General features: G+C 37.7%; 2 protein-coding genes and 1 long non-coding RNA gene across 9 annotated transcripts; 1 reads left to right on the top strand and 2 right to left on the bottom strand.

Annotated features, from left to right (window-relative positions):
* The first annotated feature begins 4,991 nt into the window (after positions 1-4,991).
* On the top strand, positions 4,992-92,726 carry LOC101159916 (contactin-4). Of its 2 annotated transcripts, none has more exons than XM_011476941.3 (23): positions 4,992-5,721; positions 11,883-12,026; positions 20,736-20,868; positions 23,568-23,743; positions 34,164-34,259; positions 42,963-43,166; positions 43,852-43,954; positions 44,740-44,924; positions 47,238-47,377; positions 52,181-52,310; positions 60,182-60,332; positions 65,308-65,435; positions 75,210-75,385; positions 77,634-77,751; positions 78,574-78,732; positions 78,905-79,054; positions 79,954-80,024; positions 80,634-80,868; positions 82,501-82,616; positions 82,786-82,972; positions 83,425-83,537; positions 88,578-88,746; positions 91,549-92,726. In XM_011476941.3, exons 2-23 carry the CDS (start codon positions 11,972-11,974, stop codon positions 91,638-91,640), a joined length of 3,087 nt encoding a protein of 1,028 aa, XP_011475243.1. In that variant the 5' UTR covers positions 4,992-5,721; positions 11,883-11,971; the 3' UTR covers positions 91,641-92,726. The 2 variants fall into 2 exon arrangements, with proteins under 2 accessions (XP_011475243.1, XP_011475241.1); XM_011476939.3 differs by having other exon boundaries at positions 52,178-52,310.
* On the bottom strand, positions 59,671-68,254 carry LOC110015343. The gene is made up of 3 exons (XR_002290528.2): positions 67,143-68,254; positions 65,060-65,120; positions 59,671-59,836 (listed from the first exon to the last, which is right to left on the bottom strand). It is a non-coding gene; the product is annotated as an uncharacterized LOC110015343 (long non-coding RNA).
* Positions 92,727-94,653: 1,927 nt separating the features above from the next.
* LOC101159671 (band 4.1-like protein 1) lies at positions 94,654-114,987 on the bottom strand. Of its 6 annotated transcripts, none has more exons than XM_023956518.1 (21): positions 114,790-114,987; positions 113,793-113,835; positions 113,592-113,667; positions 112,162-112,380; positions 111,970-112,057; positions 111,738-111,890; positions 110,833-111,008; positions 107,841-108,016; positions 107,480-107,721; positions 105,646-105,684; positions 103,816-103,845; positions 102,973-103,128; positions 100,653-101,627; positions 99,588-99,638; positions 97,963-98,364; positions 97,346-97,567; positions 97,191-97,250; positions 96,989-97,078; positions 96,217-96,297; positions 95,843-95,959; positions 94,654-95,740 (listed from the first exon to the last, which is right to left on the bottom strand). In XM_023956518.1, exons 1-20 carry the CDS (start codon positions 114,970-114,972, stop codon positions 95,843-95,845), a joined length of 3,579 nt encoding a protein of 1,192 aa, XP_023812286.1. In that variant the 5' UTR covers positions 114,973-114,987; the 3' UTR covers positions 94,654-95,740. The 6 variants fall into 6 exon arrangements, with proteins under 6 accessions (XP_023812286.1, XP_023812290.1, XP_023812291.1 ...); XM_023956522.1 differs by having other exon boundaries at positions 94,654-95,959; positions 100,653-100,771; positions 100,847-101,627; XM_023956523.1 differs by having other exon boundaries at positions 94,654-95,959; positions 110,833-110,930.
* Between the last annotated feature and the right edge of the window lie 5,823 nt (positions 114,988-120,810).

Below are 120,810 nucleotides of genomic sequence, written 5' to 3'. Positions count from 1 at the left end.
AGTCAATGATCGTTAAAGTTGTAGCTTCCATTGAGATGGACAACTTCTTCCTGTTTCGTGGTTCCAGAACTCAAGTTTTCTAAGTGAAAAGACAGATTGCCTGAAGGTTAAACGGTGTGGCAAGACAGTCATTAGTGTGCAGCACGCAAACGTTGGTGATGTAAAAGAGAAAGTCTCTCCCTGGATTCAGTGTGAGATATCTCTAACACAAACACTTTGGCCCCTTCAAGGAAGGAGTCACAAGTCAATATCACAGGTCTCGTCAAAAAATTGAAACCAGCCTTGTCTTTGATTTTATTTCTGAGTGTTTGCATGATGTCCGACACAAGTTATTATTGAAAATATATTACTAATGACAAATCAGCCTTATTAAAACAGCAATCAGTTCCTCCAGCAAATCCAGCCCTCATGAAGCCAAACTCCAGCAATTTTGCAGTTTCTCAGGTTAAAAATGCTTTTATGATACATCAAATAAATATCACTGTATACTTTAAGTTTACTCAACAAGAAATAAACACTCTTTACTGTGGCAACACATAAAATAGAACTAGAATTGACACGGAGTAAACAGTAACGTAAAATTAATAAATAAATAAAGCTCTTCCCAAGATAAAAAACATGTCATTTATCTGCAGAGTGGCAGCTTGACAATCTCTTATATCTCTGTCCTATTGGCAGTTTAATGATACAGCCTTGTCTAAAGGCACACATGTGTTCTTTGCCTCCTGTAAATTAAAGTGTCACAACACACAATGTCAAACATGCACCAGCAAATATGTGCTACCCAATATAATTATCATAAAACGGATGCAATACACCGAGCAAGCATTTTTCTGCGTGACTATGCTTTTACGATTCCTGGCAAACTAATTTGTTGGTATTTCCAAATACACAGCTTTTCAATTTGCACTGTTGCTTTTACAAATGTTCTAACTCAACCCAGTAGAACAAATGATGACATTCTTTGTGCTCCACATACAGTTCTTTAAACCACCAGAAATTACTTTAATGCATGAAATTAATAGGATTTCTCTTTAGAGTCTGAGTTTGTTGTGGCTTCAAAGGATTTTTCTGCAATAGCAGACATTAAATCCTTTTTCTTTTTTTGCATTGGAACAATGCTGCTACTACTTGGCCACTTTTAATCTGTTTTGTGGCATAAAATTTGTATTTACCATAACAGAAATACAAATATGAAATAAAATGCTACATATAGCGACATCAGGGAGAAGAAACATGAGATGCTTGAGAAAGGAGATGGAAAGAATGTGGGGCATACCCACAAGCTCTTCTTTGTCTTGTCAATTCTCGTCATGTGGACAGTATTCCACACATCAGTCACAAGTAAGGGAACTACTTCAATCAAGAAAAGCCAAAACCTGCACATTTTGGAATCACAGTGTAAGAATTTCAGGCTATGGTTATTTTGAACATAGGTGCTGTCAAGACTATGTCTCAGGTGTAGATCTGTGTCCTTTTGCACAAATAATAGACCCCGGCTCCAATGTGAAGCAGCTAATTTGGACACTAGCTGTCCTTCATTCGATGCGGTCTGAATGACACAGTGGACAGACGAGGCAGTGAGGACTGACCACATCAGACGGCCAGAAAAGCCTTTGCATCGTCTATGATGCTCCAACTGACAGAAGTGGTTATAACAGAATCTGTTCTCCCTTCAATCATTTGTCACAAGCACAGAGAAAACAATGGTCTCACACAATGTGCAGTGCAGTGACAAAAAAAGTTATTCTGAGGTGCAAAAATGTTTTTTTATTTTTGCAGTCAAAGAGAAGCCACAGATGGTATTAAAAGTAACATACAAACTAAAATCACTCCTCTCGTGTTTTAGCCATAATTTAGTTACATACTTTTCTTTTGATGACCAACAAAGCAACAGTAAATTATTTTGTTAAAAGGTAGATTGGTAAAATGACACACATACACTAGTACTTGATTTGTTTGACTTTGTGTGAACATCCCCTCCAAAGAGTGACAGCCTCAGAAGCAGATTTGAATCTGAGTGACCAGAATAAAAAATCCTAAAATGACAATAATGTCAATAATTTTAGAGTTGTAATGTTTTGATGTTTTAAATAATTTGCTTTTTGGTAAAGAATTGTATTTAGTTTCAGTCAGTTTTAAAAAGATGGCTAAATGTGTAAACAATGTCTTTTTGGCAGCATTCTTTCGTCCATTTAAATTAGTTTTAGAAATTGTGACACTTTTATCTATGAAGTTTTCTTTTTTATTCTCCTTTTATATTAATTGGAAAAAATGCAATTTACAAAAAAACAATGAAATAATTCACAAAGACATCAAACCCTTTACTCAAAAGAATACATATGTATTTTTGAGCCCATTAATTTGCTTCTACCTGGAGCAATGATGAGTGTTCCCTGTGACACATTCATGCCACACACTTGACTAATTTGCTGCTTTTTATTTTTCACAAGAGAACGGTTCCTCTGCTGGTCTTATTTAAACCAGTGTAGGTCATTTAAAATGTTCATTTTAGCATTTTATTCTCAGTTGAGAGAAAAACACAAAGCTCGTTTTAAAATGACACATTTTGCTGATGAGCAGGATTAGGGATGCGTCAGCATGTTGTATTTATCCATTTTTTAAAAAAAAGGACAAATTATGATCATTTCAATATGCAAAATATTTTTCATTTTTCAAAGGATAGGATTTGCAGAAAAAAAGTGATTAAGGACATTTGCCTCCAGCTACTGACTCCAGAATTCATGAAATATTTAAGCTTACTTTTGTGTATTGATGTTTAGAGTGGCTTTACTATTAGGCATTCATCAGAGCTTTGATGTGCCATTATTAGCTGTGTGCAAGAATGGTTTAGGAATACTAAATGCTCATTTAGTGACTTAATCCAAATATTCTTTTATTTTTGCCTTTCCCAAGGATTAGCCAGGCATCCATTAATTTCTTCTGTAATTATTGCTCAACTGTTAGCTAAAACAGAAGAAGATTATCTTAAATTCCATTACACCTAATGAGTGGATTATGAGCCTGAGGCTTCTAACAAGTCACGCCTGTTTAAACTTAATGACCTGAAAATGTATATTAACAAGTTTGTGGGTTTCATCAAGTTTTTTTTTTTACCTACTCTGCTGCCTTTATGTTTTTTACTTATTTTTTTTGTAAATGAAAGAAAAATATTGGAAAAATTTTCTACTGGAATGAACACTGTATAGACTGAAAGGCTGATTTGATATTTTTGCAGTTTTTCCAACTTCAATAAGTAGGCCTATACCATTGACTGTATACGAGAACTGGAGTGAGTGGGTGTGATGTCACTCATATAAAATGACTTACCGTTACTTCCAGCTCCAACGCAATGAAGCCAATTCAGTCGATCATCATTTTTTATGGATGTCGCCATGTTGGAACCAGAAATTGTCAGTAAGCAGTGATTGGGCCGAGTTGTTCTGAGTAATTGTTTCTATGGCAACCATTCTTGCCAAACAGGAGTGAGCTAGTTGGAAGTAGACGCCCCTATTATTTACGAACAGGCTCAGGAGAATATGTCAAACGCTTCAATCGTTCAACATGAGACCACATGCTATTATTGAGGCATCTGATTGGCCAGTTTATGGCATAAATAACTTGCAATCAAGAAAAAAGATGTTTACATTGATTACAAAGATATTGTAATAGCTGTTTATTGCTCAATAGAAGTCTTTGCCTTCTCGTAGCTGATGGGTACTTCCATTTCGGAACGTGAAGGGGGCGGGGCCATTCAGTCCATGTTGTCATATACAGTCAATGGTGTGTTCAAGAGTTTTATCTTATAACCATTATTATTCTAAAGTAATCATTAATACTTGTTTTATCTGTGTTTAATCAAAAAAGTTACCTAACATTTATGTATTTTTGCCACTAATGGCATCAGTCGGTCATGTATATTAAGTCATGACTTCGTTATTTCTTTCCATTAAACAAATGTCATGTTCTTGTCTCCTTTTTTTGCACCTATATGGGAGGCATTTCCAAAAATATATTACTTTTTGACATTTGTTGTTTTCCTAAGACACCCTCAGCCAAATAAAATTATGCCTTTGTTTTCCCTTTTTCATGCAAGGATTATGCATCAAAGTAAATTTGGAGGAAACTTAATATTTATTCTTGTAAATATGACTATGCAGACTGATGAACTAGTAATAACCCTCTATGGAGAAAGTATTATTGCTGAAGGAAATAAAACTGTTTTTGTAACCTCCTGGGTCTCTAATAATAAATCAGTCATTAAAATTTTTCTCCTCCAGTCCCTGTGCCTTATTTGGGGTTGTTGCCTTGGGGTAACATGCTATAAGGGTCCTAAAATGTTTTCTAATAAGCCGAAAAGTCACATAGAAAAAAACGGTAAATACATTATGTCAGCAAAAACTTACTGGCAGTCAAGTTACATTTCAACAACTCACTGATACAACTTTTACATCAATCTGTGGCTTTAAATTTAGATAAATTATCATAAGTTTGTGTTTGTAAACGTCTCCATATGTGTGTCGATAATTAGATTACTGTGAGAGTTTCTCTTCTCTTGAAAGGTTCAGTCAGTATTATTGTATTCTGTATGAAGTCTGACAGCAGCTGCTGCCAAATGTCAAATACATGGCATCACATTTGTGTCACTTTACCTTCAGCATACCTTTACATTCTGGTTCTTTGCATCCTTCTCTGTTTTCATCCACCGACATCTGGTAGCAGCAGCATCCAGACACACAAAATGCAACTGAGATGGAACTGGGAAAAAGTTTGGCTTTTTTTAAGTTATTTATTTTATTTTTAAAAATTAACAGAAAAATAACATAAGAAGGTCATACTCGATTTACATTTTTCACAAACTCATATAAAATAAGATACTCCCCTAAGGAAACTTGATATTGACGCTTGAAATGAATTTTTATTTATGCTCCATCAAGAGAAAAAACATTTGTTTTTTTTTTAATCAGAGTGGGTCTTTACAATTGTATGAGGAAATGATTTAAAGATTACTAAACAAGTTTTCAAGCTTAAATGTGATAGTGTACTTCACGATTTAATACACGATATGTCAAAAAATCCAGCATGTTAATAACTAACAAATCCCAACACGTTGAATACAAAAACTAACGAATGAATAAATAAATAGAAACGAAGAATAAAGCAGCATTGGGATGGGAGGAATGGGAAATCTTCCATATGCTTCACGTGCCACTTCCGCGGGCGGTCCGGACCTCGTAAGATCCGGACTGTCGGTTTGAAGGGAGAGCTCCGTCAAACCGCAACACTTCCTGCGGTGCGTTGCGGTGCGGCGTAAAGCTGCGGGTGCGGCAGAAACCGCCACTGAGCGTCATTGTGTTTGTACCCGCCTGCCGGCGGTGCGAGCAGGACTGCCGTGCCGAGCCGAGCTGGACTGAACTGAGCTCCACCAGCCGAGAGTCTCCGAAGCTGAAGCGTGGAGGAGAACGGGCTGAAGAAAAAGCAGTTTGGACTCCGAAAAGACCGCGAACAGGGATGGAGAGCGCGCGCGCGCCTGCATGAGGAGCTACAGCAGGAGGAGAGTTGGGACCAAGAGCTTCTTTTCACACTTGGAGGACTTGAACTTCAGTGTCGTTCTCGACTCAGCGGTGATGGGAGCGGAAGCAACAAGAGGAGGCGACATGATGGACCATGGATATATTCACAGGGACACATGTTAGAACTATTCGGATGAAAGGCCACCAGGTAAATATCCCTCCAAACACATAAGAATGTTTTTTAACGTGTTTCATTTGCACAAGGGATTGGGTTCAGTTCAGCTTTTTATTATTAGTATTTATTTTTATTTTTATTCATTTTGGATTGCACCCAGCTCAATTAGTTCAAATTTCCCAAAGACCTTTTCACCCTGTTGTAAGTAATTCTTATAAAATCAGCAGGGAGAGCATTAAAAAAATGAAGGTTACTTTTTGGTTTGTTTTGCATTGCTCCCCTTTAGGCTACTCAATGTAGAACTTGGTTTAACAACAGCATGGATCAAGAACAATACAAAAAAAAAAAAACATAGTTTAATAATGTTCACTCAACCTCTAAAGAGATGAGAGTTCCAACAGGTTTTGGGGGCAACTGGAGATGCAGGCAGGCTTCTGATGATGTCATTGGCTGAGAAAGAAGCAGAGATTGAACATGGAGTTTGTCATTATCCACAAGAAAGAGCCTGCTCTAAATGAGAAAAGGGAAGAAAAAAACTGTGCAGAGAGTGAGGATGTGTCATTTTCTGCAGAGATCGGGGAAAAAAAATGATGCTCAACTGAAAATATAAAAACAGGTATACTGACACCAGCTAAACTGAAGCAAATTGCTGTTAACTTGCTTGAGTAACTTTTAAACCACAAACAGTGAAAGCTATATTTTTGGACAGATTTGTAGTTTCTAAACCATGTAAACATCATCTTGGTCTTACACAGTGCAGTGCGTTTACTGAGTCTTAAGGGTTCTTTTATTTTTATGTACAAAGCTGTTTCCAGCTGTGGTTAAAGTGTGGATCTCTTAAATGAACAAATGATTAACTCTAGGCAACATAAAAGATGGATTTTAAACAGCACATGTAAGCAAAATGCTGATTCAAACTGTTTGGAGCTTTCTTAAAACTTCTGGAAAACTGTGAGAATCAGAGAAATGAAGATTTTAATTTGGATATTTCCCCCGCCACTCACTCTGCATCTCCCCAAAGTCATGAATGTGGTTGAATCTGTTACTTTTGGTGAAATGATTCTAGCTCAGTCATGCATATCAATAAGGAGAGATCTTAGGAATGCGAGTAAAGATTTTTTTTTGTGTTACAGCAAAATGTGAATGAAAGAAATCCATAATCTTTGGTGGTTAGGCTCTGGGCCAATGACGTTTTGCGTGCTTGGGATGAACTTGGACCATAAATGTATAAACTCTAGTCTAGAGCCCCTAACATGCTGATAGCGGTTAAAGGCCAGACCATTCTAAAACATCTCTTCACGTGGAGAACAGGGCGGAGGAGAAGGCAGAGAAAGACAACCATTCATAAGATTAAAGGCAAAAATATGATGGTGATTGGCTGAGAAGAAAGGTGGGCAATTTAGCCATTGGTGAAGGCCTATTGATAACGGTGTGTAGAATGAGATTGTTCCTATTGAATATGTGCCAAAGCCTCATAACAAAGACATCATTTCTCCATTTTGGGTTATGATGGCGATGGGCTCCAGCCCGTCAATGTCCTTAGGGGAATGTAACAAATGAAAAAGAGAAAATGAATAATTATTCTGTCTTCCCTTTGTCACTTTTTATATTCAAACATGTTGCTGAATTCCCTTGAATTCCATTTTCCCTCTTGGCAGAGAGAAAACAAAAAAGTTTTTTTTAAAAATGTGACAGTTAACACGTCACATCTCTGATGATCCAAAAAGGAAAGTTGTGTGGGAGCTAGCATGAACTACAGTACAAAGTAGTTTCCCTAATGTTTTTTCAAACAATACAACGTAATATTAATTATGAAAATATGGAGGTTAAAACATCTCACACTGTAATTGACAGTGATTTACTGCAGATGATCTTCATCAAAGAGGTTAATATCTAGGACGATGTTCACTGTTCCTCTCGACGCTGTCAAGTGCTTTAGTGAAGCTCTCCCTGTGTGGCTGCAGAAGAGAAGACACTGCCATGTTTTATGTCATGCCTGTGGTCTTTGTGCTCTGATCAAAACACCATTAGTCTCTTTGTCTTGTGCTGCTATATGAAGATCAGACCCTTCACTGGGGAGTAGCCTTAACTTTGATGGTGTCCCACTGGTGAAAATGACAAACTTTACACATTCAATATACATGTGGGCAAGTTCAATTCAAGAAAGTTTTGAACTTGTAGATTTAATTAACACAGATTATTAGGAATCATAAAGAGATAAGACGTATTTAAAGAAGTGATCACTAGAATTCAACTTTATTTTTAAAAAATGCAAAGGAAGCCATAAAGGTAGACTTGCCTCTTACTATATACAACTATGAGTATTAATTTAAAAAGTAAAACCGCCTCTTTATAGTCACATTCAGGATAAATAAATTAAACAACTCAACCTATAGTCGTAACAAACCTATAAATGTGTAACAAACAGCCTTTAATTAGCACTTTATTATATCTCTTCTTGAAGCGAATCATTGATTCATGTGTGCGGTTCATGTAGATGCAGAACCAGGAAGGAATTCCACGGTTACTCCAACTCATGCCAGCTCAAGCATCACCAGGAAATAAATTTTGAATGACCAGAGGCACTTAGAGATGTGAGATGAGCCACACATGCAGGAAACACGGATCCAGCTGGTCTGTAGATCAAGTCAAGTCACTGCCCAGGTGATAAAAGATGTGGCCCTGAATGCTGTTTTCTTGTTCAGGTCTGGTATTGCAGAGTGCGGCAGTCTGGCCTCTTTCATGCTTTAAACATTGCGGGGTGTGACTGTGTGTCGCCCTCGTACAATCTAGAGCAAATTTGACTTCTGGGCTGTCCAATGAAAAGAACCTGGAGCCCCCTTCTATTAATACATTTTCGAGTCCTGAAAAATTGATGGCCTGAAAGATGTGGTGTAGAAGTGAGGGTCAAATCAGCTGTCGTAAGTGTCAGCCTGTGTAGCGGACTGAACTACAATCTGTGTTTCATCATCTCCAGCTGGTGTTGTCAAAGGAAGCGGCGATGAGAGGTCTCACTTTTGAGGACACCAAAGTCTCCCAAAGTGGTTTATTTTACATGCACCGACCTGAAACGTCATTGAAACCAGCTGCATTTCCTTAACAGTCAAAATGATATGAAATCGTTTTTATTTCAAATCTGCACCCCCCCCCCCCAAGCTTTTCTCTGCAATATAGTATTACTGTAACTATTCCAACAAATTGCAATATCTATATTTCAACAATTAAAAGCATTAGCATAAAAATGTAGCTGAATTTGCACCGATTGGTGTTGTTCTGGCTCTGACTGTCATTTCAGAGCTGAAGCATGAAAGGATGTTTGAAAGCCTTCCCAGGCATTGACTCTCATTTTATATGGAAAAGAAATAAGACAATTCATTTATGATTGAAGTAAGCTATAGGTCTAGTCACTACCACTTAGAGCTCAAGGGTAAGTAATTTGTATTGAACAGGAACAGGGATGGTATTATGGACACTCCTTGCCTCTTTGCCATCATCCAACTGCTGAGCTTCTTTAGATCAGAAGGATTTCTTTTAGATCTACCCGCCCCCACACCTCACCCCGTTGTCTCATGTCTTGTGTCCCAGGGCGTACAGGATAATAGAGATCAATAGATTGTTGTTAGAGGGCAGCAGACAGCAGTTTTTTTTTTCCTGAATCAAGTCATAAGACTGAGGGAGAAATCACAGAAAGTGTTATGTTACTGTGAAATATCATGACTGTGTCTCTCACAAAACAGGTGCAGACGATCTGTTTCATAACCGTTGCAAATTCATACAGTTTAAATTGTTTCCTGAGGTAAGAAATATATTTACTCTATATTTAGAGCACATTTAGCTCAGTTGTTCTACAGAGTTTTAATTGGAATGTTTTTGTAGAGTCAAATTAAAACTTAGATTACAATGCCTCAATGTTACGCATAATAGCAGAACTAATTTATGTAATTCGTCACATTTGAATATGGAAGGAAAGTCTTTATTTCTTTACGTTTTTAGTTTTGTCTGCTAACTAGAGAATTATCATTTTTTTAAAGATCTGAGCAACTGAAGGACATTTGAAGTATTGTCTTTGAAAACAAAAAGCTAACATTCATCCCTATATCTTTGAGAATACTCCGATCATCCTTTTATCTGTTTTAAAGCGTTCCCAGAAGTCTTTTAATTTTGATTATGCTGTTTTTAGCTAAAATAAAATAAAAACCTATGTTGTTTTTTAGGACACGGGTTCTGTAGAGCAGCAGATGCTCATTAGAAACTTGCCTCTGAGTTATGGGCACGACTAGGCCGGCACAATAAATTTATCAACATCACGATATCATTCTGTGCAATATACTTATCGCAAAAGACAGTGTAAACTGTGGTTAATGGTTACCCTAAGTATTATTGTACATGCTTAAACAATTCCATGGCAGCTTGAAATATTTAATGGATCAAATAAATTCCTTTATGCCTTCGACCAATCAGATGGATCGCTTCACATTGTTGACCAATTGAGTGGAGTCCTTTTAAGTTAGATGCCCATTCCTATGTAGATTTGGGTCATTTGGAGTAAAATTTAAGTTATGACGATTTTTATTTAAATAAAACTGTTGAAGAAAAATGAAAAAAAGGCACTTGTGGTTTGTTTTGCTATTTGTTTATGTATTGCAAGTCATATTGTCATCACAATATTTATCACTAATATCAAACATCCTAAGTTTTCCTCAAAACCACCCTAGATTGGTCTGTTGGCGTGGAGCAACCCTGCTCCCTCTGACCCTCACTGTTACTGAAAGCCCCTCACACCGACCCAACATTAGCGGTGCAACAAAAACGGCGAGCAATATTGGAGCTATCCCGCCGCACAGTTTTGAGCCAGATGCCAGCTCGGACGAGGAAAATGAAGACATTCATGAATCAATTTGTCTACAATGGGATGCATCAGAATGGATGCATCAGGAAGCTTGTGGCTTGACCAGCGTAATTTCTACTTCACAGATCTTTTTCTGCTTCTGATTCACAATTTAAATAAAGAAACTCTCAGTCAGAAATGCATTTTAAGTTTAATTTTCTTAATATGTCCTCTATCATCAGAAAAAGGCCACAAGAACATTTAAAATTCCAAAACTACCATTTTTAATCGGATTAGGTCTGTAATCCAATGACACTCAAAACCCAATTGCTACTGCAGGATTTGAAGGCAAGAAGTGCTGGCTTTAATGCAGTTGCACTGTCAGAAGGGAGAGTGGCATAGACAAACATGTCAAGGATGCAGTTGATGTATTCACACACGGATCAGTATGCTCTGTCAGTGCTTTCAGTGGTGCAAAGATAGGATGTGTACAGATAACTGAGAAAGTATGAAAGTATAATCTTTCAGTTGTCTCAGTTTCTTTGGCACTTTTATCACGATACACTAGACAGCGTGTTCTTCTTAATTTTTCCTCTCGTTCGTTTTTGGGTGTGCTGATGGTTTGCAGGCACAGCAATCTGCACCATCAGTTTAATCTACCAAGGAGTTAGTTTAAGCAAAGACAAACCTAATTTCCACTCCCCCCTCCTTTTTTCACTCCATAACTAAACTTGCAAAAGCAAACGTTTGGATCTACCTTATCAGGAATGCTTCACAAGCATTGAATAAACACGCTACCTTTTATCAAAAGGGGTAAATCTTCTTGCGACCCTATTTATGTGAAAAGGATGGAGTGATAAATGATGGTTTGAGAAAATCAATTGTGAGTCTCCAGGAGTGGAGAAAATGATTCTGCACAGTGTAGAGTCAGCTTTTTATGTCAAAAATATGTAATACCCCGAGCTCAGACAAATTCAAGTTGCCAGGATTGTGCTTTATTAAATAGTGCAAATGTGTCTGACAACCAGCCTGTTTGTTTTTTTTTGTCTCAGCAGCTCTGAGCACAAGGAAGCAATCCCTGTATATTTCTCTGGGATCCTTTTTTGATCCTCATATTAGACAACCTTAAACACCTTGCATCTTCTAAATACCTCCACTGTGGTATATAACGAGCTTGTATAGAGAGTCTTAAAGGGCATTTTGTGTAAAGATATTATGCGTTGTCTAAAAAATGTTCTTGTTTTTTTGTTTTTTAGGACATCTTTGTCATTTCTGTCACATAATTAGTTTGCCACATGAAAAGTCACCCTCCCGTGTGGAAGCCGATTACTTAATGCACGCCCTTTTCTTTCTTTTTATTTGACAGAATAACGGTAAAACTGCTGGGAGGGTCAAAGCCAACATTCTTGGTACCTGCATCTGGAATTGAACATTTCCTGACCTAAGACCATTAAAATGGAGTTGCTATGGAAACTTGTAGTGATGCTGTCATTGGTGCTACGTCTGACAGGTAAGCCCTCTATACACGTACCTTTATATGTTGTCTTGTGGGGTCTTTTTTTTTTTTGCAGTGTTTAAATTAGATATGTCTAATGTTATAAGAAAAAAACAAGGTGTTATGTTAAGTGTCTTAACAATGCCATATATGTTTTATAATATAAAGAAAGACTTAAGTTGTCAGCTTTTAATTTGCAGCTCAAGCAAATTATTGTTTCGTTTGTGCCTGACATCGTATTAGAAGAGAATGAGATGGGTTTCCATCTCTATCTTCTCAAAGCTGAAAGTGAAGTCATTTAATTTAAAACATGCCTCGATTGTTTTCCAAATTGAAGTTGTACTGGTAGTAGTACAAAAAAACCTTGTAATCATTGATCTTGCTTTTAATGAGAGACCCAATTTCTCTCCCATAGAGAATGCTAAGGGTTAAATACAAGTTTTCATTAGGATGTCAGAGTCTGCAGCCGTGAGCAAGATGAATAAAGGCTTTGTTGCATGAGCGCAGTATCTTGAGGAATGACTAATCTTTCATGTTGCCTTGCTCAAAATCAGCAGCCCCTCCTTACAGCTGAGACTGGAATAATGAGAAAGTGTGCGTACCACTGTGGGCTTGTGAATGTTGCTGTGTGTATTCGGTGGTTCTCATGCTTTTTAAAGGAGCCAACATGCTGTTGGCACCCAAATTTGCGTACATAGCAATTAGGATCACTTATCACTAAATCCTGTGACTAACCTTGGGATTTGAATATACACAGTAACTCTGCACACAGTGTGACCTACTTAAGACTTTTTTTTCTTCAAATAAAAAAATATATTTCCTAGAGTTATTTTATTACAGAAAAATTGTAGTAGAAAAGTAGAAAACAATGCACAGCGGTTTGTTTCTATATTAAGGAAGATGCCTGGCAACAGATTTTTTTTTTCCACTTGATAAAGTTTTTCAGTTTAATAACAAATGTATAAACATGATAAGCATAATAGTATAAATCTCAACATAAAAGTCTTTGAACAGCCACTCCAACTATAATTTTTTCCCATTGTAGAATTGTATCCAGTGGTCTTTTATAATGATTTTGCCGTTTTTAGCTAAAATCAAAAGCCTGTGTCGTTTTTAAGACGCATCTTCTGCTGAGCTGCAGTAGCTCCTAAGAAATTCGCTTTTTGGTTGTGGGCGGGACTGTTTGCACGGAAGTTAGCCTATCTAATTTCCCAGCATGCCTTTGTTTACGCTCTCTCCCGCTAGCGACAAGAGCCTCACGAGCCCCTAACATTGGCGTAGCAAAAAACAGCAAGCAATATTGGCGGTATCCAGCCGCACAGTTAAGAGCCAGATGGCAGCTCAGAAGAGGAAATGCAAATGTAAACAGATCGATTGGTCTGCAAGTGGAGGATTTTGAATTATAGCGGAAAAGGGGAGATTTTGCACGCCCTCAGCAGTAGCCGATTCACAAGTCCGAACTTTTCAAACATCTGGTTTTCATCTGCTCCTGATGAAACACGATTTGAAAAAAAAAACAAAAAAAACGCAGTTTGAATCTTTAATTGTTTATACATGGCCTTCAATATGAAAGAAATGCTACGAAATATTAAAAAACACCAAGAATGCAATTTTCTTTGGAGTGGGTCTTTGGATAAATGCATTCAATCCAGTAATCTTAGTGTTTAATGGCTACTTTCTTAAGTGGGGGGTCTAAGCCCTGTGACAGGCAAAATACAAAAAGAGTTTATTTCAGTGTTCCTTTTTATGTCGGGTGTTCCTCCAATATTCATTTACTGCTTCTTGAGGGTAAGAGTTGTCATGTTATGCATTACTGTGTCAGAATTATTCATCTAAAAACCTTAATTATACTTTAGTCTTCAGTTATTTAGCTCCCCTCAAAATCCTGCTATGTGTACAGTTCTGAATAAGATTCTCTTCTTAAAAGAAACCTTTCAGATTTCAGCTCCAAAAAGGACTAAAGCTATAAAGGCACTCTCATTTGAGTATTTTTGTCTTATGGAGCTAAAAAATAATACCTTTTCCATAAGTTGTCCAGCTGTGACTGCAAACACAGTTTATTAATTTCTTCCTGGTAGATTATTATAGGTGTTTTCTTTGCTCCCCAAAATAGTCAGAACTTGGTTTTGTGGGAGAACAGTGATGCTGAGAGGAATTCATTCCCAAAGCGAGTTCATTTGAAGTTAACCACCTTTTCCCCAATTCCACTCTGAGAGTCTGAACGACCTGAGGCAGTAGCTTTTGCTCCATTTCTGAATAAGTGAGTTGAGTGGAAGAGCAAAAAGGTAAGGATGGATGTTTTAAACCCCATAGAGACAGTTAACCTACCGGTATGTGTTGCCAACCACTTTGAGCTCAAGATTGAAAGTGTTTGTTTCACGAAAGCAATTTTTACAGTACAATTAATGACCCTGTGATCATGTTTTTGACATGTTTCATGTTTGTCATGTTTGTGAGTTCATTTCTTATTATATTCTAAAATATTCAAGTTACTAATTTAAACAGCAAATAATTTAATTCAAGAATTTTGTTTCTCCATGACAAGGCAATTCAATTTACAACATTTCTTATTTGAATAATTGGAAGAAAGAACAGAATCATCCGAGGTGAGAGTATAATTGTAAACACATTGACTAGGATTGTAATGGAAAAAAAATGTAATGTTTTATCATCCTAAATTGAAAAAAAAGAAAGCCATAAGATTAAGGAAAAAATACCTTTAGAATTTAGTTTAACTCTCTAAAATGTTACCCTCAATTCACACCAAAGAATCAGCAGGAAGTTATAGCAGCAACACGTCAGACTCCAATAAATTAGTTTTAATCAATCTCAGACAAACCCACATCTTACGAACGACTTGTATTGATGCAACGCTTAAATTAGGTTGGGGCCTTTTTTTCCAGTTAAAGGTGGAGAACAATAGGAAACAGGCTTAAAGTGTTAGGGTAAACTTCCAATACATTTTCAAAATGCGTTTTTTAAAAACATGATTGATATGTTTTTTGGTCTTTTTCAAGTGATAAAAACAAAAAAATAAATACATCGACATATCAAAACGATTTAAAATAATAGGTCAATAATTCATTGGAAAAGAAAAGAAGATGGTGCCATCTTGGATGATGATGGAATCAATCGCTTGCACCAAGTACTTACATCAATGTTGCTCTACGGGTAGCAAAAAATTTAATCCTGAAAGAAATTTGATTTGAGGCATGATGCAAAACATCTATTCACTAAAGTAGAAATGAAGTCAAACACAGTTCTGACAACTTCCAAATAAATGTACACTTCAGAATAGAAATTTTAAACAACCGAATGCTGCGACGGCCCTTTACCTTTTAACTGTGAGTTTGTGTTACACTGTAAACTTGTAAACATACACATAGGTGCATACTCCCAAATTATACATTTAAGTTCAATGTTCATAACGATATAATTTTGAACCTCTGTGACTTCACCTGGGGGGTATTCCAGAAAGCAGGTTATGCTAGCTAAAGCAGGTTATGCTAGGCTAAAGAAGTGTACAACCACCGCTTTTTGTTCCAAAAACAGAGGTATGTTTCAGGGTATGCTTAGTTCCCCTGGCAACTCATGCTCTGAACATAACCTGGTCTGGAGCAGGTTTAGTTGAAGGTTAGTTTGTTTTCAGAGAGGTGAAGCAGCATGACGTGTCCATTTGAAGATGATTTAGTGGATGAAGAAGCTCAGATAATACTTTTTCCACCATGAGAGGGTGATAAGACCACGTATCCATGTTGTAGAGATAAACCTTTTACATTGATCTAACTTAATTATTTGCTTTGGTTAAGATAAATCAATTCTTTTTAGTTAAGTCAGCTTAAAAAATAACACATAGTTATCAGACATTTATTTTACTTTCATTTACATTAATTCAGTTAAGTAGGTGTAACTTCGGTGCTGCTGTTAGATCGGCACCACAAAGAATTGTGGGATACCATTCCCTTTGCCTGTCTGGATGGATTTGGGTTTAAGTGTGTGTTTTTGACCAAATGTTGTTGTTTAGCTGTTTTACTGTGTTTTGCCCAGTTATTTGTACTGTTGTATTTAATTCTTTCTGCACCATGAGTGAGAGGGATGGAGAGGATGATGAGTTTATATAGCACCCCTACTGTCTGGTGCTGTAATGATAAATTCTGAGATATGGTATATGGTTACATGTTTTAAATCTGTCTTGTTTCTTTCATTTTATTGTCATAAAAATGGGTATATCTGCAGGCTCAAATTGAGACATATGAGAGTTCAAGAATTACAATAAATTTAGATGGAAAAACTTTAATTGAATAAGAGTAATATTACATTTAGTTAGATAAATATTTAAATTTGCGATGTAAAAAAATATTGAGTTAGATAGACATAAGAAATTAGGTTGAATAAATTTAACTCAATTACTTGTTACCAACTGAATTAATTTAAGTTGGATAATTTATATATATATGCGTCACAATGAAAATAAGATCAGAAACTCATGCGTTTACTCTGTTCTTTTTCTCCAAGCAGAAACTCTTTTGCTGATGCAGCCGTATTACTTTTTTGATGGACGTATAATCATCATACGCAGTCATTAAAATCTCAGACTCCATCTCACTGAAGTATAGCGCTCTCTTTTGTTCTCCACGCGTTTCCATGGTGACTCCGGAAATCGCAGATCTATTGAGAATGTCTTTATGTACTTGCTGTGCACGTGCATTAACCCAGAGTTACCAAGTTGAGTGTAATTACGCTAACTCATATTCGGTCTTCTGGATCATACATACCCAGAGTAAGCAAGTTCAGGCGGATTTCAGCCAGAGTTCAGGGTTAAAGTCAGGGTAGTTTAAACATGCTTTCTGGAATACCCCCCAGCTGTTAAAGAGAATTTGCTTTCTTTCATGCAGTTATTCTTAGTAACCGATATGATAATTGATGATTCAGGTGAGGAATGATATTTCCAGTTGCTACAGTACAACATGAACTTGATATGTTTCACACCTGCTTGATTTTAAACTGACATTTTTTGACTGAATTTTTCACACAAGTATTGACATTGATGATTCATACTTTCATTGCAATTTACATTTCATTTCATTCAGACTTATTCAAATCTTCTGATGTTTATTTGCAGCAGAAAAAGTCAAAGAAACTACTGGTTGCTGTGCCTTAATCCCACTTAATTTAGTAAATGCTAAGTAGCACTTAACAATGACTTCTTTTCTCTCCTCAGAAAGTTTGGCTGTTAGTGAACACATGAACAACTCACAGTTTTTGTCCATTAGCCTTTATTTCAAACATTTGAGAAGATACAATGACACCTGTGCTTTTATCAAAAAAATTGCACAAACCTTCCATGTGCTCTGTTGCACCTGAAAGAGAGACTTTAAAGGTACACCTTATCGCCCTTGACAGATGGGAAGATGCTCTAAAAAGCAAGGTTGAGTTTTTTATTTTTTATTTGATGCATAAAACCCTGGGCTAAAACGAATGGATTTTGAGCCTTGCAAATGGCCGATACCTCCCCCATAGTTGACTCCCCATGTGCCTGTCTATTCATGCTGAGGTAAGCTGGAGAAATTCATTTGCTGTCAGCTAGTATTGAATTTGAGATTAGTTTTTATTTCAGACCCTAAAACAGCTCCCTCTGACTTCTGCTGGCTTCAATGCAGAGTCTTGAGTTGTCAGAGGAGCTGAAGAAAACATCTGGCAGCAGGGGACAGATAGAGGCAGGATCTCTATTATTTTAATACTCTTTGATAATGACCTCCATTTCTTGTCTGCTGTGTTGTGCAGTCAGCAACTGCACAAAATTTTTCATTTTTTGCACATTTAAATTGATTTGACATTTTTTCTTGACGTTGTCAACACTTTTGAGCTGAGGATTCTTCTTTCTGTATGTTTTTTGGTAGTTTGAGGTTTTTTAAAAAAAAATAAATATCCAGCTTTGAGGTTATGAACTCAGAGAAAACATTGTCTTATCAGTGCTCTTCAGATTTGCTTGGTTTATGAGTGTGACTGAGCAACAGTTGCACCCCAAACTTCCCTGAGTATCACTTTCTTTTAATGTGACTATTGACTGTATATGCGAACTGGACTGAGTGAGTGTGACATGACTCATAAAAAATAGCTCCAGGGAAATTAAGTAATTTCGCATGCCACTTTTCGTTATAAGGACTTTGTCAGTAAGTAGTGCTCATTCCGAATTGGGGTGAGTCATTGTTTCTATGGTAACTACTCTTGCCAATCAGGAGAAAGCTTGTTGGAAGTTCACATCCCTACCACTTTAAAGCGGCTACTCGAAATCTGTCAACCAAAAGTTTAGAAAGATTGACTTGGAGACCAGGAAGGACCACATAATTTTGTTGATGCATCGGACACTATTGATGTAATATTGGAAAAAATAGGATTGGCAAGAACACGTTAAAACAATGTAGCAGAGCTAGAATTGTTATTTTGAAAAAAATGTAATAAATGTTTTTTTTTTACCAATACAAGTCTTTGGGATTTTGGCTTTTAAGAATAATTCCTGTAGTGAACATGTAGGGGAAGGGGGTCACTCAGTCCAGTCTTAGTTTTCACCTAGTGCAATTTAAAGTATCTGCTTTGCTGCTTAGAAGGAGTAAAACCATAACAGCTGTGGATGCGGTTTATTATTATGGACACCTCTTTATAACTAAATGTTTAAAAGTTTAAAGCTTTTAGCCAGCTAGAAGAGCAAATCAACTTTAATAAATGCGTATAATCTCTGAGGTATTCCCTGTCTTATGCCTCCTTTCTTAAGTGGGGGTGGTCTAACCCTTATGACAGGTAAAATACTGGACACAACAATCTATTTCAATATTCCTTTTTTTGTCAGATGTTCCTCCAGTATTTATTTACTGGTTGTAATGACATGCATTCCAAGTGTAATAGAAAAAAATAATGTTATCATTGACTAAAGCCACGCTATTACTTTCTCATATAGGGATAAATGGAGATTGATGTAAAACAGACAGGCATGACTTTTACTCTTTGTTGTAACCAATGTATACTTTCACATCTGCGAGAGCAGTGAAAGATTTTCAAAGAGTTTGCATCAGTTTGAAGTGAGCCGAGGGCACAAACCCCTGAGCTAAATCTTTTCTCACTATTCTCCATTCATTACAAGTTGCCATGGTACTGTGACATATCAGGCCATTCCATACTGCCATAACCATGAAAAGGTGCTGCAGCTGGTCTTATGCTGGTTTTAGTGTAATCATTCATGAAAGGGGTTTTGGAATAGGGCTTCATTTACCTTGTTATGGATTTTATAAGAGGGAAACAGACAGTAGATTATGCCAAGTCAGTCATGAACAGACAGGACTCATTGTTATTTTCAGTGCACACAGGAATAATTAATGTTGTTTTGTGTGAATAATAAGTATTTGGTATTTTTTCAAGTTAAACACAATAATATAGAGCTTATTTTGACAAAACTGATCACAGGAACTGAAGTCATGGACCAGGTTTTTATCAGCTAATAGGCTTTTATTTGCTTACCTGAGAATGCTGATTGAGTAATAATGTGTTACGCAAATGAATCAAAAATTTCTTTTTTTTTCACGGCTTCAGATAAATGTTGACTCCACAACAGAATTAATAGGTTTAAAGTGGTGCAGTGACTTGTGTCACATTATCCACAGCATTCATTATATTTGCACAGCAAGTTTTTGTATAAACCGTACACGAATCATCTTCTGCTGATCAATCATCCCAGTGTTGCTTCAAGGGACACATTTCATGTAACGAATATTACAATCAGCCTTGTCTCAGTTTGTGTAAATTTCTCTCAGACATAACCTTGTGGTGAGAAATAATCATAGAAAAAAAACCTTTTTGTTGAAGCGTTCACTCCTTTTTTGCAGTTATTGTATTCTTGGGGATACATCTGTACTCCTCGAACTCCTGAAATTTGAAAATGATGCCTCTTATACAAACTGCTTACTTTATCTACGGACTGAAAATTACTATTTCTGTGCTCATTCTGAGATAAAAATGCTTTCTAGCAGCATAAATGAATTTACCTGCTATCTCAAAAAGAAACAATGATTATGTGGAGCTGTGGACTGCCCCATGGGGCATTTCACTCTCTATGTGTTCATGCATTTATTAGCCTGCCTTTATAATAATCCAACAAATAAATGGTTTAGGTTTATTTTTGATAGTTTGTTGGTAAGGAAGAGTCAATTTTAATATTATGTCTTAGAGGAATTTAAAGATATTGTGGCCATTGACGTAGTTTTTTTCACTAAATAATATAACAACAAATGTTCCAAAAACTTGAACTTAAAAAAAGGTATTGCCATTATGTATTCCAATTATTTAGCTAAAAGCGTAATTCAGTTGAGAAAATTATGTGCATTTTTATTTTTTCCCATGTTGTGAACTTTTCGTCCTTTGTACTTTCTTTCCATACATCTCCCACAGCAAAAACTGAATCCTGAGAAAAAAACTGGCTCATCAAGTTTTTCAATAGAAAAATAATCTTGGTCACTATATTTTTTTTCCTAAATAACAATTTTTGGTAAGACCATGTTACTTACTCCATTGGCAGGTTTTTTTTTTCTTATTAAAAGAATAAATGCCAATGAGGTAAGAAATTTTGTCTTATTTTAAAAGCATCTGTTTTGGCAGTATCTACTTGTCAACAAAAAGGTTGTTTGAGGCCTGCCAGTGCACTAAAGCTGATTCAGACTGTTGGTTCTTCATCAGGAAGTGGAATCCTGCTAAGACCCATCTTCACCAAACAGCCAGGCAGCGTGGTGTTCCCCATTCAACCTGGAGAGAGTCGCAAAGAGGTTGTGTTTAGTTGTGAGGCCCAAGGACAACCAGCACCCTTCTACAGGTAACAGAAGTCATTGCTTGTTTTTTTCAACTAAATCTCTGCAGACAGTGGGACATTTAGTTGTCATTGGATTCAGATGAAGTTTTTTGTTTTTCTCAAAGAGTCTGCTTCATTTAACAAGCTTTGCAGTGTGCTAAACCAAACCAAGGTAAAACTTTAGGAGCTTAATTTTGTCCTTTTATTCAATTATCTGGGACTTTCCCAGTGTGAAAGCAATTTTAAAGATCACAGATACTGAATCTCCATCTCTTATCGCAAGACTTCCCTGTACTTCAATGGTACCAAAAACCAAGAAGATTTGTCGTTTGTTTGATAGAAAATAACAAATCAGTTCGATATTTTGCAAACTTTTTTATTTTATAACATTTCTTCCATGCCAGGACAAAACCTCACAGAAAAATAGAAAAGAAATTACTTACAAGACTTTGTTTCTGTTTTGGACTTTATAATATTATCACAATGTTTTAGACACCGTCTAAATCCTAACTGAAACATGACTTTTACTCAGTGGAAGCAATTTTTTAGATTTACTGTCAGTTATGATTAATTCAAGAGTAATTTATTCATTGTCTGGCGTTAGATTTTTTATGGATTGTCTTTAAGAGGAAGACATTGATTTATATAGTTCTTCAAAAGCCCCATATCATTCATTTCAATAACTGATGGAAACCCAAGTAACCCAAGATAGTCGTGCAATAAAATCCTTTATTTACCATGAAGATGGAGTAAGAAAGACGAGTGTAAGTCAAGTGTACCTTATTAGAAACCAGGGATTCTGCACTTCTTTTCTTTGTACATCTGGCTCATAATCATAGACACACATATTGGATTTTAGGGTTATCACTCCATGTTAAAACGATACTTGCTGACTGACAAATGCGCTGAAGAAAGCTGTCGCCAGTTCTGCTTGCTCAGTATTCTGGGCCTGTGCACTCAAATAGTCCCCCAGCGACTGTGTACGACACAGATTGATTAGTTCATCCTCCTCTACAATGATGACAAATTAAAATAGATAAAAAACAATGATTTACGTCCAAGTATATCAAGTACATAAGCTATTAATTTATCATCAGTCACATGGGGCTACATAGTGGTTGTATCCATGCCTGTGTAATTTAATGCAAATTACAAAATTGAGCATTTAATGCGTACTAAAGACCCATCTCTGTTGTATCCGCTTATGCAGGTTTTAATGTAGCTTGAAGATGCTGATGATAGGCCTAATAGACAAAAAAAGAAATGGATGTTTTGACAGAATACCTTATAATAAAAGAGTTACTTGTTGACTCTCTGGAAAGTCAACCCTTACCTTGAAAAAACTGTATAGAAGTTTAAATCTGCAAATAATTTAATTTTATGAGTTCAGAAATGCTGCTCAGCTTTTTTAAAAAAAGTTTTGTTCAAAGTTATTTCAATTTATGATAATTTTAAAGAAAGAAGAGTTGCTTTTAGTGACTAAAGATACATTTCTATGCTGATGCTTAATTTTATTCCAACAGTGGCTCTGAAATTGAGCAGTGCTATGGGCTTAGTTCGGTCAACGTCATATAAAATAAGTTCCGCTTTTAAGAAAGATTTTGGGTCTTAGTAAAGGTCAGCATGAGACCATCAGATGCTTGCCTGCTTTTGACTTTCACAGGGCTTATTTCAGACAATGTCATTTTTCAGCCAATTCATCAGTGGAAACACTGCATGAAACCACCTCAAGCAGTGTTGAGTTTTCTCTTCTAAAATAATTGGACCACATCCTGATGTGATCTTTAAACCATTATAATCAGCTGATGTCATATTGAGGTCCACTTCACTGGAGCTCATCTTCTATTCTTCAAAGCTCATCTTTGTTTGAAATCATTCTGTTGAAAGCTGGTCAAAGAATAGAAAACAAATCTCTTGCTTTTTTTTTTATGTATAATGACTCTCAGATCAAAACTAGCAACCTAACCTTTTTTAAAGTGGAATTATTTTTTGGATGTTTTTTAAACCTGAACCTATTTCAACAGTATAGACAACACAAGAAGAAAAAAAAAAAAACACAAACCACAAGAAAATGAAACCACAAAATTTTCAAACATACAGTTTCCAAAAACTCTAAATAGAAAATTCAGAATGTAGTAACAAAAAGACTAAGCAAAATTAAATTGAGGCATTTTTAATGCATTATTGTTAATGTGCGCTCTGTTATTTACCTTTCTGATAAATCCTTCTGGGGATGACAAGATAAGTGACTTTATTGATCCCACTGTGGGGAAATCCTATGCAACAGCAGCATTAAAAAAAATAAAGGTTTCATGTACAGGATCAATAGGGACATTTTTTTTTTAACATTTACATGCATAGACAACACAAGAAGAAAGTGGGTATTTCAATCCTAATGTATGATTTGTAATGTACTTTGTTTTTAGAACGTTTTAATGTACATAAAATAAACGACATTTCCGAGAATTAGTTTTGAGACTGAGGCTCTTTAGAAGATAAATGAAAGTGTTTAATATTCAAATTAAAGATTGCTGTTTTTTTATTATTTTTTTATTATTTGCATTCATTATAAATCTCAACTTCAATGTTTTAAATCAGCATTAGTTTGTGTCTTTATACATCTGTCATTATTTCCTACCAATCAAATGACAGAAACGACAGTCCCATTTGTCATGAAGAAATCAAGACTTATGTTTGTTTTTTGTGTATTCTGGCACCTGCAGGTGGAAGCTGAACGACTCTTACATACATCCAAACCCAGGCTCGCGCTTCTCCCTCATGGGTGGGAATTTACACATTCGCCATCTAAATAAAGAGGAAGATACTGGTGTGTATCAGTGCCTGGCATCAAACTCGTTTGGCACCATTGTCAGCAGAGAAGCCAATCTCCACGTTGCATGTAAGTTCACAAATGGTGATTGTCACGTTACACATCTGTGTGTTTTTATGCGTTCACTCACAGTCTTCTAGTGGAGTCTACTAAATGTTGCATGAGTCACACGTGCACAGTGGTTTGACCTGGAGGCTAGTTTGAAAATGCTAAAAATCTTAGGTCTCCTGGGTAATCATCTTAAATCTTTGGTAGATGACAGCTAAGAGCTTCATGCACGGCCTGTGTGTGTAAAAGAAATGTTGTGCTTTGACAAAAAAAACTTTTAGAGGAATTAGAAAAAGGCCATTGATTTGGCTTCATTGCTGTTGATTGTCTAAAGGGCCCATACCATGCCATTCTTAAGCCTTTTATAGTAAACAACATCCATGTATATGATAATATATTACCTTTGGCACACAAAAGAACAACTATTTTTTATTAAACATTAGTCATTTTCCTGAGTTCTTTTTTAACCGGAAGTAAGACGCCTCGATCTCTGAGGCTCCGGCTTTCACTGCATTTTATGTCGTCAATGTAGAGCCACAGGTTTACATCTCACCCATGAAAACAAACAACATCCGAACATTTGCAAAGATGGGTGTGCATATTGTGCATTTAAAAGGAAAACATTTTAGCCAATCACTGCTAGCTCTACAGAGAAATTGGGTGTATGTGTTGATCTGTGTCTGGGGGCGTTGCTGGCAGCGCAGACTCTTCCTAGAAGGGGCTGTTCTCAATGGTCTATGTCACAATATGAAGAGCCGCTTGTTTTCATGTGTTTCGAGGGACTGGTGCTCAAAGCGCAGGTTTTTAGGGGAATACTCAAAAAAGTGTGAATGGATCAAAATACCGCGTTGGGGTTTGTTCTCGTGAGAAATGAACATAATACACTAAAAAGCTCAAAAAGTTGATTTTGCATGGGATAGGCTTTGAAAACAAATATTAGAACATGCTTTAGGACTTTTTTGCTAAGGCTACAGTAAAAGTAAACTCGTAAAAGCAAATAGGAGACTATTACATTTTTTCTGTTTGATTTTCTTTTTGTTGTCACGTTTAGTTTCTTTGTTTTGACATTTTTTTTCGTAAGTGTTGTTCAACTCAAGTCAGCAATGTTTTATTAAATGTTTGATGCTGCGACTCATTTAAAATTCAGTCGATCCATTACAAGGCATTGCATGTCGTCAGATCTGATATTCCTTAAAAAAAAAGAGCATAAACCAGAACCCAGCAACAGTCCTCTCCAGCAGGGACGCTGATTAAGTTATTCAGGAGAACAGACACTATTAAGCAATGTTTCTGTCATGTTGTGTTTGCATTTTTAGCACTGATGAAAGCCGTTGTTCTGGTTCTGTGGGCACCAAAACCACATATCCTTCGTTTTGTTCTCCCCAACTGGTATTTATTTGTTATATAAGGATAGATGTGTGTGGTCACTTTGTCCAGATGTACGGAGCTTTCAAGAGCCTCAAAAGCCATCAAAATTAGGAAGTAGAACTGAAGAATTAATTGAACAAAGTCAATTAAGCTGTTCTTTTAGCTAATTGACATTTTTCTAAGTTTGTAATATATCATATTTTCTGTACTATAGGGTGACACCATCACTGAGTCATCTATTTCAAACTTATGTCATATATAAGGTGCAACTAACTAGTGGGTGCATTTAGCAAAACAAAACAGTCAGTCAGACTTTATTTACTTCTTTCAGAGTAAGTCTAGAGCTTGTTTAAACGCGCTACACATTAGCCATGTGAAACGCGTTAGCCGCATGCAGAATACCTGTAACTCAAAACCTTGTTTGCAACATATAAAAGCAGACTTATACCTCTAACACAAACATTACTGTGTCTACTCTCTCAACCTTGTTACTAACACAACACCCAACCAAACATTTTGACAGAGTGCTGTGTACCTCTCAAAACCAACATCAGTAAGCTCATCCTGAAATATTCCATATATAAGGCATTCTGGATTATAAAGCGATCTGTCATTTAAAAAAAAAAAACAGATTTCTTTGTATAATAAATCACTACAGAGCACGTATCACAGCAGCCAAACAAATGCATAATGAAGAAGAAATATTCATAGATTGGTTGCACTGGAGAATACACAGTTTTTGCTTCTTTTTTATTGGGAGAAAAGTGCGATGCTTCTGAACAACTCTGCCAACCCCAGCGTAATACTGCGTTCACTGAACGCGTCAGATTTATGTCGCTACCTCCAAAAATGTGTTTAAAAACTACACTCCAGATATGTGTGGAAGAAGCTACGCTTAAAAGTTTTTAGCCTCATAACTACATGGAAGTATTGACTGTATATCTAATTCACAATGCAAAGAAGAGCGGATAATGTTGCAAAATGAGGTTTATTTCATTTGATGACTCTACAAAAACATTGGTACGCAAATCTCCATGACTGGGTTCATGAGATCATTCAGGGTCTTTTTTTTTTTTTTTTTTTTAGCAAGGTTTACCTTCTATTACAGGAGCGGCGTCTGAATGATGGCGCTATCAGCGGTACTAAGCCCGTCTCTCTGTGACCCGGTTTGATGACTCAATGTCCCGCAATCAGTATCGCATGAGTAATTGGTAATGTGTTGATGCAGATAAAAAAATATAAAGCTCAGGAGGAGAACAGTCGAATTCTCCTTCCTGTTTGTGTTGGACTGTACCTGCTGATACAATGGAGGCGCTTTTTCTTCTGTTTTGCTGTCAGTTGCAAATATAAAGTGACCTAGAGCGGTTGTTAGTGAGAAAGAATTTCTAAAGGGCAACCGGTTGTTGGTGGGAAATTAACACATTTATGATGAGCCTATTAATGTTTAAGAGCACACAATCACTTCTAAGTATAGATCACAGCCTTGGCCAAATTAGGCAACAAAAGGTGACTAATACTCTGAAAAAGACAATAAAGCTTTTATGTGCGCCTTAGTTCGGAAAATATGGTAGGCCTTTCTGTATTTGGGTGCTTCTGAACGATGTTTGACTTTAATGGTCTTTCTTGAGAATAAAAGTTAAATGAAATTTCCAGTGAAAGTTTGAGTATTTCTCTGCTTCAAGTTAGAGTTTTCATAGATTCTACATTCTTTTTTCTGTCTGTTCATTATATAAGAAGACAATGAAATTGTCAGTGTGAAGAATGTGTAAATCATGTTTCATCATGATTTCAAAAGTACCCTGCTGGCCTTTCTTTGGGGATGAAATCTGTTTGGTTTGTAGTTCTTGCAGCCTTGATGCATTTTATTTGATAAAAACCCCGGAGTCCCAGGTGAGTGTTGTAGCAAGGTGAACTTGAGGTGGCCCTTTCTTGATGGGCAGCCCATATCAAATAACAATCCTGATACCTGAATGGGGGAGTGCAGCTAGATTGAATTCTCATGTCAGTTTGTCTGCCAAAGCACATGCAGCAATAATCCTTGGCAAGAGAGCACCAGATACATCCATCCCAAAACTATTTGGTGATTCTTCATCACAAAGCAGCATTAAATCTTCAACTTTTAAAGTAAATCTGTATCCAGGGCTGCCTGTGGGCTGTTGATCATCTCAGCAGTCCATCAATTTTTTAAGACCTGACCTGAGCTGTGTGTCATTGTGATTGGTCTCATTCATCGTCTGGGCTTGACTGGAGGCCCGCTGCTTCTGTCAAGTGATGAAAACAGGCATCAGGGCTGACGTGCGATACATCTTATTCATTGCTCTTGGTTTAACTTAATTAAGTGTACTGTGTGATTGAGTGGGTCTCAGGATGAGAGAATAATTCATGGAGGAGGCAGTCTGTTATGAGAGACTGGGTCTTGTCATTTGTAACACATTCTGACTCTGAGAATCTCCATCGCATTTTTCAACTCATAAAAGAGGCGTGTAGCTCAAGACAAAAGGGCAAGGTAAATTACATTGATGAACAGGACAGACATTTTTAAAACATTTTATTTTGATTGAAAGGATGCAAGAAACAAAATCAGCAAACCAAATTGAATTAGTGCAAAACGTGTGCTAGGAGTTATGCTACATACACACTCGGCATGTAATGTGCATTCAAGATAAGGCCAAATGTGCATTCTTGAAGAGCAGACAGTGTTAACATTGGAATGTTGCTACTCGGTACTTGCACGTGTACTCACAGTTGGAAGAGGCTTGGTGGAAAATGTTGAAGCGGAGAAAATCTCTCAAATCTTACTCCACTTTCACAGCTGTATTCTGATAAATAAAACACTTAGTGTCTTAATTCCAGCCGGGTGTACAAAATGGACCCAAAAACATGAGTAGCAACAAGAGTTTTTAATGCACACGTGTGTTTACATCAACTTTTCATTGGAGGTGGTGGCTTGAACACGCTTTTCCGAGCCCCGTGTGAACGAAGCATTAGACCAGCTAACTAAACTGCAATGTTTTATGGTTATATAACCACATAAAAACACAGGAAAGCCTCATAATAAAAGGAAATAATTTGATGTTTTCTCCTTTTCTGGGTAGTGTTAAAGAATAATCTTCACAGACATTACAAGTTTCTCAAATGAAATGTTCAGTGGTCCACGATAGTTTGTGAGGTGTGGTCACCGCTTTCCTCACTAAGCTTTTTTTGATCCTCAAGAAAACGTTTTAAATTCATATATATTTAACAAAAAACGATGCAGATGATGGTTAATTACTCTGTTTTAATTTGCAGCTCACACATTGTGGGAGAGATTTAAAAAAAGAGGACTGTGTCTAGATGTTCAATCGTCTAAAAAAATGGATGACATAACAGTTTGTGGTGCCATCTGTTCTGGGTTTCCACCTCTAAGTACAAATGTTCTTTATCCTGTTGATAATACTGTTAAAAAGGTTCCACCGGATTGCAAGTAGAGCTTGATGGAATAATCTGGTTGTTTACTTGCACAGAACCAGATTGACTTTCATAATCCATCTTTTTTTTTTTTGGTACAAAGGGGGTTTTGCAGCAATGTGCAACAGCTTGACATGAGCTAAAAGTCAATACCTCTGGATAAAGAACCTGCTTTGCAGATCTACTTGTGTTTGTTGTCATTACATTTTTAGAAAGTTGGTTTTATTTAGGGCCAACCATGAATTTTATTGTGTTATTTTCATAAACCTTTTTTATTCATGTTTCAGTTTTTCCTTCTTTATTTTCTTCAAGAATTTCCATTTTTCTAAGTTTGACTTAATCACTGAAAACTTTAATAGTACTTGGGTGTGGTGGTGCCATTTTTTTTTTTTTTACCTTTGATGGAGAGAAGTAGGAAGTTTCAACAGTACTTAATAAAAATCTCAATATCTGTTTGAGTTTATCATATGGCCTTACAATATCCACTAATAAAAATCAGATCAAATTTGAAATAAATATTTAAAATATAATAACTCATTGAAGATAAATTGGCCAAAAATGTCTGTAATTTCAGAGAATTTTAACATTTCATTACCCCTTTTTTTTTAAAAATGCTTCAGATTTATGTAATGGCCCAACTTGTTCATGACATGACCTTCTAACAGTAGTGTCATTATTGATCCCTACAAATTGCTTTTCATTTGTTACAGTGAGTAACTTTGAAGAGGCCAACTCAAAAAGGTAACGCAACGTCACGGATCTTAAATCATTTAAAAACCGGAGTCATCTGCCGTGGTGAATCACCTGTTGGTACAAAGCTGGGAAAGCTTCGAAAAGATGCAGCAGGCAGTGCCAACAGCTCAGCTCGTCAGGCATTGGTGCCTTCTTGTCTCTAGCTTTTTTGTTTTTAATTTGCTAAGCACCAAATGAATATTGATCAGAACATCTTCACTATTTTGTGAGTTGAATAACTGATAATCTTGCATGTGTGGAGTCATAAGAAAAAGGAAAATCTAAAGGCTGTGCCTGATGATGATAAGGACACTGTAACCCAATTTGTTACGTTAGATCATATTAGTTTAGTTAAACCGAACAATGCAATTTAATGCGGCACTCAATAAAACAAAAAAATCTTTTTTTTTCCATCTGTTGTGCTTTTGTCTTAATTTTAACAAAAGATGTAAAGTATTTTAATAGAACAGCACCGATAAAAACAGTTAATAGAAATTTGTAAGATAAAGACTAAAGTTCCTGAAACAACACAAGCAAAACAAACTAATTGATGTGACAGAGACAAAAACAGACAAATGTTGTCTAACATTTGAAATAAAATGTTTGTTTTTCAGAACGGATGCAGTGTCAGACATGAAGTTATTTTGTAACAGAAAATATCTTACGTCATGCACAAAGCATTAGAACCATTAGAGAATATTTCTTAATATTTGCCAAAATTGTGTCTCCAGAATGAACTTTTCTGGGAGGTTACTGGTGCCGAGGCTTTTTTTCTGTCTCATCCACTTTGTGTGGATCTCATATTCCTTCATGGATGTCTTGACAAGAATCTAAATGTCAATTGTTAAAACACTCTGAGACCTTACTAATCTATCTTTTAGGTAATAATTTAACAATTTAAATGCTTGATTATATCTTCAGGACTTAAATAAAAACTATAAGAATGTGAGGTCACAGAATCAATCAACGGTTCCACAGAACAGTTTGTTTTCACTTGAATGAAGAAAGAAAATGTAATTTAATATTTTTTTTTAATTTAATGATCCCTTCAAACTGTTAGAAGTCAATGGTTAATCCAAATCTGACACCATTGGAATTCAAAAATCCTATTAAAAATGTTTTTTAGAAATAGTATATTAACCTCCAAGGGAAATTAGAAAAAAGAAAAAACTTGAAGTGCCCTCATGGATGGTAAAAAGATTTGTTACCAGGAAAAAATAAATTTAAAAAAATGTTTGAACAGAAGGAGTGATATTTACCAAGGGGCCAACTTAGTTTTTACAGGCTTTGAATTTTTCTTTAAATAATCATTGACTATTTTTTATACATAATTGTTAGCTCTACAATTATGTATATTAGTCTTCTTTATGTTTAAAGCAATAAAACATAATTGTTTTAATCTTTTTTGTGTTCATCTAATAGCAGAAACAGAGCTTGTATTAGTCAATTTTATGAACTTTAAAAAACAAAAGCAGATACATTTTTATTTGAAATCTTAAATGGGTAACAACAATTTGACACAAACATTCATACATATCCTTAATGTTAGTGTTTACTTCAAACTTATGAATATGTTTAAATATGTAGCAGTTTGTTTGAACAAACTGCCTATAAATGAGTAAATAAAACTTGGTTTATCTATTTGTTTGTAGAATTAAGCTTTACTTATGGTTGTTAATTTGTGGTTTTTCTTTTTAAGTGTAATGTACGAAAATGTGGTTAATTTAAAAACAAAAACAAATTAATATGTATAAAAGGGAAAAATCTACATTTAATTTGTCATCAAATTCATTAAATTTCTATCAAAATAAGAATTCAAGGGAAAGTAATATGAACAACGTTCTCAAAATAAGATGTTCTCTTTTGTATATCATTCACTGGTTTGTGATAAATTCATTTAAAACACCTTAAACTCAGAATCAGCTAGAACACACAGCCAGAGGACAATGTGCTAGCAGAACATACAAAATGTTATATGACAGCATATGTTTTAAGTTTACTTTTATCTCTATGTTTTTTTAAACATTGGTTCATTAACATGTAAAAGCAAAAGCCTCGGGGCATTAAGACTTTGATTTATGAAAAAACCTGACCTGTTGTGTTTTGGACAGATTCAAGCATTTCATTTTTTAGAAAAAAACACTTGTTTGAAGGTTGATAACTGTGTTTGCTTAATTCAAATTTACATGAACTTTGCAGCTTTCATACATATAAATCCATCCAGTTTTTTTTGTTTGACACGAAGGTGGACACTGGCCCGTAAAGTTTTTTTAAATTCAATTTACCTAAAATAAAGTCAGAAAGGCCATTTCATTTTCCTAAATTCTAGGCAGATCTGATTTTTATTTTTATTTAAGTTTTAATGGAATAAAATCTGGGACAAAAGGAAAATACATGCCTTAAGGTTGCAAGTTGGCTGTTTCTTACCAACTAATTCACTTAAGTCAGAAGTGTGAAGTAAAAAAAAAAGAAAAAAAAAAGTGGAAAACACCAGATGACCAAGAGTCCATTTAACTTTCTACATTCTTTAGAACTAACAGAGCCATCACCAGAAGAAGGGATGGACGTATGTCAAGGCTCTGCTATGGCATCTTTCTTTTATCACTGCATTCGGCTTTAGACAGACTATTACTATTGTTAGTTAAAAAGAAAGAGTTGCTGTGGTATATCATTAAATATACACAACAGTATTCATTCAGAACTTTAAAATTGCACAAACCCATAACAATATATTTTTTGTCTCCAAATGAAGAAAAAAAAAATTCTCTTCGATTTGCCATGTAATTGTGTTTTTTCATGCACACTGTGTGCAAGAGCTTTAAGCTACGTTCATGCAACGCTACATCTATGTTATCGCATGTAAATGCGCGTTTCGTCAAATTTCTTCGACCATTTTCAGGCTTTACGTACAAAACACACAGCCATTGAATGCGCATTGCCGGTTAAACCGGGTCAAACTTTGACCCATTAGGGACTTGGTAGTGATGTACGGATGGTGTCCCTTTTCATTTACAGAAGTGTCTACCATTTGAAAAGCGATCATGGTGGAGATATTTATAATTGTGGTTCGTGCCCAGCCACAATATTATCACACAACGTTTTTCTGAATAGACCTGTGAAAGAAAAAGCAGTGAAATGTGCACCACTTTGGCATTTTGCACCAAGCCTATTCTAACTGCACATGACAGACACACCCTAGTAGGTATCGGAAAGAGAAGAAGAAGCCTCCTGTTCAGTGTGAACACCATGGGCTAAACGTGGGTTCTTGAACACGCGTCAAATTCCCGGTGTGGGCATTTGCTTATCTATAGCGAGACCACCTGACTCTCTTAAATCCATTGTGTGCTGAAAAACTCCCATCTTTCCACAAGTGTGAATTTCAGAAATAAATAGGTGGGAAATATGATAAACTGATAAAAAATATTTACTTGACTGTTTGAAATACAAAACATTCTGTCAGCTCTAGAAATGGCTGGGAATGGTTGAATATAAAATAGATCTTGCAGAAAATGCTGTCATTTTGGTTTCAGATGTGTTTCATTCAGTCACAATAAAGAAGTCCTTCAAGCCTTAAATTTGCAAAAACCCCAGGATGAAAACATATTAACTATATATAATTGCTTTTGCTAATAATTTGCTGTTTGCCTTTAAAATAGCCACACAGTCAATATATCTTTAAGAAACTAATGTAAAAATGAATAAGTGACAAGTTAATTGGGGAAGAATTACAGAAGCTTTCCTTCTGTCATTTGCCACAGACTGAAAGAAAAAGGCTAATTTTAAAAATTTGAAGATTTTTCTCAAACTATTAACGATTTCCTCTTCTAATAATAGAATGATGCCCTGTATTCATTGGACTAAGGCTCATCCTGCAGTACTTTCAAACAGGAAGTGTTTACTTTTGTGTTATCCTCCCTGCTTTTGAAGTTAGGTTTTGTCATTGTCAGCCGCCTATTTAGGAAAGAGACGACAAAAAGGATCAAGGATTGCTGTCTCTTATTTGCTGTCTCTCCGCAGGATGTTAACAAGCAATCAGTTTCCATACAAACGATAGCTCCGTCTTTGTCATGAAAGTGTTGCAAGTCTTTGTGCATTGAATGGCATACAAAAACTGGTAACAAAACACTTCCAATGAGATTCAGTCATGTGTGACTTATGCATGAGTAATTGCGTTCTGCTCCTAGCAGCTCTTCAAATGTTAAGATTTTGAATTTATGCAAACATATCAATCATCTTTTGATCTATTTTTAAAACATTCCCAGTGGTCTTTGATTATGATAAATTATGCAGATTTTAGCCAAAAAAAAAACCTGCATTGTTTTTAGACATAGTTTCTGCAGAGCAGCAGTAGTTTGCAAGAAATTCAGCTGAGTTGTGGGGGGAACCAATGAACCCTGGCCACCCCTCCCCTCACCATTACTGAGAGTGAATGTATGTGTTTTTTTATTTTTACAGGTTTCATGTTGGTAGAGTTGTTTAAGTTTAAAACAAAAAAACAAAAAAAAGAAATAAATTAATTGCTCTCGGTTTACACAGTCTCTCATTAGCTTAAAGCTCCGCCTACCTAACATTACCGGTGGAACAAAATGGCGAGCAATATTGAAGCTATTCCAGCCGTACAGTTTGAGCCAGATAAGGAAAACATACATGGAACCTTTTCCTCTGCAAGTGGATGCTTCGGAAAGGAGACGTCCTCATAAATATGCTCTTTTTCAAACAGCATTTTTCTTTAAATACAAAAATTCTACAAATGCTACAAATACTTGTTAAAAACAAAATTTGCATCAGAGTGGGCCTTTCAAATCCATTTGACGTGTACACACGTCGTGTGCTTTTAGCTCTTTTTAGAATTCAACATTTTTTTTCTCTTTGGGTTTTTTGTGTCTGTTTACAGACTTGGAGAATTTCAAGACCCAGAGAAGAAGTCCGGTGCGGGTCCGTGAAGGTCAAGGAGTGGTTTTGCTGTGTGGCCCGCCCCCTCACTCTGGAGGTAAGATTCATTTTGAATCAGGAGGTAATGGCTTTACAGACTTTTTAATGCACAGTTTGACTGAATAGATACTTTTACTCAGCATTAACCTGATAGCGCTACTTTTGTTTTTATTCTTCTTCAAGGTCTTGGCTGTTTATCTGTGTTGTTAAAGCAGCAGAGCCAGTGTACTTTGGTACACTCTAGCTTGTTAAGCGGATTTTCAGAGAAACCAAGTTGAAAAAAAAAAAAAAGTTGGCATGCAGACTGGTGAGGATGTCATTGCATGGAGCTTTTCCAGGCTGAGTAACAGAGCTTCTTTCTGAAGTCGCATTGTTCCAAAAAAATCCCACAGTATTCATGACGTTCTCAGTGGGAGTTAGCATCCAGTCCTATTAACACCTACACAGGGGTTTTGGTGTTGGCCAACTGCCAGCGAGACTAGGCATAGTTTTCCTGTGAGTATGTATTATAGGAATGTACACAGTAGGGAGCAAGTTGAGGATTCACTCATTTTGACCATTAAAGGTATTCTGTCTTTTTTAGAAAATTTGTTTTCTGTTATTTTTATCATGGTTTGCCAAGGTCTAAATTTCATCAAATATATTCTATTATAATTTGTGGTCTGGTGAACTTAACAGGCAACATTTCACTAAAGTGATCGCTCTTGTTTTTAAAAAATATTAAAAGGAATTTTTTTTTGATAATGACAAACAAAAATCTGCCAAAGATACTGTAAATCTGCTAATGAGTAGGAACTTCAAAAGTTTTTTTTCACTTTGGTGACATGCCACATGTTTAAATAACTGTTTTATAGAAGTGCAATGATTTAGTTTAATTTGAAATTAGACAAATGCATTTTAAATGGTTTAGATTTTACCAGTGTAAATAAAGAAACAAATATTTGTGTTTATGGAAACTGAAGCAAAAGGTAGAGAATTAAAGCCTAAACACCAAATATACTTGAAAAGAAAAACTACTCTGTTTTTGGTGAAGTTAAGGTGCTTTTGAATTCCAGTTAGTGGCTTTAAACATTATTGTTAAGAACCACAAACTATAAAAAATCTATAAAATAACAAACTCAGACTTGAAGCTGTAACATGGCACTTGAACAGGTACAAATTTGACCGTTTCAAGCGTTAAAGACTTCTGCATTAGCAAGATATACATTTTCAGCCTTCATTTTTGCAACAGTGTTTCTTTTTTTCATTTCCCCCCAGAAATGTATTTGCATCTTCCTTTTGGTTCAAAACACAGCATCTGCAGCCCTTACCAAGACCAAGAAAGTAGATCACATTGGTGCTTCTTAGGGTCTTAGATCTCCACAGTGAATGCCTTTCTTCAAAAAATACCAATTTTAGTTTAGAAAGCAGCAAATGGCTGTAGGCCATGTTGAGCTATGAAGCATCCAGACCTCTCAGATTATTTCTAACAGGCCCACTCTCTGTTCTTGTGGTCTGAAAGATAGAAGGGGATGTAGTGTTTGGTTTCTGTACTCTAAATATTTTGAACAAGCTCCCCTCAGCCAAGACCCAAACTATTTTTAAATGAAAACTGAAAATGTTTCTCCTAATTTACATTTTTAAGTGTTCCAATTTCTGTCTCTTTCCTTTTCTTTTCATTTGTAATCATTTGCAATTACGATAAGAGTTGAGACAAAGTAAGAGCTTGCAACAACACATGCACAACGATTGAAAAATTACAAAGGAAACATCATGAGATGTATTTTTAAAGTAAAGCCAAATACCTACAAAGGTAAGAGCCATGCTCTGGATTTTTCTAACCCATTTCTAATCGTAGGATTTATAAAAAGTAATAGTTTGTGGATGTGTATGAATTTGGTGCAAACAGTCATATTTAGCATCAATGAAAACATGTTAGAAAATCTGGAAATTTAACATAACCATCCTCAACAACTTGAATGAACATCTGTAATTTTAGAAGACCAATATATCTGAAATAATGGGGTTAGATGGAGGCGGATGATTTGCTGCAGGGACCCTTAAAGGGAACAGCCAGAAGGCAAAAAAGAAGAAATATATGAAATAAAGAGAACGAAAGAAAAGACATATTATGCATGAAATTGAGTTCATATGACTATATTTCATAAAGGAAGGCATTATGGACATTGCTGATTTTTCTATATTTCTTTAGAATTAAACAGTTTGACTAAGAACAAAAATGACATTCACTCAGTAGTCTCATTGTATGTTATATTTTTTCCCTTTTTCAGTCAAAGTTTTAGTGGGTGTATTGTGTCTAATTAAGCCACAGCACATTAGGCATAATGGATGAAGGCCAAGTGATATATAAAGAAATAGAAAAATGAAACAGAAAGATCAAAGTGAAACAAAATATCTAAAAAAGAAAAAGGACTAATAAATTCCTGAAAACTTAAAACTGAGACAGTCATGTTTTGTTGAATTTGTCCACAACATTGCACATCAGAAACACAGGAATCTCTTAAACGCATTTACATTAAGCATGACGGGAAATAATTCATGTTTAGCTCAATGCGTTCTTTGACATGGATCTGGCTCATCTCTTTCTTAAAAAGGCCTCCACAAACTCATGCATGATTAAGAAGGTCATTATTTCTCTTCAAAAAAACCTTAAAAGCCACAGGACAGTTGCAGGGACTAAAAGGTGTTACCAGGGTGATCTGAATCTGCAGGACACTCAGCTTTTTTACATTTAGGAGGAATAGTTTTTACTGCTCAACACATTAGAATTAGATGTTGGCATCTGTCATATTTTGCTGTGAGTTTGCCTGAATAGCAGTGGTGGTTTTCAGGATCTAATGCATCTGACCTCCTTCCACTAATGGAAATGGGCCTTTCAGATTTACTCAAGGCTAAAATCACTTGTTTCCTCTATCCAGTGCATCTACACCAAAACAGAAACTGCTTGCTGGCTAGTAACAGCACATATAGCCTGCAGGGATTTTTTCCTGTGTGTCCTATGCAATTTCATAGTGTATTTGTCTGATATGAATACAGATTGGAAGCCTTGCTTAATGGCTATCACTATCCAGGGAACAGAGTGTACACTTTGACACAAACCTTGCAAATACTTTAGCAGGAATCCACTCTTGGCTTGGCGTGTCCTTGGTCTGTCATGTTCCATTTCTCTTGCCTCTTTTCAGATCATTAATGGGAAACTGATGCTGCCTGTTCATTATATAAGAACTAAATGGAGCCACAATGAAGATCTGCCACTCACTGTCACTCATAAATGCATTACAATCTACAGAAGATTCGGAAGTCAAACACAACCTTTTTGATTTTCACTTTCTCGTGTGTCCCACTATTGGCACTACATATGAATACATATGAAGGTGAAATCATAAAAACATAGAAAAAAGAGATCTTAGCATTTAGAGAATATGAGTGCACCTTCACTTATAAAAAAAAAAAAACAACATAAAATGATGTGAGAGTTGTTCTGTCCAAAAACTGCAAAAATCAACTCCAAATATGGAATCTAAAACTGTTTGGCTAAAGCAGCACTGTCAAGGATACTGTATCACAAACCTTAAAACTGGAAGATTCTGAAACAAACACGCATGTTATGAACTTCTAAAAATGTGACTTTCACAAAGTCTGCATGTTTTATGAGCAAGAATTTTGTTTTACGTTGGAAAGGATGAAACACCATTGAAAGACCGGATTTCTTCCTTATTGTTCGAATGTCTCAAATTTATGGAGGACTTGACATGCATCGAAAGAGCCTTCATCATCATAAGGGAAGCCTGACCTAAGAACCTTTAACTTTTGGGAGAGAATTTACTGAACCTGATCATCATTTCTACAAATTCTAGTACAATAATATATTGTTCCCTATAAAACAGCTGGACGCATGCATGGAGAATCTTGACTGACAAGGTCAAAAGCCAATCAGGTCGCAGAACACATGCGAAAATAAACCTGAAAATAATCGATGAAACAGCGAGACAGAGAAAGGTGAACAATATAGCGAGGGAACCCTGTATAGTAATAATGGTCTAGCAAGTACTAGCTGTTGGAACATAGTGTACCACAATACAGTACACATTATAACAAGAAGTTCAGGGGCAACATATCAATAAGAGGTCAATCAGGTGGGAAAGTGTCTAGAAGTTTAAGCAGAAAGCTATTTTATGGAGGATCAAAATGTAAAACAATTGGAGGCAAACACCTACATTATTTAATAAACTCGAAAATACATTCTAGAGTCAAAACCTTTATTATCCAACATTGATGTTCTTTCCAAGCCAGTCTTGTTTCAGTAGGACCTGAGACTCGAATAGGTCATAAGACTGGTTTAAATTAAGGAGTACACTTTTAATAGAACATACTGGGTGACACTAAATTTTGCAGGAACTTGTACTTTAAAAGGGTTTGCTGGTGTATTTTGTTTGCAGAGACTTGACTCTCCATCTGATGTACATAATCAGTCTTTGTTTTAGTTATGTAAAACTGGTCTTCCACTCCAGCATAAAATGCCCTTACGGTAAAAAACAGAGCAAAAAAACAAAACAATCTTCACAAAAATAACCTTTGCATAATGCGCCTGTGGTGCCGAGCAACTACACGTGGATCAAACCCAGCAAGTCCTAATTTCAAATCTTGATGAAGATACACATTTATGCCAAATAATTATTCAAAACTAAAATATGTCAGAAGATAATTTTCATAATTTTATTTAACAAGGAGAGTTTGCAATCATAAAAACAATTTACCTGATTAGGCAATGGGACTGAGAATCACTGTGAAACTACTCAACTGCTTTTTGATTTAAAGTTCATAGCTTATTTCTGCATCAAACTAATTCCATTTCATAATGTTTACTGGTCAAATTTCCCTTTCAAATCCAAATTTGTTGAGTCATAAACCGTCTTTACATAATGTCTGTTTCAAATTGAACAAAGGTGCACATTTCTATAGTAAAAAGGATTTCCTACATTAAAAATGACCCTTTTCAAACAAAAATAAAGATATTGTTCCTGTTTAGTGTTTCTGTCATGTCATATAGTTGTTGTTTTTTGCCACAAGACAACACTTAATATAATTTCAGACGAATTAATCAAAAAAATCAATACCCGTGACGTGCGGTGAGTCAGCTCACAGTTGGTGAGGCTTTGACGTCATCAGTCAGATTTATAAACATTTGAATCCTACAGAGTAGCTTATTTGGCATTTGTTTGACCACAATTATTGTGTTGTTTAAAATGTCAACATTCATTCATTTCAACTTTTTTCTTCCACTTACAAACTGTTACATAGGAAAAAAAATCCAAACGGTTATTGATTTACTTTTTCTTATAAAAGACGTATGTGTGCCGCTCCTTCTGAAGAAAAACATGGATGACCTGTTAGACACATTTATTTTCTTTCTTCAGTTTAAAAGTCTCTCTGTCTCAATAGAGATTACTGCCAGGGATTTTAAAGACATCATCCTCCATTTAGAAAATGATGCTAAACAATAATAAAAAATAACTGGAAGGCTGCACTTTATTCGCTACCGCAAATATTATTCTCTAGCTGGGGTGTCACTTTCTCTGGGATCACCAGCACCCTCTGCCTCAAGGCAGGCGATCTGCATGCCTGACCTGGTGTATTTCTAAGCATTCTTAGCGGATAAACAGACAAACTGGGGCACAAACTGGCACCAATTTAATCAGACGGTTAGCCAGAAATAAGCAAATAAAGTAATAAAAATAACGTTTCTTTTATGATGATACAAAATCAAACAGTAAAGCACATGCGTCAATTCCAGTCAGTTTGTGCGGCGCAGTCTGAGCGCAGGGGAGGCAAGAGTGGCTGGTGCCTCACCTGCCACTTTTTCCGTTTATTTCTAGAGGAAACTTGGAAATTTACTCTTATTTTTTTTACCAAATTAATGTTGAAAATCAACACAGAAAAAAGTAATCATAGAATAGACATGTAAAAATCAATATTTTATTTTATTTTCAAGAACAAAAAAGTAGATTAATTTTAATCAATTGAAATAAATGTTAGGCTATATTTTGTAGTTCCCTGACTGCTAGCCACTGCTCAATACCATAAATAAAATGGTCAAACATCTTCACAAACTGAAACAGAAGCTATGCAGATGACCTGACAATGACACCTGAAACCACAAACTGAAATGCATTGATGGAACCAATTAAGATAGAAACAGCTGTGATAAATATAAACCTTAATCCAGGGGTTTTTATTCATGGGAGAAGCAAAAACAAAAATGTAGAAGCAAAGCCTGAGAGCAGACTACAACAAACACGTCTAAACACGCCTAAAGAAAACAACCTATAGGTAAATGTATTGATCCTCATGAATGTGAAGAATTATTAAAACCACAAAACTAAAGTGATGCTCCATCAAGCAGAAACAGGACAAAGTGCCAATTTACAACTCAACCAAAGCAGATAAAGCAGAACGAAACAACTGATCCATACTAATCCTCATGCACTCAAAGATCAGAAGGGAAAAATACGGAACAGATGTATATAACTCACATCTCAATTATTCCCTGTCCTCTGGTATAAAGTCATCGCTTATCCAACTTTTTTTTTTTTTTTTTTTTTTTTTAAACCAAGATTGCTTTTGGGACAGGGATGCTATATGGTCCAGAGCAATCTATCCTTATGTCAATATGTCTAAACACCATCATCTCTCCTTTTTATTATGTTGCCGGTGTTAGTGTGAAATCTAAATGACTCCACTTCATTTGGATGTAGTGGTGAAAGTGTTTTCCAGAAGCGTGTCATCACAGATGAAGGGTGGAAGAGTTTATATTAAACTGCCAACACAATATGAAATAAAACAAGTACATTTATTGACATCATATGGTCTTGTTAAAGCAGGATCTTTAGTTCAATGTTTGATGTTTCAAACCCATCTGTTAAACAACTGCCTTTATTTAGAAGTTACGAAAAATTTCAACACTTTTCAAGCAAATATTTAAACTCTTTTTGATAAACGTCACATTTGATAGATCCAATTTGTCATGTATTATATGTAGAAGTACAAGGTTAAAGAGTGTGTTCATTGAAATTTTTGACCATTCTTCCAAAAGTGCATTGGTGAGGTCAGGTCAGGACTCTGTGCAGGCCAGTCAAGTTCATCTACACTAGACTCTGTCATCCATGTCTTTATGGACCTTCCTTTGTTCACTGATGCACAGTCATGTTGGAAGGGGAAGGGGCCCACTCCAAACTTCCTACAAGGTTGGGAGCATGGAATTGTCCAAAATGTTTTGGTTTCTTGAAACATTCAAAGTTCCTTTCACTGGAACTAAGGGGCCAAGCCTAAGTCGTGAAAAACAAACCCACACCATCATTCCTCATCCACTAAATTTCACGCTCGGCACAATGCAGTCCGAGATGTACCGTTCTGCTGGGAATCTCCAAACGCTGTTTCGTCCATCAGATTGCCATCTGAAAAATCTTGACTTGTCTCCACTGCTCTGGAGTCCAGTGGCGGCTCGTTTTACACATCTGCATCCGACGCTTTGCTTTGCACCTAGTGATGTGTGGCTCTATTGCAGCTGCTCCGCCATGGAAACACATCCCATTAAGCTCTCTGCGTACTGTACTTGGATTAATCTGAAGGTCACATGACGTTTGGAGCTCTGTACCATTTGACTGGGCAGAAAGTTGGCAACCTCCTTGTATTATGCGCCTAGGCATCTGCTGACCCCTCTCTGTCAGTTTGTGTGGCCTACCACTTCATGCTGAGTTGCTGTTGTTCCCAAACTCTTCCATTTTGTTATGATAGAGCCGATAGTTGACTGGAATATTTAGGGAGAAAATTTCACTAATGGACTGTGTGCACAGGTGGCATCCTATGACAGTTCCACACTAGAATTCACTGAGCTCCTGAGAGCGTTCCATTCTTTCACAAGTGTTTGTAAAAACAGTCTGAAGGCATGAGTGCTTGATTTTATGCACCTGTCCTGTGGCCAGACCAAGTGATCAGGACACCTGATCCTGATCATTTGAAAGGTTGAGTGAATAGTGTATATGTAGATGTATCTCTTCTACTTTTAATTTTAACATGTTCCAATTATTATTTCCAATAATTAAGTCATAAATAATCATCCAAAGTTTAATATCTATTTAGATCTATCTATAGATATGCATTTCTTTTGTTTGTCTTTAGTATTTATTTAGTTTATATTGCTTGAAAGAAACTAATTCTAATTAACATTTTTGTTATTGGTATTTCATTCAAATATAACTTTGAAATATTTGTATAACTTAGAGAAAAGTTAGGTAAGATTTTTGTTCTCGAACATACAATTGCCCTTTTTGATGTTTTAAATTGTTCATTTCCATTTAAATGTGTTCTTTTTTTAGTAATGATCCTGCCATTTTGTTTAAAGACAACTTTCAAAGCATTAAATTCACAGATAAGGTGTTAATATTCCCCCTTTTAAATCCATTTGTGAATAAAGAAATAATTTATGTTCAGTGCATCAACATTTTAAACTCGTAACTATATTAAGGGCACTTATCCAAACATGATTAAGAATAATTGCTCTTCAATTGTAAATGATGTTTTTAATCAAAGAAGGCTGGCACTCTGTTTCATTCACTAATTGTTTTATCCCTTAGGGCATCTGCTCTCTCTGAATAGATGAGAGTACTGATGAACACATTATCTGTGCATGGGTATAGATGCTTCTTAAATACAGATTGTGCTGTTGTTAGACACACCCCTTTTTCTTGGGCTTTGTTCTCAGAACTCACCTTCAGATGGATCTTCAACGATGACCCCTCATCTATTGTCCAGGACACACGGCTGTTTGTGTCCCAGAAAACAGGCAACCTCTACATCGCAAAAGTGGAACCCTCAGATGTGGGCAACTATACATGTGTAGTCACCAACACAGTCACCAAAAGCAGTGTTCGAGGACCACCAACGCCTTTAGTTCTGCGTGCTGATGGTATGACTACATCCAATTTAAATCTACTCCAAACCTACAGTAGTTGTTAGTTTTGGAGCTGAAACTTTAGAAATGAAAACTATTAAATTGAGGGGACCTTAATTACCTGCTATTTGACTACAAAATTAGTTTATTTTGGCAGGCTACTGCAAGAAAATTTAGTCCTCATTTTCGGTCTTGTGCTTAGCACACAAAAGTAGCATTTCTTTAATTGTCTGCCTTTTGTGCAAAATGGCGAACATTAAATCAATTCTCCAATTGTGATTCTTCTTTGCCTTTTGCTGTTTCTTTTTTGGAGAGCATCTAATAATGTTCTCTGCATCCTTGCTCACACCGATCACACTCATGTTTTTTCTTCACTACATCTGTGAGCCTCTGAATGTGTTCGAACCATCTCAATCTGCTTTCCTACATTTATCTCCAAAACGTCTAACATGAGTTGTTACTCCGATGTTTTTAATTCTGATTCAATCCATCCACATCACAAAGAGAACCTCAACATCTTCAGCTCTGTTACCTTCAGCTCTGCCTCCTGTCTCTTTCTCATAGCCTAAACCAACAATATGGCTCTCACGCATTCCACACAATTTAGCTCAATTTTCTTTTTCGTAACCTTTGATATGTTTTAAGGGAATGAATATCTGTTAAATAATCTATATCCCTTCGTTCTTCTTTTTAATTCCAGGTGTGATGGGCGAATACGAGCCAAAGATTGAAGTGCAGTTTCCTGAGGTCATCCATGTTGCTAACAGCTCAACAGTTAAACTGGAGTGTTTTGCACTTGGAAAGTATGTCTTAGCATATTTTCCATATTAACCCCACTTATAGAATTTTTTTTTTACACATATTACCATATTTTCTGCACTAAGGGGTGCATAAGCGAGACAAAAGTCAGAGATAAGTCCAGCCAGTCAGTCAGTCAGACTTTATTACCTGCATTCAAAGTAACTCAAGCATTTTTTCGTGACAAGGTACCCTTTAGCCACGTTAGCGTAATTACAATATTTTTAATTCCCAACCTTGTTTGAAACATATAAAAAAAAACAGACTGATAAAACAACACTAACTTTCAACCTTGTTAATAAACCTGGTCTGAGACCGCTACACGTTAGCTGTGTAAGTGTATGTACAACAACACCAAGCTTGATTGCAAGTCGTAAAAAAAAAAAAAAAGGAACTCTACAGTCTGACACCACTACACATTACCCATTAGCAGCAAATTTGCAATAACACCCGACATTTAGACGGAGCACCATGTACGTATCAAAATCACTTCAACGTCAGTAAGCACAACCAGAATCAATCCTTATATTACACACTCCAGACTATAAAACAGGCTGTGGTTTTTTGAAAAAAACTTTTAAGTGTGGAAAATACAGTAAGCTGAATGATAGTTTATAGATCTGACAGAAGTATTATGGGAATAAAAAAACCTAGATGTAAGTATTTGTGGTTTCGTTAAAGATAACACGCCTTACCTTAGAAAGATCCTGGATAAATATTTTCTTCATTGTTTTATTTTTCATGCCATAGATTCACATTATTTGCGTTTGTTTTTGTGTTTTGCCTCTAGCCCAGTACCAAAAATCAGCTGGAGAAGACTGGACGATGCCCCTTTTGGCAGGAAAGTGAAAGTAAACGAGGCCTTTGGAGTTTTAGAGATCCCTTACTTCCAACAGGAGAATGCAGGAATATATGAATGTCTGGCTGAAAACAGCAGAGGAAGAAACTCTGTGAGAGGAAAACTTACTTTTTATGGTGAGTAACAAGAAAGTTTCTCTGACTTTAATCTAGAACTTACTTTCTGCCTCCTTTCATGATTCTGCAGAAATAAACGAAGGTGTTTAACCTCTTGACTTACTGCCTCCTTTACCACGGTGAAGCTTAAATTGCAGTTATGCAATTAGTACATTTCATTTGAGTCTGTATTTAACTACAATAAATACTGAAAACCTTACAATAATATGTAATCAGTGTGTCATTTCTGCCAAGTTCTTAAAAAAAAAGCCACCTAGTAATATGGCAAATTTGCAGTATTAGATTTACACCCTGTTACTGTAAAAATCCTTTCTAAATAAAAATCTAGGTTACATTTAATGTTAAACCTGTTATATCATCTATTGATGAAATTTGACAGTTGTGATGTTGCGGTTTATACTCTGTCAGACTACACAGGTGGTTATTTTTGACTGAAATCAAGCTCAGAGTGGCTTCTGTGAGCCAAAGTATCTTTCATGTGAAAATACAGGCTTTATTTAGCAGCACCTGATAATCAGATGAAATGTTTAAAAGTGACGGAGTTGCTTTTAAGAGGCGAAAAAAAGATGCATGTCATGGTTTTCATTGCCTTTAAAGAGACACTTTACTGGAGGCAGTGTTACATAATCACATGTTTTATTTCCACCTAGATACCAATAAAGTCTGTAGGGAAAAAAAACAAAGATTATATCACACTATAGGGAGTAAAGCCTGACAACATAACTAATTCTATCACACGATACACGTAATTATATTTTGAATAATTGTTTTACTCATGTAATGTAACAATAAATGGTCAACAATTTAATTTTTTCCTGAATTTTAAATACGTGATGTTACTTAGAGAACACAAAGAAATGATAGCAAAGACAATGATAGACTTTGACTCTTAAGAACGAAAGCTGCTCAACATTGTTTTGTAGTTTTAAAGCTACATTAGAAATATAAATTAGTAGGGGTGTAACGATAAATGCAGTTGAACCGACAGCAGCTTTGGTTCACTTCAGTACTCTTTTGGTACGTTTTTATTTGATTTTATTTATTGTTATGTAAAACCAAGTAATTTCTCTGCCTTAGTTTTTTGTACCGAGAGAGAGAGAGAGTCGCTACGGCTCCTCTTTAAAAAAAACACTTTACAATTAAAGCAATAGGGAGGAGCCAGAGGGGTAGGGAAACAATCCGGATTCCACCTTTTTATCAATAGAAAAGTACTTGCAGGAATCCAAGTCCTTTTTATGTAATGATAGAAACTAAGTCTCAAAATATTTGATTGTATTGATTTATAACTGTGGTTCCAAAACTGTTTCTCTCCTGCTGGCTTTCTCCATTTCCCACCTACCTAACCAAAAGAGAGCCCCACCTAACTGTTTGGCTGATTCTAGAATAAAAATATAAATTATTGATAATTAATACAAAAACCTATTCACAACCTAGTATATTGTAAATGTGTAAATATTTTTTAACACAACAGTCTCTAAAGCAAAATTTCCAAGTGGTTTGACAATACAATTTTTATTCCTTATACAAGTTTCACATTGGCTCCAATACCATATATAAAGTTGTATTTAAACGTTTATTATTATTATTATTATCCTACAGTTCGTGCACTTTTATTTTTAGATCAGTTGCTCCACTAACCAGCTGCTCCCATAAAGTATCAACATTCTCATACATTTACTTTTTTATTACAGAATTCTTGGATGATTTGTAATTCTTGGATTTATGACTTCAGATAACTATTAGCAAACTGGGGAATAAAAACTACTTTTCTTGCCATGTCTCATTACCACTTGCAGAACATCATGTAGTTTTGTGTTTGATACTCGGAGTCCAAATAACTTATTGCCAACAATAAACTGCTGCAGTTAATATGGCAGAAAGATCACTTCTAACATGTAGAGGAATTCAAAACAGGTTTGTTAATCTAACTCGTGTTTTCTGTAGAATTATTAAAATATATATATATTTTTTGCCATACAGGTTATTTATGCTTAGAAACCACATTACTATAACCAACTAACTAATTGTGTCAAACACACAGATGCATTGCATAGTTTGAAGCTTTTACCAGGGATTTCTCTTCTAAAAGTCCATAGCTCACCATTTTTATTTATATATTTTAAAAGTGCAGGTCAGCTTCAGGTTAATTACAACTGGATTTATGACTTGTGCCTTAAATGGCTCTTTAATAGACTAATTGTCTGCTTGGTTGGTTTTATTGATTTATTGTAAAAGTGCTGCTTTCAGGTAACACTCAGGCATTTGTGTAGCGTTTAAGTGTTCATTTACAGTAAGTGACTTGCAACTCCACAGCTTCACCGCAGCTGATCGTGAAGCCCCAAGACGTTCAGAAGACCATCGATGACACTGTGGTGTGGGAGTGCAAAGCCAGCGGTAAACCCAAACCTTCCTATCGCTGGCTAAAGAATGGAGAGTCTCTGGATCCCATGGAAGTGAGACACTTATTTTACCACAAGTGTTTTCAGTTTTTATGTGGAATTGAACTAACAGACACACAAATAAGCAGAAAATTTGAAGTATAAGAAAAATATGAAGGATTATGCAAGAAGGCCCTTGCATATTATTCCTGTGTTTTTTCGGGTTTTTTTGCTGTTGCAAAAGGCCAAAACATTCACTCAGTTTTTTTACAAAAATAACTAAGGCATCTGTTTTTTGTATTGCTCAATTATCATGATCCAGGAAATCTGGATTTTGCTCCTGACAAAAAAACGGACATTATTTCTGTGGTGTATGTCTTAGTCACATGCACCTGTATGGAGGGTTAACTTGTACGGGTTGTCCAGGCCCTTGGAGGGTCATAGACAGGAGGGGCCGCATCCTAAAGGGAGTGCATGTGTGTCATGCTGTTCCCTTGAGGTTCGTGTGGCCACCTTGAAGGAGGTCATGAAATGGAACATACGATTGTCGTTCACATGATGAGTGTATCGTCGAGGGTTTTGGTTGACAGGTCTTTTCAAGAATTCGGTTTTGAGCTGCTCAAAATTTTGGGTTGGTTGAGAATTACACAGTTTTTGCGTATTTTAGCTACTCAACGCGCAATTATTACATAAATATTATGTATTTGCGTGATTTTTGCAAGACAAATATGTAGATTTGTGGCTTTTCACGTCTGTCTAACGTACATTTCACACGTGTACCACCAATATCTATTTTTATGTTGCATAAATGGCACACATATCCTATTTAAACTAGGTAATTGACGCATGAATCACCAGTGAATTGCATATAAACGGTGCAAAAATCCCGCACAGTTAATGTTTTATCATGTTCATGATTTGCGTGTTCTTTGCGTGGTTTATTTGTACTTCTGCAGTGGTTGTAAGGCAGTTCATTTGTGATACATTTTCTCACTTCTTCCACGTATATCTACGTATGACCAATTTTCATCCCTGGAATATGTGCAGGATGTCAAAGTGGCGTTGGGGCACGGCTTTAAGGCATTCGTCTTAGTTTTGTAGATTTTACTTTGACATGTTGATCCTGTACAGGTGTAAATTATTTTAAAAAAGGCAGAGATGTAGAGAAATTAGTGTTGAAATAGAAGATTACAGTAAATTCTTGACATTTTGATGTAATGTTTTTTGGATTCCTGTTTCTTGGAAACAAGTAATGTTTTTAATTCCTATGCGTGTTTGGAAAAGATATGTGGCTGTGATGGCTCTCTTTGCTTGTGACTAAACCTGGCAAGTGTGTGTACGTGTATGTGCACAGACATCACAGACGTTTGTTAGTATGCGCTCTCCAAAAATAAATAAATGAATAAAATTAAAGACCCAAAGTGATGCCCTTTTTCTTCCCAAATAAACCAGGGAATTCAAATGCAACTTTCTCCTCTGTGTTTTCTACCTGCTGCTCTCAATTTTAACACTTAGTATTTTCCAAAGAAAGGTTGAAAGAAACCTTTGACTAAACTGCTATCTAGATTTAAGAAATTTACATCTATACAGTTGTTTCATCTACTGAAATGAATGTCCCCTCTGTTAAAATTGAACATTTATTATGATGTTTGATGTTTTTTTGAGAATTTGAGTTTGTTAAAATGCCCAAAATTTTGTTTTTGTTTTAGAGAGCAAAGGTTAAAAGTACTTTATTTAGGGAAATTGAGACAAAAAAGCTGCTAAATTAGCATAGAAAAGAATATATGATCTTTTGTTTTTCATTTAGAGCTTTCTGATATTTCGCTAATGTTAAAATACCTACAAGAATTAGTTTCAATTTCCGGTGCACATTCAGAACCAGTTACACTATCACCCCACTGGAACTTGTCCTGTATTGATTTGTAAATAACACTGTATGGATTTGTTTGGCAGCTGTCTGAAAGAATATCTCTGTGCATGGAACTTTATTAATGAGGTGGGGTGTTACCATTTTCAAAATGCCACAGTCAACCGCTGCAACAGTAAATCAATTTCCAAACTCAAAGGTCAGCTGTGTAGAGAGAGGGAGAGGAGAAGAAGAAGGCCAAGAAGGCTATTTGTTGGTCCTCATTAGAATAGATCAGTCCTCATTTTCCTCTCCCTCTTAGATCTTTGCATCTCTGCTTTCCTCTTCATTTTGCCTTGTTACAAGCCTTCCCCTTTCCCGTTCATTTTTGCCCCTTCAATGGGAACTAAATTGAAAAGAGGAGGGCTGTCACTTCAAAATGTCACCTCTGCAAACAAAGGAGCCACCCATGCCTCTATATTTCTGACACACTGTCAGCTTCCCCTTTTCTTTATGTATCTAGATGTATGTGCTGTCCCCTGCCTTCAAACCATTTCCTTTTTTGTTCCACGTCTTTATACAAGCTTTTGTATTACAATTAGCTATATCAAATTCAAATATATAACACAAGTGTTGGAGTAGTGGTTAAATGTGTTTTTATGAAAATGTCAAATATCTTTAAAGTCTCACTACGATCTCTCACGTTGGGGAAAATAAAACGACCTAAACCAGAAATCATGCAAGCAAGTGTAAAGTGCAGACAAGTCATGCAAAAAAAGAAATGTTGTGAACATAATCCAAAATCACGGCGCAATGAGGGTCTGTTTACTAGTCCTTCCTATATAAATGGTGGGTTATCGCGTGAACCTACGCGAGTTCGGACTCTCATAGCTTGTGGCTGCAGCAGGACTGTGGCCATCCGTAGCCAATGTGAGCCATCTCCCGTAACAAGACCGCTCCGGTGGCTGCACCGGAGCTGGACTAGATGCGGCTTGAGCCCAGAGTAAAAGTGTTCCCAGTGGTCTTGATTATGATTTTCCGTTTTTAGCCAAAAAAAGGAAAAGAAAAATTTCTTGGACATAGTTTCTGCAGAGCGGCAGGAGTTAATTAGAAATTCCCTCTCTAAGTTGTTAGTGTGGAAGTAATCCACCCCCCTTTCCCATCATCCATCTGTTTGTGTGCTCTCTTGGTCTCTTGATTGCTGAAAACCACTCCCACCCCCAACCCAACATTAGCAGTGCAACAGGAATGGCGAGCAATATTGGCGATATCCAGCCGTACAGTTTGGAGCCAGATGTCAGCTCAGATGAGGAAAACAAAGACGTACATGGATCTAGTCGTTTACAAGCAGATGCATCAGAATGGAGCGGAGCAGGGAGCTTGTGGCTTGCCGTAATAACTGTTTACACCACAGCTACAAGTTTTTTCCAACTGCATTTTTGCATCTGCTCCCAAATCACAACAATTTGGATAAAAGAATACTAAAACCATTTTAAGCTAAACTTTCTTTATACATGTCCTCCATCATGGGAAAAATGCCACAAGAACACGTTTAAAACACAAAAAACTTGATTTTTATCCAAGTGGGTCTTTATTGTTTAAGAAGTCAGTAAATCCAAAAATGTTTGGTCATTTTCATTCTTCTGAAACTTTTCCACAGAAAAAATTAATCATCTCTATAACATTGGTTACTAAGCATCACTTTAGTGTCTATTTTTTTGTTCGTTACCATATTAACCCTCCCCAAAAAAGAAAAGGTACTGAATTTAGTCCAAACTGCCGCATCCTCTTGCTGCAGTTTAATCTTAGCAATGTGTCCTCCTTACACTTTCACATTTGAAGATCCTCTGCAGCGTTTCTAAATGTTGTGAATGGACATTCTTTGTCCATTCAAGTGGCATTGCTGTAAAGATTCTGGACGACAGACAGACTGGTGGCAGGACCCTCTGGGCAACTGTGTCAGTAACATTAAATGGCTCAGGTACCCTCAATGGAAAGATCAAGGACAAGAACAATAAGTCCTGCCGCACTTAAATTGACATCACTATAAAGGCGAAGCCAGACGCAGAGCCCAGCCTTTGAAGGTCAGAAGAGTATGCGGAAAGCAGCTTTAATCAGGTTCTGCTGCTACCTAGTGTGCACTGCGGGGGTGTTTTTGAATGTACATGTTTTTACTTCTAAACCAACAGTTTCCCAGGCTTAGCTCTGTGATACCTAGAGCAGAGAAGAAGAAGAAAAATCAGCCCCCGGCCTGCTTATTCTTCTTGACTAATTCCTGAGAGCTTTGACATCAGCCATTGTTTGATAACGCCTCAGTATGTAAGACAGGAGGTGGTTCCATTTAGTCACTGTGGACCCAATAAGACCTCTATAAATTACAAGGTTTTTTAATTATCAGGTCCCCAAAGGAAAGGGAAAACGTGTGTCTAAAGCTTGAGCTTAATCAGGCCATTCATTTCAATGAACACACTCAGTAAAGTGGTAGTCAAAACATCTTTAGATCCACACAACACTGGTGTTTTAGTCCAACACTACCAAACTATAACAGCATCATATTTTAGAAAAGACTTGAATATATGATTGCTTGCTAAATTTACTTGAATAACTACAAATGTTATCCCAAAGTGTTAGTTAAGATCATGACATGTCTGAATCCATTTAGTTATGGTTCAGAAAATGATAGAGAGATTCTAACAAAACAGTTTTTTTAGATTTGAAATACACCCAAAAAAAACAAACATAAAATTGGTCTTTTTTATTCAAAAATACTAATAAATTAGTCGGTTTATCTCATTTATAGCAATAACAACACGAGTGGAGTATTAATGACTTTGCTAAAAAGAGAAGCCTAGTTGATCAAGCTAAAAAAAGTGTCGATAATTTAGTTTGAAATGAAGAAAAATACACATGTAGAGAGAAAATACATGAAAAGCTCAGTTCTTGTTGGTTTAAGTGGCAGGAGGTTATATATGTCAGAGTATTTTAGGAGTGAGTACTGCATACATTCATATGTGTTTGTTTGTCTTCAGCAGGACAGAATTGAGGTAAATGACGGAGTCCTGACAATAAGAAGTCTAAATCTGGTCGATGTGGGAATGTACCAGTGTGTGGCAGAGAACAAGTATGGCCGAATCTTTTGCAACGCTCAGCTCAGAGTTCTTGGTAAGACCCACCACACAAGGCTTTCATGAGAACAGTGACTGTTACACATCTGAGCTCTTACAGAAGCTCTCACTTCTACACTCATACTAGCAGAACATTTTACACACTTATCTGCAGATCTGTCCCTTTACAAAGGAATTTCACTAAAACACGTCTTTGCTCTTACTGTTTGTTTTCTTTCAAGACAAAACTGCAGCTGAGTAATTGAAAGGCACTTTCTTTTTAAAGTTTATATAAAAAGGAAAATATTTCTCCCCCAGATTTGTTACATTGATAGAACCCACTAAAGCAATGACATAGAAGGTCACAATGTCTCACTTTATGCATAAAGACAGTGTGAAGTTAACGAAACATTTGAATTTACATAAAGAAAATGTTAGTTTTCTTTCGTTTAGCATTTTTAAAATATAAATTTAAAACACGTGTACTGTATAGGCATGTTTGTGGTTTACATCAAAGTATTTGGCTTAGAATGACCCAGAATATCTCAGACACTGGCAATGCTTGTCTTATTCTCCTAATTTTATAAGTCATACGTGGAATTAGGCAACAAGGTTCATTTATGGTATTATTTTCTTTTACAATTTTTTGGAGGTGATTTGTGATTTCATTTCTTTCCTTGTTAACCCCAGAAAGTAATAACATCATGACTACTGATAATACACTTAATTTCAGTTCAATCTAATTTTTACCTTGCTTTTGAACAATGGAAAAAAATGAATAGATTTAATAAAACAGATTGTGTCTTTGGAACAGGAAAAACTGATTCACTGAAATACATTTATGGCAGAACTGAGGCAGCTCTAATCAGGCGTTCTTACACTTGACTGGCCTGGATCTCGTAATGCAGGGTTTTTTTCTGCACTCTGTTTTAGACTCTCTGAGATGCCCTTTGTTGTTTGATTGCATGACTCAACCATGCTTTAGCTTTCGAACACATCTATGACTGCAGAATTTAGATTGAAAATGCCATCAACTCAAGGCACCTTAGTCATGCAGCTGTAGAAATTGTCATATCATAACCCTTTGGGCTGTGATCTAAAGACAGTTTGACATTTTTGTGCAGATATGTTTGCTTCGCCACAAATGTGATGCTCTGCTTTAAGGTCAGATCTTTCTGTTTTGGTTTCATCTGTCTCAATAAAATAGTTTGGGTTGAACTTTGTATTTTAAAGCCATAGACAATAACATCTTCAAGACAGGAATCACATTTATCTTCAGGCACTGATGCTGAACGTTTGGAACGAGCTTCACCTGTGATGTGTTTTAAAGATAAAAGAGGCTTTTAGCTGGTAAAATTTGCAGAAAAATCTGTACTTTGAGTCTTTTTTTGTCAACTTGTCCTGTCCAACAGCTAGGCAGACAGATGAGAGCTGAGGGCCTCTTGGGTTGGACATATTTTACTTTAACAAGAGGGGTTATTAATCTTCAGACAAACCAAAGGTATGTCTGAATAAACCCCTTTTGTAATTGAGGCCAAACTTTATTAATTTCAATCATGTCTGAAAATCTTTGGTGTTGGACCGGACGGAAAAGGAAAGAGGGGAAGAAGAGAGAGGGACGTTAGAGAGAGGGGGGGTAGGGGGTGATAATAGGAGGGGAAGGGGGATAAGACCATGAAGCAGCATAAAGCAACAAGTTTACTGGTTGTTAATCATTATGGTAAGGTTCAAATGTAAAAAAAAAAAAAAAAAAAAAAAGGGCGGAGCCTGTCCACACACACACTCAAATGTTATAAACACACCTGTTAGTTGCAAAAATGTCCACCTGTCGACATGTACACAAAACAGATAGTGTTCACACGCATACTTATGCCTTAAAACCAACTAGTGTGAAATATTTCAGTCATTCAGTCTGTTGAGCTAACACCTGTGCTCAGGTGAGTGTTTATGTTCTTCTAAAATGGATGGTGGAACGTGAAAAGAAGGAGGGAGAGTGCCCAGCCATCCCCACCCCAAGACCCCCACCAGCAGCGGCAGCCGGAATCCCCCCAACGCCACACGGGAACCGGCAGGGAACAACCGCCGCCCGGGCGACCAAGCCCGCCACCCAGGCCAGGGCCAGCAGGGCCGCCGCAAGGCCCCCAGAGCCAGAGAGCAGGGAGGCACGGAGGGAAAGAGGGCGCCGCCCCAGCCCAACCAGGAGAGCAGCCCCCCCGCCGCGCCGGGAGAACCCAACGCAGGGCCCCACCGGAGAAGGACGCCCACAGCCCCAGACGAGCACCCCACCACCACCCAGGAGTTCCGGGCATCCCCCCGCCCCAACCCCAGGTACGAGCCAGGACCCCCCAAGGGAGACCCACTCCGCACTCTAGGCAGCCATCCGCCCGGCCCACGGTTGGTCCAGGGAGGAGCGAGGCAGGGGCCCGCCGCCCCCGCCCAGAAGGGGGGAACCCCGGGGAAAAAGAGGGCCCACAAGGGGTGTTGTAAATATGGCCCGACCAGGCTCGGCCACAGTTGGAAATTTGGCGGGGCCCAGCACTCAGGAGCAAGGACCAGAACCCACCCCCCAGGGACACGAACACCCCCGGCTCAGATGTAATGTGAACCCCCCCACCGCACGGAGAGAGCACCGCCGGGCCCAGGAAGCCGGCACCCCGGGGACACAGCCGCCGTTGCAAAGGGGCCCGTACCCCCCACCAGGGAAGAGGCAGGGGACAGATGGTCCTAGGTCCCACCTTCCTTGCAAAATGTGTGTGCGTGTATGTGTGTTTGAGAGAGTGTGTGTGTGCATGTGTGTGTGTTTATGTTGGGATGTATATATTGAGGGGGGAGGGGTGTGTGTACTAAGGGGGGTGCGGTTAAAATTGGCGGGTAGGGCACTAAGGGGACGTCTCCTGATTACTCACAGTGACGTCCCCTCACCCTCCCCACCAAGGGGCCCTAAATGTCTAAGGTGCGGTTAAAATTGGCGGGTAGGGTGCTAGGAGGACATCCGCTGCTTGCTGGCAGTGATGTCCAAGCACCCCCCCTACCAAGGGCCCTACATGTCTAAGGTGCAAATAAAACCGAAAGAGGGGGGGCCCACTCCATACGGCAACCACAGGAGGGGGGTCACTGCCTAGTAAACCCCCCCCAAGGCTCATCGCAGGTTAAGCCCCCCACCCCCTCACCCTATTATGAGGTTATATGAGGAAGGGGGTAAGTTGGGGACAGATGATAGACTGTCCCCCGGTGGTCAAACAGCCGTCCCCCGCCCCCCCCCCAGCAAGGGGGCCAGGCCCACCCAGCCCCGGGGCCCCACCCCCGGAGGCGCAGACACCCCAGGCCCAGCACCACCACCCCCACACAGAGAGAGGGGAGCCAGAAAGCGCCGGCCCCCCCCGGAGCAAGCCCAGGCCCCCACCCCCAAACGCCAGCCCTAGAAGAGCTCTGGTCAGGCCTCGACGGGACCGAGGCAGCCAACCGGCCGGGGAAACCGCCGACTTTGAGTCTTTTTGAAATCAAACAGTTAAAAGCAACAACTTTACATCTTTAGTCAGAGCATTCGTTGATATTTAAAGTTCCATTTACACAACTAATTTACCGGTAATCCCAGGGGATTCTGAGGTGGACTAAAGCAGCCTTGTGCTGATATACCACACTTTACAATAGTGAAGGACTGATGCTATCAGCGTAAATCAGCTGAGCAATGTGGCTTTGCGCCTTAATGCAACACTTTGTTAGTAATGTGTTGCATGTTGGTTCAAAGCCTTTTCCCCACGTCAGAATCAGACGATTCACGTTGACCGCATAAATGGTCAAAGAGTAACTGTATGTCAAAGAGTGGGTTATTTCGCTGTTGCTGGCGACATCTCTGGTGTTAAAGGGTTAGTAACAGAGCTACTTCCAGTGATATGAAATACTGTTGCATACCATAACCTTTCGATCGTTTACACACACACACACACACACACACACAAAAAAGCAGCTTTGTACCAATATACAACACTATATTATTGTCTTGATGTAGAGAGCTGCTCATCAGCGCAAAGCTGCTTCTCTGCTTCAGAATTCTTTGTGTAATGGTTGAAGAGTTATGGTCATTCAAGTAATGTCAACAAGGGAGATAAAACTCAGGCGTGAAAGAGTTAAGCTAGAGGTCTTAAAACCTTTCATGGTTTGTTTGTTTTTTCTTCCTTTTGGATCTTCCTTCCCACTGTGGCAATTATTTGGCAATAACTTCATAACTCACCAGATTATAAGAACTCAGGTCCTAAACTGTTGTCCAGCAAATGGTCAAATATGACCCTTTTGAAAAGGTCATCACAATGATGATCCTTCATTCTCCTCCATTAAAGTAGGGTCCTCCAAACTGGAAGCGGCAAAGATGTTCTTATCTAAGGCTACTTTATCTGATTGCTGGACTTTGTGAGAACCAGATTTTATCTTGCTTTTGTAAGTCAAGATGTTGAACTTTAGACATTTAAAAAGCTAGTCTTCCTTTTTAAAACCTAGGCTGTAAAAGGCTGCAGAAGGGTAAGGAATAACAATGTGAGGAAGAGGGATTTGGGATTTACAAATTGTTTTCAGGAACATCACTGCAAAGTAAAGTTGAATTTATCATTCATACATATATTCATTTAAAGCTTTTGCATTGATCTCAGCATCAGGAAATGTAATACACATTTCGTCTTCCTTGTTAGATTTGTTGGATTTAAAATAGTTATAGTTTACCAAACCAGTAATCCCACATTTTATTCTCTCTTTCAATTAATTTGGATTTCAAAATTTCAATTTTTAAAGTACCGTATGTCAGCCTGCACTAAAAATCGCAAATGTATTGCTACCACAATATCAAGATGTGCAATATGCATATCGCAAAAGATGGCGAAAATTTTGATTAATGGTTACCTCAAATGTGCTAAAACAATCTTATGGCAGCCTGAATCATTCAACGAATCACATAAATACCTTTATGCTTCTGTTGGGACATAGCAGGTTAAGAAAATAAATTAATGAATGAAAAACACCTTAAAAGCTAGGGGTTTATCACTAAATAAACTCATACAAACCAACAATAAACTGTTTTGTAAAGTAGTCAATGGTATAAGTGTTTCGATTGGTAAATAGGTCTTGCAAAGTTGGGCAAAAATTCAGCCCAATTTTTGTGCTGTTGATCAGTTTTTTAAGGTAAAGACACATTCTGCCTTCAATCACACTGTGCTCAAATTATACACGTTTTTATACGCTTTTTTTGTTCAATCACAACTAGTGGCACAGGCGAGAGTTATCAGAAAATGCTACCATGAGAAGAAAATATGATGACGGACTCCATTTTCTGCCACCCTGTCCGTCTCAAATTCTGCAAAAAATGTGTGCGCCTTATAGAGGCACTTATCTTTTCGTCTGAGTACGACAATGTTCCAAAAAGGGGCTAGCGCCAAGCAGAACCTTCAAATGATCCCAGATGCATGTTGTTGTTGGTTTTCTATCCAACCATAAAGGACAAATCTCGCTCCACCATTCAGATCTCTGCACTGGCTTCCTTTTCCTGCCCTAATAAGATTTGCAGCCCTAACAATCGTCCACAAAGTGATGAGCTCCACAGCATCCTCCTACCTGAACAGGCCTCACTGCAATCCACCTGCAAGCAGCATCTGTATGTCTCTGGTTGTATTAAATATTTTCAAACATGAATACAGCCCCTGCTGCAGGGTCCCCTGCTCCAAAAAAGTCAACAGCACATCGCATTGCACATTGCAACAGCATTCAATTTTACTTGCAAAGGTATAAAATTAGTCATTTGTCGTAAAAGTCTGAAGTTTAACTGTCGGTTGCAGCTGTTTCTGCTTCATCCTGATGCAGCGTTGCACACGTCTTAATCAAAACAGCTTTAAAAACAGATTTCTGAGGCATGTAGGGTGGAATTCCTGTTCATCTCAGTGGTTGTGCTTCTGCTGAGTTTTTTATCTACGCTATTAATCTCAAGACACTAAATTATAAGACTCTCATAAGTCCTTGCTCCAGGTACGAGGGTGTAAAGATTGGAGAAGATCTCGCAGATATTCCTCTCACAGTAGAATTAAATCGCCTGTTGATGTCAACACCACTGTAAAGACTGTTCGCAATGTGCCAATTTTCCCTCCAGAGGCTTCTGACAATTTGTCACAATCTCTTCAGGGCCAAGTGTAAGTCATGTTCTGTAATGTCACCAATCCCATCCTTCCATTTGAAGTTTTTTATTTTTTCTTCGCTGCAGGCAACATTTCTTAGTTCTATTTGTATCTGTCAGCTGTTTTCTGAGTTCCAGCAAGCTTACAAAGTTACAGACTGATCGCTTCTCTTACAAGAATGTCACTTCTGAGAGACGAGCACTAACTACCTTCAGCTACAACATCTTGCAAATACCACTTCAGATTTCAAATAAACAGGCTACAAATCTTTGGTACTGAAAGACGCATGTAATATTTATGCAGTTAGCTCACTTTCTATGAATGTTTGACAACACATTTCTTGAAGTTGAGGAACAGCAGTCTGTCAAAGCCTCTTCTCAAACCAACTTCAGCTTTGTGTTTTGAGAGACTCATAAGTGATTGGCAGCTTACATACAGTAACTGGATGTGTCTGATTCTGAGTTGTTACTGCAGAGGATATGTCTGGGTGGATTTATATAGAGGTTATGCTATTAAAGGACCAAACCATGAATGAAACTAAAAAGACCCACTCTGATGAAAATCATGTTTTTGGTGTTTTAACATTTTCTTATAGAATTTTTCTAATGATGGAGGACATATATAAAGAAAGTTAAGCTTAAATTGCACTTCTAAATATTTATTTATGCAAATCATTGTGAATCCGGAGCAGATGAAATTATGCTGTTGAAAATGTAGAAAATACAATGGGCAGGCCCGAGTCTTCCTGCCCCGATGCATCTTTTTGTAAATGATTAGATCCATGTACCTGCCATCTGGCTCAAAACTGTGCGGCTGGATAGCTCCGATATTGCTCTCTATTTTTTTTGGTTGGGGGAAAGTGTGTTAACAGATAGCTCTCAGCAACAGGGATGGAAAGGGGGGGCCAACAGTCCTGCCCACAACTCTGAAGTGAATTTTCTATTCCCCAGAAAACGACAGGTTTTAGCTAAAACTGTCATAACCATAATTAAAAGATCACTGGGAACGCTTTTGCAATAGCTTAAAAAAATGATCGGAGTGGGGCTTTTACTTTGAATTAGTCTTTATTTTGATTGTTAAAGTAAAAGATTCCAGCTTTGACTGTTTAGGAACTTTGTCATCATTCAGTACTTACATATTCAACCACAAAACACATTTCTCCACACCAAATTCTTCGTTTTTTCATTGCTACCCTGATATTCTCATTGCGTAACTTTTATAACTGCAGCTTTAGTTTTACATCAAACCAAATGACAAATACTCTGCTATGTTTAGCACACATTTTATTTTGTTAATTCATTGTATATGCAAGTGTTTAACTTGCTTGCAACAGTGTCACTGGCGCCAGCTTGTGTGGCGACGTTGAAAAGCTTTTTGCTGAGTCGGTGCACGCACAAACAGCTCCTGATAGCGGTGCATTAGTAATTAAGACCTGGAGAAGCAACAACAAAGCCTCAGTTTTGTTTTGCATTCTTTCATTTTTTTCTTCCAAGCCCTGCAGCACACTTCTTAATCATGATACATTTTCAAGTGAAATACACAAACTTGGAAAACCACCTTCTTTCCAAATAAAATACAAATTGCTGCATTTGTGTGCAAACAAAGGCTTGTGCATCTATGAGGAACAAAATTTGAACTCTGACCTGCCTAATGGACGGAGTGACCCACATGTTTTAGGAAGCTCTTCCACTCGAGCATTCTTTAGCATTAGATTTTCTCTTTGTCGTTTGTATCCTTCATAATATTCACATGCCTTTCTGTTTCCCTCTCTCATCAGCTATCGCTCCAGACTTCTCCCAGAACTTGGTAAAGGCCCAAACTTTGGCCCGACAGGGTGGTGACGTTCTAATGGAATGTAAACCTAGGATGTCTCCTCGTGGCGTGATCTCATGGAGGAAGGGGGAGGAAGCCATTCGAGAGAGCCACAGGTACCAGGATATTTTAAACAGAGATGGTGTGTAAACATTTTTGTTTTTCTGCTTTTCCTAGACAATATTTTCTGTAGTATTATTTCTATTGACTTTTTTATGTATCATGTCCTTAATATTCAACTGGAAAATGTAAGAAGTAAAAAAAATCTTTGGATTGGATCACTGATTCAACACTTCATTGCTTCCCCTGTCTCCTTCCTCCAACTCTGTTATACTTTGCTCTCCTGGTTAGACTCAGAGCTGTTTCTGCACTGTTTACTTAAGATCATTGGCTGTTTCAAGACTGCCGCACTTAGATCGATACGCTGATCCATCAGCTCATTAGCACCATGTAAGGCCTGAAGGGTCATTGCAGCACTAGGCAGATGGTGATCCAGACCACCATGGAGACAGTAGAACAGAAGGAAATACCCAAAAGAACTCATCAGTGAAAAACTGCTGAAGATTCACCTGCTCCTGATAGTTGTGGAGGCACAAAAGGCATGTGCTTCAGTTATTTTTTGAATCAAATCGATTCTGGAATTACTGGTGATACCCAGCCCTATTATATACAATATTGCATTTATATTATTCAATCCCATTTAATATTTCAATACAAATGCTTAACTGTATTGACTGCTGTGCTCTGCATCATGATTGGATGTTGACCTTGTCAATCAACCTTTACCGTGGCGTTTTTCCTGTACAGAATGCGTTCAGCTTTTGTCGTGAACAGATCTTTGTTTGCATTCTAAAAACTAAAATTATAAAATTAATTTAAAAACTTATTTTTAAGCAAACTTTTAGAGTTTAAGCAAAAGGGAAAAATGTAGGCAAAAAATTTTTTTGACGACATATCGCGATATTCATTTGACAATATTTGTATCGATAAAAATATAAAATGCATCGATATAAAATGCTGTTAGGGTGATATTTATTTAATAATTTATGGGCGTCCTGAAGCCTCTGACTCTTGTTTATCACTTAAACCTCCGACCGCTAGTTGGCAGCAGAGCACACAGAGCCTCTTTGAGCAATTCTACACCGCACAAAGCAACTATAAGGTCTCAACGAGAAACAGCTTGTTTTGTTGTTCTGAGACATAAACTACTTAGTTTTTACTTAGGATGGGTACTGAACCCAAACTCTATTCCATGTTGCTGCCAATATCATAAAAACGTGCATTGCACGTTTTTATGATATTGGCAGCAACATGGAATAGATATTGGCATAGTGGGCTCTGATAAGAATGTGTGAAGCAGTGCTGCGGGTCATGCACAGAGCGTCAGTCAAAATGCTGTCAGCAAAGCGGGCCACAGCTCTGCGGAACTTCACAGCACTAGATTCTTGTTCAGCGACCTGATGGATCCGAGTGATGTGTACAGTGTTTACTTCCGTGTGAGAGAAAACGGAGCTGCTGAGCTGCAGTGCAGACTGTCATGTAAATAAAGCATCTTAGCCACATTAAAGCGCTCTCCTTCACCCCGTCACGTTACCTCATCACGTGTATCAGGATACGTATCGTATCGCCAGACTCTTGCCGATACACACCCCTTGTGAAAATGTTTGTCTGTCTAAGAAAAAAGTTTATAGTGTGTAGAGAGCATTTTTATAAGGCAATCCCTGCAATAACTGAGGGAATACTGTGTTGTGCTTTTTTTTACCCTGCTTTAAGACCCGAAGAGCTTTACAGACAAAGTCCCATTTAACCACGCACACACACTTCAATGCACCTCAACCATGTGCATTGAAGTAACCACTTGTGATGGAAAGTCGAAGTAAATGCGCATATATGTGCATTTCAGGCTTCGGTGTTCAAAACTCTCACATTCACTTGTACCTACGCCAGTTTCTACACCCATTTTTGGGCTCTATGTGCAAAACATGCAGCCACTGAACGCGTTTTGAAAGTTAAACTAGTTGAACTTTGACCAATCAGAGACTCAGCTTTAGTAATGACGTACGGGTATCTTCCTGTTTATTTTACAGAAGTGCCGACTGCTTGAAAATTGATCATGAAATTAATAGTTGCTGTTTGTGTCTGGTAGAAATTATATGACACCAAGGCTTTCATATATCAGAATAGAGCTGCGAAAGAAAAAGCCTGGAGCAAGATTCGCGACATTTGCACCACTATGATATTTCACACCAAGCATTTTCCAAATGCAGGTTCATGCGCTAGTATCGGGTTGCAAAAGTACAGTGTGAACAACCATATGCAAAATGTGTGTTCAAGAACTCGCGCTTTCTTGAATGCGCATCACATGCCCGGCGTGTATGTGGCATAACACGGACACAAAAGTATAGCCACCAGGAGGAACATGGGGTTCCGTGTATTGCACAAGAAAGCTTCAACACATGGGTGGGCAAGGCAGGAACCGAACCTGTCATTTTCCGATCTTAGGTCAACTACTCTTCCTCTGCACCAGAGCCGCCCCTATTTATTAGCAGGAGACAATGTTAACCAACTGGCAGATGCCTCATTTTTTTATTTTAGATAAGTAAGTAATTGTTTACCTTGTTCAGCAGTTTTCCCTTGTCTGAACTCAAGTATATCAATCGTATTTACAGTGCTGCCGCTGCACGTTTAGTCACGCATGACCTCCAACCACAAGAAAAAGCTACCGGTATATATGTTTGCAACCCAGATGAAAATGTAGGGTGCAGGTATTTATATTAAAAAAAAAGGCACTTTTTTTTTTATTGTGTTAGCTTTTTCTTAAAGTGTGTGAGCTGCATAAAAGATTCCATGTTTAGTGTTATTGTAATATCTGTCATGCCAGTACTCCAACCTGTCATGTTAGCATTAGATTTGATGCATTTTGAAATAAATCTGCTGAGCGTGCCTCCAGGAAAATGACAGAATCGTAATCCATTTCCCCCGGCTCACGTAAAACACCCATAATTCATTTTAATTCTAATGTCTTTACTATAGTAAGGAAAAAAAAATCATCTTAAAGTTAGGGTAAAACCTGATTAGTAGGAAAAGCATCTGATAGAAATCTCATAACCAAAAAATGTATTACCAGAAAATTATGAGATTAAGGTAGGAGTGCTTACCCAAATTCAATTTTGCAACTGCTAATCACAGGCAGCAGTTGCATCTATGAGGAAGCTCTAAGTATTTTTACCTTTGGGTTGAACCACTGCATCTAAGATGGTTATGCTTAAAAACCATGCTGTACTTTAGGACTAATCTGAAATAATTTCGGAGGCTATTAAGACAAGCGGCTCTCACGCTGCGTCACCAAAACAGAATAGATGACATATGAATGAATTAGACAGCACTTTAGAATATTAAAAGTGTCTTGTAATTTACAAACTTAATTATACAATGCTTTTTAGGGGGGTAAAAAAGTGTTTTCATTTACAGCCTCTCAGTTTTTGTTGCACCATAGGGAGGCTTTTAGTGTATTGCCAATAGCTCACTTTAATACGGGTCAATGTGGCACACTTAAAGTGCCTGTTTACTATATCACAACACTCTGGCTTTTATGTGCTCCACAAATTTTAGCAATAACTTAATTGCTTTAGAACAACCTTTAGAAGAAAAGGGACCAAATTTCGAGCATTTATGATGGATGGAGCTCCCTTTATCCCTGCTGCATCGTACAGAGTTGCTTTGGGTCTCTGCAGTGGAGGAAGCTTGACACAGGATGCCACATGAAGACTGCAGGTCTTGTCCCTCTGACAATTCAGATCCATAACTTTTTTTAATGTTCTTTTACCAAGGATTCGTCTAATTCAGCTTAGAGCATATATATAACTGTGGTTTCATATGTTTCAATTCTGCAGCTTTCTAAATCACAACAGGTCATTGTTTTATCATTCTGGAAATCCAAGTGGTTCAAGGAAAAAAAAAATTTGAAATCCATTCAAATATTTTACACTATAAAGACCCTTAATCCCTTACACACTGATGTGGAGTGTAAAATGTAAAATTAGATTCAGTAGTGAGAATCATATGGGTTAATGTATGAATTTGACAACAGAAGGTGCAGAGAAAGGCGACTTTGAACTTGTGAAATTTTGAAAATAGAAAATGATGGGGCACCCCTGAGGGTTTTTTTTTTTTTAATTAAATCTTACAGGTAAAGTATTTTTTACTCAGTCTAAAAAACTAAACAGCTTTTGCTGTGGAATATTTCAATCTTAAAGTAAAAGTGTTCTCTCACACTCACTGTTTTTAAGAACTTGTGTTTAACCCAAAAACCACAGGATGGATATAAAATATCTTTATTAACCATTTGTTTGGGTTTCAGAACCGAAACTTTATAAAAAAAATAAAAAAAGACAAGCTTGTTGTTGTTAGCAAATTGTTTGGTTGCAAAAACTAATAAACTGTCCTTAAACATTAATAAAATGTCTTTCTAGAAGTTCTCCTTTATTATATATATAGCTGACAGTCAAAATGTACTTGTTGAAAGTCACATCTTTGTTTTTCCAGCTCTCTTTGTGCATCTGTAGCACGCCATCTCGACCCATCCCTCATGGCGTTCAACTTTGCATACGCAACAAGCTAGTGTAACAACTTTAGCCTATATAACTCATTGATTGGCACTCATCGAGAAATCTTTTGTTCCACTTGGCTTGTTAATGTTCACTGTGTTGCATCTTTTTGTGCAAAACAATGTTTGAACACTTCCATTTCCAAAAGTATCCAGTTTAAATTAGCAATGATTTTCTCTCATAACATTACAAAGGTTCCCTGTGATACAAACAATTCAAAACAAGTTACCACTTACCGATCAGGCGAGATGAACCTGCCCTTCCCAGCTAGTTTTCTGTTGATGGGAGCTTGTGGATCTGGCAGAGTGGGCACAGAACAGGCTAATTACTCACTGAAAACTGGCAGAGAGCTGAGTGCATAAACCACACCTGGAACACTATGACAGACTAACACACAACTAGATAATAAAAGGACGCAAAGGCTGAAAGTTTAACCATTTCAAAGGTTCAATGTGCCGTTTATGTGTGTAAATGTCGTCTGCAGAGTTACGGTGTTGGATAACGGAAGCCTGCGTTTATCAAATGTCACTAAAGCGGATGCTGGAGTCTACACATGTGTGGCCAGAAACCAGTTCGGAGTAGCAAGCAGTGCTGGCAGTCTTTCAGTAAAAGGTGAGTAAAGTGATTATTAAATTATCAGTAAATAATGTTTCTTTATGTCTACATATTTTCAAAAAAAAAAAAAGAAGTATCACCTTTTCACTATTATACAATAAAGAATAACTAAACAAATTTTTTTTTTTTTTTTTTTTTTTTAAAGGGCAGGAAATGTTAAATAATTGTTTAGGGCTTCTGAACCAAAATTAAGATGGGAAAAAAAAGGGCTAACAAAATGTTAAATTACTACTACTTGCAGTCTAATTTTGTATCAACATATTTCAAATAGGTAGTGGTATATTATGAAATAGTCCTGTACAATAAACCAAAAAGCCCACAACAACCATAGGAACATCAGCCTTTCATTTGACCTCCACACGCTGTGTAGACAGAATTCCAGTCCACGAGGTTTTAACAAGAATATGAATTCTTATTAAAAAGAAAGTTTACCTGTACAACTTTTTTGAATCAGTTTGAAGACCCACTCCAATGAAAATTGAGTTTTTGACATCTTCTTGTAGCTTTTCTCTACTGATTGATGACATAATGGAGATTATGCTTAAAATTACTTTTCTGAGTAATTCTTTATTCAGATTGTGGTGAATCAGGAGCAGATGGAAAAAATGCTGTTTGAAAAAGTTTATCGTTATGTACAAACAACACTTGACAGGGCACAAGCTCCCTGCTCTGCTCCATTTTTGTTGCACCTGTAATGTTAGGTCTGGGTTGTGAGGGGCTCTAAGCTAGCAGGAGTGTAAACAAATAGACCCGGAAAATAAGCCCAAGCTTACTTCCGCGCCAACAGTCAGAGGCGCATGTCGACGCCAGAAACTATGACCTTGAAGACGACACAGGTTTGAGCTAAAAACAGCCTAATCATGATTACAAAACCACTGGAAATGCTTTTGCAATTGATCAAAAGATGGTTGGAGTGGGGACTTGAGTCAGATTTTGAAATTGAAAACAATAAAAATGAAAAAAAAAACTTTATAAACTACACTTTGCACAGTTGCTTTATTATCCTCGTCATTTTTAGTTTCATATCAGACAATTAGGTTTTTAAAGGTAACAGAGCTTCACTTAGTGATTTCAAGGAAAAACTGCTGCCTTTTTAAACCCAATTACTGTCTTCATTAGTGCATGCAAAAAGGCAGACAGTAGCCGCAAATGCAGTTGTATCTAAGAGCAGAATAAAGTTTGAAATTTATCCTCACTGTGTAAAATACAAATGACAAACAGCATCAGCATTTCAATGAAAGGACTTGGGGACCAACTGCATCCTGATTTGCAGTGGAGTTTTGTTTTTTGTTTCATAATTCTTGCAAAATAACAATTTTTCTATTTATAATTACCAACCACACTGGCATCCATATTTAAAGACACTTAAATGTCAGTAGAGAGGTAATTCATTTTACATAGAGCCAGCTTCTGAGGGTTTGACTTAGAGCAAAATAAGTTTCAGCTGAATATGTGAAAACTTTAAACATTAAATTACGTTACTTAAGGGACTAATGATGTGTTAAAATAGAATTATCATTTTTTTCCCTGTGTAATGGAACCACAGGAGAACAATTCTACTAAAAGAAAAAAGGGATTGAGTAATAATTGGAGACGTGTTTGTTTTTTTCCTTGTGTCAGAGTAAAGCAAGCAAATGTCAATTCAAAGGATTTTCCCCACAAAAAAAAAAAATAAATAGCATATACAGATTAGGGCACCATTACCTGTAGCATAATAGGAAGGAGATGTGTCTTAGTTTTGAAACTCAAACATGGAAGTCATGTAGGACCCAATTGCAGGAGTCATTGTTTGACAGGACACGTTAAATTTTATTTAATAAATAAATAAATAAACTTAACTTTAAAGAAACTTAGACGGAACCATGCCAACCAGCAGCCTGGACCAGGAACAAAAAGAAGCTATAAACAAAAGAATCTGGCACTGATTACCTGAAAAACCATGATTTAAATATACCGAAGCCTAATTAACTGAAACAGAAACTGCTGTAATTGAAACCTGGTGTGATTGTGATCTGGGAAAACACAAGGCATGACATTTTTACACAAGAAGCAAGAAAACAAAACAACAAAATTGAAAGTGCTGATTTTTACAGTTTTTACTATTTCTGCAAAATGGATATGTTTGCCTTGCATTTCTAATTCTGACTCTTTTTATGGAGTAGAGCTACTGATGGGTAGATGAGGCCTCGTGAAGCGTTTCAGCACATTGCCCAAACTGTGTTGATACTGTGTGGATACTGTGTCACTTAATACTGACTCCTGCTGGACCAAAAACGTCATTGCAGGCAACCCAGTTAAGAAATTCAGCTGATATATATATTAAATTAATTAAATTAATTTATTAAACCGCATAATCTGGCAACACTGCTGGTAGATGCTCTTCCTTGTTTGACTACTCCGTGACACAGTGACACAGTGGCTGTATTGGTCATGTGACTTTTCCTGAAGCGATACGCGCACCGACACGGGGTTCACTCTATGAGCTCGACACGTGAGCCAACGCGTTGGTGTTGCCGCACCCATCACTAAGTAGAACCAAACTAATAGAAAAGGTACACCTCAAGGTATTACCTAATCAAAAAAATGCTAAAATACTACTGTAATGTGTTCAAGCAGAAACCCTTGCTGTCAATAATGTCTGCATTTTTATAAACTTTTTGTTTTTTTACCTCTTTCTTGTCCTGTTTTCATGCAAAATACATATTATTTTGTTTATCTGCTCTAAGCAATGCATCTTTTTCCTACAAGAGCAAATAAATATTTCTTTCAATTTTTTTTTTAAATAAAGCTTTCTGGTTCTGTTTAAAGTTATTTTCTTTTCACACACCGGGCTTTCCAGACTGCACAACAATCTACAGGTGCAAGTTGTTTAGGCAAAAATTAAGCTTCATCATTTTAAAATTGAAGTCTTTCGAATTTTCAAAAAACAATTTCTGATTTTTCTTACAACCAGTGTGTGCACATATGTGTGCCACACACACACACACAAATAGACATTTAGTTAAAAGCAAAGGAAAAAAAAACTATGAACTGGAAAGTATGTAACCCTTGTGTTATCCCAGGCACTTAACATTGGGAGTTGGGTCATCTAGACCCCACAATGATTTGTGATCTTCACTGGTGTCCATGGATTACAGGAAATCTTTCCACCTTTATCCACCTTTGTCATGGTAGGGAGAACACGTCAATGTAAGGGTGGGGTCATCTAAGATAGCACAAGGGTTAAGCAGAATCACATCTTTTGTATTCAGTTGGTTTTCACTCCTATGTGCTTCTTTCCTTTTTTCCGGTGGCTGTTTTTTTTCCTCAATAATTTTGATGCCTCCATTTAATATCTGATGTTTTTTCTTTTATGTCTTTGAGCTAAAATACAAAAGGATTCACTCCTTTCAACATCTCTTTGGAAAGTTTTTCACAATCTTGTTAGTGTCGTCTCTTACATCATTTTAGGCACTTCTGTCACAATGAAACCGCTTCAATAGCTTCCTCTCTGACACGTTTATTTTCAGCCCAGCTTAACTTCAGCTGTAGAGCACTTTGAAGAACAAGTAGGAAAAAGTACTTCACATAGAAGCAATGTTCAGAAATGGATACAAATATAGAGGAACTCATAGTTTGAAGAGCACTGTGACTTCTTGTCATTTGTTAGCAGCTCTGGAAAGAAACAAATATGACTAAAGTGTCCTGCAGTGGTTGTATGAGAGAATTGGAACAGGCTTTCACACTTTTATCTGAAGATTTCCTGCTAATTAAAAAAAAAAAAACTGAATTCACTTTATACAGTTGTGTCAACAACATAAAAAACATGAAACAAATAAAAATATGACAATAAAGTCATAAAACTACAAGTAAAGTAGAGTAAAGAATTTAAGAATAAATTCAAAGTGAAAAAAAGTCACAATTTAATAAGGAAAAAGCCATGCTAGTTCAGTTTAATGTCAGAAATTTGCAATATATAACTTGTTTCTCTTAAAATATCAACCTTTTCTCATAATTTTACTTTATTCTTGTGAATTTTTTATTTTAATCTGTCATTTTTTTTATGGTGACCCTAATACTCTGTCGTACTACACAGCATACTGTCACAAGAACAGGCAGATGGCTGGTTCCAATTGCAGCAGGTTTATTAACTCAGCTAAAAGTTCTCAAAGCTAAAATCAGGGTCAGGCATGCAAGAATCATTAACAGGCATATGAGCATCAGAGAAGAGACAGTGTCATCAGAGTCCAGGTGAGAGTCAGTGCAGGCAAACAGAGTCAGAAGATCAGATCCAACACTTTGTAAGGAAGGCAGAGTGGCACAAACAATACTTCACACCAAGTGTGGCTCAGTGCAGTGCTTAAGTAGACTGTGAGGGATTGAGTGAATGAGAGTCAGGTGTGTGTCATCCAGGAAGTGCATGCTGGGATTGCTGGGAGATGAAGTGCATTCAGTACTTTGGAGACGTTTCCTGCTGGTGACCAGAGGGGGAGACAGAGTTCTGACCTCTGACTCATTCAAAACATATAGATAAGATAATCTGGTAGATGAATAAACATTTTTTAACTTGATAATCTCTCGTTGTCCCTGATTCATGTTGCACAAAGCCATAAGAAACTGACCCATAATTTTAATCATGTTAAACACGCATTCATATGTGTGTTGTGGGTCTATTTTTGACTGTATGACTGTCACAAGGTTTTAACAGTTTACAATCTCTCGTTTTTAGAAAATCCCTAGATATACTAGTCAGGGTTTATTCTTCTTGACGTTATTCATTTGACATGCTTTTAGTATCTGAATGATGGTTGTCTTTCATCTGACCACTCCCAAGAGTCCCCGAAAATGCCAAGCCTATACTTTGTGTCCTTTTGATGTCAGCTTCTTTGTCATCTGCTTCTCTGCTGTCCAGAAGGGCTTCCTGACCAAACAGTCCATCTTGAGGAAGGTGGGAATGGGGAGCTCTGGCTGCATATGTGAAGAAAGCAAACGATGTGCAGTAGTCCCACTTGAAATATTTTAATTGTTTTTAATGTCATGAGCATTTATGAGCAATGTTTACATTTTTGTTATTCATAGTAGTAGTGGGAATTAAGAATCATATAAAACAATCAAATGTTAGTATTTTTGATAGATTAGGTTAAAGTTTAACAGAATGAATTGTGTTGTGACATTAAATACAAATAGTAATTCCTAAAATGAGTGTGTTAAAAAGCCTGTGTCCGTTCAGTGGGGTAAAATGATCCTTTAAAGAAGTGGACCAAACACTTGAGGTCCTCCTGATATGTAAAACATTCTCTGATGCAAATGTATGCTTACTATTCATGTCACTGTCTACTGTTCCTACTGTCTGAAGGGCCGTAGGAACTTCAAAACAAAGTGTCTTAACTCTAAAATAGACTAAGCATCGGAATCCTATCTATAAATTCAATATAAACAGAAAAGGGGGATTTGAATATCAATGGGTGCTCTGATGTTTTGCCAAACAAAAGAACGTTTGTGTTTTTAACCCTTGTGCTATCTTAGATGACCCCCACCCTTACATTGACGTGTTCTTCCTACCATGACAAAGGTGGATAAAGGTGGAAAGATTTCATGTAATCCATGGACACCAGTGAGGTTCACAAATCATTGAAGAAAAAAGGTTCAGCGCACTGTCTAGTGGGTCTAGATGACCCAACTCCCAACGTTAAAGGGCCTAGGATAGCACATGGGGGTTACGTGGTGTGTAAGTTTGTTTTCCTGTTAATATGGGGGTGGTGCAGCGTGGTGCAGCGGTAGGGCGGTCGACCCATAATCGTAAGATTGCAGGTTCGATTCCCGCCCCATGTGTCGAAGTGTCCTTGGGCAAGACACTGAACCTCACCTTGCCTCTGGTGGGAGGTCGGCGCCAGTGTTTGGCAGCGGATCCGCCGCCAGTGTGTGAATGTGTGTGTGCATGGGTGAATGGGACTGTGACTGTAAAGCGCTTTGGGCCTTCGTAAGAAGGTAGAAAGTGCTATATAAGTATACGCCATTTACCATTTACCATATGATAAAGAGTATCATGTTACTCTGTTAATGCTATTTATTAATATACTAATCTTAATCATCTACACTGGGATCAATAAATTTAATGCACTTCTGGATAGATGTCATGTCTGTGAAATATAGTAGTTTACCTTTAACATGCTAGGAGTTTAGATCTTCATTTTCTCCTTCTCCCTTCAATGAGTGGAGATTCATTTGACAAATAAACGTAGCTAAACTAAACTAGATAAAATATGTGTTCGTCTGTTTTTTATTTTTAATTGCTTGAAATATAATTTCAGATTAATTGACTGTTTTTTTTGTTTTTTTTAAGATCCTTGTATTTTGATCCGTTTACTGGATGGTCTTTTTTTCCCCATAATTGTTTACTTTCTGTAGTTTATGTTTTCAAAATCCATTCATTGATGAATATCACTAAGCCCTTTGTCTGGCGGCAGCCGTTTCTCTGCTTGAAAGCATGTATTTAGATCCTGCATTTCCCATATATTTGAATCTACCCTATCATTTTCCTTACTCCTTTGCCATTATGCTTGAAAGCTTTTTTCTCAATCACTAATCAGAGCATGTCTTTTATATTTGTCTAGACGCAAACAGCATATTAAAAAACAACTGTTGCAGAAAATGTAGTTGACGAACATTTCAAACTTTCGTTAAGCAAAACTTAAGAACCTACTTGAAAAAAAGCATATGTAATAACCATTTGTGGGCGAAGATGAACACAATGTTTCATTAAAAGGCCAGTTCAGGCTTTCTGCATGTGAAATAGTGTTCTTATTAAGTCTTTTTTGCACAGTGCCTTAAAATTCAATGAATTGTTAAGTTTCTGCTATGCAGTAAAGTTTGTTTTGAAAAACAGAGTCAAGGACATCGCCCTGTTAAAACCTCTTAAGGTGCGTTTGTTACTTCAAATTTCACAAATAAGTTAAATAAAAAAACTAATGTTGGTCCATTTCTCTACCTAAAGTAATTGAAGGGCCTATTTCATGCTTTTCTTTACCCTTTTAGAGTAAACCATGTCCATATATATGATAGTATATCACTTTTGGCCCACTAAAGAACAATTTTGTGATGAAATATTAGTCATTTTTGAAAGCCTGTTTCCCACCCGATCTCTGAGGCTCCGCCTTTCACTCCTTGTGGGTGCCGTCCATTTCATGACGTCAACCTAGAGCCACATGTCTGCTTTTCACCAATGAAAACAAACAACATCCGAACTTTTGCGTAGATGGATGTTCCGCCTTACAAAAGCGTGTAGTTGATCACCGCTAGCGCCACATAGAAAGTGTGTGTTTGTGTGTTAGCCTGGGGTCGGTGCTGGCAGTGTAGACTCTCCCTGGAAGGGGCTGTTCCTCACATTTCTACGTCATATTGTAAGAACCCGCCTGTTTTCCATGGATTAGGAGGGGCTGTTGCTCAGAGCGCAGGTTTTTAGAAGAATACTCTAGAATGTGTAGACGGATCAAAACCTCTTTGGTGTTGTTTTTTTGTGAAGAATGGAAATTAACAATGAAGGATACTATATATATTTTTATGTATATATAAACAAAATATTTGTATCTTTTTCTTTCTCACTGTACTCAATAAGTAAATATTTTTTTTCTAGTTTTCTTATATTCTGATGATCTACATTTTAATTTGTCCTAAATTCAGTTTTTCATGTCATTCACAACACAGTTGAAAATACATTTTAACTAAAGTATTATTGCACTAGTATCGGTTTTTGTTTTGTTTATGCCATCTGTACATTCTGAAACAGAAACACTTACATTTACACTCTGTTAGCTCAATGTCACATTAAGTTGTTGGCAGATGCTTCACAGCAACCCAGATGCCATATTTTGAATCTCAGGTGTGTGGTTGTATTTGTTTCCAAGCCAAATAATGTGACTACTCAAATAAAGTGACACAAAAATTTAGCTATTGTTCTGATGAAATCTGTACTATCCACTGCCCCTTAGTAGTGTGATAAATGAGTTTTTTATAGGTATTGATTACACACAGCAGATCTTTCCAAATAAAAATCATCCAGAAGAGACAGAAATTATTCAGCAGGGCAAATTGTAAATTCCCATCTTGTTATTATAGGAAAGAGTGTCGCCAACTTTGAAATTCATTGCTAAAAGTTTTCCCTATCTCATTTTGAAAATTGAGCCAGGCCTTTCCTAGGCATTCGCAATAAAATGTCACTGCTAGTTGGTTTTTAAGAAGCAGAAGATAAACAAGCTAGCTTGTTTTGACAGAGCTGAATATAGACCTTTACTCTCCCTGACATGCTGCATTGGCTTGGCTGTCCACACAAGGCTTATGAGGTGCATGCATAATTCACACTGGAATGGTGTATAGCGTTTCCCAGTCTGAGATCACTTCTTTGCACAAAGTTGGCACTAAATAAAACATCCAACTGAGATTAGCAATGATTATATTGATGGTGGTTTTTTTGTCTTGTGTAAACAAAAATAAATTATAGTGTCAGAACTGAATTACCATTGTGCTGCTCTTTGGTTGTTTTCTGACTTTTAACATCTTCCTGCTGTGAAAATGAAGGAAATACACTTATAATGATCTCCCTGCTGGATCTAAAGTGCTTTGTTTGGTGAATGTGTTGAGTTGGAGGACAGAATTTGTTTCAAGTACTTCAAGAATTATTAGGTAAAGGAAAAAAAATTCAAAAAAATAGCAGTCTTAAGCTACTTTAAACAACAATGGTGTTCCCACTGCACAACAAGGAGAGGATTCCTCTTTTTCTTTTTCTACTGTTTACTAGTGCATGTCCGCCACCTACAGCTAAAAGAGACTTGGTGCAAAATATCGAAGCGAATCTTACTCCTGCTTTTTCTTTCAAAGTTCTATTACGTTATGGAACTGACTTAGTGTTGTATAGTTCCGGCGGGGCACAAACCGCCGGAACTATTAGTTAATTACTATTAGTAATTCCTCCGTGATCAATTTTCAAACTTAGCACTTCCGTGAATTAAGGGGACTCCATCCAAGCACCACTACCAAATTAGAGTCTCTGATTGGTCAAAGTTGACCCAGTTTAGCTTGCAAGGCATGTTCAAAGGCAATAGCGTTCGGTGCGTAGAGCCTGAAAAGGGTTGTAGAATGCAAGAGTTTGAATGTGGAAAACGTCCATTAAAACAAATTTACAAAGACTTTTCTTGGAATTTGAAGAACCAGACATATAAGCGAAGCTTTTGCAGTCTCCATTTTTCGCAGAATTATTCCAGCGAAATTTTGCATGCTTCTCTTTTTTTTAGCGCATTGTGTTCTGCGTCCTGATTGGCTGTTGTCTTTGTCAATCAGTCTCCTCCATACCGTGTCCCCTGTACAGAATGAGTTCAGTTCGCCACATTTATATAAAATTTTGATTGTGATCAGATGTTGATTTCATGCTGTAATACTGGATTCATATTTCTCTGAACGTTTGAACTTTGAGAGTTTCACAAAAGGAAAAAGTGTTCATAAGTTAATTTCTGTCTGAGTAAAGTGTATTAAAATGTGTTCTGAGCGGTTTTACAGCATTAAAACATCTTTAATCCTACTTTATGGATTTTACCTATCGTGGATTACTTTTCGAACGGAACTCCCTATAAGTGAGGAAGCTTCTGGATTTTTCAGTTAATTTATTTGTTTTACTTTCTTTTTTCTGGTACTTTGTGTTGTCAGGTATGAAAATCTATGTATAAATAAAGATTGATTTAATTTGATTTTGATTCTTAACACAACCTGTCCCTTCTGAATTACACTTTGGTTCTTCTGCAGATGCGACTGTTATCACCAGTCCAGCAGGTCACCTGGATGTGACTCTGGGTGAGAGTATTGTGCTGCCCTGCCAGGTTTCACACGACCCAACTTTGGACCTGAAGTTCACCTGGTTCTTCAACGAGCAGCTCATTCATTTCGGAGGTCGCGGAGCCTATTTTGAAAAAGCTGGTGGGGTGAGTTTATCACAATAGTCAAGTATCCTTACAGTCTCAGTCAGTAAACCTTATAATAGACTAAATTTGATCCTGCAGAGCACTTAGATGTTCAGTATATATTAGGGGTGTAACGATACGCTAAAATCTTAACTCGGTTCAGAATCTCTTAGGGCTCCGTTCAATACATTTCAGTTCGGTACTGCTGTTTAACAAATCTGCCTGATATGAACTGCTATTTTATGAATTTGTTATTATTTTATTGTGTATGTTTTGCTGCCGGACACCTGAATTTCTCCCTTGGGAGATTAATAAAGTTCTATCTATCTATCTATCTATCTATCTATCTATCTATCTATCTATCTATCTATCTATCTATCTATCTATCTATCTATCTATCTATCTATCTATCTATCTATCTATCTATCTATCTATCTATCTATCTATCTATCTATCTATCTATCTCTCTCTCTCTCTCTCTCTCTCTCTCTCTCTCTCTCTCTCTCTCTCTCTCTCTCTCTCTCTCTCTCTCTATCTATCTATCTATCTATTTTCAATACAAAAAACTAAGGCAGAAAAAAATGACTTGGTTTTACATAACATTAAATAAAATTGACCTATATAGGTGATCTGCTTAATAAAATAAGAAAAACTATTAGCTGCCAGGAACCAAACACACAGGAGAGCGTGAGGAGATGGGGGGCGGCTCCTTATCTCTGGCCTCGCGTCTGCATTAGCCATATGTTGACATGCTTACTGTCTGTCACCTAAAAGCATCTCGGAGGAAACTCACGGATAACATTAGTTACGCCTTGGCGCAAAGTTAATACGGTGGCGACCTGGGGGTGAGCCCCGCCTATAGCCACTAAGACTTAAGGGAAATGTGAAATGTTGTGTGTTGAATTCTTCACCATCACTGAGAGAGCTATGAAGAGAAGTGATGTTCATGTTGTTACTCTGTTCATGTGTGTTCATAATTAGATAGATTAAATGCCAGAAAAAAGATTGAACAATCTTCTTCTCTGTCTACCTCTCCCTCTCTGAGACTGTTGTAGGGTGTGTGGAGGATGGGGTAAGGACAGGCAACGCAGTTAGTTAAGTGACAGCTCGGCTCTTGGCTCTTGTTTCCCTGCCACGAGTGACAAAGCAGCAGTTGGGTCGTTACAATGCATATGCGGGGGGAAAAAAGATAAAACTTACCGAAACGTTACAGCAGTGAACTGAATAGAAACTGCCGTACCGAAACGGTTCGCTTCAACCTAGTATATATGTAAGGGATAGTGGCCAACGAAGTGTATATTGTCAGAAATCTGTGATAATACACACTTGAAGGCCATTATCCCGCTTATACCTTTTTTCACTTACAAAAGAAATAATTATTCAATCAGTTTTTAGTACTTTATTCTTGTTATTTTTTTGGTTTAGATCACTTTTTTCACAAAAAGCAGACTATTTGATACATAGTGCAGCACCAACCTTGACTGCAGCGGTAAAGGAAAGCGACATACTGTATATGCAGATCATCACGACGGGTTAAATAAAGCATCAGATCGGAGAGAAAGTTCACCTCTTACCGCTTGTTTTTGTCCAGATGATGAAACTAACTGTGTTTGTAAAACAACAATGTACTTGTCCACAAGTTCTTCACTTTCTTTTACTAAGAAAAAGGTTAGAATATGGCATTTTTTTCTTGTCTTCACCGTCTTTGCAGTTCTAAAATGTCAATTTCCTTTGCTCGCCATCTTCTATGGAATTTACCAAATTGAAACATCTGTGACGGGTTCCTCAGTTATATTATTTTAATGATGGCTTTGAGTTTCAAAGTGAATCATTCGAAGCATCTGAATTTTTTCCCTGCATTAAATGCCCCTGATTATACATCAAAGTAGACAGAATCCCAGCTTGCTCCATAGTTTTTTTGCTTTCACAGATAAGGCATCAACTCAACATTATGTCTAGCTTTAAACTTCAAAGCCGATAATGTGTTCGGCATTGAATGGGTTCCTGTAGACTAAATGAAGTTGGAGAGAATAAAAGGGTTGGTGCTAAAAGAAGCTTTTTTGATTTCCTCACAAAAATTGTTCCTGATGAATGACTATAAAAAGTATTTATTGTGTACCTGGATGTATGGTTTTCTCCTTGCTGAAATAAAAGGTAATCCCTCTGACATTGCCCTTGTTTTTTGGTGGAGTTTTTGATTTAACTTTCATAAACTTCAGCCAATTGACTTTTTCCGACTTTCTTCTAATGCCTTCATTCTGACCAACAGAGGTCAGATGGTGGCATTATGATCCGGAACATTCAGCTGAAGCATGCTGGGAAATACACCTGTGCTGTTCAGACCAAAGTGGACAGCATCTCCATCGCCACTGATGTGGTTGTTAGAGGTAAGTCTGATGTATCGAAAAAATGTAAAACATGTACTTAGAAACACAGTCAGTGTGTATAAGAGACAGATGCATTGGGGGGGGGGGCTTTAAATGAATGGATCAGACATTTGTTTTTTTTATCAGTTTTGTTGGCATAATGCTTCAAAAAGCAAAAAGGTTTTATTAATGAATTAATAATATTTGTCAATAATTATCCCATGATTGACTCAAAAATTGGGAGGTAGTTGGGAGGCCAAAGCTTTTTTCTCAGTGCGAAGATATTAAACTATAAATAAAAAGTAGAGTTTAATGCATAAACGGAGGAAAAACTGGTTTAGAATGTTTTTATTCTGAGGTAAATAAAATCATTTTGTTTGAACTGAATTTTAAGTAAATCACATTACAACTACATAAAAAGTACTTTCTTAGTTTAAGGAGAAGGTCCGACTTTGTTGCTTAAATTTCCTGTAAATTGAAGATTGTGTTATCTTAACCTTTTTCAGTAATGCACAGAAAGTTTTTTTTAATTATTTTTAGTTCTGCTATTAAAGTCCAGCTACGATCGTCTTTTGATTTTTTAAAATACATTCCCAGTGTTTTTTTTAGTATGTTTATACACTTTTAAACCAAAATCCCCCCAAAAATCTCTGTTGTTTTCTATGATATAGTTTCCGCAGAAAAGGTTCTCTAAATAAATTAGATGCTTGATTATTTTTGATACTGGGCTTTAATGAAGTTGCTGAGGTGGGGCTGGTTGTAGCTTTGTGTTATACACATCAGCCATGATCACTAGGCTCTGATCCTTCTTTGTTAATGAATCATGTCTGTATATCCTGTCAGGTCCTCCTGGGCCACCTCTGGACTGCCAAGTGATTGAGATGACAGAGACAACAGCCACTCTGTCTTGGAGACCCGGGACAGACAACCACAGTCCAATTCTCAGCTACACCATCCAGGCCAGAACCCCCTTTTCTCTTGGATGGCAAGCAGTCACCACCGGTACGCTTTGTTGTGTGAATGACAATTAAGCTTACAAGATAAAAAAGGGATTCAGGCGGTGTGACAAATACCCTTTTCAAACTGTAAATAACACCTCGCCAGCATAACTTGCTGTCACCTGCAAATTTTGCATGGTTTTGATAAAAGCGTTCTGTGTTTGTGTCGCTTTCAGTTCCTGAACTGCCAAAGGGGAAGAAACTGTCTGCCTCAGTCTTTGAGTTGAGTCCATGGGTGGAGTACGAGTTTAGAGTTTTGGCAACTAACAGCATCGGAACAGGAGAACCAAGCAAACCATCCAAAAAGGCTCGCACCAAAGAAACATGTATGTGCCTGAATCTGCCCATGTTTTATGCATGTTCTTCCAATGTGACGCCACCCAACAACAAGATGGGTCAAAAATATGCATAGATGGTTCTATACCTATAATAAAAAAAATGTACGCAGTAGATTTATAACAGTACTAAACAGTAACTAATCAAAAGAAGTAGTGATGGAGAAAATATATACATATTATTTTAAAATATTAAAAAAAATAATGCTATAAAAAGACAAACCTTAATCCATCCATCCATCTATACAGTACATTAATGGATTTTACACAAAAAATGTGTTTTTATTGAAAAAGTATACCATTTAGTGTGTAAACTGAAATTACTAATGACATTACTAAAACTCATTGCACACATGATAGAAAGTGTGTGAAGACATACACACGTGTCTACTTTGTGTTTACTTTGTCAAATGGAAGAATCTGATTTGTCTGATTTTTCATGGATAAATTAACATCATTTCTCATCACAGCTGGTATGCTACAGCAATGCAGCATGATAACGTTAAAATATATCAACATTTCTTTTAAAAATAACTTCAAAAACTTAATCACAAGAGGAATAATCTTAAGTAGAATGTATAAGAAATACCAAAAAAAGGTCAAATAAATAAGACAAACAACAATATGTGTATCAAATAAGTGTTTATGGATGTACATGCTCACCTTTATTCTAAATATTTTTTTAAATATTCAGTCTTTTTTGCATAAATATTATTTCATGATTCTCTACTAATTTGATTTGACTCACATGAAAAAAAAGATTGTTTCTAAATGCACAAAAACAGTTGCTCATAACTGTATTTAACACTTTACTGCATAAATACTAAGATCTTCATATTTCCAATAGCAGCCAAAGAAATCTAAATAAATTCCAGCTTTTGATGTGTTAGCTCCCAGGGTGACTCCAGCGAGGGTGAATGGTGGTGGTGGTGGACGTTCGGAACTGGTAATCACCTGGGAGGTATGTTATTCTCTGCTATTATCTCTGCCTGTGCTTTTCTTTTTTTTGGTGTTTATTTTGGCTGCTTTTGCCTTGTATGAGGGAGTTTTATTCAGGCTGGTGTGGGTGTTAGAACCACCATTGCACAGCTGGGGCCTTTATGTGTGGACTTTGCAAGTTCTATGCATGTGCAAGTATTTCCCAATACTTGGTACTCCACCCCCCAAAATAAATTGACACAAGATAATTAAAGATTTGTATTTGGGGCCATGCATAAGCATGTATTGTTGCTTTTCTATTCATATTTCTGTAATGTAATAGTGAACTGTGAATGAATAAACTGCCTTTTGCCTGAAGACCTTTATGGAAAAGCCTGCACAAAATATGAATAGGAATCAATGGATTTACATTTAAAAGGAAGTGTCTTACAATGACTTAAGAAGATATTTATCATAATGGTTTATTTTGTTTATAAAGTTCCTATACTTGAGATAATACTCGCACGCATAGTTTGCATTCATGCCCCCAGTACTATATCATAAAGTGCCCCTATCAAAACAGAGCTGTACGGGATTCATATTTAAGCCTCGCCCTCGCGAGTCACCCTTCTCCTATCTCATATCTCCATAGCCCGTCCCAGAGGAACTGCAGAGCGGGCCCGGCTTTGGATATGTTGTGGCTTTCCGCCCACTGGGGGCGCCGGGCTGGATGCAGGCGGCAGTCACATCCCCGGACGCTTCAAAATATGTTTTCAAGAATGAGAGCATCCCTCCCTTCTCTCCATACCAAGTGAAAGTGGGGGTTTACAACAACAAAGGAGAGGGGCCTTTCAGTCCTGTGACCATCCTCTACTCTGCAGAGGAAGGTTTGTAAAGAGATGCAAACCTTTGAGTAAAGAGAAACTATGACACAATTGTCATTTTCAATTGTCGTCACCAAAGTGTCTAAATCTGGAGGGAAGTGGGAGCAAAAAGGGGGAAAAAGTAGCCAAGCACAGCTCAGTAAGTGGTTGTGTTTTTTGGTTTATTGGTTACAGATCTTTACTTTTTATAGGGTTTTCTTCTGACTTTGTGTAAGGCATGCTGAGGAACAAGCTTCTTTATCAATATTTATTTCCCTGCAAAATCAAAGCGTTTCTTTGGGGACTTGGATTTTTATCTAATTAAATAAACAGATCCATAGCATTAGTATGTATTTATGTCTTGGAACTTGTTTAGAATTTGCAATGGAAATTGCAATGGAAATTGGGGCGGCCGTGGTGCAGTGGTAGGGCGGTCAACCCATGATCGTAAGATTGCAGGTTCGATTCCTGCCTTGCACGCCCATGTGTCAAAGTGTCCCTGGGCAAGACACTGAACCCCACCCTGCCTTTGGTGGGAGGCGGGCGCCAGTGTTCAGCAGCAGAGCCGCCATCAGTGTGTGAATGTGTGTGCATGGGTGAATGGGACTGTGACTGTAAAGCGCTTTGGGCTTTCGAAAGAAGGTAGAAAGCGCTATATAAGTATACGCCATTTACAATTTAACCATTTATTGACATGAGTAAGAATGAACCTAGACATAGTTTTACAGAATAGTCTTGAAGAATTTGTCTTAAAACACATTTCGTAAGGTTACTGTGGAAAATCCCCATAAAACAGTCAACCTCCTCACACAAACAATAATTTACCCGAAAACCAGCATATCTGCTTGTACTGAGATTTGGAAATGAAACATTGTATGATTTTCAAAATCAGGGGTTATACAGTTTCAATGTTAGGTCAATGGACAGATGCCATCAGAGTTCCTGCTGCATGATTTGAACGTTGGGCATGGCAGTCTGGCACATTCTGACATGCGGTGAATATTTGATTGTGCTGCATACTGTAAGTTCGAATAACTGAACTTTGGCAAAGAGTTTGGATCATGTCAACCAATCAGGACCTCAGCTTTGGCCCGTGACGTGTTGATGACGCAATCAGCAGATGGGGTCCAAAACCAACATGGAGTAGAATTTGATCATTCTCCTCCCAAACTTTTGGATTTATTTATTTGTTTATGTATTTTGCATCGAGACAATAACAATTATGTCCTCTTATTTTTATTCTTATTTTTTCCCTCCTCTGACTAATGCAAAACAGTAAGTCATTAAACTGGGTCACTGAGATATGGAAGTACTGCTAAAAGTGGCCTTCATTTAGTCATAGCTTCTGCAGCAGATGCTGAACCTCCTCTTACTGGGAGAATTTCTGAATGATCTCATGAACGCAGAAATGATTATCATTTTTTCGTAGCTTTTTCAAATAAATAAACATGATCTCTCAACATCATCCACGTTTTTTTTTTGCACTGTAAATGAAATATACAGATACATTTATACAGACACAATGGTTCCATGTAGCAATGAGGCTGAAAACCTTGGAGAGTAGCTCCTCCTACATGTTGCAAGAGCTTCATTAACCCACCGCACAGATTGCGATCGGTGTGAACGCAGCATAACAATCCACTGCATGTGTTTCAGAGCCCACCAGAGCTCCAACAAGACTCCGAGCCAGGAGTATTTCCGCTGCTGAGATAGACGTCAGTTGGAAACCTCTACCGTGGAGCAACAATCGCAGACGCATCCTCGGCTATGAGGTTAAACTAACTCTCTACATTCAATTCCTTGTCTACCTTTATTTGTTTAAAACAACTCTAATAACTTCCAGTCTACGCACCCTCCAAAGGTTTTTAATGTATTTTAAACAGTATCAACAAAGTGGAGAAAACAGCTCTGTAACATGAGGTTTTCTGTGTGTGCTTATAGCTGTGGTACTGGAGGGAAAAACAGAAGCAGGATGCAGCCACTGTGATCAGGACGGTGGGGAATAAAACTTCAGTGGTCATCAGGGATCTGGAGGGCAGCAGTACCTACTACATATCCCTGAGGGCCTATAACAGTGCTGGAGTGGGTCCACAGAGCAGCATAGTCAATGTCACAACCAAGAAACCACGTAAGAACTGAGGAGCACACAATGCTCCTTAACAACAACTGTTTTTTGTTGTTTTCTATGTTTGTTTTTTGTCATTTTCCTATGTCTCTCGAGGCATTTTCTGTTCAGGATGAATATCAAGTAAAGGAGGTTATGTCACAGTGTTTGCCAACAAACTCACAAATACTCAACTTATAAATTGAATTAAAGACTTTTTCTTTGTTATATGGATACAACTATAAGTGGAGCATGGTCAATTCTGTATAGTTCTTCATCTCCTTGTTGGAGGTGGATTTATCTGTCCGATGTGAGGTTGTCCCACCCCCACAACATATTTTTGTCACTGCGAGCTTTGAACAGTGGAGTGATGAAGTGATAATGAGAAATCTCCTTCATGCTGAGCTGATTCTGGATTGTGTGTTGACTGGACTGCCTGCTGTTTTTCTTCCTCCTCCGCTCTTGTCCTCTCCAAGCACCTAGTCAAGCTCCAGTCAAAATCCGGTGGAACACCTCCAACTCCAAGGTCATCCTGCGCTGGGACCAAGTCCACGCCCTGGAGAACGAGTCAGAAGTTACAGGATATAAGGTAAAGAGTTATCTTATTTCCATACAAAGAGTAGAATAGAATAATCCAGATGATCATTGTTAAAGAACAGCATAAAAGGAAACAAGTGTTCATGAAATCTATATTATAAAGTGGTTTTGATAAAAGTTTCCCTTAATTTTTGTTTAACTTCTATCCATGTCCTTAATGCATAATACCATTTTCAATATTCTGTTCTGGAGTAAAGTGCACTATGGACGGAGCTAGCGTTACATTTTTACCTTGTGTAATAATATTTTAACCTTTTAGAATCTTAAACACCATATTTTCCTCACTATAGGGCACACTGAATTATAAAGCGGACCATCAATGAATGGTTTCGAGCTAATGTCATATATAAGGTACAATGAATAAGGGGCATTAAGTAAGACAAGAATCAAGCTATGTCCACACCACCCTCAGCAACGTGCGTTCAAGTGGCCACTTCTATTAGAAAGCCTACGTGAACACACTTAAACACACATTATAGTCTTCCACATTCAAAACTCTCAAGTTCAAATGGAACTGGGCAAGTTCTCAAGATAATTTTTGGGCTCTGCATACAAAACACGCGGCCATTGAACGTGTGTTCCAAGTTAAACCAGGTCGAACTTTGACCAATCAGCCTCTTCCAACTGTAGGTGGCAGACATGCGCTAGTAAACAGTAGCAAAAAAGAAGAAGAAGCCCCTCCCTGCTTGTCCAGTCTGAGCACCATGAGCACTACTCACGTTGAAGAATGCATGTTTGGCATGTTCCTTATTGCGTGTCACATGCCCGTGTGTGTCCGTAGCGTCAGAGATAAATCCGTCAGTCAGTCAGTTACTTTATTAACTGGGTTCACAGTTACTCTACAACTTGTAACCTACTACACAAAAGCCAGGTTAGCGTATTCACAATATCTGCAACTCCAACCTCGTGTGCAACAAGTAGAAAAACAGATTGATTCCACTAAAAGAAATGCTACTGTGACTACGCTAACTCCCAACCTTGAAAAACTGACATTTTGACAGAGTGCCGTGTACATCTCTAAATTACTTCAACATCAGTAAGTGCAACCAGAATCAATCCATATATAACCCGCTCTGTCATTTTCTGAAAAAAATGAAGACTTTAAAGTGCACCTTATAGTGCACAAAGTATGGTAGTTTTATGGGGTTTATTAAAAAGCAGCTGTAAGATTTCTTTAAATGGATACGATGCAAAGATGTTTTCTTTTTACAAGCAACCAATCCAGACACCGAACAAGTCGATACCAAAAAATTATGTAATTGAAGTGTAAATCCTTTGGGAAATCTACCAGAATAAAAAAAAACATGAATACAAAGACAATGCAGGAGAATTAAGTAAAAGGTTGGAAAGGAAAGACAAAGCAGAGCAAGAAGGAAAGTGGGTACTTTTTATTAATATAGAAGACCATAAAGTATGCATAAGTAATAACATGTCACATTAATTGTTATTACAGAGCATTCTACTTCATTCAGTCCATTTCCAATAATGTAAATGAATTTGATTTTACTTTAACTTGTAGGATTCAGATTATGTTATCCCATTGACAATGTAATGTTAAATAATAATTCATTTTGAAAGTTTGGTTTCTAGAGAACCGTCAAAATGTGTTTGATGTCAAATTTCAAATAAACTAATTTAGTTTAAAAATGTCAACTCCAGGACAATTTAATCAATATTAAACACAGAAAGAATTTTTGGAATGAGTTGTGATGAAAGCTGCTTTGAACTGCATTGCTCCCGTTAAGACGTTGCCTTTTGGGTAGGACCTTAAAGCTGGAGAGCCAGAGGCACGCTGGCCAGAAATCTCAACTGATTCATAAACTAAAACTTGGCAAAATGAACAATACATTTTTTTTTACAATTCTACATGATTTTCAACATTATAAAAATGGATTTGGTTACCAAACATCATTAATATTTACCTGACTGATAATGGCTTCATTAATGCATCTTTTGAGGCTTGTAACACTTCAGGAAGGTTCTCTTAAAAAAAAAAAACATCCAGTGAAAAAACAGAACAAAGCACTTGCATTGTGGCCATTTTGTGGATGTGGTTATCAATACAAATGCACTTTTCATAAATCCTTTTGATCACTGCCAACAATAAAAAATCATTGCCTCACATTAGCATCGAGCCAGGTTTCTATTTCTCTTTCTGTTTTGGGTTTTTATTTTTCATGTTGAGTGTGGGGGTTAGGAGGGTTGAGGGCATCTTTTATCTTTTCTTTTAATTGGTTTACATCTAAAGCACTTTGTGTTACTGTTGAATGAAGGGTTTTTTTGTAAATAAAGTTGGATTTGGTTTAATACCAAAAACAAGCATTTTCATGCTTGATGCATCTTAAAAATGATTGTAGAAAACTCAAAGTAGGACTCCTGATATGACATGAAAGAAAAAAAGGTCTTGCAAAAATGAATACATAAATAATACAGACAGACATAAATACATCATCTTTTCAAATAAATCTCAGTTTGTGTCAGTTAACCGACAAAGGTCTGACATGGTAGGGGTCTGAAAGAGAAGCTGGTAGACTAAATTCCTTCAAGAGTTAATCACAAATTAAAAGCAGCTGTAAGAATTAAGAAGAGAAACCCAACGAGACACAACAGAAGCTAAAGCGTACAGCAGGGTGGGGAACTTGAGCCCCTAAGGGTCGTGTGTTTACATATTTTCCAGATGAATTTGGCATTTTCACAGCTGATCACCTGGATCAGGTGTGTCCAGCCAATTAAAACATGTCAGGGCAGGGTATGTTGACAAACAAGCAGGAATGCGTTCTTCAGTCCCCACCTACGATGTATTGGGCCTCGGGGGGCCGGCCTCCTGCTGGGTTTCCAGACATCCTGCCTTATGTGCCGCTGATTACCTGGATCAGGTGTGTTTAGCCGAAAAGGAGCTTCAAGGGCAGGTTAGCTGGAGTGCGAGACCTTTATCAATCTGCTAAATGATGCAGAACTACATTTAAAGCCAAATTGCTGAGCCATGTTAAGATACGTAAATGCCTTAATAGTCAACTATTAATATAGTGAAGTTGTTTAGAGATTTTGGAAGGCGTTTCCAGGGCTCCAGACTGCGAGCAATTGGTCGCATTTTGCGACCAAAATTTGAGAGTGTGCGACTGAATTTTACATCCATTCGCACATGTGCGACCAGTAAATTTGCCTCCCCCACCCTTCATATTTTTTTATACATTAAACGTGGAAGGGGCACGTCAATGATCAATGAAATAATCAATGAGACGCGAGCGCACACGCACGCAGGCAGACACACACACTCGCGCACATACTCATGAAACGCGAGCACACACTCGCGTGATGCCTGTGTTTGAGGCGGCCACTGCGTGTGAGAAGAATAGGGAAAGCCACTGTGAGTGGCTAAAATGCGTGTAGGGGGAGGGGCCTAGAGCTGACCAACCAATCACAGTGGGGTATATGACTCTTGGGGGCGTGACAATGACAGGGTTTGAAAGCAGGACACCTGACAGCCCCCTCCCCGGACCACATTAAGGAGTTCCTTACTTTCCTTTCTAGAACGTATCTTTTCGCTCGTAATTTTCTAAATACATGCAGTCCATGCTGAACTTTTCTCTGGGCCGCACAGACCCAGAGGAAGGTTTAGGTTTTGGTTACGGTTACGGCGGCGCATCAAACGGGTTACGGCAGCACACCGCTCCCGCGGGAGTCGGGTCAGCTGAGGAGAATAAATGTCCCACACCTAATGCGTGACAGCTAACGGGGCTTGAACTTTAAACACGCTCGAGCAAAAACAACATTAGTTTTAGACACACTGAAAATACGTGGGGAAAATGCAACGATAGACGTGTTTGAGATGAACCAGCACCTCGCCTGGATCGTTTGGGGGGGGGGGGGGGGGGGCTGTGAGATGAAAGCGAATCTGCAGCAAGACTGAAGGAGAACAGGAAATCGGAGTTGTCCTTAACATTCAGTTTAGTTTTAATATTCTTCTTATATATTTTATGATTATTTAAGGTTTTGTAATGTATGTAGCCTTTTTTAATGAATTGGTATTTTAAATTATTTTGATTAATCCCTCCACTACAAAAACCATCAGGACACATGTCCCATAATGCATTGTTTTGTAGCCTGTAGGGCAGCTTTCAGTCAGTTCAGTTTCCAGCTGTGTCCGGGTAGGTTTGCCCCTTGCTCCCACCCCTTTTTCCTGAAATTTTTGTGATGATTGACAGTTGATGTTGGAGCAAAAACAAAAATATATGTCACACACCATGTGATCTGCGCAGCGTTGAGTTCACCTGGGTGATCTCAAACACGGTTATTGTGCATCTTGGCTGCACCTATTTGGTGTCACCAAGATAAATTTCCATCAGTTTTCTTAACTATTTGTACTGTCATGACAGCGATGCTTTTGTCAGTTTACCTTCTTGGTGCATCTTCAAAAGTGCAGATTAAAATGTGACACTGAATTTGAAACAGCACATTGTAATTTCTGCATCTATTATTAAAGTATTTATTAGTAATACAGTGGAAATTAGTAGATTTGGTTAGAATTTTGATTTACGGTATGCGCCCCTAAATTTTCTAGTTGTGCCCCTAAAATTTTCAGTTAGGGGCCACTGTGCTCCTAGTGAAAAAAGTTAGTCTGGAGCCCTGGTTTCTGAAAAAAAAATGACTTTTTTTTTCTAAAATGTAATACTCGCCTTTTTTTCTCTCCAATGTGACCCTGCATAATCTGAATTTCATGTCACCAGATGCAGGTGTAACTACTAAATTAAAAATGTCCCCTTGGAAGTGCAGCTTAGTGCTTGTTAAAAGGTGCAGATGCATCCGTAGTCCCAGCAGCACCTGGAAGTCAGGACTGATGAATCACTACAACGACGTTAGCCCTGCTGGTGATTCATCACAATCATGGTCAGATATCTGCATCCTTCCCACTTTATGGGATTTTTTTTTTTTCGTTTTCAGCCTGATGGAGCTGCATGGTGCTGGTATCATTCTTCTTTTTTTGTTTGTACGTAACCTCAGAAAGGAAAATGAAAACTCTTTCACGCTGCAGGTGTTGTACAGCCAAGACAAACACAGCCGTCCCAGTGTGGTCGAGACCAAAAACACCACCTTGGAGTTGTCGCTGCCCGTCAACGAAGACTATGTGATTCAGATTAAACCCTTCAGTGAGGGCGGGGAAGGCATCAGCAGTCACCAGATTACCATCCCGAGGAGTGAAGGTGACACTTTTCACAAAACATATGTAGCACTTTCTGTCTGTTTGACATTTCCAAATAAACTTTATTTAAAAAAAAACAAAGGAGCCGAGGGTTACAAAGAGAATATATGTGTGGGTTTTGCTACTACATGCTGTTTTTGCCTGTAAGGGATTCACTCCTCCTTATTCTATAAAGGAAGTATCCCATTCGCACCATTAGAAGTCATTAAATTTCCCAAAGGTTGCAAAAGCAAGACAGTCTCTTATAGGCTTTAAAATGAAACTGTGTGCAATAAATCCTGCTGTTGGGTTTCATAAATGAGCTTCCTCAGTGAATCCTCTTTCTTTTCTCATCAAGTTGTGCTAAATGCTAAACTTTTACAAGACCTTTTTGTCTTCTGACCTGCAACTGAGGAAGAGGAGTAATCTAACAAAATATTACACTGTGCCATGCATGGGAATCTGCCAGTATCTGGGTATTCAAAGAAGGGTGTTTCCTTTTATTAAGTGTGTGCTGCAGTGCTTCCTTCAGCTCTTTGAGCTGGGTGTGTGGTACTACTGCCATCTACTGAAACACATGTGTAATCACAACTTGTTTTAACATTTTACAGCACTGCCTAACCCAGGGGTGGGCAATTCCAGGCCTCGAGGGCCGGTGTGTCTGCATGATTTCCAGATAGTCTTGCCCTACTCATGGCTGATTACCTGGTTCAGGTGTGTCCAGCCAATTAGAACATGCCAGAGCAGGGTATGCTGGAAAACATGCAGGAATGCGGCCCTCAGTGCCCACCTCTGGCCTAACCCCAGGTCTGGTGGACCAGGGGGGTATTCCAGGAAGCATGTTTAAACTAGCCTGACTTTAAGCCTGAACTCTGGCTGAAATCCGCCTGAACTTGCTTACTCTGGGTATGTCGGTTCCAGAAGACCGGATATGAGTTGGCGTAATTATGCTCGACTTAGTAACCCTGGGTTAACGCACGTGCACAGAAGGTACATAAAGACATTCTCAATAGATCCCCGATTTCCGGAGTCACCATGGAAACGCGTGGAGAACCAAAGAGAGCGCTGTACTTCAGTGAGATGTATTCTGAGATTTTAATGACGGCGTATGAAGATTATACGTCCATCAAAAAAGTAACACGGCTGCATCATCAAAAGAAAGAGTTTCTGCTTGTAGTAGAAGAACAGACAAAGTAAACGCACAAGTTTCTGATCTTGTTTCCATTTTCCTTGTGACGCATATATATATAACTTATCCAATTTTGCCACCTTAAATGAATTACTTCTATTGGTAACAAATAATTGAGTTAAATTTAATCAACCTAATTTCTTACGTCTATAAAACTCAATAATTGTTTATACAACTCAAATTTATGTATTTATCTAACTAAATGTCATATTACTCCAATTCAATTAGTATTTTTTCCATCTTAATTAATTATATTTCTTGATCTCTCATATTTTTAAGTATGAGCCGGCAGATATGCTCATTTTTATAACAATAAAAAGGACGAGAAAAAAATGCACATTGCGCTCTAATTCATTAAAGAATTCTCCATCGTTGTCATAACAGCATTGCTCGGTAGGGGTGCTATATAAACTCGTCATCCTCTCCTTCACTCTCACTCATGGTGCAGAGACATAAGCACAGTAGGACAAAATAACTCAGCAAAACATGGAAAAACACAGTAAAACAGCTAAACAACTAAACACATTTGGTCAAAAAGCCACACTTAAACCAAAATCCGTCCAGACAGGCAAAGGAAATGGTATCCCACAATCCCTTGCGGTGCCAACCTAACAGCAGCACCAAAGTTACACCTACTTAATTGAATTAATTTGAATGAAAGTAAAATGACTGTCTGATAACTACGTGTTATTTTTAAACTGATTTAACAAACAAATGATTTATCTTAACTGAAGCAAATAACTAAGTTGGATCAAAGTAAAAAAGTTGAATTTTCCAACATCCATATGTGATCTTATCACCCTCTCACGGGGGAAAAAGTATTATCTGAGCTTCTTCATCCACTAAATCATCTTCAAATGGACACGCCATGCTGCTTCACCTCTCTGTAAACAAACTAACCTTCAACTAAACCTGCTCCCGACCAGGTTATGTTCAGAGCATGAGTTGCTATGGCAACTTGACCTACCCTGAAACATACCTCCATTTCTGGAACCGAAAGCTGAGGTTATCAACTTCCTTAGCCTCAAACTTACCGTGGGAGCTAGCATAACCTGCTTTCTGGAATATCCCCCTGTTCCAGGGCGCATAGAAAACAAGACCTTTTTTTTTTTTTTCCTGTTTTGTTTTCTAATCGAATTCTGAAGGAAGTTTTATTATCATTATACCCTTTCTTGACACGTGTCAAGTCAATTGGTTGAAAAACCTCTTCCTTAAAGCGCCTGCATTGCTAGCAATAGCCATTTTTATTTATGTATTTATTTATCCATTGCACATGTAACCCTTGTCAGGCGAAGCTGAAGTTGGTGTCTGATTTTTGAACCCCCACTTTGATCTCTATCACACTTTAATGGTTCTTGCATGAAATCTAGTATATAAATAAAGTTTAAAGCAGCTGCAGACATTTTCCAGAGGATGAAGATAATCGTCACCCTTAAAAGTTAAGAGAAACTGGAGGCTAAAGAAAAAACTTCAGTCTTGCATGGGCCGGTCTGTGACATAAACCGTCTGAGAACGGTTCTGGAGCACTGCTCTAAAGCATCTTTTGCTTATATGTGCTCAACTTGAATGTTTATTTATTGACTCAAAGGTGAGAAAACTGAAAAACCTGTTGAATAATGACTTTGCTTGTTTTAGGCTTGGCCGTCATGGGAGCAGCTCAGGAGCTCCTGGCGTCTCCACTTGTCAACTTTGCAGCCCTAATCTTCACAGCCACAGCAACACTATGACAAACATCCTGGGCTTCCAGCTGCTTGTTCAGAGGAAAAAACAGCAGGTCAAAGACAGCACAAGGCTGACAGCCACATTTCCACCTGCTCCCCTTCTTACCCCACTGTGTCTTTCCTCTTCTCTTTACAAAGACGATTTTGTGAGGAAGATTCTTCTCCTCCTCCTCCTCCTCCTCTTCCTCCTGTATGAAGCTGTTACTAAAAGAGCTGGATTCTTCAGAAGATGCTTTTATGGAACTGAAAGGACACCGTGACTTGACTCACTGCTGTGTCTTTGAAGAGGGTTTTATCTCATCTCCATTCAAACCAGCAGATACTCTCATGCTTTTTACTCTGAAGGATGTAAATGGACGTGTTTACGTTTTCTCAACTGGACCGTGCAGGTGTTGTTCAATGCAGATGTACTCTGTGTACTGAACTTTTAGCTTGGTGGTCTGATTCCAATCAACAAAAACTAAAAAAAATTATCTCTAAATCAATCGGAGGTCTGTTATTGTTAAGCATCTGTCTGACCTTCGGCTCTGTCTGAGGAAGACAACCAACTGTTATTTATTAGAAAGAAAAAGAGGAAAATGCTCCAACCTTTTTGTCTCCATGAAACAGATCTGATCTGAACACCTTTTATACCAGAAATTCAGAAATCCCGGCATTCCTTTATGACTTTCTTTGTAAACAGATGGCCTGTGTTCATGGTTCATGTCTTACTTTATCGCCATCTTCTTAGAAAAGTATGTATAAAATCCTCAGGACCCAAAATGAGCCTTAAGTCTTATGATTATAGTCCACATTTTTAACTCGAGAGATTTTATACATTTCCTTTTTTCCATATTTCTACTTCATTATGATTTTTTTTTTTTTATGTAAAGTTATTTCCCATATATTTTATTCTTTAAAAATAAGTCAAGCATTTCTCTTTTGTCTGTCCGGATGGAATTGTTATAAATGACAGAGACCTCTGACTTTTCCAACAGTAATGAACTGCTGGCTGCTGTTTAACATGATATATCAGTCAGTATTTGCACTTATTTGAGGATGGTTGACTTGGATCGGCTTGATTTAATAAAGATAATGGTGTTTTCCTAAATACTGGAAACTCCTTTTTTCTTAAAACATGTGTACATTTAGTTTTGTGGAAGTGATATACCCGTTTTAACACACTGATCTTGTTTTAATTGACCTAAAATCAGATTTCTTAGTAAAAATGATTATTTGTCAACAGTGAGTATGTGATTTTCACACTTTATATTTATCTACACAAATCTAATAACAGATTTAGATTTACTTAAGCCTATTATTTAATTTCAACGCTACGTTCATTGGCCTTTTGCGACAAGTCTGAGGTAACAAACACATTAATGAGAGTCTCACTGGTAGTTTCTGATTATTTTTGACATAAATACAAATAATTTCTTTGTTTTTAGCTTCAACCGGCCGTTCAAGGCCATTTAAATATTTCTTGCAAACAAATACCAAATGTAATCATTTGAGCAGATTCCTTAAAATTTTTTAGAATAAACTAAATAAACTGTAGTATGAACACAATAAAACACAACAGCTGTGTAGCATTAAAGAGAAACTCCTGTGTCACACAGTCCACACATTCCCCCTTTGTTCTTTTTTTTACTCTCGTCTTTATTGATTTTTGAAGGAATGCAAGTACAATGTACAGCAGAGACACAGCACCAAGCGATGGAGAGCAGCAGAGCAGAAAAGATGGAGTGTAGGCAGAGAGGTTCAATCACAGGGCATCCAATCAGACTTTGACAAGGTGTCTCAGCCAAATTGTTTGCGATTATTCACAGTCTGGTTGTCGCTGGTCACACTTCCATGAATGGGCCTTTTCTGGATGCAGGACAACAACTTTGTGTCCTTACAGGCTTGACGTAAGTATTTGGAGATCGTTGTCCCGTATTGAGTGACAGTGTCAAAAGTTTCCGCTGTGGATGCTTGATGAAAAGCAAAGTTTGCTTCTTTCAGGTCAATGGTTCCCCCTAGTGTACATTGAAAAATCTACAGCTCCTGACCACTTCACGTCTTTACAATCCACCAAACAGCACCAAAAAAACAGAATAAAATATGCATGGATTTGTTTTCTTTTCTTCACTTTCTAATTTGACATCCACATCAATAATTAACCATCACTTAAAACTAAAAATAGAAAAGAAAAAAAAACCTAAACACCACAGGAGTTACACCGCACACATGGATACCGACAAAGCTTAGTGTCTGAAGGCCAAAAGTCTACCTCACCGTTTCCTACTTCAACCTTACATAGCAGGTCATAAAGTGATTTCATTGAAGGGGTTCAGCTCTCAGTCTTTAAGAGTTTCCAAAGAAAATGTGAAATGAGAACTGCTAACAAAATCATACTTAAAGGGCAAACTTGTCATGCCAAGTTCATGCATTTGACTCTGGCACTTTAGTAATGAAAAGCTCATAAAAAGTTGTTACATACAAAAAAAATGGTTTGTACAGTTCCCATGCAGCTTCAAGCCAATTCTACAAAAACTGTGTTGTAGAAAGAAATAGATGGATGGAAACAAAAATACACTTCTGCTACAAATAAATTCAGTAATTAACGTCATCTGGATTTTATCATCTCAACAATAGCTCAGGTAATTCAACCAAACTAAGCTGAAAGATGTTTTTCCTAGTTCTTTTTTTTTTGGGGGGATTTTGGATGATAGTGCTGGAGACATAAGTGCATGTTGCTGGTTTTTTGACTTAGTTTGAAAGAAAAACAAATATGCTGGGATGTAAGAATGTAAGAGCAGTGTCATTATGACAGAAAGTCAGCCTGAAATGCTGCTTTTTAGCATTTTAAGGGGAAATTATATTAAAAGCAACTGATTGGATACTCTATCTTTCTAATAGAAATGTTTTTAAGTGCAGTTTTGTTTTCTTCACATTCAAGTTTACAAAATCATTATGATATATATATATATTTTATTTTGATTTTAGGGGGGATTTGGAATCTCAAAAATTTTCCTTCAAACAATTCAACCTCTTTTTCGTCTAATAACATATCTATCATTGTCAATGTATATCCACCTTTTAGACTCCAATAATGTGAATCGTGTGATCGTGCTTACGTCTTTTAATTCACCGTTGCAGTTGCAATGCGAGCTTAGTCTGCGCATTAGCAAAACAAAGAGGCAGCTCATCCTGCTGAGCACTGAAAGCACATTTAAACACTGGACCAGACAGGTACTGGAAGCTACTAGATCCAGAACAAAAGTGTGCTCCCAAACTTCGATGCAGCGGTTTAGCATGAATTTCTATTAGGAGCTCCTAAAGTCGCCTACAGTTTCCTTTCCACGTTGCATAAACGCCGCCTGCATATCATAGTAGAAAAACATCAAGCAGGGGGAAGTATTCATGTCAGACAGAAAGAGGGAGAGGTCCAACTGGACTCTGATGTTTTCTGGTGCTCCATCATTACACAATGTGAAAAGAGAGAACCCATTAATTACAAGGATCCACTGTTAGAACTAAAGCACCAGACTAGAATTGTTGCAATGCTTTAACAATAAAGAAACCACACGTGTGTTATTCTCCAAGCGACCACGTAGGAAATGAACTTTTTTGTTTTCCTTTCTTTTTTCCTCACACCTGTTTTCAGGTAAAATACTTATTTTTCTAGTTTTCTAAATGATGCTCTCAGCATGAAATGAGAACTATTGCAAATATGATCCTACTTTATTCTAAAAATGCCCCTTCTGAATCCTTTCCATCTGACTTTGAAGAAGTGCTTGAGCAGGTGACTTGGATATAGAGGCCCTGAGAAATTGAAAGGGTTTGATTGGATCAAGTCAAATTTTGTAGGATGTTTGGGATTTTTGATGGCACATTATTGTTGTTGCTTTTTTTTTTAAACCTTTTTCCCGCTTGACTGTAAAAACCAGAGTACTTATGATATGAATACTTGGATAAAAATAGGAGAAGAAAATTAAAGGAGTCTTTTTTTTTTTTGTACTGAAACAAGAGGCTCCATCAAGACACTGCGGACACTCATTGGCCAGGACGGAAGGTCGCAGTTAAAAGTCATGTACTGACACATCTGGTCCAAAGGGGGGCGCTCTTGTCTGCACAAACTGTGACTGCAGAGAGGGAAGATCTAAATCACTGTGACTGGAGCTCAAAAGAATTAAGAGGACACTGTATAATGGAGCATCATTTGGGGGTAAAGATGTAGCCTGTACCTATGATGCTCCATGTCGATCCCCGACGGATGATTCCGTTTCCCTGACGACAACGGCCTTGGTCACCTGCATGTCTGGATGCTGCTGCTTTGCTTCCTGTATTGCAATAGCCAGAGCCTGCCAGGACAAAGTCAGCTGTAGGACTTCTGTAAAACCACTTACAAGAATAAAAACTGCTTAAACATTAGAAATACATTTTTGTGTATCATACTTATAGAAATAATAACAAGTAATGCATTTTTTTCCCACCAAATTCGTTATGCTTCTAAATAGAGCAAGAATAGTATTACCAGGACACAAAATAACACTTAAATATATACAAAAAATGTTGTTTATGATTGCCTACTTTAGGAAATAAAAGTGGAGTTTGTTACCTGCTCCTGGTCTACATCATCGTCTCCTGTGATTATGATTCTCTTCTCGATCCTCGTCTCTGAGTATCCTCCTTTCACAGTCTGCAACACAGTGGATATTTGTTTTTCATAAGCGTTCCCAGTGCTCTATAAATTATGATTATGCAGTTTTTTGCCAAAATAAAAAAACTGTGCCGTTTTCTTGGACATAGTTTCTGCACTAGTTCTTTAAAAATTTCCCTCTAAATTGCGGGCGTGACTGTCGGCACAAAGTAAGCCCGTCTCCTTCCCATCATCCATCTGTTTACGTGCTCTTCTGCGAGCTTACAGCCACTCACACCCCCACCCCTAATTTTACAACGGCAAGCAATATTGGAGCTATCCAGCCGTACAGTTTTACGCCAGATGGAAGCGCGAAAGAGCAAAAAAATACACGTACTTGTCTGCAAGTGGATGCATCAGAATGGAGCGGAGCAGGCAGCTCGTCATAGTAACTTGTATGTCACACTGACACATTTTTTCAAATGGCATTATTGCGTCTGCTTCCTATTCACAGTGATTTGGATAAAGAAATATTCAGAAATTACATTTTAAGCCTAATTTCCTTTTTCTATATATCCTCCAGCATGAGAAAAATGCCACAAAAACATGTTAGAAAGACTAAAAGCATGATTATTGTCAGAGTGGATCTTTAAACAGCCTTTTCTCCATGACTCAAAATGAAATGAGTTGAGCTGCACCCACATGGGTTTATTCAGGCCATGCTTTGCAAGTTTTGTTCAAGCTTCTCTACCTTTGTGACGTGAGTGGTTGCCGAGGTAACGTTTTCAGTGACGAGGATGGGAGAGCCTGGTGTCTCTCGCCCAAAAGTGCCCTTGTGCACCTGATGATAATAAAAACAGCTTTTAGGAAAAAAATAAACACACCCACTTGTATGGATTCAGTATTTAGGGAATAAGCTCAAGAGTTTCTCCACTCAGTAGAGGAGTACTCACCGGAGACACACTTTGTCTCGTGGAATATGAAACCTCGCCTAGACCAGTGATGGCGTGATCCTGCAACAGATCCATCCAGCGTGTGACTTGTTTGAATCAGAACGAAAAGCATACAGAACGATAAAAGGACAAAGAGGCTTTCAGCTCCAGTAGACCTGATCTGTGAACTCCACAATGGTGGTGGTGACCTCTGACCCGTTCGGCTGAGTCTCCGTCCTGACGTCGGTCTTCCTCACCGCCGGGGTGGGCATGACATCGCTGGGCTCTCTGCTCAGTGGTGCAGCAACTGTGATGCGACTGGCGTCTTTATGTGGATGGTCCCTGTCCACTGAAGATGACACCGGCACCGACCTCTTTGGTTTTTTGGGAACAGCAGGCTTTAGAGATGGAGAGGGAACACAAAGTTAGTTAGTTTTTAACCACTTAATATTTGTACGCCATATGAGTAGATTATAGAATAATACCTAACAATAAAACATACTTGTTTGTTCAAACTCCAACTTTACTCTTTTTTAAGTCATTTATAAATACATCAAAGTGTCACTAAACACCATCCATCCATCTTCCTCCTTCCTCCTTCCGGAGCAAAGATGCCCAGACTTCCTTCGCCCTGGCCACTTCCTCCAGCTCCTCTGGTGGGACCCCGAGGCGTTCCCAGGCCAACCGAGAGACATAGTCTCTCCAGTGTGTCCTGGGTCTTCCCCAGGGCCTCCGCCCAGTGGGACATGCCCAGAACACCTCCCCAGGGAGCTCTTGATGTTCATGGATTTACCTGTCCTTCAGGCCGTTTGACCTCTGGCCGGACTTCCTCAGTTTGGACAGGTTTGGCTGGAGGACTACTGGTGCTTCCTCTAGGAAGAGGAGTTGGCACTACAGGTGGGGGCGGTTCAGGGACATTTTGGTGCTGCAACAAGTCGATGCCCATGCAGAGCCCTCCATCAGGTGACAAATCCCTCTCTCCTAACTCCGACATCCCCCTGGAGAACTCCTCCATGCCCGTCTGCAGGTCTGTGAGGACGGTAAAATCCACTTCGGCCTCCAGGCTGGATGTGGAACTAACAGTGATGCTGGAACATTTGCGCTCAATGCCCAAGTGGGTTTCCCTCAGGTATAGGATGTCATGGTCTTGGTCATCCTCAGATACTGAGCCCAGACGTCTCTCCCATGGTTCCCTCTGGAAGACGAATATAACTGCCTTTTAGAGAAGTGGCAGAACAATCCTAAATCTATCAGTATTTAGAAGCAGGATCTAATAATAATGTGGTAGAACACTGTACAGATTCAAAACAAACAACAATTTATTAGCAAAATATAAAAAAGTTCTTTATTAAATCAAAAATTCAGGGAAAAGAGTAAAGTTTTTACACACAAGCACAAACAAGTAAATATTGTGTGTGTCCATTTGTGGAGCAAAGCTGTGAAACAGAACCAGTTTATACTTAAGACAATGTTTAAACATAAGGGAGTTTAAGAGCAAATAAAGAAATATGAACATAGGTATAAATTCAAGAACACAAAACATAAATAAACTGATACCAGTAAATATTTGGGGATGCATTCAGGTGTGTTGGGGAATAAGATGTGTATATTTGTCTATATGTGTGTATATGGGTATTTGAAACTGAATGTGTGCTCATTAGAGAGGGAACAGGACTAGAGTACATAGTGGGTGAACTTGGCGTGGTTATACATTTGATCTAGGGCTAGGGGTTAAAAATTTAGAAGACTTTAACTTCTTCTCACTCACCTTCAGATATGTGTAGTATTTTTGATTGTTTTCATGTTAAAGTGTATGTCCCAAATAAAATATTATCATCTTCATTATCACAATTATTATAGACCTAATATGCAAAACATCTATAAAAACAAAATTAATATTTGACAAAACAAATAATGGAAAAAAAAATATTAAAAAACATTCAAGTAAGTTCAACTACTTTCAATTCATGAACGTTTTTGCTTTTCTCTGTTCTACACACCAGTATATAGGCTGATCCCCCAGACCCTCAGTATCCAACCATTTTACTCAAGTAAGATTATCTTGAATTAAAAAGGATCAAGTAAAAGGAAAAATAAATCATCCAATCATTTGTGCATGTCGAGAAAAAATGGCACGAATGTTACAAAACAGTAGGAAAAAAAAGAAACAAGATAAATATGGACAATTGTAACTGAATAGGGCCTTACTGACAAATCCCAGTTGACGTAAAACCAAAGCTTATTTTTCATTTTCTTTGATATTTTAGTTCCCCAAAAGTGAAAATGCAGTGAGTTTATTTTTAGACATGAAAAACAACATGTTGATTATTCTGATGAGGATGAAAAATCTGCGGAATTTTTGAAATGTAGTTTGTTAAGTTGATTCTAGAGATGCTGCTCGATAAATACAAGACTCACTGAGGCTTCGCTGAGAGGCTCTTCGTGAATCGCGGGCGTAGGAGGAGTCTCCTATATGAAAGGAAAACAAACAAACAACAAGCAAACATCAGCCAAATTCCTCTTGCACAGAAAGGCTTCTGTAATGCGAGTTATGCATTTTCTTCTGTTTTTGGCACTGCTTTGATCGGAGTTGCAACAAAGCTGAAAGAGCAGTTTAAATGCCAATGTTGCACTTTCCCCTGCAGATTTCAGCTCAATTGCTTTTGCAGTGCATGCTTACTGCTAGGTTGGTGTCACTGACATATGCTATAGCTCCATGGTAAACCAAATGAGGATTTCCAGAAATTGGGCAGTTCTAGTGTCAGATGCATGCACGTAGTGTGTGATAAAAGGTTAACATCTTTAAAAATGACTGCAAGTGCAGTGGTTTTGCCATGCACTGAGGTTTTTTGTTTTGTTTTTTAGGTTTCAAAATCCCTTACAGGAGAAAGGTATTCATGTTTGTGAATGCCTCGGTCCCGAAGAGGTTTGGCAGCTCTGCAGCTCCTGTTTGCTCCTAATTACCCTTTCCTTTTTTTTGTTTTTGCTGCTGCAGAGGTGCCAAGGTAGAACATTTTGCACAAATGCCCTTCACAGGCATTCAAAAACGGGATTTACATCATGTGAAAAGGAAGCTTAAAGAAAAAAAAATGGCGTAAAGGTCGTGCACTCCTTACAACAGCTGCCACCTTTCCTCTGTGAGGATGTTGGAAGACGATACCAGGTGTTATGGTGACAAGTTAAGGAGGGAGAAGGACGACGCCTGCAGCTTAAGCAATGTGAGCGTTGCTTAAGGGCCCGCAGTGTTCTGAAATGGCCAAGCAGATGTCAAGCTTTGCAGAGGAAACAAGGGAAAGCAAAAAGCTCTCTGAGCTGGCTCGGTCAATGGTGCTATGCCAAAACATGTTTTGCTTTCTTGTCAACAGCCACTGGTGTATACTGGTGGGATGTCTGGAGTTTTTGATGGCAAAAACCAAGATCATCGCCGCACAGCCTGAAGCTCATGCAAGGTGCTACTTTCCGGTGATGGGCGAACAGGTTTACCGCTTGCTTCCTCTTGGCTGACTCGGGGTTGGGGGTCCGGAAGTGGATGTGGCTACTGTCTACGGTGCTCGGCCTGTCTCGGGACCAATGAATTTTCAGAGGCAGAGTGCGGGGAGGAGCTGAAAATTTTGAGCAGAACTCTGAGATGTTATGGAAACGATCTTCATGGAGAACAACCCCTCTTGTCCACTGACCTTGCACCGTCGTATCCCTGCGGTCTTTGAGTTCCTGCTTTGGAAACAACTCGTTCTTGGTCTGTTGACAAAGCGGAGAGGAGTGCCGTCCAGCAGTGTCATCCAGACTCCTCGCTGACTCACAGGAGGCTTTTGTCCATTCTCCAGATGCAGCAGCGGCGTTCCTGTCTGACCGACTCTCAGCATGAACACCGTCTTGGTTCTCTTTATTCAAAGACTTCTTTGATCTCTGTGGCTTCAGAGGAATTATTTTGGGGATTTGGGAGTTTGAGTTTCCAAAGTTGTTGCAATCCTTTTCCTCTGTGGGGCTCAAGTCTTTCATTTTCCAAGCCTCATAGTGTGGAGAGTGACTCTCACTTCCGTCCCTGCCACCCTTCAGGAAAGAATCCACAGCCACAGAAGATTCAGCAACCTTCGCGTTGTCTTTATGTTCATTGCAGCGATACTTTCCCCTCATTTCACTCATCAGTTTGTCAGAGGGAAAGTCGTGGCCGTTTGCATTAAACGCGGTCCTCATTAAGGCTGAGTCATGATGCCCATTAGCAGTTATTGTATTGTCCAACTGTTTCATTTCCTTGAGTTCTGCTGCATGTAAAAAAGTTTCCACTTTTGTTCTGGAAGATTCCCAGGAACAATTGCTCCCAACGGTTTCGGCCCGAGATGTGGCTGCAAATATTTCCGAAACTTTTGACGTAATTTTACTCTTTTCTGTTTTAGAGTGAGGATCCAGAGTTCCCTCACAAGCATCCTCCTTGTCTATCACCCTGACGCCAACGGTTGCCTAAGTTGACAGAGTAGACAATTGCGTTAGCCTAACGAAAGACAGCGCTCTTCTATGATCATTATCAATCTTCATCATTACTGTAAAGATAGAGAGAGTCAGTAACTCATCAGTGTTGAGATGCTTACAATGTCCTCTCACCATCTGTTGCTATTATGTGGATGAGTAAATGGGACAAACAGTCCAAACAATTCCGAACTAACGCGTCATCATCAGAAAATAGGTCATTTCACATCAACTCGCCTTTTAGTTCCACTTTATACCACAAAATGTATTAAACCATTATTTAACTTAGCAAAACATTGAAGTCCCACTTCGGCTATCTTTTGCTATATTTTCAAAGTGTACCTAGTAGTCTTTTAATTACGAATATGACATTTTTAGCCCAAAAAAAAAAAACTGCAGTTTTCTAGGACAGTTTCTGAAGAGCGGCAGAGGTTCATTTGAATTTCGCTTGTGGCGTAGAGTAAGCCTGCCCAAATTTCTCATTATACCTTTGATTAGATGCTCTCCCACTAACTTACAGCCCCCCACAACTCCAAGCTGGGTGAAACTAAAAAGATGGTGAGCAATGTAGGAGCCAGACGAGGAAAACAAAGACGTCCATGGATCTAGTCAGCAATAAGTGGATGAGTCAGAATGAAGTGGAGCAGATTTCCTGTTTTAAGCTTTTTCCACCAACATGTTTTCATCTGATTCACAACAATCTGAAAAACCTAAATGCTCAAAAATGTAATTTTGTGTTTAATTTTCTTTATATCTGTACTCCATCAAGAAAAAATGTAACAAGTACATGTTAAAAACACCCAAACCAGGATTCCCATCAGAGTGAGTCCTAAAGGGTTTTTATTTTGACATTTTTTCATCCAGTTTTGAATATCCCCCCTTCCCCTTTAAGCACTGTTTAATTTTTCTTTTCCTGTTATATCTTTATTTCTTTTCATTTTGAACTAAAAATTAGTATAAAAGTTAATAAAATAAGTTCATAATAGGTAGATAAAAATAATGCCTTTCGGACACAGCCCCCTGCATTTTCCATAAATGAATGGAACATTTTTTTGGTCCTGTTTAATGATTTAATTATTTATTTTTTACTGTTAGCCTACATTAAACTTAAAAAAAAAAACTACTAATTATCTTACAAATAGTGTGAAAGTTAATTGATGAGATTACACATAAAAGACATTTCTTTAAGTTTGCCTTGAGGCCATTTATTTTATATTATGGACAAATGGTATTTAACAGAAAATGCTTGGCAATTTTGAAGGTTATGAACCAAAATCTACCGTGAGTTGATAGGAAATAAACCAGAACTCGGTAAAGTTAGTGAGGGGCTTGCTCTTACTGATTTTCGCTCTGGAGTTCCTCCTCCAGGTGGAGTGGCTGAAGACAGGCGCTCCCTCTGTGCCATTTTGCTGTTGGGCTGCTTCAAAGCCCTCTTCAGCTCATTGATGCTGGCCTGGTGCTTTTGTAAAACATCTTCAGGCTTGTCCAAGAACTGCTGCTCACACAGTAAAAAGACACACGGTGAATAGGGATGGTTATAAACTTAACACCTAAAGTCATTTATGACTTTAGGTGTTAAGTTTATAACACCTAAACCATCCCTATTATCATAACATATGAATGAGGCTGCAAAACATTTTTTTTAGCGCAAACCTTCAAATGTCTGCACAACAAAAATCAATCGGATGATCAGATAAAGACAAACATTTTTGAAGTCTAGCCTGAAAATATGATTAAAATCTTTAATTGTGTTCAAGTTAAAATATCAAATCTTACAAAACATTGGAAATTCTCCAAATATGTCTTAAATATTAAAAGAAAATGTTAGCACCTTCTCTTTGTTGTTCACCACCATTCTTAAGTAAAAAAAAAATGTAGTAGTTCATCAAGGCCTGTAATATTCATTTAATAAATAGCTAGATAAAAAGAAGAGGAATTTCAGAGTTTCACTCTCTAGTCTATTTTTGAAAGATTACATCTTTAAAGTAGTGACTGCATAATTTTATCAGAGTCAGTTATGCTTCATTAGAACCGATAAAGATCTGTTTTTCATTAAATGAGGTGTGAGTGGTGAGCTCGGAGTGCTCCTCAGCACATCTGGGTTCAAGCAACATTCACAACACAAAAAACACACACAGTGCCTGGCCAGGTCTAAACATGCCAGAAACAGATCGAGCAGTACCTCCTGCTTCGGCCGAAGGGGGGGCACATCCTTGTCCGGTAGATGGGATGGGGCGAGTGAGATGAATTGAGTGGTTTTTGTGCAAAGCAGGAGGTTGAGGATTTGAGGGGAGGGGAAGACAGATGCGTGCAGAGACAAAGAGGTAAAATGCTGCTGGTGAGTTTAAAAGGCAGGCAGCTTGACGGACAGGCAGAAACAATCAACACTATTGCAGTGTGTGTGAGGGAGGGCACGCTTTGAGTTCACACTGTGAATAATGTTTTCTGTCAAGAAGACCGGGACAATCCACTTTAGATTCCGCCGAATGGTCATGGATGCAGGCACTCTCTAGATGAGCCCAAGTGTTTGGAGTTGGATTTTTCCTATTCTTCTTACCCAAACATCTCATGAGAACACATTATAAAATGCTAAATACTGTAAATCCCTCAGTTAACGGCTCTTATCCAATTTTTTTAACAAGATCTATTACCCCACATCCTCATGGAATGTTAAAGAGTATCCACACAGCTGTTCCGGGTGACAATAATTGTAGTGATTCAAATTCATATATGGATGAAGTTTTGGACTTTTAGACAACAATGGAGAAGTGAGATATGTCAGCCAGTGAATCAATGACTCACTGAATTATCAAATGTGATTCAGAGCTGTCCCTTTGTCCTAATTCCAACAATGACAACTATTAAATGTCACACAAGGACACTATTTTAGACACACACTGTTGTATGTGTCCGATAAGTCACATAAAAATCCAAAGTCATGCGGGAAAAGTTTAATTTTAGCAAATCACTTCAAAAAAGTTTTTTTTTAAGCTCATGCATTTCTACGGTGGCCCTGAAGTGCAAACCAGACAAAAACACAAAACAATCACTCAACGCAAAAACATGTTAAAAGGTAAAAATGATAACTAAAAAGCTTAAAAAAAATACAAATACAACTTTACATTTTAGAAATCAAAATTCCAAAAACCAAAGCACAATTCCAAAAAAAAAATAATTAAATAAAAGGAAACATTTCAGAAGTAAATTTTCAGATATCAAAATGAAATGTTAAAGAACAAAACACAATAAGAAACTAGAAAAGGTAGGTATGGGACATCACTGATTGGACGATGACAGTTGATTTTTGATGTTTGAGTTTTTTCAAATGCGTCCTAAATGTCCAAAAGCTTTCTGGTTTCTGTAGACAAGAAAGAAAAAAATTGGAATACAATAGTATTTTCCAGAAATCTAGATGAAAATAAAAAAAAAATGAAACAAAAAAAGAACCCAGAAAAGGTTTGAGACATCGCTGATTGGATGATGAGAGTTTCTCCCATCATTTTAACATTCGGCATGAAGTGATACTGGATGTGCCCTGGATATGACCCGTTCTAATCATTAAACTTGGACATGGAAGACACATTTGAAAAAAACTTCAACATCATCATCCAATCAGTGATATCCATTGTCCCTACCTTTACAGGTTTCTTGTTGTATTTCATTTTTTAACATTTCATTTTGATTTTGTTTCATTTTTTAAAAATTGGGTTTTAGTCTCTGGAATTTTGTTTTAATTTCTAAAAGATAATGTTTATTATTATTATTATTATTATTATTTTATTTTGTTGTGGTCTTTAATTTGCTTTTGCGTTCAGTGATTTGCACTTTAAGGCCACCATACATTTCCCATAAATTACACTTTACACACTCCTGGAAACATGACATGAAAATTTGCAGAATTTTCTTAGGCAAACTCCAAAAAAAATAAAATAAAACAGGTTTTTGTGAACACAAAGCACCAAGACGGTCTGAAACAGTCACAGACAGACATGAAGGTCCACAGCCGTAATACCTCAGGTTTTGGGTCTACAGGCGAGCCTGCCTCCTCACCCTGCAGGGGAGGGAGGGTAAGGTAGAGAGCAGGAATGGAAAAGAAAGAGATTTGCAGTGAGAAATGGTGTTAACTGTGCAGCAGCAAAGAACGGAAGAGATTTGTTAGAAGGCAGGGTGAAAGGTTAGAGAGAAATATAGAGTGAACACGTCATTTGAGTTTATAGGACATCAAAAGAAAGGAATCAGTCAGAAAAGGCTTTTAATGTCGCAGAGACAATGAGGTAGTGGACTGAGAGGGGTCATATTAGAACTAGATTGCAGCATTTAACCAAAAAAAAATGAATGTTAGATAGAAAAGTGTAAATTCAGGGATCACCCTCTTCTTAGAAGTGAAGCACAGGGCATTTTTTTCCCCTCCAGCTGTTAAAACATTTGTCTTAATCAAATGTTCTTCTCTACAAACTAAAACTTTTGCTTTTAATTTCAGATTTCTTATAACAGCGGCGGACATCAGTGGAATTGTTACCTGGTAAGCAGTTACAACAGTTTGGAATCACACATGTAACGTTTTTGTGCTAAATTCAGAAATGTCTCACGAGTAGCACCTCAAACCAAACCACAGCTGTCTTTGCACCCAACAAAATCACCAGAATCCTAATTTCTCTCAACCCAACCGCTCCCCATCATGTAATCTATCAATCCTTCCTTCCCCTCTGTCATCCAATGTTCTTTCCTCCATTCTACACCCTCTTCATTAATCCTGACCCATTCATTTAGTATCTACACTTTTTCTTTATTTTATCCCTCCTCTCATCCATTCTCCTTGTCAATTGTTGTTCATCCATCTCCTCTTTTCTCTCCTTTATCTAGAGCAGTGGTGTCCAACCTTTTCAAAGGTCACAGATCGGTTTGATGTCAGACAATATATATATATATATATTCTTTTTAATTTTTGAGGTTATTGTTTCCTTCAATACTCTGTAAAATATCTGCAGCTGCTTTAAACTTTATTTGCACACTAGATTTTGAGTAGGAATCATTAAAACGTAATACAGATTTTCCTGTAATCCTTAAACTTACAACTGTGTCCAATTTATAAGGTGCAATGGAAAAAGAAATCACTTAAACTGGTATTTACTACATATAAAAATGTGAACCCACCATTTGAAAAAACTTGATTAGCAGCATCTTCGTGACATTAGACAGCCAGTTGCTGAATATGCTGCATTATTGTTATGGTCTGCGGGATAAACTGTCACAAAAATTCCATATTTCGAATTTCCGGTTTTTGTCAGTTAAATGCAGATTTCTTTCTTTTTTTTTAAAGTCAAAGGCTCTTCTTTTGTGTCCTCACTGGATCTTTTCTGTGAAAAAAAACTTTCCAAATACATTTGTCTTGTTGACTTTGCTAGCTTGGGGGCTGCAATTTAGAGGTCAGAGCACAAAGTAGTGGATAGATTTTCAACACATGACCAAGCAACGTGACATTCGTCAAGAGTGAGTCAGATGTGGTGGAGAGAATCCAGGAGTTTTCCAAAATAAAATTTCCTTCAGAATCAGATTCTACATAAAACATAAAAAAGTAGGCTGTGTTTTTTTTCCATGCGGTCCAGGACCAACTGTCCCACAGAACAGTCTGCGGCCCGGGGGTTGGGAACCACTGATCTAGATCATTAGGCATCATCTGGTTCTGCAGTCAAAGCAAACTCATCCACACCAAGTCTCAATACAGAAACTGTGTGCTGGAATTATAATTCTTGTCTTAGTTAGTTTGTAAGCTCTCAGAACGTCTTTCGTTAAGCTAATATTTTGGTGTAATCCACAGTTCTGCTCGTTTGCAGAACTCTCTGTACCTTGACCTCTAAGGCTTTGGTGGGTGTTGGGATGCGGCCACCAAACGTCTGCTTCTGACTGTGCTCTTCATGATCGTCTTCAAGATCTGCATATCGCTCCTGGTCTTTGTCTTGGTATTGATACTGATCATGGTCCAGGTCGAAGCTGCCCTCTTGGTCTAGGTCCTCTCTAGACATGAACTGTGTGCGTTCACTGGAGCTCCTCTGTGACAGTTGGTCCATACTATCCCCCAGGGCCGAAGCTGGAAAAATGAGAAGGGCAGTAAAGTAATGAAACGATTGAGAACAGTTTTATAGCAGTTTGGTCATATGTGTCAAATGTGAACATCCAATGGAAGAGTGAAGGAGTTAGGATTTGTACCTCCATCAATGCTTCGGGGCAGCATATACCGCTTGCTCACCGACCTCTCAAACTGAGGGGCAGGCCTGTCGATCAGAGCACTGGCCTGCCTGGTCTGGGCTTGGGTCCGCCCACTGTATCGAAACTTGGAGCCAATCACAAGGAAGCCCTTTGGAGGAGGCTCAGGGGAAACCAACCTGCAAAAAGGCTCAACTAGTTCAAATCAGATCATTTTGATTGACTTTTTACAGGATCGCTACAAAGAGACTTCTTTGGGATCGGTGATGGAGAACAAAATTCATTAATGCCAATTCATTTGAAGCATTCACGCATCGAAAAATTCAAATGTTGACTTAAGACACTCTTGCTTGCCTCCACAAACACTTTAGGCTCTGAAACTGACAGACTTGGCAGCCAAAACATATTGTGAGAGTCTTTTAAGAACATTTTGCTGAATCCACTCATAGAAGCGTCTTCAACTCTCTTATCCAGGAGATCTTGAACCAGGTACCAATGGAGTCCGGAGAAATAGAGCCAGAATGAACCTTGTTTTCATCCTTCACTGTGAATGCAACTTGAAGCTGTGGCCATAGTGCGGGGGGTCGGGAACCTGTGGCTCGCGAGCCATATATGGCTCTTTTGATGGTCACATGTGGCTCGCAGACAAATCCTTAATTATACGTTTTTTCTTTTTTTCATTAGACCAGTCCTTCTCGGGCGCGATGCGATACCAGAGGCGCGCAGTAGTAGCGGTGCTTGGAGAGAAAACTACCAGTTTACTATTATCTATTATTTCACAGAGTTTGTACCACCCGGAAACCTGTGAATTGCCGTGTCTTAAACGGCGCGCTCCCGTCTCTGAGAAACAGCGCGCAGTTGCGGGGACGGGATGTGTGAGGAAGAAACCAGAGGGTGGGGGTGGGGGGTGGAGTTGTGGGCACAGGTAGCAGGTGAATTGCGCAGGGATTGTAATAACGTAAAACCCGCTACCCGTAAATCACTGCAGCGTGGGTGTGTGTGTTTGGCTCCGCGTCTGCATGTGATCAGTCTTTCTCTCATCTACAGAACATTCAGACCTACGATCACGTTTAAAGTCTCAACGCCTCATTTATCAGCAACAGCACAACAATATTATTAAAAAGAATCCACAGACTTATTGTACTTTAAAAATGTTGAAATTACATCAAATACACACATTCACTTGTATATTTATTTTTAAACATATCGTTGCTTACTGACTTGGACTGGGTGGCTGTTGGGCCGGGTTAAAAGTTCTGGAGTTCAATGAACGCATCAAGCAGAGATCTGATTGGCCCTCAGTTCTGTCGCTCAGCCTGTTGTTAGGTAATTTGTACAAATGGGGTTCAGCTATGGGCCGAATAAGGGAAATGGGAGGGCTGGAGCGGGAGGGGGGGAATATAAAGTTGGGAGAAGCGCTCTCGTCTCAGCGGGAGAGATTGAGCTGAATTAATTGTACGGCGTTTGTTGCGGTCTACAGTAACCACAATAAAGAACCTTAAAAGAGGTTAAGTCTCAGTGCCTCAGTGTGGGAAAGGGACGCTACATTATTGGATGGCTCTTTTGAAATTACATTTCAAAATATGTGGCGTTTATGGCTCTCTTGGCCAAAAAGGTTCCCGACCCCTGCCATAGTGGTTATGGTGCCTGGAGGAGGAAGTGATCCACAAACCTGATGGTGGTCACCAGAGATAAGGAATGCTGGCAAACTGAAGAAGGAGTCCTTATGGAGACTGGGAGGAATCTTAGACTCCTGAACCAAGTCACTCACAAGGAGTGTCATTAAGTGAGATACTAAAAATGTTACACTACATGTAATTAAAAAAAAAAAAACATTTATTGATCAGATGCAGCTTTGCTTTATCTGTATTGAGCATGAAACTGAAGCAAAGTAAAAAAAAAAGATTATTGTGATTTCTTTTAAACTTCCATTTCTGTCTTTTTAATCATGCTTTTATGACTTTTTATCAATTGTACTTTTGGCACTGTGTCTTGTACTGTATTTAGTATGTTTTTTATGTTTGATAGGACTACAAGTCAGGAATAAATTAACCCTATAAAATATCACACCAGGATTCTGTCTTTTTTTCTGTTCTTTTTTATATTACTCCTCATCTATTGGATCCACAGATTGTGAGGTCCTATAGACTGGCATACCTCAAGCCAGTAGTGGCCGCAAACACGTCAACAAAAAGGCCAATTGTCTGGATAGACACTTTTTATGTACAAGCTAATTTTCTAAATAGCGTTTATATGTATTGCAGGAAGAGTAATATTACTGTTTAGATGCTTCAGAGAAAAACTCCAAATGTTAAACCGCCTCTGAAAGTGGTTGATTTACCAGAAAATGTCAGCAACTTGTAGTGTAAAAAAAAGGCATTCAATACAAAATAACCTACACTTTCATTACTTTTGGATTAATTATGTAATTATAATCCACAATGTTTTAAAGATGATATTTAAAAAAGAAAAAAAAAATCAAAGTAGAGCAATGAAGCTTATTAGCCTGCTTTTACCATTCAGATCACCCAGGAGAGTTTACTGTACAGAGTCTGATAGTAAGGAATGAGGAGACACTTTTATTCAGCAAAATCAGTCAAATAATGGACAGCCATAAAACTCAGTGAGCACTCCTGTGCCTCTTGTAAAATGGCCTTAGTAGGAATAGGTCAATAGCTGCTTTAAAATGAGTTAATTATAGCAGCTTTCATTAGAACAATAGACGTGTACAGCATAAGACCCACACATTGCCTAGTGCAAGATTGGCTTTTTTAAACATTCAGTATTGATGTTTCCACTTAAAAATGCTGGTCAGAGCAGCTCTACGTCAACTGAAAGTGCACAAAACTGCAAAGTGTTTATACAGGTGATTTAAGGAAATGAAACGAGTCATTTGTGCGTCCACCATGCAGAGTGGTAACAGTCCATGCAAAGGCCCAACGAATGGTGCACAGAACACGTGTTGGGTCTATAATACTGTGAGTATCACTCCTACCTGAAAAAGGTGTGGTGTTCAATGCAGACCTTCCACAATCGCTTGGAGGCCCGATGGTTAGGCAGCTTGAAGCCTATGGTGCTCTCAAACTGTTCATACTGAGTGGTGAGGGGAAGGAGTGAAGGTGGAGGTGGTGGAGGAGGTGAAGAGGAAAAAGACAGTGGTAGAACCAAGTGCTGGGGAAGTTGAAGTATGGCAGCAGAGTGAATTGTGCTTGCTCTGCAGCAACAAGAAAGATTTTTCTTTTCTGAAAAAAATACAATGCCTGAACTCCTAATGTTGTGTCACAGAAAATTTAAATCTCAACCCCAACCGAGAAGGTTGGGTGCATAAAAAGAAATGATTGAATATTATATTTTTAAAACTAAAAAGACATTCTCAAAAAAAAGTAACAAAATGTAGGAAAAAAATGTAAAAGCTTGAAAAAAAAAAAACAGTCACACAGCTTTTGTTTAGTTTTTAAGTTTATGAAAATATAAATGCTGATCAAGAAAAATAATGATGGAAAATCATTCAACCTAAATGAGGCAAAGATTCAGCCCTAAAATATTCAACAAAAACTATAGAAACTTTAAGTGACCACTGAGAGTGAAACAGACAAAAAAACACATTCGAGATAATACCAAAGAGGAAATGTAAAGCATGGCAGTAACATTTGCATCTGATGATGGAAAGATAATAGATGTTGTTTAGCACGAGTTCAGACAAGTAATGATGTAAATTGAACATCCATGAAGCCATGAAATAGAAATCTGAGGGGATCTCGTTTCTCAATGACCCTTTAATCCACTTGTCTCAGCTCTGCCAGAGTGGCTGCAGCTTCTTATAAGCCTCCACATGCAATGCAGTATCTAAGGGGCGACATTCGGAGAAAGGAGAGATAAGAAAAGAAACAAAATATTTACCTCTCCAGGGCGGATTTTGATGTAGAAGTTGCTTCTTTTGTATGAGATCTTGAGAATTTTGGGCCATGCAAATCGGTTGATCCTGAGGCGGTCACGGTAGATAAGCAGCCCATTGGCGCTCACACCAAGCATTATATCGATTCCTTCTGAATCCTGGAGTTCAGACAAGGCATAAAAAAAAGCTTAGTGCTCTCAAAATGAAAGCAACACAAAGAGTATTGAGTTTTATCACCTTGGCATGATGCAGGTCCACACCATACATTGAAAGCTTCTTGGCGTTTTCAAGAAAGTTCATCTCTGCTTCTGCAGGACTCATTCCTCTACAAAAGGAAACATGATAAAGTATAGAAACAGTTCTCTTTCTAAAGTACTTGTAGCTTTACCGATCAAAAATCTTTCTGGGACTCTCATCGTTTTCTCTGACCTGTAGTTGCGATGCAGCTCCATTACTCTCTCCTCCAACTCACGTGTCTGATTGGGTGCAAAATGAAATTCACTGACATAGTCTGGGCCGTGTTCCTCAGGGTCATAGTCCCCAAGTTCAGCTTGGACTGTGTAGGAGCCCAAAAGGGCATGAGTGACAAATGAGCAAGGGAGACGACCGGACAGGATGTCATCCCTCAGCTGCAGGCACAAATAGTACCTAGAACACAAGACACAGTCAGGGTGAGGTGATGGAGATGGGAAAAACTTCAGAAAAGAAAATAAGAAAAGTACTTGTCTGGAAAAAAAACTTCAAAAACTTTCTAAAAAAGAAAAGTCTGAAATACAGTACGTTTTCAAACATTAAAATTTGATCCTTGTTTAAATAATCAACCTGTTGCAAAATGTATATTTTGACTCCATATTAATAATAAATCTAGCCTGGGGAGAAAAACACTTAATTTTTTAACTCTACATCCTTAAATATTACAAACTTTAAAAAGGAGTAAACACATTTTTTTGTCTGGACCAAAATATCAAATTTAAACAAAACCAGGCGCTCAGATACATCTTCAGCCAAAAATGGATCATACATCACAGGCTTAAAAATGATTAAGTTAAAAATGTTTTCTGCTCCATACTTCTTTTTTTTACATGGAGGAACCATGTCTGTTCTGCTGTTCTCTGAATTTTATGAAACATTCTTTACATAGAGGCAATCAGATGCTATTTTCTATGTCCTTTTTTAGGCGTTTTTTTCGAAACTGTCAGACAAAAGTCACAAATCAGTGAAGTGAATGTGTCAGCTGTGCAAATACCAGAGGTTTAAAAACTTTTATAAAATATAAAAAATGAAAAAAACTCTGTTTACCTCTGTACCTTAACGCAGCACAGTGCAATCTCTTTGCTACAGTATTATTTTGTGTTTGTTAAATGCGGTATGTATGAGTGCCATTTAGTTCAGTTACATAAAAAACTACATAACAGTACATTGTTTGTGTTCGATTTGTTTTTGAAGTACAATCAAAGGCCGTTTCTTGGTAGTGTCATGGCGCAGCAGACTCAACACCGGTCAAACTTCATGCCATTTTATTTAGCTTCAATGAACAGCAAATAAAAATAGTTTAGTCAAGGAATGTAAACTACTGACAAAAGAGATAAGCTTGTGGAGTTTTATAGAGTTTATAACATTAAAATATATTATAATTATAAATAGTGGAGTTATTCAAATTGTTTGACTTCTAAATTATCATCATAATTGAAACAGAATTTGGCCAAAAACTTTTTCTAATTTCCTAATTTAACCCCCATTTTATACGGTGGCTCCAAAACAAGCAGAAGCTTCCCCAACAAGATGTATTTAAGCAAAAATAACAGCAAAATATATTTTATGAAGAAGACTTCATGCAGCTTTGCTGGGATCAGACCAACCTTGTGATGTCTTCAATGAGAACAGACGGGTCTGGAGGGTAGAATTTGACAGAAAAACCCAAATTCCAGAAACCAACTGTTGACAAATAATCAAAAGCAACATTTTTTATAATTTACTTCTATACAAAATGTGTTTTGTGCTGATTATGTTATTATGCCCATGTTAATGTAAATACATGATATTTACAGCATTTCACCTACCTCGAATTTGCTTCTTAATCTCTTTGGATGGATCTAACCAGTTCTGGTAAAAAAAAGAAAGAAAAAAAATTTGATATGAAAACGGAGCCCATCAGAAATCTTTTTTTAATCCAGCTGTTATGCACGGCGGTGGTAGGATGATGTTATGTGAGATGCTGAAATTAAAATGGAACAAAACTACTTAAAGTAAAACAAAACATACCCCAAACAATATCAATGTGTTCAAGAGTTTTCTCTGTTAATTATGTACGGTACTTTTTATTTATAGTATGTAGAAGTAGTGCCCATGTATTTTGACGTTTTTTGAAAAGTTACATTTTTATAGGGCAGTTACTCGTGAAATAGCTTTACATTTAAAAAAATGATATACCACTCAATTCCACCCAAACCCATCCCTAAATAAGTGTGAAGCAGGGAGGAATTGGGTCTAATTTAAAGAGTCTTTGGTATGACCAAACCATGGATTTAAATCTACGATCTCAGTCGGAGGGTGCACACTCTACCACGTGGCTATTAAACTACAAAAAGAGTTTTAAAAAATGTAAAGCATCAAAGATTAAAGAACTACAACCATGAGTTTTAGACACAGCAAAGCAAAGACCTGTTTAAATCTGAAACGAATTTTGGACAAAAACAAACAGAAAAAAAGAAAAACTCACCTTAACCTCAAACCAAATGCATCACTTTAAAAAATTTCCCATGCAAGGGAAGAAGGTTTTCTGAACCTTATGAAGAACATAACACTGTGCTTCTCTATTTTGTGTCTTGCAGCACTAAATAAGATGGTAATGAACTTTTTTTTAGAGCATAAGTAAAACTTTGGAATGCTGCCATGCGGCACATGCATGCAGCCTGTAGCCTGTAGTGTGCACTTGCTGTTTGCAGATGGATAACTCTCAATGAGTCATCAGATTTTAGGAATGAACGGCCCTAAATATGTAACAACAGTGAAGCCCTGTCTTTGGTTTTTTTGAGCTTGTGTTTTTGTGCATCTAACCTTGGAGTTGTCTGTGTCCACGAAAGAAAGGCCAAAGTAGTCCCTCTCCAGCAGGTTCAGATGGCCACACACCATGTCCAGCAGGGTTTGACCCTTTGCAAATTTCTGACACACGATACACAAAAAGACACAAATTGTCCTTAGAAAAAGAGAGAAAATGCGTAAGACTTTAGTTGTAAGCATTTACCAAGGTTTTAATAATAATTTTAGTCAATCATAGAGTACATCCCCATCACTTTATTTTGGTTTTTTGTAGAAGCAAAACAATATTAAATCCATCTATCAGTTTTTATTTGCGTTTAATTTTTAGACTGTTTTCTAAAAAGCGTCAAGGTTTGTGACAAAAAAAAAAAAACCTATCCGTGTGAGTTTGAGAGATGCTTTATGCCCGCTTGTCTTTTTTGCTGAGTAGGAGGAGCCACAAAACAATCTTTATGCCTATAAAAGGACAGGAGCTGCACTTTCCATCTGCGGGTGTTTCAGCAGACCACACCCATTTTCTACCCAACCCTTCAAGGTTGAAATCCTTTGTGTGGTCTGTGTGGGGAACACACACACCTACACACAAGATTTATCTCCTGGAGAGACCTGGCTCTTATGGTGACAAAGCAACCAAGCAGCTGTTGCCATGGAAACAGAACTAATAAGTCCCTGCTCTATGTGTGTATGCCCTCTTGATTTCCCCATCTCTGCTTACCAGAAGGCCATCAGAGACCTTTATTTAGCGCCGGTGGGAGAAATTGGCAGAGTTGTAAAGAAGAACACACAACATGAAATTAAACAGTAAAAACATGCATATAATAAAATATGTCTGGCTGCAATACAAGTCCAACAAATGATGCTCATTTGGGCTTGTAAAGTCATTTTTTTGCATAAGATATAGCTACATATAGAAACAGCAAGTCATAGCTCCAAAAGTGCTCAGACCACAGTTTGACGAGGCTTTTTCTGTCACATCTCTTCAATCTTATTTCTGCCTCCAGTTGCGTGATTGTTTCTGCAGCAGTTTGGAGCAATTCCACAAATCCATGGTCGATAATACCTCAACCATGCAAAAACTGAATGAGTACAGGCTTAAAGAATAAATGAGCAGCCTAGGACAAAGGAATTTCAATGAACTTGACAATACAAACTATACTTGGGTGGATGTAGACGCTTGGAGAAAAACTGCACAAATTCTGTGAGCCAGAGTCACTTTAGAAATGCAACAAAGCAGCAAGATGTTTGTGTTTTATTCAACATTTGCTGCTAGTAGATCTTTGGTGAGGAGCTACACCAAACAAACAAAGGTCTTAAAAGATACATATTGTCAAATAGCCTTAAAGTCTTGCTCCAATCATCTTTTGCGCCATTTTAAAAGTGGCCTTTTATTTCTGATTATGCCGTTATTAGCCTAAATCAAAAACCTGTCGTTTTCTAGAACATAGTTTCTACAGGTCTTACAGAATTTAGAAAGTTTCTCTCCCATTCTTGCAGTTCCTTAAGAATTCTTACGTGGGACCCTGCCTTCGCCCGCAAGTGGCAGGGACAGGCTCTGGTAGCCCCGTGACCCAGGGAGGGAACAAAGGGATCAGAAGATGAATGAATAGGTGGGACCATTGACATGGAGCAGCCCCGCCCCCTTCCCTTTCCTGTTGATGAGAGCTAGCGCTTTGTTTGTTTTTTTAACCTCAGAAATACATTTTTTTCCAACAGTGTTTTTAGTCTGCTTCTGATTTACAACGATTCAATAAAAAAATACTCAGAAATGTGATTTTAAGCCCAATTTTCTTTTTATATGTCCTCCATCATCATAAAAATGTTTAGTTATTAAATTAGGACAATAATGCAACTAAAATGTTTTTTCTTTGGATTTTACAATAAATTTCACTTGCCTCTGGTTTTAACTGAGCTTTTCTTGAAAGTAGTTGAGTATCGTAAGTATGTTTCACCACAACAGCGTGGATCTTAATCAAAGACTGATCTCAGTAAAATGCGCCATCTAAAGTCAATATCTATGAAGTCAAGATATCGATGGTCAGTTCAGGTTGCTTTACTGCTGGTTTCAATCATTGTTTCCACATTACAATCCTAATTAATGCATTGATTTCCTCCGCTTTTTGACCAACATAAACATCAAGACTTAGCTCTTCGTACTCCTTATTTCCACCTTCTCTTCAACTTTCTCTTCACCTTTTACTCTGTTCATCTTTTCTTCTTCATCTTCCCGTCTGACAATTTATTTTCTACGTGGACAAACATAAGAGCTCACCAGTCAGCTGTATAGATTTTCTGTCAGAGTGCACTACTTTGAGCGTCACTTCCCAGATGACCTAAGAACCGATGTGCGTGCATGTGTGTGTAGCTAAGAAAGAAAGACTAATGTAGGCTGACTTGAAGAAAAATAAAGGTGCCCGATGCTCATTTGCTATGTAAGATCATGTGGGTGACAAAGCCATAAAAGCAGAAGAAGGGAAATGACTGAAGATGAAAGGCAAACAGGTCATTTCTCTGCAACTTTACAACCTGTTAGCAGCAGCCAATACAGTCTTTCAATAAATAAAAAAGCAGATCTATAGACATATACATGCTTCTCCTAAGTACAATCATAGTGAGATTGCAAAACTTGCATTTTTGGTAGTAATAGTACCAGTACAGATATTTTTTTAAAACAACTACAGCTAGAACTTATTACATGATACGGTTTTGTTGGAGAATGGTTGAAGCTATAAAGAAGTAACTAAACAAAGACCTATAAAAGAGAAAAGTAATCCATATATATTTCTTGGAAACACATTTTTCTTAGTAAAATTGAGTGTGTTTGTAATTCTTATCGATGGACAAAATGCAACATATGCCAATTTTTAGATTTTGAGTTTTTATATTAAATGGTGAGAACAAGGATAACTCCACTTTTTTATTTATTTAATCATTGTGCTATGGGGTCCAGATGACCCCACCCTTGCATTGACGTGTCTCCCTACCATGACAAAGGTGGATAAAGGTGAAGAGGATTTCATGTAATCCATGGACACCAGTGAAGATCACAAATCATTGAAGAAAAAGGGTTTAGCACACTGTCTTCTGGGGTCTATGACCCCACTTCCAATGTTAAAGTGCCTAGGATAGCACAAGGGTTAAAAGAAAATCTTGACCTTTTTTAATGACATACGGTCACAAGACAAAACCTCCCATCAGCATTGACGGGAATGTTAGAAACATTTTTCTTGTTTCTAATAGAAGGGATTTTTTCAGATAGGGGGTTATCTCTTTTGGCCATTGCAGGATTTAAATGTACATATGTTAAATTGGAACTAGTCAAAAGCAGTCAGAGTTCACAACATTGCATCAATCTGCATGCAAAACAAAAACCCACTAAAAGCTGCACCATTATTAACAGCTGGGTTCTGTTTATTTGGGTCTATTCTCCACCATGCAGAGACCGTCTCACCTGCCTCACTTCATCACCTCTTTGTCTTAATGAGAATGGAGCTGCACATCTTTCCCCAGCTTCTTCTAGGGCTAAGAATCAATAACCCGTTTATTTTTTATATTGGAATTTTACACTTTTGAAATAATCATTTCCCTGATCAGTGCTGGGTGCTGCTGCTGGTGTGGAACACTGCCTTTGAAATCATAATAAGATTTCAAGAAGAAACAATAAAACTGCTTCTAACGTGTTTTTATTTTATTTTATGACATTTCATGGAGGAAACATTGACAATAACCAACAAGACATTTTGATGAAAACCAAGATTTACCTGCTGAAGTGTGGGAAGAGCAACACTGCTCACATGGAGCATGCTGGATACTATTTTCTTGCTGCTCTTTCCCAGTTAAGTAGGTCATCTGTAAATATCTATAGATCTCTGGAATTAAAGAAACTTTTTATGTAACTGTCATAGTCTGTACTGGAATCTCAACAAAACCTACAAGCAACATCATGTTTACATTTTACATTTTTTTGGCAGATACAGAAATAATAAATTCGTAGTAATCATTCAATCTCTATTATGGAAGACTCAAAAAGACAATATTAACCAAATAATACATGTACACAATATATTATATTTACTAAAGTACGGTATATGTTTCTGACCAAAACATTTACAAAGACCATCAAGAGAACTGACAATAATTTGCAGCAATGTGTAAAACTTAAAAAAAAACAAAAAAAACAAAGCCAACTCCTTTTCATGTGCCGTCTTACAGCCTATACTTCACTGAGGTCTGTTGTGGGGTCACTTGTGAGCTGTGTGCAAGCACAGTACATGGGCCTCAATCGTCTGTTTGCTAGACAGAAACAATTTAACTATAAAAATATTGGGTATGACATATAGTTCAAAAGCACAGTAAGATCTATTTTTCCTCCAATTATATTCCAGCAAAGTTGTAAATATTGAACCAAATCCCTTTCAACACAGTCCTATTAAAAGAAGCCATGTGTGTAGCCGCATATCCTATAGGAGCTTTGTTTTTGCCAGATTAGCAATGTGCATGATCACTTTTTTCTGATGAAATAATTCCTGAAAGCACAGCAATATTTTTGCAAAGTCTGACAAAGCAAGAAACGAGATGTCAAATAATCAGGAAAACTTCAAACATTTGAAACGAGACCAAATCCTGATGCATAAAGTCATTTAGATAAAAACAGCGCACAAAACAGTAATAATTAGAGCACCTAAAGTTCACACTAAATTGTTTGACATCACACTTTTTGGATGAGATTCTTTCCATGAATTTACTAACTTTGATAATTCATCAGTTCAACAATTATGCAAATTTTAGCTCCTCTTTGCCAAATGACCAACTGCAAAAAGATTAAGTAAGACTGTGCTTTAAAAAAAAAACAATGTAAACGTGTTAAGAAAATGTAGAAAAAAAGGATAAAGTGTGTGTCCAAGTATGTGTCTGTGTTCACCTTTGCATGAACACAGAAAAGTTAGGTGTGCAGATATTCTCTATATATATTAGCGTGTGCGTTTAAAATGATGGCTTACAGATTTGTATGAATGTGTGGGTCTGCATAGATACTGGTGCGTGGGTTTATTTAGCTAGAAAATCCAGCATTTTTGCGAATATTTAAGTGCATTTTTCTTTTGTATACTTTTTATCTGTGAAGCTTAATATAAACAAACAGCAGAAGCATTTTAATACTGAATCCCAAATGCCAGTCAGTCTAATTTCCATAAGAAAAGCAACATGAAAAGGTATTAAATTTATGATAATATGAAAAGAGCAGTACCATTCGATTATTCCATAAATTTAGATATTTTTAGTGTACAGAAAGGACACTTTTGAACACCTTTTTAGGTATATATATATATATATATATATATATATATATATATATATATATATATATATATATATATATAAAAAAGACCTATGGCAATCAAACGTTTTAACAAAAAATGTCAATCTGGAATTGTGTCCTTTTTTAAAAAGAAAAAAAGTTCTCTCTAAAAAATATGAGACATTTATTCCCCTGGAAGGGAAGCTGGTCAAGTTGAAAAATGAGCACTACTGCTTTATCAGTAAGGAGTAAGTATATTTGACTTCAAATGTGGTTTTTAGGACCAAAAGCTTGATTTGTTTCAATTTTGTTGTTTCCTAGCCTTCATCTAATTATTAAGAGTCCAGCTATTAAAGGATCAATAGCCGCGGTTACATGTATGTGTCGGTGGACTTCTGGTTCCGGTTGTGGAGATTGATGTCTGCACCAAGGTCCTCTTGTTTCTTTCTGACAGATCACTGAGACCCGCACAGGAGGATGTGGGCTTAGACAGACAGTTACATTTTGGACAGTTGGAAACTTTCTCAAACCATAGGCGGCTCAGGCCCGGTTTGTACTTCAAAGCGATTTGTAGTTGCTTGGGTCTCATTGGTCGCAAGGCCATCGGAGCGAAATTGCCCCGGAAATGTGACACCTGCTGTAGTGTAATCGCATGCAAATCGCGTCATTTAACCTGAATTTATTTCAAGCAATTAGAGTATGTGATCACAGCTGATGATGAAAACTTAATTAAAGAAGTTAGGAAA

This window comes from Oryzias latipes, chromosome 7 (assembly GCF_002234675.1).
Source record: "Oryzias latipes chromosome 7, ASM223467v1".
NCBI lineage: Eukaryota > Metazoa > Chordata > Actinopteri > Beloniformes > Adrianichthyidae > Oryzias > Oryzias latipes.
The sequence above is the reverse complement of the archived record's forward strand: the minus strand, read 5'-3'. Positions and strand labels throughout refer to the sequence as shown.

Coding starts and splice junctions, on each gene's coding strand:
- LOC101159671 (XM_023956518.1), bottom strand. CDS start 114,972: ATGCTTACAACTAAAGTCTTACGCATTTTCTCTCTTTTTCTAAGGACA. Junction 107,722..107,840: donor GCCCCGAAGCATTGATGGAG/GTACAAATCCTA, acceptor TCATTTTTCCAG/CTTCGGCCCTGGGGGATAGT. Junction 96,298..96,988: donor CAACCACTCACGTCACAAAG/GTAGAGAAGCTT, acceptor ACTGTGTTGCAG/ACTGTGAAAGGAGGATACTC.
- LOC101159916 (XM_011476939.3), top strand. CDS start 11,972: ATGGAGTTGCTATGGAAACTTGTAGTGATGCTGTCATTGGTGCTACGT. Junction 77,752..78,573: donor CACTGATGTGGTTGTTAGAG/GTAAGTCTGATG, acceptor ATATCCTGTCAG/GTCCTCCTGGGCCACCTCTG. Junction 80,025..80,633: donor AACTGGTAATCACCTGGGAG/GTATGTTATTCT, acceptor ATATCTCCATAG/CCCGTCCCAGAGGAACTGCA.